Raw genomic sequence first — 140,995 nt, 5'->3', positions numbered from 1 at the left:
GTCAGTCACATAGGACTGCAAGCATAATCTGAACCCACTGATCATTTTCAGGTGCAATAATCCTAATAATCCCACAGGGATTGACCTCCTTAATAGTGTTCTGTCGAGCTAACACAAACTACAAACGAACCCACAGCCGAATTCTCTTTCTCGCCTGAGGCTTTCAACCCCCCTGCCACTTAGAGCAACCTGATGATTGTTAGCTGATCTAACAAACATAGCTCTACCTCCAACAACCAACCTAATAGCTGAAATAACCATTATAATTACACTATTCAATTGATCCCCTCTCACCATCCTCATAACCGGAGCCACAACATTTCTGACTGCCTCATACACACTACTCATATTCACCATCCCAACGAGGTCCAATACCAACCCACATTACAGACATATAAAACTCAACCACTCGAGAACATCTCTGAATAGCCCTACAAATCGTCCCATTACTCCTCTTAAGCCTAAAACCCAGCCTAATCTCCAGACACCTCCTCATGCAAGTACAGTTTAACCAAAACATTAGTCTGTGATCCTAAAAATAGAAGTTAAATTCTTACCTGCTGAGGGGAGGTTTAAACCAACAAGAACTGCTGACTCTCTCATCTGAGCCTAAAACCTCAGTGCCCTTAAACTTTTAAAGGATAACAGATAATTCAGTGGTTTTAGGAACCATTCATCTTGGTGCAAATCCATGTAAAAGTAAAAATAATCGAATCCACACGGAGGGGACGGGGGTCTTGTCCCTGCTTGGATGGGGCTCTGTGTGGAGAGCAAGCAGCAGATGGTGCTTGGGACAGAAGTGGTGGCTGTGCCCAGGGCAGAGGAAGATTCATTCCAGTGCCCCTGGGCTTGTGTGTGTCCCTGTGGTCACCTCTGGGCACTGCTCCCAAGGCCATGTGCTCCTGCAGCATGGCAAAAGTGATGTTCCCCTGTGCTGGGCTGGGGTGATCAGGAGTGGCTACAGCACCAGGATCACAAAAAATGATAAATTGTCCTTCTGTGGCTACGGTGCAGCTGATGCAAGGAATTGAAACACCCTGCATGGAACAAAGCCATCCCTCCTGCATACTCTGTGTACCCAGTTCAGACAGTATGGTTGCCTCCTGGCTGTTAGGGGTCTAGATGCCACCACTGATGGCCAGCCAAGCTCCAGAAGCACATTTTGAGGCAGGGCACAGCCTGCTGCTGGTTTCTACAGCGAGTAGTGCCCATGGGAAGTGCAGACAATCCCAAATAATTTTGAAAAATCCCGTTCCACTTCACTGAAATCACTTTGCTAAATTAAGCATGTGCACATCAGACGTACATGCAAGTGAAAACTAAAGAATGGGAAATGTGGGTATTTGGAGGATGTCGTTCATTAAATTTATTAGAAGTAATTAAAAAGAAAAACCTATGGGCAAAATGCTGGGCACTCTAAGTCCTTTGAGTCAGTCAGAGATGATATAAAGAGAGGGTCCAGCAAGCAGAGAGCACAAGCTGATGGAGCAGAGTCATGGTCTCTGTCTCCTGCAGATCTTCTCAGACTATGTGAAGCCACTCTCTTGCACCCTCTTGGTTTGAGGTGCAATTTCACACAAGTCTTTACCATCAGTGGTCAGACTTCCAACCTGCTGTTCAAAGCCAGCAGCTTCCCCACCCCAAGGTCTTCCAGGGCCATGATGCTGGTTGGGCTGCAGCAGGACCCACAGCTGCCCAGCTGAGTTCTGCAAGTCACCAGGACAGGGCAGGCTCTGGACAGTTCCCTCTGACACAGAAAGGTGCATCCCATGGCTCATCACATCCACCAGGACATGTAAAACTTGCCTACCTTAAAGCAAGAAATTCCTCTGACAGAAAAGATGCTCCACAGGTGGCAATATCCTAATCAGGGACCTGACTCAGAACTGCTGGGGAAAAGAGGGCAGACATTAACCCAACGTTATATTTTTATTTTGTGAGTGGTGCTCTGTTGGCCTAAGAGACATGAAGAGCTCAGGGAGACATATCCCTCTATTGGATCAGCGCAAGTTCATAGAACCATAGAATTGTTTTGGTTGGAAAAAACCTTGAAGATCACCAAGTCCAACTGTTAACCCAGCACTGCCAAATCCACTTCTAAACTATGTCCCTCAGCACCACACCTACACAGCTTGTAAATCCCACCAGGGATGGAGACTCAACCATTTTCCTGGGCCAGTGCCATGCTATTGCTTTCTTCCACCTCCCCTGCAGGAGCTCCACCACCTCCAGCCTCCTTCTCCCTCTCACTTCCAACACCACAGAGAATGCTCAGAGAACAGGCTCAGGACTCTCCATCCCTTCTCAGGTCTTCTTGCAGACCAGAGTCCACTCAGTGCTGAGCCCTCCAGGCTGTGTGTGGTTGGAGCAGTGCAGAGGGGGAGCCCCAGTGACTCCAGCACTGCCAGCCCCCCCCCAGACTCCTCCAAGCTCCTGTCTCATGGATGGGGGCAACAGGGATCACTTTCTGGGCTGGGAATGGAGCATTTCACAGCTCTATGGGAGACTTTGGGGTGGGCAGCCCCACATCCATGCTGAGATCCATCTCAATACATCTGCCAGGAGAACAGCAACCCAGCCCTTTCTTCAGATGTAGAATAATGGGTTCATTAGATACCAATTGATTGATAAAGAGGGATTTATTGAAAGGTCTAATGTGTGTAGCCAAAATTAGTTTGCCATGTAATTAACTAAAAATGACTTAAGCAATGCATTCTTAATTATTATCTTAGTACAGCCAACTTGTAAGAAATTTCAAGCATTTAATTGGCATTTGATAGAATAGCTATAGCAAGCTAATTAGGTACCAAATTATGGAATGTGCTAATTGATATTTAATAAGTATGTCAATTGGTATCTAACTAGCCAATATGTTATAGCTATCTTGGAATACGTCAATTAAGTGCCTAAAGATGTCTTTCAAGTAGATTATAAATGTAATCTATTAAGGATGTAATTTGCAACATTTTTTGATTATGGATTGTAATTTATTTGCTTCCTGAATATGTTATTGCAATTCACAGACTCATTCATACAATCTCATGTACAGAATTTTGCCTACATGAGCAACTTGGACAAGTGACATTTCCTGAGCTGTGCTCCTCTCTCACTTATGCTGGGGTGAAGATTTACACTCAGTTCAAAGGAACCAGGGGGGGGGACATCTGAAATCTGTGACTTTTAAAAATCATCCAGTCCCAACTCTCTGCCATGGGCAGGGACACCTCCCACCAGCCCAGGTTGCTCCAAGCCCCATCCAACCTGGGCTGGAACACTGCCAGGGATGGGGCAGCCACAGCTTCTCTGGGCAGCCTGGGCCAGGGGCTCAGCACCCTCAGTTGGTGTCTAACCACAGCTTTTGGGTGACTGGTGAGGGGTCAGGAGATGGAGAGAGGACAGGGTGGTTGGTGGGTAGTGGCAGCATCTCATCCCTGAGCCTTTTGGCATCTGGTCTTGTTCTGTGCCAGGGAAAACCAGGGGGGGTTGTTAAAATCAGGGACAGTGAACAGGTTGAGGGTTTTTCTCTGCAAGTTTGCTTCCTCAAAGATCATAAAAATTGCTCTCAGGACAAGAACAAGAGGGGGTAGTGCATGAGAAGCATCTTAATTTAAAGAGTAGGATGTCCTCAGTGCCTCCCAGGGGGCTGGCATTCCATCTTGCTTACTCCAACCAGTATTCACCTGTTCCTTGAGCAGTCCAGTCAGCCTGAATCCCCAGGGAGTTCCACTAAAGAGTTAATTCAAAGCACAGTGATGACCATGGTTATTTTCTTTTGATTTCTTTGATACAAGTTGCCATTTACTCTGTGCCTTCTGAGCTCTTTTCCCTAAAGCAATCCACACATCTTTTTGTATCAGGGGGAAGTAGAAGGTTGGTATTATGAGCCGAGCAGCACATAACATTAGTGTTGTAGTGATCTGAGCACTTTATCTCCATGAGTAAAGTACCCAGCTGCTCTTGAATGCAAACTGAAAAAAAAAATATGCTGCCACTCGGAACAGCAATACATTTTCAGTTACTAATAACAACTGTTGTCATGGAAACAGCTGGTCCAGCATGAATGTAAGGATTTGCTTTCAGGTCAGTGCTGTATTAGTCAGCAGCCTTTCAAAACCTCATCTCCCAGGCACAGAAGTCTCCTGTCCAATTTACTCTCTCCAACACTTTTTCTTCGTTGTGAATTACTCCAAATTAATTACATTTTATGGCAATTGTGGGCAGCTCCTTTTCAACTCTGCTTTTTGTATAATTACTGGGAAATGTTTTACTGAGGCCGAAACAAAATTTCAGGACTATGTCCAGCTTTAGGAGTTCTGGTTTTCACAGGAACAGAAACAATAATGATAGGCTGAATTATTATTATTATTAATAATAATAATAACAATTAATAATAGAGCATTTGGTATAGTATTGGGCAAGCATTTGGGATGTGTCTGGGTGCCCTACCCCTTTTGGGGTCTGGATTGGCTGGTGATAGGGACCATGCTGGGTCCATAGTCCCTGCCATGTCCACACAGAGACCCAGCAGGGCTGGGGAAGGACTTGAGGTGTTCAGTGCTGCTTCCCCTACTTTAAGGCTCAATTCAAGCCCCTGTGGTGGACCTGAATTAAAGGGCAATGTTCCATCCCAGCCCTGGGGGCTCATTTCTGCAATTCCCATTGATCCCATGGACAGGCAACTGGAAGAACCCAATGTCTTTTGGATCCCAGCCACATGGTTTCCCCACAGGGAAACCATGCCAGAGGACTCCAGCTGGGGTACCCAGGTCTGGACTTTCCACCAGAGGAACATGCAGGCTGGAGTTTGGCTCCAGGCAGGCACTTTGAGACCATTTCTTCTGGCTTTCAGAGGTGTCAAACACCCAAAGCTCGTGTTGGTATCAGCAGGAGCAGGAATGGTTTCAGCCCTTTTTACAGCCTGATTCATTGCTTCATTAACTGCTCTGCCTCTCCCAGCCTAGGAAAGCAGCCCCAACAAAACCTGGGAACACCAAGCCTGTCTGTGAGCACCCTACTATTTCTCAGGTTCCTCTCAAAGATCCCTTCTACACAGACATATGCTGTTTCCTGAGAAGTAGAACGAAACAAAACAAACCAAACCAAATAAAAAAATTGCATTTAATTTCTACCAATCTGGGACAAAACTTTCAAGAACATATCCCTAGACATGGATGCAGAACAAAGGATGCTAGTTCTGTACCTCACCTGTGACTGTGGTCTCTTGCAGTGAGGAGCAGGATTTGGTCCTTCTTTCTTCCCAGTGGTGCTCCGTACAGTTTCTTTCCTTGTAGATCTGCTCCTAGCCCTATTCCTGTGTGTCTCTCTTCTCCTTGGTACTTTTATTTTTCTCTACAGTCATTATACTTTTTCTCTCTTTCAAATACCATACCCCAAACCCAAGGGAAACTTCTGTATCCTTTATTCCAGTGACTGACAGACAGTCCTGGATAGAGGGTGAAGTTCTTGCCTTGCTTTGGGGTTAACTCCATGGACATGGCAAAAATTAGCAAGGGTCATTTAATTCAGGAAAGTTTTCTAACCAAAGAGTCAGCAGACACTTTTGGGAGGGAATGACAGACTTCAGGGGAGTTACAGATTCAGCATCTCCTGATGGTGTTGATGATCCTGATGGTGTTTTCAGGCTTTTGGGGGCTTGCTTTGCTGGGATGCCCTATGGTGGGGTTGTGTTCCTGTTTTTTAGCCTCACTGGAGAGCAAGTCACAGCTCTGCATAGGAGGAGGGAAGGAAAAAATATGAAAGACATCAAATGTGAGAGTTTCTGATCTGGGGTCAAATGTCTCCAGAGACACAGCAGGAGGGGAGAGCAGGATTTTGAGTCAAAAGCTGCAAAGGAAGGAAAAGATCTGACTTTCAGGGTCAAGATGCTGCCAACAGAGAGTGTAGAAACAGGACTGAAGGAAGCCAGTCTCTGAGCAAAGGGTCTTTGCTGCAAACCTCTGTACATCATGGAGGTTGTCTCCATGGTTTGCCTCCTTCCCACCTAACCCAGCAGGGCACAGCAGTGGAGACAGTTTGCTTAACCTTGAGTACTCTGTAAAAAATCAATACAGGTAATGATAACAGAAAGGGAAGGAGCCTGGCAAAGATTGCTGGAGAAATGTTTGATTGCTCATTTCACTCAAGGTCCTGCTCACCCAGGTGGAACGCATCCTCTCACCCTTTGCCTATTAACCCAGTGATTTATTCATGGGTGCTTTGAGGGGGTGAGGGTTCCTGGAGGTACTGCTCTCATATCCCAGGCCATGGCTCATCCACTGGCCACACGAAATCAGGGTGCATTAGATATTTATCCTGAGAGCCCCCCAAGAGGGCTGAGACCCCCCAGTGCCCAGCCCATTACAACCAGACCTGCCCATGCTGGCTCCCAGCTCTGCCCTGCCCTTCCCTGCAGCTCTGTGACTTTACTGCTCAGACATCCATCGTGTTGGGGAAGACACAGATTTTTTTCATAGCTCGCTACTTTCTACCTTTTTATTCTTCTGTTGGCTGCTTTGAAAAGCTTGGGGGAAAAAAAAGAAGTGTCCTGGACATGGGGCAGATGAAGTTTTGTTCTTACCAGTGTATGGTACATGGAAAAACAAGATGACAACAAATGGAGAGGTAGAAGAAACCTGTCTCTTACATTAGCTACAGCATGCCCTGAAATAAAGGAGTCTTCAAAATTATAATATCCCCATCCCCCAGGATTGGTCTGTCCTGGAGCTGGAGTTCTGGAGCAGGAGAGCTGCCTGCAGGTTTTTCCCTTTTTCAAATTTGTTTGAAAACTGCAGTGGGACCCTTCCTGGTTCTCCCTCCTATCTTCTGAACTGTTTTATAGGAGTGAATTGGAGGAGGTTTTATTGGATATACAGAGTATCTTTAATATTTAAATGCTGCGAATTTGCAGGACAGAGCAGAGACTGCCTCTTGTGATAAGAGACATTATTGTTGTGAAGAATTCCTTTAAGATTCCATCTTAATCATTCTGCTATTGAAATGGAAGAATAAAGTAATAAATGGTTTGAATAGACTTGATTAAAAAGAATAATTATATTCCTTGGGTGGGTTAAATATATAAACTCTATGGGTTTGCATTCTAGCATTCCCCTGTTAGAAGGGGTTTTTCTTTTCAATAAGCACATGTGAGGAGGAGAAAGGTTTAGTTCCTTGGTGGCCTCTGCCATGCCCTGCTCAGGGCAGAGGAAGGGCTTGTGGCAGACAGACACTGCTCACCACACCTTGGCACTGCTGACATTTTCCTGCCCTGCTTTGGGACCAGATTTTTCCCAGAAAACTGCTCTGACCTCTGGGACATGCACCACCTCCTTTAGGACCTTAAAGACCCACAGGGCTCCTGTCTGTTTTGGGGGGACTGGGACAAAAGGGGCAGGTTTTCCATCAAGGACTTCTGTGCCAAGGTGGGAACATCCTCTGCCACGGGTAACCTGTGGAGTAACCTCAGGTTATTGAGGGAAGGGAGTGGGATTGGATGGATACTGATTGAAAGGGAGTGGGAAAGATGTTTCCTTTCTGCTGGGAATCTTGGGATTGCAACATTTTATTGCACCCTGAATTAGTAGGAAATTCAGGGAATTTTGCAAATTCAAGGACTCCAGGGTGTTTCTCACTGGGATTCTGGAAATTGTGTAGGACAATGCTTCAAGCAAACAATCCTGACCCAACTGCAGGGATGTGTCCTCCTTACTGAACCATAAAGCATTTTACCAAGGAGAGCTTCCCTCTCTGCCTAAATTCCCCACTGACAACTTCCCAAAGGTGTGCACAAATTGGGCAAAAATCCAGATTTCACCATTTCCTGAAGGAGGCTGTTCTTCTGGAATTCATCCTCTCCCAAGAGTTTCCTTTTAACCCTTGCAGGGTCTCATGGGTCTCAGGTCCTCCTCTGCTTTGGTGCTTGAAAACTTCTCAGCAAAGAATTTGCTTCCAACCTACATTTTACTTTTCTGCTCACGTCAGAGGGTGGCTGCCTCTCTCCCTCTTCCCCTGCAGAGCTGATTGTAGATGCTATAGTACTAAGGCTTCATTACTTTTACAAAAATCTACTCCACTACAGTATGAAGTGCTATAAATAATTGAAGAAACACTAGAGTTGTCAAAATAAATGAACAAAGTACACTTTGAGATGTGTGCTCTGGGCTTATTTGGGGTTTACTTGGTTGGCAGTCAGATCTCAGAATTTGGTCTCTGGAAACCCCCACCAGAAATGCAACCAGGGAGTTTCAGCCATCTAGCAACAAGCAACCTTTGTCTTTCCCTCAGAGTCATCTAGGAACAGGGCTGGGCATCAAATATCAGATATAAAACACCAAGTGCCAGTCTCCTCTTGGCCTTTCCACGGAAAGCAAAGCCCCAAAACACATCCAAACATGCATCCAGAAGTTAGCAAGACCTCTTGTATGGTCTGCTTTGTGTGATGCTCGTGTTCCAAGTGAATGCCTCATTGCTCTGCACAATAAACCTTCTTCTCTTCATTCAAGCTCTTTTCCAGAAGGTCTTCTTTGTCTCCATGACGACAAATAAATTGCTTCTTGTTCACTGAAATCTGCTAAAAAGCTTGTTATTAAGCTAATGTGCCCAGGGTGGCAACACAGAGGGGGAAGACAGTTCTGCTTCAGGAAGGAAGAGAGTCAAGGGTGCTTTCTTCTTGGTTTCCCAGGTGGCCACCACTTCCCTGGGCTGTCTCAGTGTGGCTGCCTTGGACATTGCTCTCATTTACTTCAGAGGTGTTTCAAAAAATTAAAACCATTTCAGAGGAGGAAAAACTCCTGAGTGGGAGCCAAAGACATTGCTAACTCTCTGCTCTACTTTCCCACCTGTGTCTCTGTCTCCTGCTGACCTCTGTCCAAGTGCACCAAAACTTCCATGCCCAGTTTGCACTGGACTCCAGCACATGGAAATCCAGAGGATGTCTGAGGTGTTGGTGCCAGTGCCACCATGGTCCTGCTCTCCATCACCTCCAGGTTCCTCACAGCCTGCTCAGAGGGTGCTGCAAAGGAGAAATATCAAGATGGAAAGAAGACATGAAAGGAAGGGGATGACCAGGAGTTGCCTGTCCCCATGGCAGGGACCTCTCACTGGGGTGAGGATCTGAGCAGGCTTTGGTGAAGGTCTCTGAGGTCTCTGAGACCTGTCTTAAAGAAGAGACTTGAGAACCACGGGGTAATTCAGCATGGGATGGCTGAACCTCATGAAAATCCTGACAATGTCTTCTCAGAGGTTTCCAATACCATTTAGCATTTTTGGCTTAGCTTGTTCCTTTACCAACCACAGTAATATTTCACTGGCTTTCTTGCTCTCCCCACAATCCAAAGTGCTAAAAGGTCCCATGAGAGTAAATGGTGAGAGCTTTCATGTGGTTACTGTCACTAGGGAAACCACTTCCTTGTGATTCACATGTTCTGTGAGCCTCTCTTCTTTTCTCTCTGCCTTCAGAAAGGTAATACTGTGTCAGGGGGATGGGGCAGGGAGCAGACAGAGGCAGCAAGGAAAGGTATTAGCATGTCAGTGATGGCAGGGGGTGGAAAAAAACTCAGCCTCACCCAGGGATGGCAAAACTAAAAAAAATAAATCAAACTGACTGTACAGTGTGATGGTCCCACAGAAAAGAAAAAGAGAGAGAGAAAAAGAAAAAGAGAGAAGGAAGGAAGGAAGGAAGGAAGGAAGGAAGAAAGGAAGGAAGGAAGGAAGGAAGGAAGGAAGGAAGGAAGGAAGGAAGGAAGGAAGGAAAAGGAAAGGAAAAAGAAAAAGGAAAAGAAAAAGGAAAAGGAAAAGGAAAAGAAAAAAAAGAAAAGAAAAAGAAAAGAAAAGAAAAAGAAAAGAAAGAAAAAGAAAAAAGAAAAAGAAAAAGAAAAAGAAAAGAAAAAGAGAAAGAAAAAGAAAAAGAAAAAGAAAAAGAGAAAGAAAAAGAAAAAGACTTTTCTCCTCTACTGCTGTGACTCTCCTCCCTTCAATGTGATCCCAAGAATTTGAGCCTCAAATGAGCAAAATTAAAACAGCCAGACAAACTGCCACCATTTCTCTTCCCAAAACCAGGTTGGTGGGAAGGGTTCTCTGGCACCCAGAAAGCAGGTCAGGATGGGGCTGTGGGCTGGCAGGTGGCTGAGGTGCTGAGGCTCAGGAGTTCAGCCAGGGCTGATGCTGTCACCTGGGATGAGGCAGCACCAGCTGAGAGGGGACAGAATCTCCAAACCACCCCAAGCCCCACAGGTATTTGAAGATGAGAGACAAGGGACTGGTTTCCCCAGAGAACCACAGACTCACAGAATGTGAGGGGTTGTAAGGGACTTTGAAAGACCAATGTGTGTAACCCTCATACCAGAGCAGGGTCACTTTGTGTAGGTCATGACCAGGAAGCCCCTGGCTCTGATGTGTATTTTGGCCTCCAGGATGTGGGCAGCATAAGGAGACACAGCAAGTGATGCTTTCAAGCACACATACTTATTATTGCCCTCAGAAAAAGCATTAAGAGAAAAATTTTCATGAGGATTACTAGTGATCTAAAACCAGTTATCCACTGATAGTACTTCTCCCAAACATGTCCTCTGTCAGAGGAAAACTGGAATTTTAGGGGAAGTAAAAGAATAAAACATCTGAAAACCCGAGGGGCCGCAGGCAGAGTCAGCTCAGTCAGTCTCACAGTGCTCAAGGAAAGCCACCAGGTGTAGCGGGAAGAGCCTTTCTTGCTCCTGAGGCTCAACAAGCTGCTGGCCTCTCCATTGCCTCGCACAAGAGCAAGCTGAGCTGGGCTCTGTGGGTGTGTGTCCCGCCTTTATTGGCCCCTGGTCTTGCTCATGCCCAATAGGGGCCTGTCCTCAGGCACAGGTGGACTCACACACACTCTTTGGCAACTCAAGGCACCTGGTTTATCTTGTTTCTCTACAACCAGGTCTTGTAAAAGGTGACAACCCCTTGTGATGGGGATGTTTGTCCTGGAGCTGCATTGCACCCATGTGTCTGCTCCATCCCTCACCTCCCTTCTCACCACCTTCCTGAAATCAGCTCCGTGCTGGCTCAGTTTGCTTTCCCACAAGCTGAGTTCACATCCAGATGCCTTCTGTAGCTGCAGAAGGTGGATGCTTGAATCAAATGAAGATGAATATATTCACTGACATATTATTGTTTTCTTTAGTAATTGCACTCAGGTCTCTTTACATCTGATCATTAGTGCTGGGAGATGATTGTTTGTGAAATGTTTCACTGTTCCTGATGAATCCTGTGCAAAGTGACATTCCTGATTATCTCACTGCGTGGTGGATCACGCCAGGCTTTGCTGCTAAGCTGCACTGATAGCCCTTGCTCTGTCTCCTACCATTTAGCTGCCACTAATAAATCAGAATTGGTTTCTTCTCCATATGCTGAATCCTTTATCCCACACAAACGTGAGAGAAGAGACCTTTAGTTGTTGCAGCTTCCCAAGGTTGCTTTCCTGGCATTGGCCTGCCCCAAGGTGTTGGATGAGGGGCTTGAGACATTGGTGCTACCGCAGCATGGGACTTGGGGAGGGGTCCTGGACTCCTCCCAAGGTGTGGCCATCTGTGGTAGCAGGCAGGGGGACCTGGGTGGCCACAGGTATCATTTCCAAGGCTCCTGGCTCACTCATGGGATTATAGAATCACAGAATGGTTTGGGTGGGAAGGGACCTCATCTAGTCCCACCCTCATTTCAAGCTTTTCTACTGGTATTTTACCCAGCATCTAAATGGGAGGTAAAGAGTTTGGTAGAGGCACAGTGTGACACAAAAAGGGAGATCTCAGCACCTTCCATCTGCCCAGGCTGGAGTTGTGACTGCTGGACCAGCAACACTTGGAGCAGGAGGCACCACAACAGCTTCAGAAGTGGCCGCGGTGTCCCTCAGATCTGGGAGGTGACCTGATCTGAGATCCTTTCCCATTACAAACCCCCAGGCAAAGCCAGAGGCAGGGCAGCATGGGAGGAAGGGAGGGTTTCATGTGCCCATCCCAGGGGCACCACGCGGGGCAGAAGACCCTGTGGGTGTCCCCTGGAGGATGGGGATGTTCATAAACCTCATGGCCTCCAGGCATCCATGTCTGATGTTCATGGCATCCATGGCATCATGCATCCATGTCTGATGTTCATGAACCTCATGGCCTCCAGGAGCAGGTGAAAGACCAAAGAGGGAACAAGAGAAGCAGCACACCCCTTCACCTCTCCCAGCCTAATCGAGCTAATTAATTTAGCAAAGATCTGATTTCCCTAATTCAGTAAGAAGATCCACAGCAGCAGGAAGTCCTCTGAGCCCTCGAGGATCAGCACCCATCAGGGCTGGGCCTCAGCACCCTCCAGCAGCAGCAAAACCCTTGCAGGTCCCATCAGAGGCACCAGGACCACGCACAGGTTCAGAACCAGGCTGTGTCTAGCAGAATAAAAGAAAGAAAATAATAGAATTTAAAATTTAAAATACCATAAAACAAAAAGAAAAGGCATATATAAAATAATAAAAAAATAAAAGAATAAAGAAATGCTCCTTATGGCAGAGGCTGCAATTTGTAGCCTGAAAGAAGTCACTTGAAACTGAGCCTCTGTCTGGCAAGAGCAGTTAAACCCTCACTGCTCAGGCTTTTTTACTCTCCCAGCATTGGGATCCCTTTCCTGCTGTGATCAGAAAGATCCCAGCACAAGGGGATTTGCACCAATTCCAGGGCTGCTTTCCTGCTGTCCTTGCTTTTCCTCTCTGAGTAAAAAATGCTGTGAGCTGATCAGAGAAGTGATGGTTTTGGGTGCAGGTGGGGATGGGGCAACTGCCATGGCAGGAGCCTGAAGTTCCGAGGCATCCCCCATCCAACACCTCCTGCAGCAATGCAGGAGAGACTTCTATGCTGGAATGGAATGCAAAACAAAAATGACATCTCGCTGAGGTCATTTCTTGCAGGATGTGTCTTGGGAGACCACGGGTTTCTCTTTTTCCCCCGAGATATTGTGAAATTCAAAATAAAAGCTTTCCATTGGGGCGAGTGTCGAGGCAGAGCTGTGCAGGCAGGGGCTCAGTGCTGTTAATTTTATCTTGATTTTTTTTTTTTTCCTGTATCTGCTAATCTTTAGGAAAAAAAAAATCTTGACATTTTTGTTTCCTTATTTGCTTGTCTTCTCAGTATGTCAAGAAAGAGACAAGATTATAACACAATCCCTGCTTCCAGCAAAAGACTGGCTGGGTTTGGTTTTTTTTTTCTTTCAATGTAAGTGATGAAATTATGGCTATAGATGTAGCAAGCCACATCTATTTTAATCAGCTTGTTTATGGGTAGCCTCAGATTTCCAAATTGCACAGGAGCTCCTCTGCTAAACACCCCTTTCTTTTCCAGGTAAGCTAATTTCTAGGACAAAATGTCAGAAAGCTCAACACATCCCTTCAATTACCCTGCACAGATTTTCTCTGAGCTACTGGACAATAAGTAGCTTTCAGGGAAGCATTAAGGAGATTTGCCCTCGAGGGTTTGCATCTCAGTAGAGTGACAGTTATTTTTGTAAGTACAAGAAAAATAAAATCAAATAGAGAAGGGAAGAAAAGAAGGAAAACCCCCATCCATAATGCTTCCTCCCAGCCCCACTAAAATCCGCAGACATGGGCTAGTCAGCTGCTTGTTATTGAGAACCTTGAATCAGATAGGAAAACCAGTTTCTAATGTCTTCAGATGTCACAGCATTATGATTTATGCCAGTACACAGTGTACCATGCTTTATCATAGGGAAAAAAAATTAAAAGAACTAAAAATTGAATTACAAAGCTACTATCTTCCCCCCCCCCTTTTTTTTTTTTATGGCTTCGATGCTCATCTGAAGATCTAAAATCCATCATTAGTTGCTTTTAAGCTTGCCTCTAATGATGAAAAAAAAATAATGGGGCATGAAACCCAGATTTAACAAAACAAAAATACAAAACACAGCATTTTACAGACTTTACGTAAACATAATGTGACAATGCACTTCCTTTCATTCTCTGCTATGACAGTTAATTCCAGACCAGGAAAACTGTCAAAAATGTTTAGTTCTGCTTGGGTTGAGTTAATTACAGGCCCTGGGGCTGTGTTGACTTTCTCCTGCTAATGGCACTGTGCTACAGGTAAAAATCCATTTGCAAGAATGTTTTCAGAGCTACAGATCTAATTTACTGAATATCAAATATTTATGCCATTGCAATTAAAGTGACAACGTTCCACCCCTCTTTGCCATGCAAGCTCGGGCTTTTTAATAGAATTTATTATACAGCAAACATTTGGTAAAAAGTTTCGCTCCGGCTTGTAATGTGAAAGCTCTGAATATTTTATTGATTTTATTTCTTTTGCACTCAATCCCTATCAACGCTGAAACATTATGAACTTCTGCAGCACATAAAAGGCCATTTTTTACTGTCAGAGCATTAGAGGCTGCATGTGATGGCTGGGGCTGAGGATGGAGGGCTTGGGCTGGCTCCAGCTTCCACTGGGTCATGGGGAGGAAGAAGAGAAGAGTGGGGAGGAAGGAGGGGGTGCTGGGACAGCCCTACCCAGGAGGGAGTTGTAACACAAGGGAGAGAGTTTTTCCTCCTTAAATAAGTAGGAGAGTGGATTGCTCCTGGTTGATGTGGGGGCATGGGATGGGTAGGAGCCACGGGGAGACCTTAGTGTGGGGGACACACACCACCCGTGTCATGGTGTGGGATGCCCACAGCCACTCAGGTCAAGGTGTGGGGTGCCCACAGCCACCCGTGTCATGGTGTGGGATGCCCACAGCCACCCGTGTCATGGTGTGGGATGCCCACAGCCACTCAGGTCAAGGTGTGGGATGCCCAGAGCCACTCAGGTCAAGGTGTGGGGTGCCCACAGCCACCCGTGTCATGGTGATCTCTGGATCTCTCACCCATCCTCTGGAGCACAGATCAGAGCTTCTTTAAGATACTGCCCTGCCTTGTCTCAGGTCCTTGTGCTGCCAGGCTGGTGCCTGGGGAGTCCTCCTGAGCTGCCGTGGTGGGAAGAGCTCATGTTCTGCCTCTGTCACTGCCTTGTTTTCATGAAAGTTTCATGCATCTCCTCTCTGTCCCTGGAAGTGAGGTGGCTCAATGTCCCTGAATAGAACAACAGCCAAGTGTCCCTGCTTCTCCCTGCTGATGACCCAGAGAGAAGAGGGAAGATCTTGGGCTAAATCCTGCCCAGGTTCACCATGAGTCTCATAGGATGGTCCAGCCCCACTGCCTAAATAACCAGGACCAGGGCTCAGGGGATCTTGTCCAAGGCCTTGGGATCAGAGTCATCAAATGGTTTGGGTGGGAAGGGACCTTTAAAAGCCATCGAGTCCATCCCTCTGCAGTGAGCAGGGACATCTTCAGGTAGATCAGGTGTGGGTTAGATGGCACCTTATCTCCTTCATGCCTTCAGCATCCTGCTGTGCTCAGCAGCAGTCAGAGCCCGATGTCACTGTCCCTCCTCTCCTCCCCACCCAGCCCTCTCTAGGCAGAGCATGGTGAACATGGACACCAAGGGCTGTTCCTTCCCAGCAGAGCTTGGCTGATGTGAGGTTGGTCTCACAGACACTTCTGGCTTCCTCAAATCTCTGTGGCCTTTCCACTTCTGTCCTGACATGACTAAAAGGGAGATCAGCCCCTTGTAGCTGAAGTCAGATGAAAAGGAACCCACCCCCAGTGGGCAGCTCGTGCACAGCCATGGTCAAAGCTTCTCAAGAGTATTCAAGGTGCCCAGAAGATCACACCCTGATTTTCCAGGTCCAGTGAGAGCTCACATCTCACTCCTCCTCCTGGAGGTATCTGAGGGTCTCAGTGGGATGACTGTGTGGTGGATAGCACCTTGGATGGTTTGGAGGGACAAACCCCTGGTACTCACCAACCCACCTGAGCTCAACCCTTATTGCACATGGAGAGAGATGGCAGGTCCTGGTGATACCCACCTCCTCCACCAGACTTCCCAAAGGGAGAACTGGATTCTCAGCACCTATAGTGAGCTTCTGTTGCTGGGTCTTCTCATCACCCAGTTTCCTTCCATGTCACCTCACTGCCTCCAGAGCCCTTGTCTTGCGGGGCACATCCTCCTTGGGTGGCTTCATTTCTCCAGCTGGAGAACTTGTGCTGCCAGAGTATTTCTAACTCCTCTTTGACCCCAGCAGAGATGAAGCCCTGGTTGTTCTACCATGAAAAGAGTAAATAATGGCCAGGAAATGTCTAGCAATGGAAAAGAAACAAAGATAGACACAGACATGAGTGTCCTGTAAGCTGCCACATGCCCAAGCAGGGATGTTGTGTGTTCTCTGCAGAACATTTCAGAAACTCCAAAGTCCATCCTGAGGATTTTAATAGATTTTAATAGATCTACTTTGCACTCAGCTGTCACCATCTGTATTCCCCCATTAGAGATGCAGAAGGAACGAGCTCCACAGTCACAGCTGGGAGGGTGTGGGAGGCCTGGCACAGCTCTGAGTGTCACCACCCTCTTCTGTCCCCCTCCCTCCAGCAGAACCAGTTGCTGCTGGGACCTGTGCTGGGGCAAAGCCCAGAGCTGTCCCACGCAGGAGCAGGGAGCTCCCTGGCATGGGGCATCACCCTGCATCCCTCCTCTCTCCTGGCCAGAGGTGCAGGACCAGGACCTCCTGCAGGATATGGAGAGCCCAGTGTGGGACTGGGAGATGCCCCCCAGGATGGAGCTGCTGTCCCCATGGGGAGCTCGGCGAGGACAGGGGCTGAGCTGGAGAGGATGTGGGAACCCACGAGCTGGCAGGATAATTACTTTTTTAATCAAGTCTTTTCAAAACATCTAATTTTATTACTTTATTCTTCCATTTCAATAGCAGAACGATTAAGATGGAATCTTAAAGGAATTCTTCACAACAGTAATAATGTCTCTTATCGCAAGAGGCAGTCACTGCCTGCTCCATCCTGCAAATTCTCAGCATTTGAATATTAAATATATTCAATATATCAAAAAACTCCATTTCATTCCAGAAAAATAATAAAGGAAAAAAAACCCCACAAGCCATATAACACAACTTTCCCCCTCTTCCTGCTGAAATAAAAATATAAACTTTAAATATCACCCAACTCTTTTCCCCTCCAAACTTCTCAGAGACTGAGCCAGGAGAGTGTAAGAAACCTCCAGCAGCCCCCAGACCAGGCTCTGATGGAACATCAAGCTTTCCCAAGTTCTGCTGTTCCCAACCCCACCCAAGATGTGCTGCTTGCTTTGGGGCTGGGTTAATGACTGCCAGGGTGGTGGCTTGGAGAGGGCATCTCCAGCAGCCCCAGAGACTGGTGCAGGGAGGAGGATGCAGCCCAGTGTTGGGATGCAGGGATGAGGATGCTCCTCAGCAGCAGCCTTGCTCCCCAGCATGGTGCTGGGACATGTCAGCAGTGTTCATGTCAGTGCTCATTTTGATCATAAGAAGAGACAGTGTCATCTAAATCTGGGGGGTCACCAGAGAGCAGGCTGTGTTTGCATCCTTCTTCTTCTCCAGGACCACAAACAGGGAAAGGAAAAGTGGACAGGAGAGGAGGGTGATGGTCAGAGGGAAGGGGGAATGGTTTTGCTGTGTGACTTGGGGTTGTTGGTGACAGCTGAGCTCACCTTTCAGAGCTCAGGCTGCTGGGCATATGGACTAAAATGAAGGGAAAAGGAAAACCCCAAAACCTTGTTTTGAAAAAGTGCACACGGAAATAAGATAAAATGCTGGAAGATGACCCTGAGCTGATCCCTCATTCCAAAAGTATGTGTGCAATTTCCTAGTTTGCTTTTTTTTTTTAAAAGGAAAGAGGTGAAAACAAATTCCAGTGTGTCTGACAGCCTTGGGATGATTTCTCTTCCTGCCCTGATCCTGTCTGGATCTGCTGTGCAGCAGTCCTGGGTCTTTTCCAGGACAGAACCCACATCCCATCACCTGTGAGCACCATGTGCAGCTCCCCAAGGTGGGTGGGAATCTCTCCTGCCTTCCCCTGGGTTTGTTGTCCACTTGTTTCCAGGTGCCCAGGCAGCCTGGGGTGGGTGGGAGGCTTGGAGGGGGGAGAGAAACAGCATCAGCTTGGGGTGTAGGAGGAGGCAGGTGGCATCTATCTGGGCCTCTTGGCTAGAGAAAAGGCTGCATGGTGAAGAGCTGTCCTAGTTTGCCTACTTATTCTTATAATAATTGCAGTTTCCCTGTAATAGTCATAAATCATTGAATCATACAACCACAGACTGGTTTGGGTTGGAAGGGACCTTAAAGCTCCTCCAGTGCCACCCTCTGCCATGGTCAGGGACACCTCCCACCAGCCCAGGTTGCTCCAAGCCCCATCCAACCTGGGCTGGAACACTGCCAGGGATGGAGCAGCCACAGCTTCTCTGGGCAGCCTGGGCCAGGGGCTCAGCACCCTCACAACAAAGAATTTCCTAAGCTCTAACCTAAATCTCTCCTTTCAAATTTTACCCATTTCCCATTCCCCTTGTCCTCTCCCTACCCCCCTGTGTCCAAAGCCCTCCCCCAGCTTTCTTGTAGCCCCTTCAGGTATTGGAAGGTTGCTATGAGGTCACCTTGAAGCCTCCTCTTCTCCAGGCTGAACAACCCCAATCCCTCAGCCTGGCTTCCCAGGGAGGTGCTCAGCCCTCTGAGCATTTGAGTGGACATGTTCCAGGAGCGTTGTGTCCTTCTTATGCTGGGCACTCCAGAACTGGACACAATAAAACAGGTAGATAGATGATGATGATGATGATGATGATGATGATGATGATGATGATGATGATTAATATTATTATTACTTAAGCTTTCCTTAAAATAAGTTTCTTATTTTTTCTCCTCATGCCTACTCCAGTGACCAGGGTTATCTCACACTCTGTTCTTTGGGAAGTGCTTCAGAGACATCTGAGGCTCCCTGTGTGCTCTTCCTCCTTCCTGCTAGCTCCGTGCATGTCCCTGGGTTAGCTGGGTGCTGCTCTCCCATGCACCCATCCAGCCAGTTGCTGGAAAGATGCCTCCAGTAGCCATGTCTGGCATCAACAACTTCTCATTGAAGCAAGAGTAGCCCAACAGAGCCTTCACCACCTTGGAGACCTGAGCCCAGAGGTCTGATGGACATTTTCAACACAAGCCTCGGTGACTGGTGGTGGGGAACAGCATCTGAGTGATCAGCAGGGATTTAGACACTTGATTTGACACCCTTGCTGCATTGCCAATTGGCCTGGGCAGCTGCTGAGACCCCTGACCTGAGGAGTGGCTCTGTGTCACCCATTGCCAGCACCCAATAGAGCACTGCTGGGTGCTGGCCTCACAAATAACCACTGGAGGGTTTTCCAAACCATGGGAGTATCCATCTGTTTTAAAATAACCTGGATTAAGGATCTATAGCTCCTGAAGGCTGAAGGAACATGCAAGTGTTGGACTGCAGGAGTAAACCTCAGAACAGCTGAGGGTATCCCTGTGATCTCCAACAGATGGGTTAACCTTGAGGGAGTTGTATAGTTTGGCTGTGCCTCAGTTTCCCCACTGGCAGGAATTTGGCATTTTCAATCCTCCCTCTGGACTGTCTGCAAAGCCAGATGGGGGGCACTTGGGGGTGATGTTTGCCAGATCTCTCCATGCACAGACTGAACTTTTGAGGGGTGTAAGTAACAACCCCCTTTCAGTGAAGGCACAAGCTGTCTACAAAATCATTGAGTTCTTCAGGAGAGCCCTGAATTTGGCCCAGTTATCTAATGACATCATTCTCTAGGCTGTAATGGTTTCCCCTCTGCATCAATACTCCCTTAAGATGAGTAATTTCCAGTTGATGTCTATCTCTAATAGACTTTCCCCAGGCTCCTCTCACACTTGCTGCCTGAGCTGCTGCTTGGAGATTAAAATCTACTCGAGCCTGCCCAGCATCAGTTCATCAATGACAGTTGTTGCATTAGTTGATGCAAAACCCACTTAAAATAAATCCTAATTAAACCAGAACCTGAAATCTTGTATTTTTTGAATCCTTTTCTGCTCTGCTCCACATTTGGCTTCCAGACCTGTTATTACTCAGTCCCCCTCCTTGTCACTGGAGATGCAGTATCAGAAGATGCTAAATAAATTGTGTTTTCATTAAAGTCCTTGGCAATCTGGCAGCAGATTGAATTATTTGCTCCTTGAGGTTCCCCTGTGCACGTGAGCAAGAGGGGGGAAGGAGGGAGAGAAAAAACCAGGACCTGCTCCATGGGGCTGAGCCAGAGCCAGGCTCTGTCCTGCCCTCTCCTAGCTGGGTGCAGACCTGGGGGGCTGCTAAGGGGATTTAAAGACCTGGGGGTCTGGGGAGGCTGCTGGTTCTGTCCAGTTGGTGCCCTAGGAGGGGTTGGCACACCTCGAGGGCTCGTTGCCTGGGGCCAACCAAGTGGTTACAAGTAGAAATCTTGCTTTAATATTCTGTTCTTTAATAAAATATTAAAAAAAAAAAAAAAAAAAAAAAAAAAAAAAAGCTTGGGGCTGGAAAAAAAGTAGGAATGCAAAAAAATAAAACCTTCAGGGGGAAAAGCTTTCCAGAGCCAGCTCCAATGCTCCTTGTAAGAAAATGTTTCAGTTTCTTTCATTCAAATTCCTTTCCCTGCCTTCTCAGTGCTGCCTCTGGGGAGAGGTGATGCTGACACAGGGAGCCAGTCTTGTCCCCATCCCATGGGAGACACTGCAAGGATTGGACTGGGAGCCACTCTGATGCAACCCATCAACTACCCCCCTGCCAGAAATCCCCAGGAACTTCACTGCCATGGCTGGAATTGTTTGTACCACATCACTAAAATGCAGAACTGGAGCCTGCAGCCCAGGCAAAGATCTGGAGACCCCCAAACACCCCAGGCTGGTGGGGGGTGATGTCCGAAATGGGTCAGGATGTGTCCTGTGCCCTTGGGGATGGGTCAGCCCCTCTGATTTGGGATGCACCAGATTCCTGCACCCAGGGATCACACGGAGCTTGGCAGGGTCACAGGAACAGAACTGGGCACCACCTGGTGAGGATGCACTGGTGGCACCAGCTCCTGGTGGCAGAGACAGCTTTGGGGACAGACCCTGTGAGAGCTGCCAGGTCAGCTTGGGTCTCCTTCATGTCCATCCTGTCCATCAACCTCCTCTCCTTTGCCAGCCCCAGCCCCTCTCACTTTATCCACCCCCCTGACACATTTTGCTCCAGCAAGGACCTGGGACAGTCCTGCCCCCAGTTTTTATTCCAGAAATAATTGCCACAGCACAGGATTTTAGAAATGCAAATGGCTTTGCCTGCAGGTTTTCAGGCAGGGAAGGAGAGAGAGAGAGAGAGAGAGAGACAGAGACAGAGAGGAATGTTCTGATTTTATCAAAATCAGTTTTCCTGCCCAGGGGAGGGTGGAAAGCAGATCCTCAGCCTCAGGAAGACGATTCTATTTAAACCACGAGCTCCTGTTGTAGCTACTTCTTATTTACCAGACTGGAAAGTTACATTAAGAAGTTATCACTTATCTTGCAGGAGAACAGATTAAGAGTGAAGGAGCGTTCCCTGGTTTGCATACAGCCGTGCTTCCCAGGTTACTAAAAAGACAATTGATGTACCAGTTCAGGAAGAAATATGATTTTCATTATGATATGCAGGCATCAGGGATTGTATTCTAATGGTCCCCTGTCACCAGTGAAGAGCAAAATGGCCTGTGACCACTGTAATGGAAAAAAAGGGTTCTGTGATGTTTTGCATAGTGTGGAGGGCTCTGTGTGTTTGGGTTTCTTTTTTTTCCTCATCTTTTTATTTTTATTTTTTTGGCTCTAACACCTTGGTGGCAGCATTAAAGGGAACAGCACCTCTTCTTTTCTAGGTAAGGAATTTCTGGTCTCGTAGTGAGAAACTTTTCTCCCCACTGACAGGTATATTTCTATTTGAAATTAACTTTTTAATTAGCTGTCTCATAAAGCAGTGGGTCTCATTTTCCTCAGTGTTGGGAGAGCTGCTCTCCACACACACCTCTTTGGGCAGATGAAATAAGGTGAATGTCTGGAGTTTCCTGATGGTTCCCCTCTCTTTTAGGATCCCTTCAAGGTTTTCTGTCAATGTTTTGGTGCCCCTTGGACTCAAGGCCATAGGAAAGCATCAAAGAGCAAAAACTGATGGTTGTGATGTAACTGTTGTCTTTCTTCCATCTCAGGGATTGCATCCAAGGCACGGGAACACCACAACTGGTCCCAGATCTTCACTTAAACATACAGGCTCTGAACCTCCTCTTTTCCTGCAACAATCAGTCACTTAATGGAGAGAAAATGTGTGACCAGACACTTCCCCAAAAGCAGAGCTGTGTTTTATCACACTAAGTGGTATCCTCCATCATCCCACCCTTCATGCCTCGTTGGCTGGGGACCAGAACCAGCCAGTCGAGAGGCAAGAACACACAGATGGCTCACACCACCCACCCCAACCAATAGCAACACCAGAATATTGACTATTCCACAGAAATTACTCAGAAATAATTCCCAAAGGGGTGAGGGACGTGGGGGGTGGAGAGGGAAAGAGGTCCCATCTGCATTTGTGAGTTACAGACATTCTTAATAATTGATCAATTAAAGAATTTCACTTTTAGCTTTGGCCCAACAGCAAGCAAGGTGTGGGAAAGGGAGCTGTAAGGGATTCGCTGTGATTTTATTTTTTTTTTCTTCTCCTGTTTAATTACTTGACTGCTGTAGAAACTAAAGCAAGTTTCAAAGGTAACTCAAATTCCCCCATCACTCCACAGCACACAGCCCTTCCCATCCTGTGAACTTCCAGACAGCTGGGCTGAGCAGCTTCCCTTTAAACTCACCAAAGTTAAAGACAAACAATTTAGGTTCATTGATCTGGAGCTGCGGAGCCTCCTGTTTAAGCTTGGGGAGATGGGAGAGGCACAAAGCTTGTGCACAGGATTTGCTTTGCATTGCTTAGATTAAAGGACATCAGATGAGTGTTTTGTGGGTTGATCAAAAGATTTAACATGCTCTGCACCTGTCACAGGTACCAGCTCAATTCCTTCTAGATAAAAACAGTGGAGCTGGCATAGCATGAGAGACTTAGAGGAAAGGATGTGCAGGCAGTGTGTTTAAAGCAGGCTGAATGAATATAGGATTAAATGTTAGCATTATATGATAAAATGCTAATTTTAAGTAATTAGGCCATTCCTGGCAGAGAGCTCCTGTTGATCAGAACCCTCCCTTGCAGATAAAGAGGGTGATAAGGAATAGAATTCACAAAAATAAGAGAAAGTTCCTAAGGATTGATTTGTGAAGAGAAAAAAAAAAGACAGAGCAAGGATTTTGCACTGCACAAATCAGTGCTGCACAGACTTGTGCTGTTTGCACTAAGACTCCATGGCCTGGCTAGGATGGAGTAAATGGGAAGTTGCCTCTAATTTTCTCCTCTCATTTTGCTGTTTTACTCCTCCTGCAGAGGCTCTGACTTCCCCTTGACTTCAACAGATCCTCAAATTGAACTGAAATCTGAAGACTGCTGGGTTTATATTTTTATATCTATATATACAAAGTGCCTATCACCATATTGATAAACATTGTTTGGAACCACTCTGACAGCAGAGGTAAGAACAGGAGTCAGCCTGTTAGTACCTCAGCACTTCTGTTTCCAACCAATTTTAAAATTGGTGGACAGGGTGGATGCTCCCTGCCCAGGGCTGATGGCAAAGTGTTTCTCCATGGACAGAGACTGATATTTCCTGAGAGCTGAACTCAGCTCCAGGCATTGTCATGCTCCTCAAGGATCCTTTTTTTGGGGGGCAGTTTTTACCAGTAAACAAACTCAACCACATCCTTCCCTCCTCCTCTCAGCAGCCTGATGCTCAGGTTTCCTGTCCTCTCTTCAGCAAGCCTCAAGGTGAGAAATCATAGAATCATAGAATCATAGACTTAGCCGGGTTGGAAGGGACCTCAGAGATCATCTATGATCCAGCCTCTCTCTCCATGGGGGGGAGAGAGGACCCTGATGGTGGCTGAAGGGAGAGGGAGATGGTTCCATACCCTGCTCTGCAATCACCAGCCTGCCCTCAAGGTTTTCATTGCTGTTTACCAGGATCTGGCTGGAAATGGCAAGGCCAGAGCCTAGAATTTCCACACTGGGGGTAAAAATAGAAGTCTACCTCTCTGAAAAGGAATCTTCTGTTAAGTGGCCTTCTAACTTGCATTTCTCCATGCTCATGGCAAGTTAAAAATCAATAAATTAAATATAACAACTAGGCAATTAAGCAATGCCCAGATAAAGATGGGACCTGGCAGGATACCAGGAAACAGGCAGTTTTGTAATACATTGCATTTTATGCTATTTCTTTCTCATTACACATCACATCAGTCTCACTGTCACACCCATGGTCCTCAGATGCACCAAAAGGCACTGATGTAGAGAAAGAAGAGCTGAGGACAAGGTGCAGGGCCTTGTTCTCAGACTATGCTCAATCACCTCCAAGGTTCTTCTAAGAACTCTTTAAATTCCAAATCCTTTACTGGACATAAAACCAGGGAGGTTTGGGGAGGAGGATGCAGAAAGGGACTGCATAGGGCACAAGGATGAAGCAGAGCTCTGGGGCTGACTTGAAACCCCATGGACTAGGCTGTGCTTCTGGTGCTTTTGTCTGTGTGGCCCATCCTGTATCACTGATCCCCTGTGCAAAATCACCCCCACTGCCATGGGGCAATTCCCACACTCAGATTTTCAAATGAGACAAGTTACCCACATTACCAAGTTATCCAAAAGTAACTTTGGATGAGTAAATGGCCCAGTGGGTGACCCAGCACCAGCCTTGAAGGAGGTTGTGGCTACCAAGCAGTTTCTTTCACTAGAGATCTAAACTGCCTCAGACAACCAGAGAGTTTGCCCTGAGTGTGCCTTGTCCTTCCATAACATTTGTAATCCTGTGTCTACATTCCCTCTGACAGTCACTTATCCTTTGAAATCCCCTTCCCTTTCCTGTGCTGATCCTTGATGGTTGCTCCAAGCCCTCTTGGCACAGGAAACCTGGTGCTGTAGAAACCTGGAGATAAGAATCAAAGCAGCAGCACCTCGCTGTCCCCAGGGAGGGCTCTTACCCACCCAGGAAGAAGGACAATCCTATCCACAACAGGAGACATCCACCCCTCTCCTGCAGCAGCCAAGGGTGTGATTTCTGGTTCCAGGCTGTTCAAGAGGTGGCTGAGCCCTAATCCATAGCAAGGAGCAGGTTTCCTTGCTCTGATTTCAGCAAGTGCTTCACTGGAGAAAGAAATTCCAAGCAGAAATTGTGCCTCTGGATGGATGATGATGCATGGCTCCAGCTTACAGCATTTGACAGCATGCCCAAGAGAAATGCTTCTTTAAACCTCTCTCCAGGGGTCAGCAATTTCTTCCCAGGTCCAGTCCAATCTTCCCTCCTTTCCAATGCCTTCCCCTTGCATTCAGGGGGGAAGCAGGAGCAGCCCCTGCTCTGCCCACCCAGGAAGGGCACTGGGCTGGCAGGTGCCATGAGGAGCCCTCCCTTAGCAATAAAGGCAAATACATTTTTAAAAAAGGAAATGAAGCCATCCAAATGCCAAGCTTGGAAAAGGTTATTCTTCACAGAAGGAAAAAAAATAATATTTAAGGCTGCAAAACTTCCTTTGACAGAGTTGTCTTTTAATTACCCTGTGAAATGATAAAATCCCAGCACTGAAAATGTGTCTTTATGAATCTCGAGCTGGAGTAATTAGTCCCATGCTTGGCTCTCCTGAGAGATTATTGCTTCCTTCTTTTCAGATTACTTACCCAAATAGAAGTGGAATCATTGCTATGTTTGACAGTGAGATATAAAATATCAGATAAAGCTGTTAAAATACTGTTTCACACGCTGGGTTTCTGCAGCATAAGGAAGCATCTGCTCTCGGTAGCAGCAGCAGAGCTGAGCAGAAAATTCACAGCTGAGGGCTGAGACCATGGATCTCACTTCTTTTTTTTTTGTTCCTGGACATTCCGGGAGGAATCCAAGCAGTCAAAAATTTAGACTGAATTCAAATGATTCCAGGAATGGTGTTTGCAGCTTGTGTCCTTTTTGAGGCCTGGAGGTGCTCATAGGATTTTAACTCTGGTGAGTCCCCTGCTATGGTCTGAGGAGCTCAGATGGAATCCTTGGGTAAGAAGAGCAAGGTTACTCAGTGGTAGCACTGAACCCTGGAAATTCCAGGTCTGGTGACACCAGGCAGACTCTGCAAAAGTCTCTTTATGCAAGGTGCTTGCAGGGGAGGCAAGATGCAGGTAGCATCCCTCCTCTTCTCTACTTCATGGTAAGAGCTCAGAGGGTAGTTTCTCATTAAATATGGCACAGATCTATGGTGAAATCTCCCCCAGAGGAGCTGTGGTTGCTATATATTACCTCCCACGGGAGAAAAAAAAAAAAAAAAAAAAAAAAAAAGAGAGAGAGAGAAATCTTTGGGAATTGCAGTGCTTGCTCCGTTATGTCAGGCTGTGAAGCTTTGTGTTCCTGACAGCCCTCATCAGCTGTCAAGCTGTTGTACAGATCACACCCAGCTTAGTTTGTTCTTTTCACCCACAGAACAAATTTATACTCATGCACCAGTGTTCCCCCAGCCTGGTGTAAAAGGTGTGCAAGCTGCAGGGCAGGGGGAGCACCACCAGGAAAGCTCTTTGATCCAGGTGAGATCTCAGCTCCATTTCAGAGCTCACTCAACCCTGGTCCCTTGGGGACCCTGGGTGACAGGGGGTGACCCAGGAGCTCTGCTCTTCGTGGAGCTGAAGGGAAGGGCACACACAGGGCCATGCAGCATCAATAATTAGTGGCAGGAATTAATTGCACCTGGCACGAATGCAAGTGCAGAAGCTGCTTCCCCTTTTGTCTCTTCCAATGACACTTCTGGGGTTTTACACCATTCCTCACCCCCAGTAGCTCAGAGTTACCAGGGGCTGGATAACATTTCTGCCTCTGTGTGTGTTAAGTTTTCTCCCAGCAAATGAAAACAGAATTGCTGTGACACAGCCCCCTGTCTGATGATCCACCCTGAAGTCAGGGAGTGGAGATTTTCCCATAGGTCAGGTCCTTGGAGATGGAAACAGAGTGTTTGGAGATGAAGATGCTGAGCAGCTCCCAACTGTCCTGTCCACTATGGGCTCAGCACCAGGACCTCAGAGCTCAGCAGAGGAGGAGCTGCTGTGGGGCAAGGTCAGGATGAGGATGCTCAGTAGGGGACATGGGAGATGGTCTCTCCTTCCCCTGGGCAGAGAGACCTCAAAAACTTCTGGGGTTGTCTAGGGAGGTTTTGATGCCCCCTCCCTGGAGGTGTTTAAGGTCAGGTTGGATGAGGCCCTGTGCAGCCTGGTCTGGTGGGAGATGTCCCTGCCCATGGCATGGATCTTGGTGATCTTTGAGGTTCCTTCCAACCCAAACCATTCTACGATTCTGTGATTTTTCCAGGGACTCTTGCACACCTCTGAGTTGTCACGGGAGCCAAGATGGGTGGTGTGGACGTTTCCCTCAACATTCTGATACATAACCATTTCTTCAACCCCTCAGAAGCTTCACTGGAATCCCGTTGCCATCTCCAACAGGCTCAGACAGTTTTTTAGGCTGGGTTAGAAATTAACTGAAAGTTATCAAAATAAACTTGCTCTCCACACATTCTTGCAGCATGATTGTCCAGGCACTGCTCCTGTGGGACAACACCAGTTCCAGCCAAACAGGATTTATTTAGAGGTTGCCCACCAACCCCTCCACCAAAGCCTTTTTCTTTTTTACTTGTCAACCACAAGCGATGAGCTGGAATCCAAACAAAACACAAATGAAAACCACACCTCCCTAAGGGATTTATGGCCTTTAAAAGATTTCAAACAGATCTCCCAAGATGTTCCCCAGGCTGGGAGCTGGAGGATTTCCCCCTCACACAGACTCTCAGCACTAACACACTGCTTTTAGGGTGGTCACAGAATGTGGAACAGGAGAGCTTTAGTGGTAGCCTTCCCTATGATGTGGGGGCACATCTTGTCCTCTGCAATTTGCAAGTGCAATTTGTCACCCAGAGGCTGTCACCACGTGGCAGTGGTGTCACAGTTTCAGAACATGTCACAATGAAATAATTTTTCTAAGGAAAAAAAAGTTCTCTGTTTTTTGAATGCTACAAGGATGCCAGAAGTGAACAAGAAGATATCCAAGATCTTTTGAAAATGAAGAATTCTCCTGATAGATACAACTCTTAATGAAATACAAGCAATTAAACTAAAAGCCCTATCAAATGCTGCTTGTCACTCCACACATTGAGATTTAATTGAATTTTTTTCCATCCCCTGGTCCCTTTTCTCTGATAAACAAATTCATTCTCAACAGATCAGGTTTCACTAACCCAGAAACCAGATGATAGTCAATCAACTAATTGACACAACAAAGACTTTTATATGAAAAAAATAATAGTCCTAATTAAAGCTCAAATGAAATTTAATGATACACAGACGTCTTATAGCAATGAACAGTCTCCTTGTATTAATTACTCTGGTTTTAACCATTTCCCTTCTGGTCATCTTAATTATAAGTGGGATGATGGAAGTGGAAGCAGTCTCCAGCAGAGCCTCTTGTCCATCCAGGAGTTTGCACCCCCTCTGCTGGGAGATGGTCCAGATGGAGCTGGGTGTGCATGGCTGACCCTAGGGCTCTTCAGCTGCTCTGGGTTAAATCAAGAAATGCCCCTACCACCTCTTCTTTTTCTTCCCTACATGCTGCCACATTTGAAGGAACTGCCCTTCTGCTTGCCCCGTGCAACCACGGGGCTTGTGTAGGGCAGGACTCAGCACAGAGTAGCCCAGTTGGAATGGATGGATGGATGGATGGATGGATGGAAGAAGGGCAGGATGGGTGGATGGATGGATGGATGCAGGGATGCAGTTTGCTTTCTCACTGCAAGGCATCAGCCCTCATGGTGCACTTGGGACCTGCATCCTGGCCCAGCACCATGGGAAACATGGCCACAGAGAGAGAAAGCCACCCTGATCCAGCCTTAAGTGAGAGCTTTGCTAAGGATATTGGCAGGACAAAGGAGCAGCCATCTCCCACCCTTGAGATTTGCCCCATGATTGAAAACTCTCAGGATTTGATCTCATACTTAAGGGCTTTCCTGAATAAAACTGAGCTTAAGGAAGTGGTTAAAGTGCAGCAGGTGACTGAATGCTTTATTGAAACAGGGATTTGGTCCACCACAAACCTGAGCTGAATCGGGAGAGAAATTGGAAACCTTTCCTGCTGACTTTTGATGTCTCAGGTGAAAAATGCAGAAGCTAAACACATAAAGGGAAGGGTGGCAGATACTTAATGTACTTCAAAATTTAAATATATTTGTAAAAACTTGAGATGCTGCAGGGATGGCAGGCAGAGCAGTGGCACAGACCCCCAGCAGGAGGGAGGGTTGCACCCACATTTACCCCCTGGCTGCTTCCTGGGTGCTCCCATGCTGTGTGTAATTAGTCCTGAAAAAAGTAGAGTAATAAAACATTCCAAAAATAACCAGCAGCCATTTGTGGAAGAGTTACATGGAAAGAAGGGAGAAAAGCTCACCAAAGAGAATGAGTTAAGTTTTAAGTGTTTAATTACTCATGCAAGCTGAACTCACAGGAGATGTCAAGTGCCTTCTCCATCCCTGTTCTCCCTGCACACATTGCTCAGGCCTTTGCCACCTTCTCCTGGCTCTCTTTATAAGAAGCATCTATCATTTTCACAATCATTTTCTGGTGTACTTTGTGCCATTCATGGAGCCAGCTGTCAGCAATGATCATTTTGTTTCCAAGTGAGTTTGGACACAAGGAGCATCAAGTTCTCTCACCAGCTGAAAACAGCCTGGGTGAGGGTTTGGATACCCATGGAGCTCATCAGGTGCCCAGGGCAAACCCAAAACATGCTGCTGGCTGGGGCATGCCAGAGAGATAGGTTAGATAGAGCAGATTTGAGATAGACTTTCTAAAATTTACAACTGCTCAGGAAAAGACAGGGGTTTTTTAATGGTTGGCATAAACATGAATGGTTCTGCAGTGGAAAACTCTATCTTTAAACAGGTTTGGTGAAAGTGAAATGACTGTAGAGTTGATGATGACCAGGAAGAAATCAGGTTCTGGTTATTGCTGAGCCCAGGAGATGTAAAGAAGTGAGAGCACCCAGACCACTTGAAGAGCCTCGTCACCCCCAAGTGAAGGTCCCCACCTCTACCCCAAGGAGCATAAAGCCATTTAGCCAAGGTCACTAGAAGGTCACTGGGGAAAGCTTCAGGCTGCTGGAGAGGAGAAAGAGTTGGTACAGAAGGAGCAGCCCCAGGAAGTGCCTGTTTTTCACAGAGCCTTCAGTTATTTATGGCTTGTCCTGGTCCCCACACACTCCCAGCCATCCCCAGCAGAGGTTTCTGAGCCCAACCACATTCCCTCTAAAGGCAGAGAGACCCTGGTGGCCTGGGATATGTCAGGAGAGGGACTGGGACAATGTCAGGAGAGGACGCACCACAAGGTCCCATCCCACCCAACAGGCAGAGATGAGCTACCACAAGCAGTGCTGGAGCAAAATGGGACAAATAAACACCCCAGAGATTTCAGGGGTGTCCACAGCCCCTTTCCAGACCTGGAGAGTTGGTCCTGGAGAGGGGAAGGTGGGGCAGAGGTACCACAGGACCTCCCTGCACCTCAAGTCCTGTGTGCAGTGCTGGGCACCCCAGTATAGGGAGGAGATGGAGGTGCTGGAGAGGGTGCAGAGAAGATGAGAGGGGTCTGGAGAAGAGGTTCTGATGAGGAGAGGCTGAGGGAACTGGGGCTGTTCAGTGTGGAGAAGAGGAAGCTGAGGGGAGAGACCCCATTGCTCTGCACAGCTTACTGAAAGGGGATGGTGGTGGGACAGACACTGCCCTCTTCTCTCTGGTGACCATGGATAAGACAAGAGAAAATGGGGTAAAGCTCCACCAGGGGAGTTTCAGGTTAGATATTAGGAAAAACTTCTCCAACAGTTATAAACTGGAGCATAGGTGGTTCCATATAGATATTAGGAAGAATTTTTTCACTGTGAGGGTGAAAGCCCTCGCCCAGGCTGCCCAGGGAGGTTGTGGAGTCTCCTTCCCTGGAGACCTTCAAACCCCACCTAGATGTGTCCCTGTGGGACCTGCTGGAGGTGACCCTGTTCTGGCAGGGGGGTTGGACTCCATGATCTTTCAAGGTCCTTCCAACTCAATGATCTTAGAGGTCTTTTCCAACCTTGATGATTCTATTATTTTATGATTCTATTTGAACACATCCGTGGTGGCAGCCTGACACATGCTGGCACACTGAGGGTTAAGCTCTTCTAAATGTCTTGGGAGTTATTTGTAAAGCTATTACTCCTGAGTTTGTTAATAAATCAGGGTTTAATACACCTGAGTTATATTATCTCCCTCTTCTAATGTATAAATCCTGGCACTAAACCTTCAGGCCCAAGTGCTGTGCGCTTTTAGTCTTAGGTTGAGCTACCTGCTTTCTAAAACGTTAGATTGTTTCACAAGCCAAAGAGATGGATTTTTAAATCCTCCAAATCTCCCAGCAAGTATACAGATCTGTGTCTGGAGTTACAAATCCGATCAGCAGGTTTGTAAATCCTACAAAAGATTTATTTTAAGAAGTTTTCATTTACAAATTCTTGCTTCGCCTCCGGGACGTGTAAGTGACTTATTTGCCAAGGAGGATTCTGCAGACCTGGGTTATGTGGAGAAATCCTTCCCTTCACTTGTCACACACAGCACGAGACAAATCCTCATCCAGACAGTCTAGATCTGTCTCCTAAATGAAGGTTGGGGTTAATAATGAGCTCCAGAAAAGTCCTCAGGGATGAATGGGTGCTCTGGAGGGGTGTCAGTCCCTGGTTCAGACACTGCCCATGCTCTGAAGACATCTCCTGTCCCCTCCATCCCAGAGGGTGAGGGAAAGGTCTCTCAGAGGGAAGGTCTCATAGTGGGAGAGCTTGGGAGGGAGGCACCTGGCCCTAGATGTGAGCTTGAGGCTCATCCACACCTTTAGACAGTTGGTGGGGTGTTCAGTGCAGGACAGGAGTGGTGAAGCCAGGGGATGCTGCCCCACTTGTCCCAGCATTTTTGCTGCTCTTCCTCCTGGAGATGGCTCTGCTGGGGTCCCACCAGCTGTGAATGTTTCTGGCACTGCTAAACAGGAGATGCCACCCACCAGCCATGGTCTGTCATCCTCCCTGGGTGCTTCAGCACAGTGGGTCATGGCAGGGTCAGGGTCACCTCTAGGGTCAGGTCCTATCCCAGCCACTGTCCAAGGCCAGCTGAGGCTGGGCAAACCCAGGACAGAGCTGGGAAAAGTCACCCAGACCAGAAATTCAGGTTTTTTCCCTGCACTTCAGGCTTTCAGCCCCATTCATCTTTTTCCAGGAAGAGGCAGTAAAGCAAGGATGGGTTTGGAGGTGCAGGAGAACCAGCTGAGCTGCAGCAGTCACCCTGGATACTGCTCCTGCCTTTATCCCACCTCAATTCCAAAGTAAAAACCTTCAGCCTAAAATGCAATGACATATTTCACTTTGCAACTGAGTCCATGCCTATGGCTCTGTCATTTCTTTAAGTGCTGTGATGAGCACCTAAATGATAACATAACAGGGCAGTTAAGGAAATCAGGAAGACCAGTTTGGGTTACCTCCAATACTAGAGGGGATTTTTAATATTGCATTTTCTGTCCTGCTTCATTTTCTGGTTTCAGCCCCTTCCATTCATCCTAGAAAATGTTACCCAGACTTGGACCTCAGAGGATGTGAAGGCAAACGAAAAATGAGAGAGAAAAAATCAGGAAGGTTTTCTCAAAAGCAGATCACATTAGACTAATTTCATATCATTTTTATCAGGAAAACAGAAAGGAACGGAGGAGATAATCTAAGTAGGTTTAAACAAAACATTGTATAGCAAACCTGATGGGAAATATGTCTTTCAATAGAGATTCTGGGGAGATTCTCCCTTGAAGGAGTTGCAGGGGTTCCAGAGTGGTTGGGGGTAAAGGAAATTACCAGCCTGGAGAGCAGAGCTGAGTGGGGACCTGCCTTGGGACTGCACCCAACAAGGAGGGGGATGCTTATGGACTGGGGGTACTATGGATTAGGTGTTGCCAGTGCTGAGGGATGCCAGATTTCCATGCTGGGAATGCTGCAATGCATGCAAAAATAAAGCAGGGTCTGGCTGCAATGGCTTCTGCCTCACTTCCCTGACCTGAGCTAAACCCATGGCTGGATTTGGGCTTTGGAACAGCTTTTTTCCCCAAGTGGAGATAGACCCAAGGGGGTCTAATTGTCTGGATCTCAGTGATGGCAGAACACACCAGCAATGTCAAAGGCAGGCAATGCCTTATCCTTCTCCATCTTTCTCCCACAGACCAAGCTCCTGCTGGGGGGTGGCCAGGGGCTGCATGGCTTGGCCCATGGTTCTGGGTTTCAAGAAGCCCACATGGAGATGGCCAGGTACAGGTGGTTACACTACACCCAGTGACTTGCCTGGCAGGGACCAGCCCTACAGGCTCTGAGCTATCAGAAGCTGGATCAGACCATCCTGGGGACCCCAAAGGTGCAGCCACCCAGGGCCCCACGTGTGCCATGAACAGCAGCACAAACACCAACTGACTGCACCCCAACCTTGGGGCTGTAACAGTAGTGGGTTAATATGACAGGGGACTTTTAAAATTATTAGATTTCTGACACGAAATAAGACATATTAACCTGTCAGGTACAGATGCAGCTTTAGACTTTGTCTTTAAATTCAAAAGAAATTAAAAAATCCCCCAAACCAACTCGGTGCTGTGCGCTTGAAAATCAGAAATGGCTTTGCCATCTCATCCTGCTTCTGTTTGTCCATTCTTCCTGTCTCTGTTTTCATGTTTTCATTTTTCTATGGCTATGTGGAACACATTTCTCAGTTAAGTACTTGCTTTTGAGAGTTGTTGCCATAACAACCGTTTCATTCCACGATATGCACACTATCTCTGAAATACAGAATTTCTCCTTAAAGGAGCATGTGCCACACACATCAAAGAGGAATATGGACTCATTATTTTTACATTATTTTGTGGGCAAATAGATGTTTTCCAATACAGTTTTTTTCTAACTGGATTTTCTTGCTCAGTGGAACTATGGTTTTTTTTTAAGCATTCCCATCTTACAGTATAATTTTATCCTGAGACCCAGAACATTAGGAGACAAGGATCTTTATTGTAGTTTCTTTTCTCCAAAGGTCTGAGAGAACCGTGCTGCAGTTAATGCATTTTAAAAAAGAGAGAAAAATTATGTAAATAAAATCTATTAAAAATGCATAGTTCTTGAAGCAAACCCTCTATTTTACTGTGAAAATTGGTGGTAGAAGGAGAGAGAGGGCCAAGAACAGTCAGGTTGCTTCATTTTGCAATAAATATCAGCAACAAACACGAGCCCAACCAGCTGGAGCAGCTCTGCTCTGGAGCCAGGCTGAGAGCTGGGGGTGTGCAGCCTGGAGAAGGGAAGGCTCCAGGGAGACCTCAGAGAACCTTCCAGTGCCTGGAGGGGCTCCAGGAAAGCTGGGGAGGGACTTTGAACAAGGTCATGAGTTGATAGGATGAGGGGGAAGAGTTTTAAGCTGAAAGAGGGGAGGTTTAGGTGAGACATGAGGAAGAAATTCTTTGGTGTGAGGGTGCTGAGCCCCTGGCCCAGGGTGCCCAGGGAAGCTGTGGCTGCCCCATCCCTGGCAGTGTTCCAGCCCAGGTTGGATGGGGCTTGGAGCAACCTGGGCTGGTGGGAGGTGTCCCTGACCATGGCAGGGAAGTGGAACTGGATGACCTAAAAGGTCCCTTCTAACACAAACAAGACTCTGATTCTTGCTTTTGGTGTTTTCTGCAAGGGGCATTAGGTGTGCAACTGAACTGCAACTTGTGCTAAAAATTACCCTCCCAAACTTGCTTGCATCTTAATGGTCAGAAAAAAAGTTTTGCACATGGGCAGGAGCTCACTCCCAGGGTTTCTGTAGCAGGAGGAGCCTTTCTTGCTCCTGAGGCTCAACAAGCTGCTGGCCTCTGCATTGCCTCACACAAGAGTGAGCTGAGTGAGCTTCCTCTGTGGGTGTGGGTCCCACCTTTATTGGCCCCCTGGTCTTGCTCATGCCCAATAGGGGCCTGTCCTAATCAGGCACAGGTGGACTCACACCCACTCTTTGGCAACTCGAGGCACCTGCTTGACAATGTTTCTCTACAGTTTCCATTGGGTCCCAGTTCCCTCCTGACTGGGAGCACAAACCAGGAGCTGAGCAGGAGCCTTGGGGTGTTCAGGATGAGTTTGTTTTCCTTGGCAACACCAACTGGTTCAGCTTTACCTTCACAGCACACACTCTGCAGTGGTGGTGTTGGGTCTGTGACATGAATGGGGACATGGACATGTCTTCTGGAGAGGAGGCTCCTCCTAAGGAAACCAAGGTGGGCTCTGGAGCTGACCCCAGGCTCACAGATGGCTTTTCTGTAGGACAGTCTTGTTTGTGCCTGGATGGAACCACTATGGTCAGGAGGGGGACAGCCTGAGTACAGGTCATGATAGGTGACCCAACAGCATGGAGAAAGCAGTATTTCCCAAACCATTCACCTCTCTGCTGCCCCGAAAACTCTCTTGAGGAACAAGATGCTGGTCCTGAGCCAGCCCTGTTGCAGCAGGCAGATCCCTTGCTCTCTAATCAGTGTTCTGCTGCATCTTGTCCCTGACAGATCCCAGACCACCGTCCTCTCATATGGCTGGTCACTTTCCATCACCCTTTTGGAGGCACAGCTCCCTCCTCCAGCTCCCTGAGATTCAGCCCCTTCCTCCAGCAGCTTGCTGAGGGCTGCTTTGAACCCACTGCCAATAGGAACATTGCATTGATTTATTAATGAAGGGTGCTCAAAAACACATGTTCATGAGCTCTATGAAATAGCCTTCAGCTTCTGCTGATTACTCATGTTTTACATCAGCCTGATGTTTTCTAGATGCATTTCAATCAATGCAGATGCTTTTTTAGCACACATTACCGCTCGCCTTTAGCTAACCAACCATCACATTTCTCTTTCAAGTGCCCATTTGCATCAAACCAACCCCAAAGAGGCATCATCTCTCCTCTGACTGCCACCTGAGCTTAGGCAAACATTCCCATTTAGGTTTCAAAATGCCTTGAGTGCTCGAGCTTCATTTCAGAGTGCTCCAGACAAGATGTTGGATGTGTTGTGTCACTCATGTCAGAGAATTTTTCTCTGCACAACTTCCCACCAAAGCTTGCTCTTTTCCCCAGCCTCTGTGCTTTCCCAGCACCACAATTTCAGGATCATTGCTGCTGGGACCTAGGGTGGCTGTTTCTGGGACTTGGCCCTAAGAGCTACTTTCATCTCCTTCCCTCAGCACAGCCCTGATAACCTCAGCTCATTTATTGCCTCCAAGATTTTCACTGAGATGCTACTGTCAGGGTGTCTGAATGACCTCCCAAGAGTAGCAATAGAGAGATGGAGTTTTTTCACTTTGAATCACATCTTTGCATATCCACCAAGCTCTAAGATTTGCCATTATGGTAATCTGTGGCGCACGGCTCTGCTCCTAAAGCAGCATAATTGTCTTTTTGATCATCATTTCCATTAGTCAAGCCAAACCCAACCATCCTTGCCACCAACTATGCTTTTAATGCTCCAGCTGCATTTTTATTGTTTACGTCTTGTTAGGTTTATTCAGTCCAAACTTGCAATTCCACTTCTGGCTGGAAGGGCACACGGCGTTTCCCGTGTTGCAAAGGCCCATTCTTTGTTGGTAGTAAAAGGCAGCTGTTAAATAACACAGCTGTTGTCTTCATTTGTTCAGTAGTGAAATGAAAGCAAACCTTAATGCAGTGAAGGGAGGGGGGAAGGGACCTTCTGCTGACGTTGCTTCCACATGCATGCACCATGGAGCAGCTTTCCAAGCCCAGTAGTTCCTTAGGTAGGTGCTGAGCTGGGTGAGTTCCTCTGGGTGTGCTCCAGCCACAGCTTTGGAGCCCATTGGTATGTTTGGACATATCAGCCCATTGGAACTGAGTCAGAGAGTGACAACAGTCCAAGGACAGTGCCACTCATGTCTTCCTCTCACACATCCTTTCCCACCAGGGACATCCAAACCTGCACAGATTTGCTGACCAAGCAGCCCGTGGTGGTCACAGCCAGGTGGGACAGGTGAACCTTCCACACCTCAGCACCTTTGAGCCTTGCTGAGCTGAAAGATGGAAAAGAATGGAGATGAGATGGGGAGGAGCTTTGCCAGCAGGCTTCCTGACAGCCTCAGTGGGATGTACAGCTCTCAAGCTATAGCTGTACCCCCAGCCCTTAAGAAGGTTTGAAAGGTGCAGCCTCCAAAGCTGGCAGGACACACTGCATGCTTGGGAGCTGAGCTTCCATGGGCACCAACTGGTGGGTGTTTTCCAGTTGTGAGAAACCCCAGGCCAGGAAACAACAAGCAAATTGTCTCCCCCTGCAGAACATCCTCCAGGAAGGCAGGGGCTGTCTTAGATGGAGCCAGCCGTTGTCCTGTGCCACACCACTGGGAAGATGCTCGCCAAGAGCTGGGTTGGCTGCTGTTCCTGTGGGTGCTTTGATCTTCATGTTAGACATTCACTGTGGATTTGAAAACATTTCACACCAAGCAGTCCAGAAAACTGCTGCCAGCCATCATCCTTCCCAGATACCAACATTCTCAGTGCTTAAATTTGCTGTGAAAAGTCAGAGCTGCTCTATCTTTGAGTTCTACACAAACACTACAGTTCCTGGTGAGTCCTGGGGCTCCAGAAAGCTGGGGAGAGACCAGATGCCTAAATACAGATGTGTAACACCACTGAATTGACAAGGGGTAGCTGGGGCTTCCTCATGGATGCAATGGGATCTAAAGGAGACTTACACCCTTCTTGAAATCTCCAGACATCTTAGATATGTGTCTTAGGCACTTGACTCACACACCTTTGGCTTCCAGTAAGAAAATTTGCATGGTTGATATGAGATCTGCTGCAGATCCATTAAAGAGTCTGCTCCTCTCCATGAGCCCAGGGACACCTCTACTTAATCCTGGCTGTTCCCAAAGGCCAGTTTAATAGTGGGCTAAGGAGGAACTTTGTGGCCTTGTATGTTGTGAAAGTTAGAGAATGGTAACAAGAAAGGGAGAGGGAAAGGTGGTGGAAAAAAGGTCACCATGAGTGTCAGTGTATGGGACTGGGCAGGGGACTTGACTGTTACATTTACAAGGAGTTATAAGATCACGTTTTTTTCACCAAAATAACTTCCTAGAGAAAGCAGCCACGGGTGGATCTACTTCATCACCCACTCTCCAGTTATTGCTCCTCCCTAAGAAGACCCAGAGGGAGCAGACCTTCACCTTCACATGGGCAATAGAGAGGATGCTAATTATACCTTGACCCCATGAAGACAGTGAAAAGAAAATCCATCTCCATCACTGCTGGGTGGGCTCCAGCTTGGGGAAAAGCCCCTTGCTCCACTGCCCCAGATGTCCTGGGAGGTGCAGAGCCCCAGCACGGTGGCTGGAGAAGGTCAGAGATGCCCTCTGTGCTGCAGAGCCCTTAACACAAGACATCTTTGCTTTCTAGAGGCAACATGTCAAGCTAAATTGAAGGTCCCAAATAATTGCAGTTTGCTTTAGCAAAAGACACTCTCAGCTGTCTGTGAGAGACATTTGAGCCCTGAGTGTTCCTGATCCAAAGATGAGCACATTCATGGGATGACAGCTTCATCCCACCCCTGATGGGAGCTGACTCCAATGTGCACCCCAGGGCTGGGAACTGGGCCAAGAACCTGCTGCCAGTAACCAAGAATGGGTTAACCCCACCCTGGGTACAGCAGGTGAGCAGGATGGCAGCACAGCTCCTCCAAGGGGAGTGGGATGACCAAGAAGGTCTCTCCAAACCAGGAGCACTTGCCATTAGCCTGAGCACCATGGAAACCATGGTGGAAGATTAATAAACACAGGGCAGGTCCAAACTGGCACGGGGCTTGGAGCAGCCTGGGCTGTTGGGAGGTCTCTGACCATGAGCTTAAAGGTCCCCTCCAACCCAAACCAGTCTGGGATGTATGATGGCATGAAATGTTATAGGGAGAGAGGAAGGAGGTGAGATGAGGGTGATGGACAAAGTGATGAGGGAATGGGAGAGATGGTGGTGTGGGCAGAACCCAGACCATGAGCATTTCCCATCCATGGTGATCGACAGGCTGGCAAGGCAATCACCAGACATGGGCCTAAATGAGTTGGAAACTGTGCTGGGACTCTGCCCAGATCTGCTGTCCTGAGAAAAGAGAGGGTCTAGACAGGAGGACCCTTCCAATCCAACCTTCTTTTACACTGCTTGGGGTCCCAGGAGGGACAGAGCTGAGGGGCTGGTGGGGCTGGGACTGCTCCTTGGGGTTCTTCTTGTAGAAAAAGAGGCAAAAACCTTCTCCCCTGGCAATCCCAGTGACCACTTCTAAACTTTCCAACTCTCAAGGGGCTTAACACAGGCTGTTTCACCTGCCCAACATGTAGCCTGAATCTCTGTTTCCAGCTATAGTGCAGAATTTACTTTGGCATTGGTTTTTTTGGTGAAAATAAAACTGAACTGAGGGCAGGATGTTGTCTTTAACTAGTCTGAGATGACTAATTATTAAACTCATTTTCTAAAGGTTACCGTATACAGAAAAGCAATTATACAGAGATTAAAACAAGTTCAGAAACCTGATTCATTCTGAAACTATGGTAAACCCAAATCTTGTACTATTTCTCATTTTAATGACCCCAGGAACATTTTATTTAACTCAGATGTCAAATGCAATTCTGAAGTGAGAGATTAAATATATTTCATGCTTGTTTTCTTCCTTTTTCTTTTTTTCTTTTTCCACAGAGCACAATGCACACATTTCCAGTGCTAATTCTGTTAGTGGATTTGAGCAGACTGGCAGGAGAGAGGATGGAGAGAGGATCCTGGTTAACCCCTGGCTGGCTGCACTCCCTCAAGACACAAAGCTGAGCTTTGGGCTTTGGGGGGAAAATGAGGTGGGCCTAAAAATGTTCTTTCTTCTCAGGGTTGTCCCCCACTCACTCTGTCCCTGACATGGTGGCCCTGGAGACTTTTGGCTTTTCTGTAAAATGCACCACGGGGCTCAGCTCCATTGGGCTTCAGTGTTCCCAGGCTGAGGGATCTTCTGGAGCATGGTGGGTTGCAAACCCCATGGGGAGTTTTTCCCTGGCAGGTCTCCAGAGGAGGAGGAAGAGGTGATTGCCATGCTGGTTCTCACTGGTAACACAGTGATCATCAGGAGCATCACCCTGGCAGGTTCTGCAAGAGGATGGACATTGAGTAACATGGAACAAGCATCCCCACATGCTCTTCAGGCTCCTGCTCTGCTGCAAGTTGCAGACAAGAGCCCTTTCTGCACCAGAAGAGGAAGGTGACAAATCCAGTCCAGCAGACTGTGCCAGCTGAGGCTTTCAGTGATGCCCCCAGATGGTGTATGCTGGAGAAGCAGATCTCCCTGGGGCTCTGGATCAACACCAGAGCTGTGAACAGCACAAGGAGCCCAGCAGAGCTTCCCAGAGAACCACAGCCATCCTGGCAGGGCATGCAGCTCTGGGAAGTGATGGGAGGATCCTGTTCCCTGGCCTTGGGGATGCAGGATGCCATGCACTGCCAGCTGCTCAGAGCAGAGGGCAGCAGCTTCCTTACCTTGTCTCCCCATGCTGGAGCAAAGTCCATGCAGGAAATAGCAGTTCATTAACCCTGACATTCCCCAGCTGAAGTGTCTGGGGTTAAACAAAGCATCTGCTCCCATCAGGCCTCCAACCCTCAAAGCTGCAGACAGCAGTGACCCTCTGCCTGGCATTGGGATTGTCCCGTTCCAGCCAAAATCAGACTGCAATAAAATACAAAGTTAGAGCTGGCTCAGAGCCTGCCACATCTCTGGATTTGGCTGTGAGTGCTCCAGGGACATGTTCTGGAGCATGGGGCAAGTGAAAATTATCAATTTTTAAGCAAAAAGGGAGAATCCCCAGTCTACAAATAAATGGGAGGTGAATGTGGGATATCATGTACCTCTGCCCCATTCTTGCTTTTTTGGTGACTCCCTGTGGTCCCCAGTGTGGACCCTCAGGGGTCATTCCTGGGACCTTCACTTGCTACAGGTCATGTTGAGATGAGGCTCAGCTCCTCCAGGTTGTGAGTGGGAGTGCAAGCACAGATCTAAGGGGCAGAAAGATTTTGGAAGGATTCTGGGAAAAACATCACTTTGCTTTTTTTTCTTATCTTTATTTCTGCTCCATAGAAAAAGAGAGAAAGCAAAAAGGATTTAGGGCCTCAGTATTTGGTTTTGAGCTTCTAATAGGACATGAAATCCTACTCCAAACCTCACTGTTTTCCCCAGACTGTCCAAAGGAGAGAAGCTGTTGCAATGCTCTGGTCTCATTTTCTGTCTCCAAAAGATAAAAGCAGCCAAGCAATAAACAAGGGTTTAAAAACCATCAACTGTAACTGAAGAGTTCCCAAAACACAGCTGCATTATTGAGGAGCTCAGACAGCAAACTGCTCCCTCCTTGCTGCCCTTCCAGCCCTGCTTCCCACCCCAGTGCCACCCTCCCCATTGTCACCCTTCCCAACTCACCCCACATCCCCACTGCAAACAGAGCCTTGGGCTGGCAAAAAACTCAAGCTAAGATGTACCCATTTCAGAAGAGTTTTTGAAGGGCTCCATGTTTCGTTTTGCTATTCCCTAAACAAAGCTTCTGCTGTTATCCTGGTGAATGATCTCATCTGGAGAAAGGGGTCTCAGTTTGCTGCTGCCCCCGCTGACGTCGAGGTGGAAATTTGGGCAAAACAAGATGAAACACTTCATTTCCAGGTAAACAAAGTGTTGCAGTGCTCTTCCCTTTTTTTTAGCAGTTGTTTTTACTTTTCAGGGCCACCCAAAGCTGTCTGTCCTCAGCCAGAAGAGCAGGCAGGTGGCATCTGTCCACCTCCAGATGGGCACAGAGCTGGAGAAGAGGATGCTACAGCTGCTTTCCACCCTGGACATGCAGCAAGTCCTGGGCAGGACCACTCTCAAACCATAAAGAGGCAGCAGGATTTTGCAAAAAGTTCACAGGATCGCTTAGTGCCAGTAGCTGGAAGGTTTTACCCATCCCACCGGGCTGCCAGCCGTGGGCACCCACCTCCCGTGGGCTGGCCAGGATCTCCTCTGCCACCGGACCCCATCCCAAAGGGAACACTGTTCTCCCAACATCCCGTTATCAGGTAGCCCATGGGCCTCTTTATTCCAGGTTCACACTGGCCTCTAGTGGTGCACAGGCAAATCCTCTGTGATTACCCACTTCGGTGCTGCTGCAGGAATGGGTGAAAGCGCAAATGAAACAAGGGTGATGTCTGGCTAAATGTATATATAAAGATATATATGCCTATTTGTTCATCTGTTTATATAAATATACATATATAAATATAAAATATAAATATATAAATATATTTATTTATATAAATATATATATAAATATACATATGCCGTCCAGTCCATGTACATCACTCTGAACCCCAGTGTCCCCTTGCAGGCAATTTCTCTCCCACCACTTGAACCACCTGAGTTTCCTTATTGCTCCTTCCTGGCAGAAACAAAACAGATCTCTGCAAAATTGAGCAGTGTCCTGAAAATCCAGCTGAGGTCTGGGGGATGGTGATGCTCTGGGGTAAACAGGGCCTGTACCTAACTGATTGCTCCTCCTGGGTACAAAAGGGTCAACTGCTGGCTGAAAGCTGGAAAGAAGACTGTTGAAAACATAAATAATTTGGGCTGGAGGTTTCAAGTTGAAAAAAAGAGTTTTCTTATGAAAATTTGGTTGGTTTTGGCACAGATAGTAGCTGGGAATATTTGTTCCATCAGGGATATCTGACCTGTGATGGGAGAAGTGCTGAGACACAGCAGATCCTGAAAGGCAGAGAGCTCTACCAAGCCTGAGGAGCAAATGGTCTTAGGACTCTCAGTGAAAACCAAAGGCTTGGATTTATATTATTTTATTTTATTTCTCCTGAAATAAAGAGACTTTTCAACATGACCAGTTTTGCTCGGTTCCCTGGCAGCTTCGAAGGGGAGCACAGCCAGAGCCCTGCCTGCCCATGGGGCCTCTCGCTGTGCTCAGGCTGGGGGCTGGGTTTCCTTTGGTCACCTTCTGGTTTCTGAGCCTTTCAACTGCATCCACATCCCTTTGCACTTTTCTCTGCCCAGGACACAAAGGTGATGCAGAACAAAAACTGAATCTTTGTGGTGCATGTCAGCACTGAGGGACCAGTTCTGGTTCCCAAAGCAGCTGCTGACAAACTCATTTCCCCACCTGAGAGTTCTGTGCAAATCCTAGCACTAGGCTTTGCTGGAATGTCTTTTTCCAACTGTATCTGAATTTTTGGTACAAGTGCAGATTCAGGAGCTGCAGCTATGAAAAGAAACCACTGGCTCTTGTGAAGACTTGCTGGGGAATCCTGGCATTTCAGGAATTCAAAGGACCAAGGAGAGATGGAGCTGTCTGCCAAGGAGTTCCCACCCAGAATTACAGTGAGATGCCTGTGGCCTGAGGGCTCTTTCCCTGCAGATTCTTTCTACCCAACCTGGACAGTTCCTTTAACCAAAAAATGTTTCTCTTTGAATAGTTTTGTTCATCTGATGGCTCACAGAAAAGCCACCCAAGCCTTGGAGGTGATAGCAGAAGGCAAAGTGATTTATGATTGCCCATCCCCACGTGGTCCTCCCAGCCCTGCTCCCAGTTTTGCCTGTGCTTGTAGGATCTTCCCACTTCCCAGTATTGGTGAGTTTGCTTGGTATTAGTCATTGGCTCTAAGAGCTCTGTGGGGGACTGACAGAGGGATGGCAGGAAGACAAACAGGCAGCTGGCAAGACATCGTTGTCTTAAAAAAACCAAAAAAACAAAAAAACAGGCAAAAATAGGATGTGTGTGGTCTGAAGGCTCTTCAGAAGATGTTCAGTGCAGCCAGCACTGGTTGTGAGGAGATGGAGCATGGCCCCTGTCTCCTCTCCCACCAGTCAGGCTCAAGGAGAGCTGGTGGAGATGAGAGGACAGGAGGACAAGGGCCAAACAGATACATTAGGAAATCAGAAGACTCTGAAAAATAAAAGGAAATTGCAGACTCACTTGAGAAAAGCTACGGGATCTCCAGGGCAGAGCATGAGTTGGGGCAAACACAGACATGGACAAAAGATGTTTTCTGAGGCCCCTTCATCCTGCAGGCTGAGAGCCCCAAGTAGAGTGGCAGAGGGAGAAGGTCATGGCAGAGGACCTGACCCCAGTGTTGATTCCCTCTCTAATGGGAGAAGTAGATTGGAGCTCCCCAGCAAGCCCCATCTGTTGTTATAAATATTTCTACTTAGAAGCCAACACAAAAAAAAAAAGGGAGTCCTTGATCCAGGCCCAACAAGGACAGATTTAGTTTTCCCACACAGTGAAGCAGGGCAGAAAAAGTAAAATCAGAAAATGTTTTGACTCTCTCTGAAACATTTTGACTTCCCCAAAGAAGCTCCCATGGGTGCCTGGACATGATTTAATACTGCAAACAGCTTTTGTGCCTTTGTAGTTTGGGTTCTCATGTGCAGGTGCTGTCTTCGAACAAGAAGGGGGGAGATTTTGCTTTGGAGATTTTGAACTGAATTTGTCAACTACCAAGTGAGCCATTTTGTTCAAAAAATGCTTAAACAAAATATTTTGACATTTTCAAAATGTTCTCTTCTTCCATTTAGCCAAAACACATTTCTGTATTCAAAGCACGCTCCCAGATCCCTTCAGCCCTTCCCAACCCCTCAGGTTTGCTAAATTTGCTTCTCCCACAAGATGAGGGGAAAAATGAGGGGGACAGCAGTTTTGTGGGTGCCAGGAGGAGGGTGAGGAGGAGGCGGAGAGGAGCTGGGAGACAGTGAGGGGTTCCTGGCAGGGATGGAGAAGAGCCAGGGAGCTGAGCAGCTTCACGGATGCAGGTGGTGGGACTCAGGAGGTGGCACAGGGGGTGCAGATGGGCAGAAGATCCTGACAGACAGACACAGCTTTTGTGCCCATCACCTGGGGAAGAGGAAGACCCATCCCTGCTGCCCACCATGCCACTCAGACCCTTGGATGTGCACATGGGGCTGCAAGCCCCTTTCTCCCGAGGCATCCAAGCTCCCAGTAGTGATGTTCTGCTCACAGCTTTCCCCTGTGGAGAAGGCAGGAGAAAAAAATAAACCAGACACATCTGAGAGGCTCCAGTGATACTGCTTATTGGCAGTATTGACATGCTCTGTCACCACACAGAAATGGTGACAGTGGCAGTGAGCCAAGGCAAGGACCTCACCACCAGCACTGAGAGAAGCTGCTCCCAACTCTCCATCCTAGAGCTTGTCCAGGATGGGTGGGTCCCTGTCCAACCCATGGGATGGGGTGGGATGGGATGGCAGAGCCTCTCCAGGCTGGCCATGACTATAGAGGGGATAACTGGGGCTGGGTGGAAGCTTTCTGCAGATGTCCTTGAGGTCAGCAGGGCTGGGAGCTATGAGGCTGCTGGTGTGGGGCTGCAGCTGAGCCAGGCAAGGAGGCAAACCTGCAGTTTGGACTTGAGAGGTAGCTGCAGAGCATTTACCCCTCTGGGTCCCATCCAGACCTGATTCCATGGCAAAGGAACAAGCACAGTACATACTATCAGCACGATCAGCATGCTGGTGACATCTCCTTGTCCCCATATTTCCTGTTATCTTAGCCAAGCTGCATGTGGATTCATAGGTGAGTCACAGGGTTCACAACTTGCTCAGGTACTACATTACTGGGGGCACTTTGAGCAGCTGCTATAATTAGGAACTAATTTCATTAATTCAGTAGCACCAGCATCACATCACACTGCCAAGCCAGGTCCCAGCCAGGTGCTGTGCACCAGCCACAGGCTGGCCAGAGGGAATACTGCATCTTCCACATCTCCTTACAAGTGTCCCTAGTTGGCAGCACAGCTGTAAAGACACACAGTGGAAAGGTGCTGTGGGGCTGCAGGACCCCCAAAAGACCCATGTCCATGTCCATAAAAGCCTCTTTAAGTTCTGCTCCCATCATGGCAGGAGGTGACCTGCCCCAACACAGAGCATGCAATATTGACCAGCTGCACGTGGCCAGCACACCCCACAAAACAACAGCTCCTGGGGCCCCATGAGAAGAACCCCCCATGTCTGCAATAGCAGAGAAAAGAGTATGCTGAGAAGAAGGTAAAAAGAGGAATATGGGGGAGATTACTGTGGGCTGGGGTTTGTTGGATGTTTTCAGCACCATCAGTGGAAGATGATTTGGAAACCCAGAATTTGAGCCTGTTCTTTTCCCAGGATGGTTAATGAGGATCACCCAGACTGACAGTGGCAAAGAAATGATTTGGAGGAATCTGGTGAAGTGCCTCAGGATGAAGACAATTACTGTTTCCTGAAGCATGAGGAAAATCCCTTGTTGGCCAAGCTAGATGAAAGCTGTTCAGAAAGTTCTTAACCTTCTTCTGGTACTGATCATGAGCCAAGAGATGAGCTGGTGTGTCATCCCCAGAAGCTTTAAAGGGACCCAGATTTCCAAAAAGTGCAGAGCAGGCCTCTACCCCTGCTCTCCACCCCCTCTCTAGGGCTATCTGGCACCATTGGTACCTTCCACATAACATAACGTGGTTGTGAGGGCTTCCAGGGGGGACTCAGCAGCTTTCCATCTTGGCCATGCTGTTGCAAGATCTCTGGCCCAACAGTTTATCCTCACATCAAGAGCACAAATCTTCACAGATGGTGGGTTACAAGGGGAAATTATTTAGATTAGAGATCATCAGGTATACTTTGGTGTGAGCTGAGCTTATGGCCTTAATGCAGACTGATAAATCACCCATCCAGATAGGTACTATTTTCCCCAGAGGCACTGTCCTGAGAAAATTATTTCCCTCTTGAAGGGCCTTGTAAAACCTTTCTAACAATAATCCACAGTACTGAAAACTTCACATGTTCTCAAACCTGGAATCATGTGTCAGGAGATTGGCTTGAAAGTCACGAGATCTCTCCTTTCTAGCAGTCCTAGGAGGGGGACCTTCCTCTGCTTTCTGACCCTTTCTTACACACTCACCCATTTTACAAACCTCCCTGTCCCCCCCTAACCCCAGGCTGCATGTAACACATTGATTTTTTAAAAGGAAGCTGGTGTTCCCCTGAGATCTCTTGGCTCCCATAGCTGGGAACAAGAGCATTACTCTGCTTATTTTCTTCTCACAGTGCTGGAGAACATGGTTTACTCAAGATCATTCACCAGCCAAACCAAAGCATCAAACCCCCCCCCCCACTAGAGCCCCATGGAGCTGCTTGTGGGATCTGATATCCCCCATCCCCAACAGGGAACAGAGAGCTCCTGCTCTCTGCCATCTCTCTCACTGCTTTTTTCCAATCAGCAGTGGCTTTGTTGGGGTTTATCCAGGACATCCTGTGATGCCTCTTTGGCTTTTGTCTTCTTCTGAGGCTCTGTGGGGTGATTTTGGCTGCAGCTTCCATGCTGCAGTCTAGGAGCAGATGGAGAGAGACTCACAGCCCAGGAGTGTCCAGGACAGCAGTTTCCTTGCTGTACATCCTCTGCCTGGGGACAGTCCTGCCTCATTGTTACTCTCCCACCCGATGACTACACTGCTCCTTGCACCCAAGGCTTGGTGGTCTCCTCTCTTTCTGCCACCCCAGCTCCATTTCTGGGCACACCTTCTTGGTGGCCTTTTCAGCCATCCCTTGGAGCTGAGGCATCTTCACTCCCACCTAGGAGACCACTATGAATTAATCCTGATGACCAGACTGACAGCCACCCCAGGTACCTTCCAGTGCACCACGTTCTTTGAACACCTCAGTGGCTGCCCATCTTTTGAGGCATCAAGATTCATCACTTCTTAAAAGGAAGCTGGTGGGGACACCTTCACCAGTGGTTCTCTCTGGGGCTCTCTCTGCAGCAATGATTGTGACTGGACATGACATGGGAAGACTCATACCAGGACCATGGCTCCTCGTGACCAACTTCAAGGTCCAGGTGGTCAAGAGTTTTCTGAAACACAGGATATCACAGGTGCTGTGACAGTTCTGGAGTCCCCAAGATAAGAAGGACATGGAGCTCCTGGAACATGTCCAGAAGAGAGCCACTGAAATGCTCAGAGGGCTGGAGGACCTCGCCTATGAAGCCAGGCTGAGGGATTGGAGTTGTTCAGCCTGGAGAAGAGTAGGCTTCAAGATGACCTTATAGCAACCTTTCAATATCTGAAGGGGCTACAAGAAAGCTGGGGGAGGGCTTTTTATATGGGGGTGTAGTGAGAGGAGAAGAGGCAGTGGTTTAAAACTTCAAGAGGGAAGATTTAGGTTGGACATGAGGAAGAAATCCTTTCTTGTGAGGATGGTGAGACCCTGGACCCACAAGGATATTGTGGCTGCCCCATCCCTGGCAGTGTCTCAGGCCAGGCTGGATGGGGCTTTGAGCACCCTGGGCTGGTGGGAGGTGTCCCTGACCATGCAGGGGGATTGGAACTGGATGAGCTTTAAGATCCCTTCCAACCCAAACCATTCTGTGATTTCAGTGGTCATTAGTGAGGAATAATTTGAGCAAAGGCTGCAGCAGTTTGCTGCCCCTATCTGATCATCTCCTGTGATAGGTGCTCAGCCCTATCTGATCCAGAAGTTATTGAAAACTCAGCTGAGTGTGACTGGGGTCATTTTTCAAGGTTTTCATGTTGCTGTTTAACCATGGTGATAATTAAAGAGCCAAGTGTGGAACAGGAGAAAGCTCTGTACTTTCACTATGACACTTTCTGGTAACGAGATATTTATTAATGTTCATTTCTTCTTAAAGGAAACAAACCAAACCCAATCCCTTATCTCTCCCTCAGTGTTTGAGTTATGAGTAACACAGGAAGCTATCAGGCCATGAGACAGCAAATACACCCTGCTTGGGAGCCTGTGGGTGTAGGAGATACAGTGATAAAACCAAGATAGATCAAATCACTCCCATTTACCTTGAGCTTTCTGCAACTCTTGAAATGATGTAGGGATCTAAAGATGCTTTGTCTTTTTTATGAGAAAAGCACCTGTGATTTAGCAGTTTAATCACTTTTGTCACAAAGAGATGCAAAACAAAGCCCATCACCAGGATAGATTTTTTTTTCCAAAGCTGTGTTTTGTTTCCCATCAGTAAGGAACAATTTTAGCTTCTAACACTGGGCCGAGATAGACACATGCACTAAATAAAGCCACTGCTCATGCTAGGGGTAGATCATCCCTTCAAAACTGCTGTTGTAATGGTCTTCATGGCCCAAACCTGCTGATTGTGGGTGCTCAGTAGGTCTCCACAGACAGCTGTTTGACTTGAGGATGATTTGATTCATGAAGAATCCTTAGCAGAAGGGAGGATTTAGTTCATAGGGGTTTTTTGCCCCAGACTGACTTCTGCAGAACCTGGTTCAACCTGCAGCACCCAAGGCCTGGCTGCTGCAATTCTCTTGGACTTGCAAACTCCTCACTGCTCTGCTCAAGGGCACTGGAGGGTGATGAGATGAGCTTCTTAAGAAGATAATGCAGTGAAGTAATTATTTGCTTTGTCATTATAATCGTGCCCATGTGATTTATGAGCAGGGATGGAAATGTCACAGACCTCTGCCAAGGAAGCTGTGGGTCTCAGCAAACCACACCAGCACTGCTCCCACCCCAACCCCATCTCCCTTAGCCAAGCCCTTTCCCAGCTCCCCAGCTCCAGCCCCAGCTCCTCACAAGCACTGAGATCTTTGTCACCCTTTCCCATGCCCTCTTGCTTTCTGCAGCCCAAATCCCCTGCTCAAAGCTTGGAAAAGAGCCATGGAGCACCTTGGGGAGTTCTCCTTCCAGCCATGGACAGTGTAGATGGGAGGTGTAAAAGTACCAGTGACCTCCCCACACTATGTGAGAGTTCTCCAGAGGGCTGTGACACAGCCAAATTGGGGCACATGTGCATAGGAAAGCAAAATATCTCCATAGCAAAATGGCCATCCCTTCCCAGGCTCTGCCCAAAGAAAGGGACACCAATTGAAATCACCAATTATGGTTTCATTATGCACTTTTTTCTCCTAGGCCTTCAACATGGTGGTCAAAGGAACCAAAGCTCACATGCTGCTGCCAGCTCAGAAAAGATGGGCTATACAAGGGCTGGGAGTTTTGTTTCCTCAGCAGTCTTCATTAAAAGCCCCTTTTTATTTCGTATTTTCTGGCTTTGATGTATGGCTGCATTTCCAAGTGTCAGGCCATGGCAGTGCAGTAAAAGGTCTTGCTGTGCTGGTTCCTGGTTGCTTTTCCAGAAAGGCTCAAGATAAAGACTGGAGTGGGAATTCTTCATGGGGATTTTGAGAAAAAAATCACCTTCTGCCACTTGTCCTTTGTGAGCAGTGAGGGTTTCCCAACTGGGCACTGGCTGGGTTGGTCAGTGGTCTCCAAAACACTTAGGCAGAGGCACTGCATGGTCTCTGTTACAGAAAAAGGCCCTTTCAGAGGGTCTGCACCAACATCCCATCCAGCCTTGGCCAGGAGACAGGCAGGTACAGTGTCCCTGTGACCTGCACTGGCTGCACATCTCTCCCTGCCCCTTTGGTGGGGACCAGAAGGTTACTGAAACCATAGGCAGGAGCCAGGGAGCTCAAAAGGGCTCAAAAACCTCAAACACCCTCTGGTTATTCAAATGGAGAGTGGGGAGAGTGACCTGGATGGGAGTGAGTCTTCCAGAGAATGTGGGGGAGGACCTTACAAGGAGCATCTGCTCCCAGATCTGGAAGGAGGGTCTGGAAGGGTCTGGAAGGCGGTCAGAGACAGTGCAAAGGTGAGAGCAGACCTGGCCACCAGCCATGCCACGGGCTGGAAGGGGCACGTCTGACTTCTCATGGGAAATGTCAGAAAGCCCCATTTCCATCCCAGCTCAGAGCAGGAAGATGTTTGTGATGGCAACAGGCACTGTAGAGCGGAGCAACAGCTCCTCACCCACCTCCTGGAGCACAAAGTGTCTCTGATCTCTGTCACTGTGCTGCTTTGCTCCCCAGTGCCACACTGCCATGACAGCAGTTATGAGATGAGCTGGCCCGGCCACCCCCACAGCCTGGGGAGCACCACAGCTACAGGGCACTCGTGGGGAAAGCTGGGTGGCTTGGGTGACACCAGAAGACCCCCAAAAGAGCCCCAGGTCCTGCCCTTCATGTGGTGGCCAGCTCCAGGGATGTGGCAGGAGCTGCTGCACAACTCAGCTGGTGTTCCAAGCCTGCAGAGCTGCTCCATGCCCATCCTGGAAGGAGCTGCTGGAATGCAGGCAGGGCAGGCAGGCATGGGTAGGCATGCCAAAAGGGCTCCAGCCACAGCCCAGCTTGTCCCAAATCTTAAGAAGAGGCAAGCACTGAGCACGGAAGCTCCTGGAAAAGGATGTGGTGTACTCTGAATTCCCACTGCCTTGGCCAAGCACCAATGGCTCCCCAGAGACAGGATTTGTCTCCTAAAATCTCAGCCTGAAGCCATGCAGTTCAATTAAAAATCTCAGCTGTCAGTAAGAAAAACATTATGTTTCTAACACCAAGGGTAGCAAGAGGAAGTTTGGAAAGGTCTCTGACCCTTTCAGTCTCTGAAACAAGGAGGTAAACAGGCAGAGCTCACAGGTATCAAAATGAGATCATATTTTGCAGCCCATGTCCTGATTGCAGAGTCCTGCTGAGTCCTCAAGCCCAGCACAGGGATCATTCAGCATCTGCTGTGAGGACTGCTGGGGCCTCTTGCAGAAGACAGTCTGAGCTTCCCTTGACTGCAGGTTAAAAGACCCCTCTGTAATCTGTAAAAGAAATCTCTCGGAGTATTTTTCATTGGAATTATTTTTCTGTTTTCAGAGAGCAGGGCGAAGTTTCAAAATTTCAGAAAGGTCATATTTTCCCTTTCCAGCTATGAAAACAGCTCTTTCACCTGTACTCATGTATACAAATTCAGAAAGTATGTTTTAGTAGAAGACATCACCCACAATGAGATTAAAACCTAGATAAGCTCTGTCACCCAAACTTTAACTACATTTGACTGGCTTTTTTTTGAGTGAATGATAAGAGAAAAAAGGATGTTTTCCTTTTAAAATGCTTTTAAAATATCCTAGCATGGTTCAACAAATCCTAATCTGTTTCTAATGTTAAGATTCAGAGCTTTGTTATGTCCAGCATCCCTTCCCTTGCCACAGGTGAATGTCTGGAGTGCTGTCCTGGTGGCAGAGCTGTGTCTCACAGCACTGTCCAGAGGGGCAGAAGCTCTCTGGGGACACAGAAAAGGGACTCAAGAGTACAAAACTACCATCAAAACAGTTCTGGTTGACCAGAGAGGTGGCAGATGGTTAGCCACCAAACCCTGCTGTGAAAAGTCACTGCCAAGTTAAAATTGCTTGATCAATAATTCCAAACTCAGAACTGGAAAATGAAAGTTGTGTTTTTAAAGCAAAGTTTGCACGTTTTTCAGTTCTCAGTGAAACACCAAATGTCTGCCAGAGTGGTTTCAACACAAATATCTTTACCAGGCTGGCATCTCTGTCCAGGCTGCTGCAGAAGTGGTCAGCTCTGGGCTAGGTCTCTCCACTAGAACCTGTCCTTGTCCAGCACTGCAGGACCCATAACCATTGGGACATCAGAGTCCCAGTGGGTCCCTGGAGAATGGGATGTGGAGGAGAGGAAGGAGATCCCCTCTATACCTTTCCATACTGCAGGAGGGGAAAATGTCACGAATAAGGGTCAGGAAGGACAGGGCCTTAGTATATGTTATATATATGACATGCTTTGGATAGAGGCAATAAAGTAGTTCTAGGTTAAAAGAAAACCACTAAGACAAAAAGGAGATGAATGCTGGAAAGCAGTGACTCCTCCAGCCCTGTTCTGGGTCTCATGTGGTTCCCGTGGCACTGCAGAGCTGTCAGTGGGGAGCAGGCTGCAGGCTCTGCCACTGAGGCTCCTGTGCAGCCCCCAGCCTGAGCTTGGACCATGGCTGCTGGTGGTGTCCCCTTCCCTCCCCTACTCCCCTCCAAGAGCTCTGGACAAAATTCCCTTTTCCCAAGTACACAGTAAATCCCTCAGCAGCTCCAAACCCTCCTCCCCCTGGTCCTGCAGCCCCCATGGCATCAGCTCCTTGAGCAGTTTCATGCTCCTGCACACAGTCCTTCTCTCCTGACTTCAGAAACACACTCAGCCCTGTTCTGACCTTCACCTAACAGCAGGAGATCCTTGTTCTGTGACAAGTTTCAGTGAATTTGTTTTACATGGTCATAGAACGGGGAATAAAATGTCTCTGCCACCTCCCTGTGTTTCCAGAGAGCCACAGGAGGGTTTTCTCATCCTTTCCCTCTGTCTGTAAACTCAGCACTTTTTACCACGTTTGCCACACAAATATGAAAGGTGGGGAGTGGAGTCTCCCAGACATACAAGTTTTTTGAACATCAGAGTCAAAATACTGGCTGAGCTGGAGCTGATAACCAAACCCCCACCCCTTTCCAAGTGGAGGGAGTAAGGCTGAATAACACCTCTAGTCTGCCTTTTTTTTGCCCCCTATCTTTGCAAACCCACCAAGACAAACAAAAGATGCAGAGGGCAGTCAGTCCCTCCACAGGCTGGGGGCTGCACTCAAAGGTTGTGGACCTGTTCCTTGGCCCCTGGGAACAGGATGAGTTCATGTAAAGGAGCATTGCTGCCTGTCCCTTGTCCTCCTCTCTGTATTCTACAGACACGAATCACCTGAACATCTCTAAATCTTCCTGGTAAAAAAAAAATATCAAAGCCATAATCCCTACAGGAAAATCCTAGCCCAGATAAAGACAATGAAACCTCATTCTTCCAAGTGTGGCAGCTTGGGACTCTATCAGTGTCATTTAACGTGAGTGCCATAAATTCCCATACAAAAACCCAAGATACATTAATGCTAACTGTTTTCCTTTCTCACTTGTCAAACTCTCAACAGCAAGCCAGACCTACATAAAATATTCAGACTCTGTACAGAGCCATAATTCTTTGTGAATGCAGTGCAAGCAGCTTCTGCACGACCCTGCTTGGAAAAGACCAGTATGGAACAGGAGCCCTCACTGAATGAATTCTCTGATTGCTGCTTAACTACAGCTTCTGAGATTCTGATAGCTAAGTTAGTTAGTGAAAGAGAACTTAAAAAGAGGCTTAAAGAGAATGTTTCTACTTGCTGAGTGCTGCCTTGGTGAGACATATTCTGTTCATACTCCCTGGGAGAGGGGTGCTGTGTGCCACTGGGACACCTCACCCATCACAGCCAGGCAGCTGTGATTCCAGGTCATTATTTTTGAAATTGCAGTGTGGCTTAAAATCAAGGCACCAAAAGGAAAGCAAGAAAACAGGCAGCCTGTCAGTTCTCTGTCTCTTCTATTTGGCGGTATTTCTTCTCTTTTTTATTATGTTAGCCAGGTGCTAAACAAATAAAATCAATTCTGAACTTAAAAAAAGCAATTGGAAATGTCTAGTCTTTTATAGTGAAATCTCAACTGGAGCAGCCCGCAGCACTTGGAGAAAAATCAATCATCATTTCCATCCTGCTATGTGTCCTACTAAAATTAAGAATTGATGTTTGCCTGCAAAGGAAAATTATTTCAAGAGAACCACTTTAGCAACAGTTTTCAGTGCTCATAAAACTCCTGTTTACGTTTCTTCTCATAACAGACAAACTCCTACTTTCCCCCATGAATTATAAATATTAATGGTTGATCCTGATTTACATACAGTTCTCATCTTAATGGGCATCAAAATTGCAAGCAGGGCAACAGCCTCACTTATGGTAATAGCAAGTAGTAAACAAGTTCTCAGCCTAAAGATGCCATAAACCAAAGTGTTAAACACCCCCTGTAATTACAGCCTCCCCTCCCCCCCAAATGAAACTTCGTATTATTTTGTCTGTGGCCTTTTCATAAAGACAGACAGCCTGACGACTTGGAGTGAGGCATCTGAAGAAGCACTTAAGCCTGATGTGGCCTAAATATTTTAGTAACAGGCTCTGTCCATTCGGAAGCACCACTCCCCACATCCTCTGTGATTTATTGCATCCAACCCTATGTAACTTCCATGCTGTTATGTGCACACCACACTCGTGTTCCTCTACTACATGACACAGCCACACTGTAAAAAACACCTTTTCACTCAAATAATTTGTATCCCAGCTGGATTTGTGGCTATTAGGAAACAGGCAGCTGATTGCCAACCACCCACCTGCAAGTTGCTGTGCATCCTCCATGCAGAGGCCATTCAGCACCAGCAGACTGGGCTCTCCTGAGCCCTCTCATGGTGTGTTCTCCTCCAGCAACAGGACCTGCTCCCACCCAGCTCTCCACAGCCAATTTTCCCAGCCCCTCTGTGGTGGGACTACAGCAACCTCACCTTGCTTCAGCAGGGCTTGCAATAAAGCTGTGGCTATGTCAGGGGGTAGACCAGCAAACAGCTGGGAGGAGACAGCCTGGTCTGGCTCCCAAAACCACCCCAGGGTTGTCAGCAGCCTGATGTGCTCTCAGAAATGGACCCAAAATGCCTTTTTCACAAGCAGATTAGTTTAGATCCAGCTGGCTCCCCTAGTACCTGCTCTCCTGCTTATCAGCCCCTGGAGCAGTAAGTCAGCCTCATTTACATCATCCTCTGCTCATCCCTTGTTTTGGTCTTTGCAGGTCAGGAGACAGTTCTTTCGTGATGGTCAGCTCAACTCTGTTATCATTAGCTACATTTTTTTTTCATGAATTTGTTTTTACAAATGCTTGGTGGGATGCAGAGGCTAATTACCACATTAATTTTATTGCAAGTCAGTGCCTGTGATGTTGCAACCTTGGATTCAACCTCCTCCACCTTCCCCTTGGAAGTCTGTGGGGGCCATTGCACAGCTCTGCCTTGTCCTCGTCCTGTTTTTCTTTCAACTCACATACTGTATCTGTTTAAAAAATACTTCAGTCAACTTTTAGAATTCAATAACTGTCTTTGATAGTGAAATTACTGTTCCAGTCTATGGTAAATGACAGTGGTCTAGAACGCTGTTAAATTTAAGTCTGGAAAATGAACTTTAATAAAATGTGCTCCAGTAATGTACTGTGACAGCTTTTAGTGAAATCAGCTCCAATACTTTGATCCTCCCAGGAATGCAGCAAGATATACTCCAGCAGCCTTGAGCCACGAATAAGAAAGCAGACAGCCTTATGATAAATGACCCCAGAAACCTAAATTACAGCTGAAGCAAATGAACAATAATGCTGAAATTATTCAGCGGCGTTTTGTTGCTGCCACGGAGCAGAGCTGTACACGAGTGTACAGTGACACCTGGTGGGACAGCCCTAGGCCAGGAGCCTTGGGGTTAAGTGGGTTTTAAAGAACATCGACGGCAGCATGAGAGGAAATGTTGAGGAAATGTTGGGTTATTTGTGCCTTTTCCTCTCCCTCGAGCAAGCTGGTTTAGTTTTGATCACTACAGTTTGCACCTTGGCCATGGGCAGGACAGGCTTCACACCTCTTCTGTCTGTGTCCCACCTCACTCCTCACCCATGGAGCACACTCAGGGGAGAAAGGGAAGGATACACAGTGAATCCCCCACCAAAGTGTAAAGATGCAGGTGTACAGAGAGCTCTGCCCATCGTTCTAAAGCAGGGTGCTAAAATCACCGCCTGAAATCACCACAACGGCGAGCAGGGGCTTGGAAATCTGCCCCTGAGGTGATGGCTCCGGGGGACTCGGTTCTTCTGGCAGGGAACGAGAACCAGCTCTGCTCTGAGCTAGGGAGATCAGATCCTCAGCCCAGGATCTTAAAGTGCTTCCAGTGTGTGAAGATGACACCAGCACCCAGCTCCAGGCACAGACCTGGGCACTGGCTTCCCTCAAGAAGGGTTTCCTGACATAAAATTGTGTTTGAATTAGAGGGAGAAAAAGGCTTGAGGGTGGTTTGCCAGAAGGAAGATGGACAGGCCAGAATCTTTCCAATGGCTTCACAAATATCCTGGGCTATTTCGCCCTATTTCCAGAGAGGAATTTCACAGGAACAGTGCCAGGAACCATCTCCCCTTCCCACACTTTCCCGGTCAGCTGGCACCACTACCGGGAACTCAGCATTACTACAGAGCTGCCACTGTGTTTGCTACATTGATTTTCAGGTCTGAGAGCTTCACCCCCAGCACTGCCAACTCCTTCAGAGCCCAGGAGGTTCATTTCTGCCCTTGGAACAAGGAGCTATGACCCCCGCGGAAGGAAACCCAGGCGCTAAGAACTGCTCCCCACACACCCAGCGCCCTGCTGCACCCTGAGGCAGCTGCACCCTGAGGCAGCAGCACACCCTCACCGCCCCCCGCCGCCTCCCCGGTGGTACCGCCCGGCCCGGGCAACGCATGCGCTGCGCACTGCGGCCGCTCCCATTGGGTGCCGGTCGGGAGGAGGAGGGGGGAAGGTGCCGGTGCGGCGGAGCGTGGCGATGCTGCACTCGCTCAGCGCTGTGCTGTGCCTGTGGGCGCTGCGGCTGCCGGCAGGTACCGAGGCGGCCGCCCGCGGGTTGGACATCGCTTCCTATCGGTGAGTGCGGGGTCGGGAGGGAGCGAGCCGGAGAGAGGCTTGAGCGGGCCTAAGCCGGCTGTGCTTGTGCCTCAGGGAGCGAGTACGCGCCATGTTCTACCACGCCTACGAGCACTACCTGGAGAGCGCTTTCCCCTACGACGAGCTGCGACCGCTGACTTGTGACGGGCAGGACACCTGGGGGAGGTAGGGACCCTCCCCGGGACGGGACATCGTTTTCGCCTGCAGCGGGCCCGGGGCGCCCCGTCCCCCTCAGCGCCCCTCAGCTGCCTTCTCTCCTCACAGCTTCTCCCTGACGCTCATCGATGCTCTGGACACGCTGCTGGTGAGTCCGGGCCTTTAGCCCCCCCCTTCGCACCCGGTTTGTAGTCGGCAGTGAGGGAAAATCAGTGCTTGATCGACCGGGGAGCTGCTGCCTCTCCCTCTGCTCCGGCCCTGGGGGGCAGGTGGGCAGAGCTCCCACCCCTGAGACCTCCTGACGCTGGGACACAGAGCTAAAGACCCTGAAGAAACTGCTTTGAAATGAAACGGAAAGGTGTTTTCCTTACTGCTGCCTGCCACAGAATACTAAAGCAAAAGTCGAATTAACACTGGGCTGTGCCTTGGTTTTCTCTGTGAACTCTGAGCCTCGTTCTCTCCCTTGTCCTGCTCCCCTGCAGATTTTGGGAAATGTGTCCGAGTTCCAGCGAGTTGTCAGTGTGCTGCAGGAAGGGGTGGATTTTGATATTGATGTCAACGCATCTGTCTTTGAAACTAACATTCGAGGTAAGATTTTTTTTTTCATGGTGTTTATGCTGGGTTTCTTTCCTGTATGAGCCTCTGAACCGAACACAGAGGTAAATGGGAGGGAGTGGTCAGAGGGACTTTGTAACAGGACATGTAAACAAACAGAAATCCTAAACAAATGTCACTTCCTTCTTGTCTTTTCACATCACCTTTCTGCTTCCTCTCCTTACACAAACAGAAGTAGACGTGGCAGTTTCAGTATTTTGGTGACAGCTTTTGAGCTTTGGAATGAATGTATTTTTCACTGAAACACTACAAACAGTATACTGTCTTTTTTTTTTTTTTTTTTACATAGTGTTTTTTAGTAGAGATTCTGTATTTATTTCTTTAGCATCATAAAGTTGAACTTTTTTTTCTTTTCTTGAAAATCACAAGAGTTTGGGGAGTTTTTTACCCAGCTCAACACCTAACTGCTGCTGTGCCATCCAACTACAAGACACTGACAGGGAACAAAACTGGTGGTTATGTTTTTTGTTTGTTTCTCCTGTCAGTTATTGCTGAAACAGTTTTTGCAGTAGTGTAATTTTCTCTGTGTGTGTGCTTTTACAGTGTGACAGTAGAGAAGGCTGTGAAAAAGGGCTAATAACTCCCTGCTGCTGTCAGTCACACTGAAATTCTTTACTCTTGCCTAGACATTTTTCTCCAAGGAATTTATTTACCCAAGCATAGTATTAATGAAGCATAATTCCTCCTGTAGAGGTTCATGTTTATTATACTGTTAGCTCTCCATTTGCATGCACAGCAGTGCAGGTTTAGTAGGGCAAGTAGGATCTGATGCTTCTAAAATAATGGAAGCTATCTATTTACCTCCCACTGCAAACAGGCACAAAGGAAGAAACCACTCTTTTGGTGGTATATTGGATTAGGCTATTAACGATAAACCATCTCACTTTTCTCCTCTATAAACCCTATCCCTGCATCAGGATAAATACAAATAAATACAATGTGCTTCAGTTTTCATTCCACTTTCTTTAATGGGATTCTTACTGTCCACCTTGCAGTGGTGGGTGGTCTCCTCTCAGCTCACTTGCTCTCAAAGAAGGCTGGCATTGAAGTAGAAGCAGGATGGCCATGCTCTGGACCTCTCCTGAGGATGGCAGAAGAAGCAGCTCGCAAACTCCTGCCAGGTGAGGACTGCTGGAGTTTGTGTCCTGAGGTGACTGATGTGCCTGGTGGAGGTGGCATTGCTTGGTGTGTGGGCTCATAAAACACTCCTGTCTTCCCTGACCTCAAAGCAAGTTGCATATTGTGAAGCTCTGTGTGTCTGCAATCCAAGGGTTGTGTGTGCTTAGCACATCAGTTTCTGTGTTGCTTGGTGGGGGGAAATGTATTTAATACAAGCAATAAGAAAAGGCTGTGAAACAACAGCTTGGAAAAGCAAGAAGATCCAGCCTCATCTGCCCCTTTTTGTGGGCTGCTGCTGGGAGGTGTGCTTTGGTGGCATGGCACTATTTCCTTGTGTGGGGGCCACCCTGAGCTAGAGTTCAGGAGTAGCCACAAGCTAAGTGATGGCACACTGGCTGTAATTCCATTTTGCCTGCCCTGTTTGTGCTGTAAAAGAAGTCAAGATGCAGTCTGCTGCTTTGGGCAAGATCTGCAGTACCCCCCCAGGGCTGTGTAGCTTGTGGCACCCTCTCTCCTCTACTCCTCATGTTGTTCTTTGCAGTTACTGCAAGAGCTGCAGTCCTTGTTGCCTTTCTGCTCTGCAAAGTGAGGTGTGTGCTTGGCACTGTCAGATGTAGCAGTGAACACTCAAGTGAACCAAAAATAGCCTGTTTCAGCTTTTCAGACCCCAACTGGCATGCCATATGGAACAGTGAACTTGCTGCATGGAGTGAACCCCGGGGAGACTCCAGTCACCTGCACTGCTGGAATTGGTACATTTATAGTGGAATTTGCCACTTTAAGCCACCTTACTGGTGACCCAGTGTTTGAAGATGTTGCCAGGAAAGCCCTGAAGGCATTGTGGAAAAACCGCTCAGATATTGGGCTGGTGAGTGAGGGCTGAACTTTGAATTTGCTGCTCTGCTTTTTGTATAATTTTGTGCATGCAACTCTAAGCATAAAAAAAAGAGAGAGGAAATGGAACTGGATAAATAACCATCATGGTAATAACTGGGCCAGAGTCAGATGTTTGACATTGTTGCTACCTGCAGCATCCACATCTCCACTTAGTGCTGCAGCCCAGCATTACACCATTGTTCTGTTCCATAACAAGTGTGGTCGGGAGGCAAATGTCTTTCTTGGGTATTGCAGTTTTGTAGCAGCAACTGTAAAGGTTAAATAAAAGGTCTGTCAGCTGCCTGATGTGACAATGGCCTATAGGAGATAATAAGAGCAATGCAAGTGCACCAGTGCACCACAATCCCGTGGTCACTCTTTATTTAATTTCTAGAGCTGCTTTTTTGAACTAGTGTTGCTGGTATGAAGTGGAACAGGTTAATCATATACTATATGAAGAAGTGTCCCTTTTGTTTGCTTTGGGATCTGTTTATTTTTTGTTTATACCCCTAATCCTTGTTTGAGAGAGAAATTGAATAGCTGGGTTTCTCCACTTTTGCTAAGCTAGTCATGGTTGTGTATTTTCTTCTCTGCCACGTGGGTCTCTTTCTAGACTTTGGAGCCCCAGGTTGAAGGATCTGTTAAATATTATCAGAGGGGTTCTCATACTTTTGACATCCTTGCCCTCCATCACTGTATCTGTACCTATTCATCCTGCTCTGCTCTTGTGAGATGGGAAGTGGGTCTGGACAGACAGTAGCATAGTGGTGTTTTGTTTTGGCCAGTGCAGCACTGATATGGGAAGGGTAAAATTCCAGTTATATTTTCTGCACTTTGAACTTCTCTGATGCTGATAAATGTATCTTGTTGGAATGGACATGGTGAATCTGTGAAACAGATGGTCTGAAAAAAAGGTCAAGGGTTTCTTGTGTGTGATATGGGGATTTTTAAAAATTATTATTTAGTAGATAAGCTTTATTTCCACTTTATCCCCCTCTGTTCTCCTCTTACTTCTTCCAGGTTGGTAACCACATTGATGTGATCACTGCCAAGTGGGTGGCCCAGGATGCTGGCATTGGGGCTGGAGTGGATTCCTACTTTGAATACCTTGTTAAAGGAGCCATTCTCCTGCAGGACAAGGAGCTGATGTCTATGTTTCTAGGTGAGCAGTTTGTTTTCTGTATGAAGGGTCTCAGGAGAGCCTTGTAAAAACATTGCATGTGGGACTGTGGAGGAAGATGGTGAAGAATCTAACAGGGTGCATTTGAAACTGTTTCAACTATGGCTTCAGGAATGCTTTTGAACAGTTTGATGAGCATCCTGAGAAGTCATTCTTTTGACATGACTCAAGTGAAAAAGGGGCTTCTCTCATTCTTTAAAATAAGACTCCTTTGTTGGATTACCTACTCATCTATGTTTTCTTACAGAATATAACAAAGCTATCAAAAATTACACGAAGTTTGATGACTGGTACCTCTGGGTTCAGATGTACAAAGGAACAGTGTCCATGCCTGTTTTTCAGTCCCTGGAGGCCTACTGGCCAGGCCTACAGGTAAGAACTGCTCTAGCAGTAGCAAATGGTGATTTTATTCATCTATCTTGGGTTGGTATTTAATATGACAGTGACAAACCCTCATCAGTGCTGGTTTACAGGTTTATTTTGATCTCTGGTGAATTCTGGTGTTGGAGCCTGTAGATGTTGACTTTATCAGTGGTCTCTAAGAAAAGTCTTCTATTAAGCATGATGGGAGGGAAGTTTTTTCTGTTGCAGACTCTCCTGATAGTGGTTTCTTAATCCAGATGGGAACAGAAGGCTAAAGAAAATCAGACCTCTTTTTTCACCCTTTCTAAATGCTTTACTTGTGTGAGTACTTTCCCATTCAGAGTTTTGAGGCTTTATATCCCCACTGAAGTAGACTGCCTGAAAGAAGTGTTGACTGAAGTGATTGACTGAAAGAAGTGTTGACTGTAAGACCCAGCCTTCTGTTAACTAAAAATCAGACAGTTTATACTCTTTAGGTGTATGGAATGTGATCCAACAGAAAAGCTACACCTCCCTCCTTAGTCCTTACCTGTTCTTAAGGCATCATACCTAATTAATACTTACACCATTCAAACCTGCTGAACAACCCAGTTCTGTCACCATTTATAGACCATAAGAGTGTTATTGAATAAATTCCTGTGTTGTTTTTTCCTCACCCAGATGTTGCTTTGCTAACTGGCTTCTCTCTCCCAGAGCCTCATTGGGGATATAGATAATGCCATGCGGACCTTCCTCAACTACTACACAGTCTGGAAGCAGTTTGGTGGATTGCCTGAGTTCTACAACATTCCCCAGGGCTACACTGTGGACAAGAGAGAAGGATATCCACTCAGGCCTGGTAAGCAGAAATTAAATAAAAAGGAACATGGGCTCCTGCTTTTGCTCTGGTGGTAAGATCAAATGTTAGTAATATCTGCCCTCCCAAAGTTCCTCCCCACTTCTGCTTCCTTCCTGCCTGCATTTTACTGGTGTTTTCTGTAGCCAAAGCCACACATTTTACTTTCTGCCATTCTGAAGTTATGCTTGTAAAAAACCCAAACAATAATGTTACTGTATAAAGCAGGGGGTGTTAATGAATTGGGTTTTCAGTGTAGGATTTGGCATGTTTAAATGTTAAATTTTCTGATGTGGGATGTCTTGCAGTCATGCAAAATGTTAATGCTTGTGTCCTCTAAATCGTGGCAGTGAAAGTGAGTGTGAGTAGAGCACTGTGGTTGTGTTTTGTTCCTGAAATAAACCAGCTCCAGCTGCACCAGTACAGCTCAACACATAAGAGGAATTACATGTTGTCTGTGATGCTGCAGTGAAGTGGTCTGCTGTTCACAACTCTAGCAAAAAAAAAAACCAAACCACACCTGGTTATTAGATCAGTAAAACTTTGTAAATGAGAATGATGGATTCATTTCCTTCTGGTCTGAGTGTTCAAGTGACATCCACATCAGATGCTTCTGCCAAAAATACTCCCTAAGTGTTAATTTTCAAATAGCTTAGAGCATCCCAAAAAACCCTGTTTCTGTAGGCAGTAAACACAGCACAGTGTTTATGTTGCCTAAATGCAGTATGTCCATAGTACCCATTTTCATGGTGGTTTAAGTACCCCTGTTTCAGAGGCTGACACTGAATTAAAAAGATACATTTTGGGGGTTGAATTTCTTGTCTCTGCTTCTTTCTAGAAGCATCTTTCTTTTCTTCCCTTGACATCAGAGTTCTAATCCTTTTCTCTCTCACTCCCTTCCCACTCTCCGTCTGTGGGAGGGGGGAACATTGTTCCCTCCAGGCTGATTAACCTGAATTTCTTTGTAGCACATCCTTAGCAAAAGCAAGGACCTGTGCTTTGAGCCAGAGGAAACAGAAAGCAAGCCAGGCTGCTTACCTGATCATCTTAAAGTAGTGCTGTGAAATCAGTACAAGAAATGCCTTGCCTTCCCTCTGTACTTGGTTTGGTGATCTTTACACCTGCAAATGTTTGGGGTTTTTTTGCAGAGCTGATTGAGAGTGCAATGTATCTGTACCGTGCTACCCGGGATCCCACACTCCTGGAACTGGGAAGAGATGCAGTGGAGTCAATAGAGAAAATCAGCAAGGTTGACTGTGGATTTGCAACTGTAAGTGCTAAATTATCTGCTAAACTGGCTGCTAAAAATCAGAAAGTGTTCTCATGAATGATGTTTTGCCATGGGATTTAACTTTGGTTAAGACGTGACTTCTTTTTCAACCAACCCCCTGGTATTTCTCTGTGAAGCTCATGTGGTAACTGCTGGTCCTGTTTCTGGCAATAATGCCCCTCACAGCCTCAAAAATAGGACAGAATCTGTCTCTGGCAGTTGCACCAAAGCCCAAAACATGGGAAAGCATCAGAAGCTTCTCCTGCTTCCTGTATTTCTGTAGCTACTGGGGAGGTTCTGCTCAGCAGGAAGGTTGGATGCAGGCTCTCTGCCAGCCAGTTGTGGGATTCTGCTTTCCTGCTGTGCCTCCAAAATCTCATCAAACACAGGAGCACTGCAGTGAGTGATTTCTCTAAAATCATTTAATAGAAGATTTCAAACATACTATCAAGCTGTGTTTCACAAGAAACTCCCTGTAAATACAGAGAATTAGGTCTTGTGATTTGGGAAGTAGGTAAAAGCCTTACAATTAAATTTTTTTTTCTTAGTAGGGTGAATGATGGGAAGCTTACTTGCTGTTCTCCTTACCCAGGTTTCTCCTGGGTAAGCTTCCTGTTTTACTGATTTACTGTAAAATTTACTGATTTACTTTCCTGTTTTACTGATTTAATCTTCCTGTTCCTACCCACTAGATTATACTAATTCAAAACATCTGAAACCTTGTTGATGTATTTCCATACAACTGTTTAAAATACAGGGTGAATTGGTGCTGTGTTGTGTTGTGAAACTGAAATGAATCACAAGCTGGTTTTCTTTTCCCTGTAAGTTCATGACTTACTGAATTAGAATAACTGTAACCCCCTGTATTTCTTCTCTTGTAGATCAAAGACTTGAGAGATCACAGACTGGATAATCGCATGGAATCCTTTTTTTTGGCTGAAACAGTAAAATACTTGTACCTGCTGTTTGACCCAGACAACTTCATTCACAACAATGGATCAGCCTTTGATGTGGTGATGACACCTTATGGGGAATGTGTCCTGAATGCTGGAGGGTACGTCTTCAACACTGAGGCTCACCCCATAGACCCTGCTGCCCTGCACTGCTGTAGGAGGCAGAAAGAAGAGCAATGGGAAGTGGAAGACTTGATGCAGGAATTTTACTCCCTAAAGAAAATCAAGAAATTCCCTTTAAAAAGAGCTTCTGACCATGGAGATGGGGAAAGTGCAAAGAGCCCTGAAGGTGCTTCTTCAGAGAAAGGTGAAGAGAAGAGAAAGTCCAGGAAGAGCTCACACTCCCTCCTGACTTGCCCCAGTCAATCTTTTAACTCTAAACTTGCAGTACTGGGACAGGTCTTCCTGGATAATACCTGATTCTCTTCTCATGATCTGTTTAAATTATTGACTCAGACTCTGGGAATCTATTTTTATAGTTTCATAATGGAAAAAGTCGTACCTCACAATGTGAATTGTATTATGAAGTGAAACAGCTTCCCATTAAACTCTGCTACTGCTGGTTCCTAAAATGTGATTCAGATGTCAGCTGTTAATGCTGTGAAGTTGCTAATCTCAACCTGATGGGTTGCCTGGATAGCACAGAAAGGTGTTCAGAAAGAGAGAAAAGTCCAGAAGTACCTTGTTTGTTTCACTGTAGGTTTGTGTTGAGGTTTGACAGAATCCCCAGCTTACTCTGCTCATAAAGATGAGCCTGAGCAGTTCCCTGTCAAGGGGCAGAGCCTGGGTGCTCTGTGATGTGCTCCACTTTTGATCTTTGGCCTCTTTATGAAGATGTGGTTCACCTGGCAGGTGGATGATCTGTTGGGAAAACCTTTTCATTTTGCTGTGGAGGCTCCACAGAGGCTGGCACAGGGGCAGGAGAGCAGTTGCAAGACAGAAAATTATTCAATATGTGGAGTCTGTGGGTCGGTGCCACCTGCCTGAAACTGGTTTAGTGGATGTCCAGGCAGTGTCACCTGCAGGCTGAGGTGAAGCCTGCACTAGCAAAAGATTGATTTACTCTGCAGTGGAGCTGCTTTCTTCTTACAGAATTAGATGCTTTTCCAGTGAAATTTCTCTTATTTCCTTCCTCTTTTAAACTTTCCTTTGGGACATCCCTTGCATAACTATTCACCAGTCAGGGAAGCTGGCCTGAAGGTGAGCAGCTGAGCTGTATATGTAGTGCATAAGGGCAGGGTGGAAAGAGGGGACTTGGTTCTGAATGAAACAGAACCAAGGGGTGGTAGCCTAAGGAGGGGAGATTTTTCTTCAGCACAGCTGGAGCTGAAAGAACTCTGTCTGCAACTGTGGTTCTACTGTGAGTAAGTAGCTGGATCTTGATTAGTGCTAAGGGATGGGTGAGTCAATGTCTTTTAACAAAATGAACTGTGATGGGATGGGTTTTTAGGAACCCTAGTAAGCTTTTTCTTTAAACAGTAACCAGTGTGATTTGGCCTGGAGGGCAAGAGAGCATTCCTGAGCCTTAGTGACACCTGTACAAACTGTGCTATTTCCTAGGCACTGGGGTGAAGGACAGATGTTGGGGAATCTTTCTTTAAGGCATGGTGGGATGAAATTACTGGTGACTGGTTGTCCCACTAGAGATCAGAATCCCTTCCCTGTACATCCAATATAAGAGATTCTGCTGTTGGTGAGAACTTGGTGGTTTCAAAACTATCACAAGTCAGCTGGAAAATAAAATAATGTTAAAACTTGTGATCTTCTCCTGCCTCTCTTCCTGGGGGTCTCACAGTGAAGGACATCTGTGGGAAGAGATGGCAGGTCTGTTTTGGAATATTCCAGCTGAAGGGAGAGCTTCAGTTGAGCATTATGGGGAGTGCTTGGTCATAATAACAGTGTAGAGGAGTTTTGTCAGAAATCCAGAATTAGATGTGCATAAAACAGATGGGTAGTGGCAGTTCTGGATGGCTTCCAAACAAGTCAGGTCAGGGCTCAGAAGGTCCCACCTACAATGCATGCTTGTGACATCTGTCAAAGGCTGGAAGGAAAATAGATTTTCTTTGAGTTGTGAAAGCACAGAACCCAAATTTAGCATTTGCTGTTGATGTTGTCATATTGGTTTGTTGGTTTTATTTTTTCCTCCACTCTAAACAGCCTGCGAAGGCCAAAACTTAAGGCCAGATTTTACTGAGGTGTTTCAGAAGTAATTGTTTGGGGTTTGGAGGGGCTGTGGATTTGAGGGAAGGTCAGACAAACATCTTGTGAAAGACGTTTTTCATGGAGCTAAAAAAGAAGAGTCAGACCTTCCTGTGAATTGTTGGCAAAAAGATAAAAAACATAACTAAAAAGCCAGGGAGGGGGACAGGAGGGGGACTGAGGACAGCTCTTTGTGCTGGAGGCAGGGTGAGCCGTGTTTGCATTTCTTCAGATGCAGAGCTCGGTGGCTTTCTCTGAACAGGGATTTACCTGACCAGCAGGTCGAGCATTAGCACAAATTGAGGCTGGCAAATCAAACTGAGATCCTCTTCCAGCCCACCCCTAGTGCTGGTAAGTGCTGTGAGGTGTCGGTGCAGCTTAATCCTGGTGTTAATACCTGGTGTCTGCTCCTTGTACAGCCAAGGGAAGTTAACAGGGAATATAAACATTCCTCCAGAACCAGAGCTCTGGTTGTCACCTCTCCACTCCCTTGGAGCTTCTGCCTCTCAGGAGCTTGATTCCACCCATTTGTCTCTCCAATTTGCTCTGTGTCCTTTGACTTACTGTGTTGTTGGGGTTTGTTTTTGTATCCCTGTGAGGCACCGGTGCTGTGTGGCTGTGAAGTGCGGGGTCTGTCCGGGCAAGGAGCCTCGGGCTGAGGGGCAGCTGGGGTTCTGGGTCCCTCCTGCCCTCACCAGGCTCTGTTGGTTTCTTGTGCTTGATCCCAGCAGCTCGGGGCGTGAGTTCTGTCTCAATTACCTCTGCTAATAGTGAATTAATGGTACAGATTTAACAGTAAAGCACAAGTGGGGATTTGAACGGCACTGAACTGCCAGGGGGGGGTCAGGCAGCCCCCGGCGCCGCCTCAGCACCCTCAGGAGCGACCAAAATTGGAGCAGATGACCTTTGGCGCGGCCTTCAACCCATATTCTTCTGTGATGTTGTGGCCACCTCCCCTCACGCCGTGGTGGCCACACGCCCTCGGCGGTTCCCCCTCACCAGCATTCCCTGCGCATGCGCACCCCTAACCGGACTACATTTCCCAGCCTTCCCCGCGGCGCAGTGCGCGCAGGGCCCGGGCGGGGGCGCTCTGGTGCGTCCCTCGCGCCGCTCCGTACAAAGCGGCGGGGGGAGGGGGCGCTTCCTGTTTGTCTCGGTCCGAGCGCAGCGGCGGCCATGGCGGCAGCGGCGGCGGGAGGGGACCGGGGGCCCGGCGGGGGGGGCCGCCGAGGGGCCCGGGCGGCGGCCACCAACATCCTGGCACAGCTCCGGCACGGGCAGCTGAGCGGCTGCGGCCTGACGCGGGGGGCGCAGGTAAGGGGGTGGGGGGCGGGACAGCGGGGCGGCCCTGTAGCGGGGAGGGGGCGGGGAGGCCGCTCCGGTGGCACCTGGGATGGGGGACACCGGAGTTCGCTGGGGCCTCGGTGGGCACGGGGTTCGGCTGCGGGCTCCTCAGGGGACGGGGAGAGCTCTCAGCTGGGCTCCGGCAGGGGAGGCCTGCAGCACCTCCTGCCTCGGGCAACGGCCCGCAAGGCCCCGCTCCGCCGGGGGCTGGGAGGGGGCGTTCGGCGGCACTCGCGGCCTCTTGGCGGGGCTGAGCACCCCCTGGGGGCTGTCAGGCCTCACCTGGAAGAGCCGGGAAGAGCCGAGCCACCCTAGCCCGGCCTGCGCTAGGGGTGGCACCTGGCACAGGGGCCTCTCGGTTCCGACTCGAGCCCATGTGCCAGGCTTTGGTTCTGGTGCTGGTGGGATCGTGGGAGACGGATGTATCTGTGCCCCTTCTCCTGCCTTCCTTCCCACCCTCGGTCTCCCTGTAGGAAGCCTGGAGCAGGGCGAGCGCTTTGCCACGCTGTGGATGAGCCGCGCTCCTCTGCTGCCTCGGTTGGTGACCCAGGTTGGGGCTTTCTCCTGCAAAGAAAGGAAGCTCAGCCTGGAACCATAACAGCGTCGAAATTTAAGGGTATTTGAGGGAAAAAAGGCATCCTCATGATCCTAGGGGACCTAGGAGATCCTAGCAGACCTTTTAGCTTTAAAGTGGGGTAGGCTTATGCTGGTGGTTTGCCATGAAACTGCAGAATTTCTGGTCTGTTTCAAATTTGCCATCTTTCCCAATTGATGAAGCTGGGAAATGCCTAGAAATGAAATCAGCTTGTTAACCTAGGCTTGTGCCAACCGTGTGCTTGTCCTGCCTTTTTAAGGAAGCTATTCATGGATAATGGGCTATTAATTTATTTTTTTCTGAATAATAAGTGGCATGTGTTTTACAGATTAAATGCAGCGTGATGCAAAGAGATGGAAACTGAAACGTTGGATAAAAGAACTTGTGTTTGGGTGGGGATTTATTGAGCTAAAGTATCTTAAAAGGGTTGAAATGGAGTAGAGAAATGGGATTTCACTAAGTGGTTTTCACAAGTGCAGACAACAGTATTTTCCCTGATTAACAAGGATTCTGGGTAATTACTGAGAGAAGACTTGTTCACCACCAGTGTCCCTGCCTCTTGCTGTGGCTGAGATAAGTGGAAGAGCAGGAGATTTTGACTAGATCTTTTGCCCTTATTGTACTGCTGGCAAAGGTCAAAGTTTGGTTAATACTTAAGAAAAAAAAAAGCCCATTGTTTGCGTGGATTTCAACCTGGTATTGTCTCATTTGCAGGAAGTTATTTCTGTGGGATTGTTGTAGGGCTGCATTTCATGCAGACAGAGTGGCTGCTTGTCTCACTGCCTTGCCTGCTCCCCTTTGCTCCCTCTCCCACAACCAGATCAACAGCAGAGAAACCTGTCCAGGGTTGTGCACTGACTCAATCTGTTAGGATGGGATTTCTGCTCTGGGTTTTGGTTTGCTTGAGAAACGCAGTGGTGCTGGGTGGTAATTTGGGGCTTTTATCAATTCTTGGAAGCAACTGCTGACCCAGGGAACAGGCTTGTGCAGTAATCGAGGAAACTTCTGCTTGTTGTATCTTCTTCCTTGTGATGCCAAAGTGTGAGGGGGGATTTTTTTTTGTCACTGAGGTTTTGTTTGTTTTGTTTCATGTTCTAAGTTTAAATATCATGGTGCTGCTCTGAAAAACTGAAGCTTGGATGCCTGAGGCTCCCAGTGCTCCATAAATGCTGTAGGAATACATTGATAAATCTCAGACTAAGGGGAAAAAAAAAACCCCAAACTGCCCGAGTGATTTAGGGCTTTGTAAATTATTTGTCTCTGTACTTTTACCTTGAAGCAGGTTTTTGTTTGTAGATGATCTAAATATAAACCACTTTGATGTAACTTTTATAGAAGTATCAGGCCATCTTGGATGCTTTTTCAAATTCTCTTTTTTTAATCAAAATGGTTGCAGTTTTCCTGCAAGTTACTCCTCAGTGGCAATGCCCTTGCTGAAGTTTCTCAACTCTTTCCCTTCTGCAAAGTCTGGGAGCAGATCAAGTGTCCAAATTGCTGTGTTGGGTTCTAGAAGAACAAGTTGGGGGGAATGCCCTCCGAGCTTCCTTTTCTCCTTCTCTGCAGGGAGGTTTTGGTTCATATTCTGCAGGGACTGCTTCCCATCAGGAAGAGAAACCCTTTTCAACAGCTTAATTTGAAGAGATTGGGAAACACCCTTCCTTGCTGAGATCCCTGACATCTGAGTAGTGTTTTCCCACAACCTTGTCACTGGATTTCAGCATCTGATCCCCGGGAGACAGCTAGTACCCTTCTGTGGGCAGCAGTTGCATTTATTCTTAAACGAAGCTTTGTGTGCTATTTTTAGGTGATCTCAAGATCCATTTTGGATGAGGAAAGCAGGGACTTATCTTTGAATTGGTAAGGATAATTGTTGACAGGCATATATCTGAAACTTCATCAGTCTGAGTTTACAGGGACATAAAAATACTTCTGACAGCACTGGCTGCCTGAATATCTGGCAGTTTTGAGGCCAGCTAAGGCTCTGAAATCTGCATCCTTCTGTGCTCTAGCTGTATTCCTTTACCAGAAGCCATAGCTTTCTTGCTGGTTTGTCTCTTTGCTTTTATTGTTAATAATACATCAAGTAGATTTCAGGATCTCCTGATGTGATCAGCTCATCCATCCATTTTAGCCATATTGCAAGCATCAGCTGCTGCCCTGGATGCAAGCCTCAGCCCCTGCTCTCAGATTGCATAACCTTGCCCTAGCACTGAGTACAGAGCAAATGAAAAGAGGCTTTTCAGATATTGCTACACTAGAAGGAAACCAACTTTCCAGAAGTGACACACATTTTCTAACAAGGCAAAAAGATTGCTTGGGAATTGGCTGGTCTGCAGTCCCTCTCCTGGCACAGCCCTGCTGGGTGCACACAGACACTGTAAATAAGACCTGACGGGGTTGGTGCTGTGGTTCCTTGAAGGCAAATGAACATTTTGGCTCAGCTGATCCAAGTTCAGATCCCCCTGGCAAGAGGGCACACACTTCATCTGCTGCAAGCCAACTGTGAAAAGCATGTACATGACATGAAAGCAGGAGATAGTGAGATGCAGCTGTGGGAATCTCTGGAGGCAGAGCAGCATAATAACAGGGTAACCAGTGATTTGTTGGCACTGGTGTGCTCCTGGTGCAGTCCCAAGAGCAGATCGTCAGCACTGGTCTCACTCTCCCAGGATTGCCAAGGCTTAGCTGAAACAATCTGAATGGAAAAAATAGTCTGTTTTTTTCCAGCTGTATTTCATGAGCCACTATTCCTAGGAGTAACAGCTTCCCTGAGCAGAATAGTCCCTATCCACTGAAGAAAAAATAAAAAACCAAACCAAAACCCTCTCTCTGGAAGGGAAACATTTTCTGCCTTGGACATCCAAATTTCCAGCTCTTGTCATTGTAGTTGATCTGTAATCTGTAGTAATTTCCCTCTAACTCTGAGGAAATATTTTGTTTTCTAGTCAGTTTTGTTTCCTTCTTAAAGCAGCAACAACAACAACAAAAAAAACCTTTCAGGAAAATATAATCCACTTTAGTAGCTCTAATTGTATGGGTCTTAGCAGGCTTATACCTCTTCAGTAGAGGACAGCTAGTGGGTGCTGGAAGGCCTGGACCTGCTTTTTATATAACAGGGACCAGAGCTCTGTCATACACCAGAAATGCTCAAAAGTGGTGGTGCTGGACTTTGGTAGCCTTATTTTTTGGGACTGAAAATGAGTGGGAAGAAAGCTGTTGTAGATGTAATAGGTCCTTGCCTATTCCCCCACCCCTTTTTGTTTTGGTTTTTTTTTTAGTAAACCCTGCAGATTTTGCCTTCAGTCAAAAATTAATTTAACAAGAAATGTGGGCAGTTCCAAGGAAAGACTAATCACTGAGAAGTTAATACAATTTTACCTCTTAGCTGATATATTTTTCTCTGAGAGCAGGATCATCAAAGCATTAGTAGCTGTTATTAGTGTCTGGTAGATTCTGCAGTGGTTTTGAAGAGCTGCTGGTGTTCAAGATCTGTGTTGGAGTTAAAAATACTGTGAGATTTTTGAGATTCACAAGACTTTGTCTTGGTAGACTTTCTCTTCCTCCAGTGACAGGGAGTAGAGCAGTTCCTGGGGATCATGGGGATAGTTAGACCTGGCTAGAAGCTACAGCAGGTTTTATCCTAGGACACCACGTCCCTGGGTTCATGCCTGGCTTTTGGGTTGGCAGGAGAAAGGATGGTGGACTCCATCCAGGGTTGTGGAGGACGGAGAAGCAGTAGTTATGGGAAACTTAGTGCTCACTCTGAGGAATCCAGCAGCTGGAGAGAGGCTGGAAATTGGTGCTCTATGGGTAAAAATTTGGGGGCTTTCTGTGGTTTAAGCCCAGCTGGCAGCTAAGCAGAGCCAGGCACTCACACCCCCCCATGGGATGGAGGAGAGAATCAGAAGAGTAAAAGTGAGCTGGGATGACAAGGCACTCCCCAAAATACTGAATAAATGTTCTCCTGGCAGCCTGTCAGAGATGACTTTCTAAGTTACTACTGTTCAGAGGTAAATTAAATATTTAATTGCACAAATATTAGCTTCCTGTTTTTCAAAAAGTGCAGCCTAAAAGGCTTGAAGGAAGTGAAATGGAAAGGCTTCAATTTTATTAAAAAATATGTGGAGACCATGTGCTTGCATCTGGTTTTTGAGATCAATAATCTTGTGCCTCTTTTTCCTTTTAAACTTTCAGAACGTTTGTACTTCAGAAACAGTCATGGAAAATACTGAAAATGGAAATTCTGCTTTTAAGTTTTTTTTACACCCTCCTGTAGCAAGTGTTCAGCCAGGCAGTGAGATAAATGTTTGAAGGGTAAATTGTGAAATAGACTCAACTTTCTTAGAAAAGTGTTTCCCCTCCTTGCTCTGGAGAGCAAAGGGAATTTATGTCCTATTTCTGCTGCTGTAATGTGCTCATGGCCCTTCAGCTGGTCAGCAGCTATGGGAGATGTGTCACTGACCACAGCCTGGAGAAGTGGTTGAGACAAGGTTGGGAAAATCAGAGCTTTGTAGGGCAACAAAAATTGTTGCAATGCAGAAACACAAAGGGAAATGCAAATCCTCACTAGAAAGGGGAGGAATTTTGAAGGAATCATAACTACAAGAGATCTCAGAGCAGTGACAAATGTAGTGAGGCTGGTGACAAAGTTCTGACCTCAGGCAGGGGCAGGGGCACAAAGCAGCTGGGAGGATAAGCTGCTTGTGGAGAGGCTGTGCCTGGAGGAAAGCTGTGGTGGGTAGGGAGTCAACACCAAATACTGTAGCAAAGGGGAGGGGGAGAAAGGAAAGGGGAACTAAACTGATCAAGAGATGGAGTTAAGTAAATACTAACACATAGCAATAGAACTTGATGAAGATTTAGGTGTTGACTATTATGCTAATTGATGGTGGGGTGTCTTAAAGGGGTTTAAAGCACAGGAGGACTAGAAAGACACTTAGGCACATTTAGATGTGTGTATAGTGTCTTTGTGCAGCCCTCTGTATACTTTCAAGAAAAAATTACACACAAAAATTACTTAAACTCTGTGGTAGGGTAGGAAAGAATTCCTATGGTAGTTGTCAGTCTATGGGGTAATCTCCTGGGAAATCCTGGGCTCCTGTCCTTTGGAAGACATTAAAGAGCAAACCACTCAGTCTGTTCTACCTTGCAGTCATGGATGGGCTTGGTGACACATTCATAACTCTGTACTTATATCCTCTCCTTAGATTGCCCTTTCAGGATGTTCTTCCCTGAGCAGTCCCATTTTACAGGATGCTGCTGATTCTCCTGATGATGCTTCTTGCCCAGAGAAGCTGTGGCTGCCCCATCCCTGGCAGTGTTCCAGCCCGGGTTGGATGGGGCTTGGAGCAACCTGGGCTGGTGGGAGGTGTCCCTGCCCATGGCAGGGGGGTGGAACTGGATGATTTTCAGGATCCTTCCCAACCCAAACCATCCTGAGATTCTGCATGGAATCCACACTGCCATGGATTCTCTCCAGCACAGCTGGAGCAGGGGAGATAGCTGGTTCTGGTTGGGGATCTGATCACCTGGCTGGTGAACAGATTCATAGAATCATAGTGATTTGGGTTGGAAGGGACCTTAAAGATCATCAGGAAAGATCATTCAGTAAATCTGGCATCACACAAACTGCTTTGGACCATGAGGTGGTTTGGGGATGTCTGTGCCTGGGCTTGAGCTCCTACGTGCTGCCCTGTCCCAGAGGCCTGTCTGGAATGTTATAACCACTTCTGGAGAGCCACATAGCCCTGTCCTCTGGGTTTTGTGATTCAAAACTTGGATGTGCTACAGCAAACTGCTGAGACACGACTGACTGCGTGGTGTCTTGGTGTTTGTAGAAGTTTGGTTTGCTGTACCAGGCTGTAGGAAAGTTTTGATCCTGGTTCTTTTGTTTCCCCAGTAATTGGTATTTACTCTGTCATCTTCTAATGCCAGTAAGCTGTGTTGGTTCCTAACTACTGCAGTCATGGGTTAGGTAAGACCCTTTTAATTTATGGGATTTCCAACTGGGCTCCTGCAGCCTCCCCTTCTTGCTAGGTAACCTCTGACTTCTCAAGGTTTGTATGCAAGATTCAGAGGTTTTATCCTGCACTTTTCAGTGAATAAAAGCAAGTTTCTAAGAAATCAGTGTTGGGTTGGGTTTATCTTGCTTGATGAGACCAAAAAATGCTGGAGAGAGAGAAAAGGGGCCCTGGAAGACTCAGTGTAATTTTGGCCACTATTCAGTGTTCTCTGCCCAGAAAGAACAAGTCGGAAATTGACTTTGCTTAAAATTAAAAACTGTTGACTAATTGCTATTACAGAAATGATGAGATGGAGTTTTTGACCAAATTATTTTAAAGACTGCCCCCTACAATTTAACTGAATTTTAATCCATCTGCAGGATTCAGAATCTTTGTGTTGGCAACCACCACCCTGCCACAATGGAAATAATCTGAGCCAGAGTAGTCTCATAAATACAGAATTGGGACCACAAGTTAGAGCTTGCCATGAAACCAAAGACATGTATTAAATCAAGAGAAAGAAAAACTTTTTTTTTTTTTCCTTTTTCATTTTTGAAAGCACTTGAAAGGAGATGAGAGCAAGGAAACATTTACTTCTTTTCTTCAGAATTTCAGTTCTGAAAGTTTTCTGCAGTTCAGCATGAGTGACTCTCATAGTGCAGGACAGGAGACCTAATGGTGCAGGCACAAGAGTGGAGATGGACCTTGCCCCAAACTGAGAAGCACAGAGTGATTGCCAAATGGGATATTAAGCTCAAAACAAGGTTTTAGCATTAATTAAGGGCTTTTGGCCTTTTCGTAGAGAACTTGGAGGCTGAATTCTGCATTGTGCTACTGGAACCTGAGCTTGCAGCCCATCCACGTCATCGTTGCCTGTGGTATCTTCCACATCAGCTGTAGTTGGGGAGTTGGATTCTTTTCCTGGCATTTTGCTGCATGTTCTTTGCATTGTACTCAGCAATTAATTTGGTCCCTGCCTCCTTGTGGGGTTGTGTACTCCTCCCACACCTGAGGTTGGGTAATGGTAGAGCTCCTCTTGCCCTCTCTGTGCTGGTTCTTAGAAGGAGAAATGAGAATTGGTGACTTCAGAAGAGCTGGTGACTTCATTTTGAGCTTCAAAATGGGAAGCCATTTTGACTTCATAGTTTGAATCTGCCACTTGCTGTGTAAATGGCCTCCTCAGAAGGAACTCTGTGTCATCCCCCGGCAGTGCTGCTTGATTACTCTTAATCAGAAAGCAGAGACAAGTTAAAAACAGGAGAATTTGATGTCCCAGGTTTGCTCATGCTGCTTCAATCAGCCCTGGTAGCAAGAAAACCTGATACTTGAAGAGCCTTGAAGTTCTTAGTTTTGAACAAATCAGAGGATTTGGGGAGGAAGAGAACCCTTTGAAAAGGGTTAAATTCTCAGTCAGAGATTGGAGTGCATTTGCATTTATTTGACTAATCAGGAATTGAATGGCTCTTTGGAATTGTACACAGAGGTGTATGGGAGAAGGATGTCTTGGCTGAAACAATAAGAAACAAGATTTCCTGGCTGTTAATATTAACAATGAACATTGCAGCAGGCTGGAGGGAAACAATGCACAGGAACCACAGAAAGGTTCACGAGTGACTTAGGCAGAGTTAGAGCAGCTTGCAGGTTTAGGTCTAGGACAAAGAAAGAATCCACAATTGCTGCATTTGAGATGCTGTCTTGCTGGCCTGAGGTTTGGTGTGGGGTTTTAAATTTTGTTTTTTATTTGAATTTTTAAATTGAATTAAATTTTAAATTTAAATTAAATTTGAATTTTTTAAAAATTGTAAAAATCTTCTTGGCTATAATTATTGTTCTGCCTTGCTTTTTGTACAAGGGGAAGTCAGGGCTGGTCTCAGTACCTCTGAGGTATCATTAAGGAGGGGGGTTGCAGTTTGGTAAGTGTTAAGTGGATTGTGAACTTTAAAGAGCTTCTCCTCTCTAGCATCTGCTGGCAGTAACCTGGAAGTGTTCAAGCTTCAAAATATCTTGTGGATTCTAAGAATATTTCAGTCTTGTGCTGCTACTTAATTTTTTTTTTTTTTTGGTGTAGAACAAGAGTGGTGAATACTGAGAATTTTTTTTTTATTTTAGTGAGAAGGAAGAAAAATTGGAGGAAGTTTGCACAGATGTAGTAGGAGATGCTAAGGTATTCTTCTTCTGTGGCTGCAGACTGCTTCCAAGAGGATAATGCCAGTCTTGTTCTGCTGATTTAGTTGTTGTTCTCCATTTGTAACCAGCCAAAGACTCCAGAGGAATTTTTCACTGTTTCTTTGATAGATTCTTCTGGAGTCTGCTTGTAAATGTTAGTGATTTGGGTCATTGCTATGACCACTAATGGTTTCAGGGACTTGGCTGTAGAAATGCTCATTACTAGCTGAATGTAATGAGTAAGGAAGCCTTTCCATCTTCAGTGCTCTTTCTTCCTTAGACTGCTGTAGTTCTTGGTAGTGTCAGGGGCATCTGTTTCTTCCCTCAGTGACTTGCCAGTTGGAATTCTACTAATTCAATTATTTAGAGATTAATATGTTCCCATTTAAAAATATTTATTCAATATAAAAATACAGAATGAGATAAAATACTCTCAATGGTAACATCTGCTTTAGGCCCTGTCCTGTTTAAGATACTTGGACTGTCCAAAATTCTGCAGCTACCACTTCTGGATAAATTACTGCAAGGAAAGAGGTTCTGGGTTTTGTGATGGTGCCCTCTACAATCAGCTTTTTTTCCTGTGATTCTCTGATACTGGTATTTTGGAGAGGTGATGAGGTTGTTCTCTTGGTTGGACACAATAGCAATTATATTCTTCCTTTGTTGCAGATCACAGAAGCCTTGTTAAAGGAGAGAGATAAACAAGCAAAATGGAATGGGATTCCCTTACTGCTGCAAAAGCTGTATGAACAGAGCCACCCCAACAGTGATTTCTCCCAGTGCCAAAGCATCTTAAAGGTACTGTCTGCACTGTTCTGCCTGGAAGCAAGGGATGGTTTTGTTATTGCTTTCTTTAAAGTCTACTACAATCATACTCTTAATTTTTTTACAGTGTTTGCATGATAGTATCTGTGAATGGGCTGGTAGATAAGAGCTGAGAATTCATGTAATAGATGAGTCAGTAGATCACACAGATAGTCAGAGACAATTGTGTTTATACTGATGAATTGTTTTCTTTTTGAGCCATATTTTCATTTTTTTTTCTTTTACTACGTGCAGGAAATTTCCCCACTTCTTTCAATGGAAGCCATGGCATATGTTACTGAAGATAGAAAAGCTGCTCAAGAGTCCACTTTCCCAAATACATACACATTTGATTTATTTGGAGGAGTTGATGTGAGTGTGTTTTTTCAACAATATCTAAAGAGAGGTCTTGGAAACCTTTGGAAGCTTCTAAAATGCAAACTACAGACTGACTACCAGTCTTATGTTCAGAACTAGAATTGTACCTGGTCCTATACTCAAAATATAAAAAAGGGTGTATTTTTGAAGGTAGTAAATCATCAAAAGTGAGGTGCTTTTTTCTTACATGCTTTAGAAAACCTGGCTGGTCCTTCAGGTAGCCTGTTTTTAATTTTAAAAAGATGGGACCCCATAGGCAGGCTACTTCATTTGTGGAAAAGTGTTTTAGCAGAACTTCAAGGTTTTTGTAGACGTTCTGGCAATTTATCTCTTTGTTTATTTGTTTTAACTCTTCATTGCATAACTAGCCAAGCTTGCTCATTTTTCTGGGGGCAGACACTGGGATGTGCCCCCATTCCTTAGAAATGGATGATTTGAATTTTCTATTGGACTAATTGACACCTTCTTCCCTTTTTTATTCTTTTTTTTAGAATTTAATTTGGTCAAACCAAACTGTCTTTGCTACTTTTCCTATGCTTAGCATTCCTCTACTTCTGTCAAACTTTCATTTAGCTTATGTTGTTTTGAAATGAGCAGTATTTTAGTTGCTGCAGCACTGTCAGCCCAGGACAAAAACCTTCAGCTACCCAAGTGGTGTAGAACATTGTAAAAAATATTACAAGTTTTCCTTTAAAGACAGGGGAAAAAGTGATACTTCATGTGGAAGTACTTTTAACATAATGCACAAAAAATGGCTTTAGATTTCATGTATAAATGTGTGTTGGGGATTCTTTGGTTGGTTGGTTTTTGTTGTTTAGGTTCCGGTTTGTTTTTTTTCCTTGGGCTGGAGGTGATAAATACCAAATACACTTTAATTACCTGGTACTCTGGCAGAGATTTGGCAGTGGATTTAATCTGGTTAAAGGGAGTGGTAGAAGCCAGTGTGAGGTGGTTTTGCAAATCCTACTGCAGGAAGTAGTGGTCTCCTCTGCTGGTTCTGTGTCTGCCATGTGCCCATTCTGTATTGCAGTATTTTAGACTGCAAAGCATGAGTAACTTTGAAGGGCACTAAATTTGCAGTGTACTCTGTGTGCTATGTGTGATAGAATATTCCTTAAAATATGTTTGGATTCTGACAGCTGTTACATCAGGGAAGAACAAAAGCACCTTGTGTCTCCTCCTGTTAGATGAGTACATGTAAAATACATGTAGAGAGGCTCTGCCAAATTTTCATCTCTTTGCAGATCAGTGCTAAAGATTAATTTTGGGAGGTGTGTGATAGCCATCCTTGATGCTATCAGGATGCATGTGAAATTACATTCTTTACAGACTCCAGTTCCTTCAAACTTGCCAGTTGGTTATTGTTTTATACAACTGTTCATGTCATTTACCATGCAGAAATAATTTTTTTTTGTCAATGTAATTTTGATACCAGTGTGGTTTGGGTTGTAGAGCTTCCTTTATTCACCTCTGTGACTTCAGCAGAGACAGGACTAAGTTTGGATTTGTCACTGAAAAATTAATTGGTTATTTGCATCCTAATGATTATTCCCATAATTCTTTATCTTGTTGTTACAGCTTTTAGTAGAAATTCTCATGAGACCAACGCTTATTACACAGAAGAAGAAACAGAAAAGTAAGTGGATAGCTGTTTTATCTTTTTTCATTCTTGCCTTGTGTCCTTATTCAGACAGAAATTAACAGTTTTTCTGTTACTTTCTTTCCATAACAGCAGAATTCTTAAATGAATCATTGGTTTCTTTGTTCTCTGCAGTTACTGATTCATGGTGGGATTTAGGGCACTCACCTGTTGCAAAGCACAGCTCATGCACTCAGTGTAACAAACTTCTCTCATCAGTAAATCTGCAACCACTGGAAACTTCTATTGTTACTGTGGCCATAGTTACAGTCAACAATTATTAATAATAAGTCACAAAACATGGCTTATGTAATAGGAGCTACAGAGATGAGGAGATAATGAAAATTATGCTGTTTTCCTGACCTAGTCACAGTGACTTCTAATTTCCAGATTGCTGTAAGGAGAATTTACCAATGGGGTGCAGTAGATTTCCTGCTGGAGCAGCAGGTTTTTCATTTCCTCTGTCTGTGATTCTTGTGGTTCCCTGAACCCTTCTGGGAAAAGGAAGAGTTATGGTGTGCTCCATGCCCATCAGCCAGGGAACTTCAAAGGTGAAGTAGCTTGGAACTTGAGGTTGAGGAAGATGTTGTTTGTTTGTGCTGAGAACATATTTCAAATACTAAAGTGCTGGACTAAATTAGACTGAAATCTTCTCAGTGAATATGTGATAAAAACTGCATGAATTCTTTATTTCCCTCTGTGCTTAATAATTGGAGCTAATACGTGTCTCAGCAGTTTGTCAGATTTTGAGTTGATCTGTGGTTTTTTTCTAAAATGAATTTTGCACCCCTATCATTTTCTTTTGTGAGTGACTAAGAAGTGCTCTAGGTCACAAGTACACCTTTCTGTTTGGAAATTACAGTTTCTGAAGAAGGCACAGGAACAGGTCAGCTACAGAGTGTTTTTTCCTATAAAGTTTTTGTCCTCCAAGGCATTTGCACATACAAGTAGAGCTAGGAGTTGACCTGAAATTCTCACCCATTTTATAAGTATTCATGGCACTGCTGTGGGCACTGATGTTTCTTGGCATTGTGTAGTGAGTATCTCTTTTCTTCTTTGCAGTCAGTGATGACCTCATCAAGGACTGTTTAAGCATACTGTACAACACGTGTATATGTGTAAGTACAACTGCTCTGAAATGTGTTGTTCTGCTGGTCATGTTGTACATTTGTCACTTGATAAATTCCAAGCATAATTGAAACTTGCTCTGAAACTCTTGGTTACATTTCCTTCCACTAAATGTAGAAGTACCCTAGATTTCAATACCATACTCGAGTAATTTCTGTTCTCTTAACTACACCATCAAGTTTAAATCTTCTTTGGATCTTTCTGTATCTGTGTTTTCATAGGGGGGGCTAGGTCAGGCTTTGTTGTATTCCAACTTAAAATTTGAAACTGAAAATGCTTGCCTGCTAACCTGAGCTACAGCTGAGCTTGTTCATTCATGGTGCTGCCAACGTGGTTTGTGTTTGATCCTGCAGCTCCTTCATGTGCTGAATATTGGTTTGGTTGATGGCAAAGCAGTGCAAAGGAAGATGCTGGGTTAAAGGCTTATGGAAATAAACTTGCAATTAAAATTCTGAAGCTAAAAGCACATGCCTCTGATGATGCACTCAGACAACATCCTTGGGATTGTTTACTTAATCACATAGTTTATTATGTCATTACCTAGGGAGCATTGTTTAACAAAAAAATTAAAATAAGGCATTACTGGCTTGGAGCTGTTCCAAAGACATCAACCTAATCTTGAGAGTTTGTCTCTGATGTTCTCACTGCTAAGTAGCTGTGTACACATGGGTGAGGGCAGAGAGGGAACACTTTTTTCCTTGATTCACATAATTTTTATGTTTTATAACCACAGTGCAATTTTGTGAATAGCATAATATGCTAAGAAGCAAGTTTGCAATTTATAGACTTCCTGCTGGTTTAATTCACTTCAGTGTTTCTGCTCTCCCTTGACTGAGAAGTGTTCAGGATCACAGAAATGTGTGTGTAGTGTTAGCTGTTCTTACATCTAATTACCCAGAAAGTATCTGAGCTGGTCTAGCTGGCAGTGTGTCACTCATGTCTAAAAAACAGCTTTGCAAGTGATAAGAATGTAGTTTTAAGTTGTTAATTCCAGCAAAGACTGGCTGTCAGAGATCAGAGCCTGAAGCTGGCCTGAAGGAACTTGGTGATGAACATATCTTTGGGTCATCAGCAGCTCCATCAAGGTCAGCACTTGATTCTGGCTGCTCAGACTCTGCCCAGCTGAGAGCAGGGCAAAAACTACTTTTACGTGCCATGAAATGGAGGTGGTTGCAGTTTGTGTGGGAAAGCAGAGACAATCCCCTCTGCCCTGTTACCAGCCATGCAGTGTTTACTCCTGATTCAGGCAAGCAAAGAACTCCTAGAGATGAAGCCTCTCATCCTGTAGCCTGTAGTTTTTGCAAGGGTTAACTTGAAACGAGGACTGGAGCCAGTTTTGGCCACTATCTACACAGTGTTTCCTGCTTTCAGGAATAGCAAATTCAGTAACACATCATCTCTAACGTGTGCCTGTAACATGGAATTAGTGGAGGTGGTCTCTGACTCTGGGTCTTTGTGGTTCTTGCTGCCTTCTAGACGGAAGGAGTCACGAGGAGACTGGCAGAAAGAAATGACTTTGTGTTGTTCCTGTTTACACTGATGACAAACAAAAAGACATTCCTACAAACTGCAACACTCATTGAAGATATCCTGGGAGTTAAAAAGGTTAGTTGCTGATTTCTTCGTTTTATTTGTATGGCTTTTCAGGGCAGTAGAGGGAAGAGAGCTGTTTTCTTTGAAGAATTGCTGAAGATAATTCACTAAGCTAGTATTCTCACTTCTTGTAGCTTTTTTGAAACCTGACTGTTCACAGTGATTAACTTCAATCATATTTGGGGCAGAATCCAAATTATGCACATGGTATTGTACTACTAATGCAACTGCTGCATAGTTTGTAGAAAATGATGGGAGTTAGTGCCTGGCTGTCATTGAAGTGCAACCAGTATTTCAAATTAAGATGTTCCTGACATCTGGAAGGTTTCCTCTTTCTTACCTCAGGGTTTCTCACCTCTCTAAGAAGTTGTAGGCTGGAGGAACAGGGCACTTAAGACTTCTGTACAAACTAGGTTTTGAACCTGCTTGCCAGCATCATTACAGCTTAGTTTGCAGTGTGAATCAAATAAAATATTAGAGACCTAACTTTGGGAAAACCCTGAAGGAAATGTGCAACCCTGAAGGAAATGTGCCTTCATACACTTTGTGAAAAGACTGAGGATTCTTTAACTTGTTACTGCATTGTTTTGTTGTGGTTTTTTTAGAGTAAAGTTGAGGATGATGTGCTTCCTGAGATAGGAAACCACCTTAGTTTATCTGAACATAAATGGGTTTTGCTGAAAATCTTTTCCATCTTTTTATTAAAGAGGTCTTTTGATAAAAAAGACTGGGAGTGTAATCTTGAAGTTGGTTTTCATCTGTGAGTTTTGAAGAAAATACAAAAGTGGAAACCAAAATTGGGACTTTCAAAAACCTAAACATAATTTGTGGGTTAAATCAGGCTGTGAAGTGCTCGTCATTAAAAAGCCAAGTCCCCCATATTTTATGTTAATGCTTAGTCTTTAAAACATGGATATTTGTGCTTCTGAAACTGATAATCATGTTACACCAATTGTAAATCACAGCTGTTTGCAGCCTGTCACTTGTCACTGCCTGCTTGCTTCTCCTTTATTGATGTTGAAAGAACATCAGCATCTCACTAGGGGAGTGCTGTAGCTGAAGCCTTCTCACTATATCTGTGTTCCTTAATTAAACATCATGTGTGATTTACTCAGCTGATGTTGCCTCCCCCAGGAAATGATACAACTGGATGATATTCCCAATCTTGCAAGCCTTGTGTCCAGTTTTGATCAGCAGCAGCTTGCCAACTTCTGCAGAATCCTTGCTGTCACCATTTCTGAACTCGACACAGGAAGTGATGACAAACACACACTGCTTGCCAAAAATGCCCAGCAGAAAAAAAACTTGGGTCCTTCTCGAGCTGAAATTAATCAAGGTAATTGTAGCCGTGTAAACAAATGCAGAAGCAGCTCAAGAGTGTGTAGTTTCCCTCTTCTCAATGCCACATCTGTAGCCTATATTTCTAGAGGACCCTGTAAGTATTCTGCTTTGTAAACATTTTCTTTTATTCACTTTCTTGTAGCAGTTTCCTGGAAATAATATTAAACTTCCTGTTAATTAAACTTCCTTTGTAACTTTCAGTTTCATATGGTGTTGGTAATTAGGTGGGTTGATTTTTGTCATTTCTCTGATCAACTCAGGGGATTAAAATAACTGGGTTTGTTTTCTGTTCTTCAGTCAATTCCATGACCTTCCCTTTAATTCTCAGTAATTCCTTGTCCTCTTAAAGTACAAATGCCTGAACGAAAACTGCAGATGTGTGCTTACTGTCTTAGCTATTCCTTTTCTAGTTTTTATCTGACACTTTACTGAGCAGGGTTTCTGTCTTTATCAACCAGAAAAGTGTGTTTAATGGGAATCATGTTGCCTACTGTTACCACAAAAGCCTTGGAAATCTGTGGGTCTAATTCCAGCTTTAACTTTGGGCACAGTTGAGGTTTCCTTATTTTACTGAGTTTTTCTCAGCTACAGAAGTCTTGCTTAGAAGGATGAGTATGAATTTAAGAGATTTAAATTGAAGTACCTTCAAGTGTAGGATCAGCTGTTTTCTGCTTTTACTGTGCTGAAAAGGTATCTGGGCTTCTGAAGCAGATGTTTGCACAGGCCCATGCCAAAAAATTGAGAAGTGCAAAAGGGGATGAGGTTTTTTTGCTGGTTCTCCCATCTTCTGACATTCTGTATTAGCCATGAACAACAAAGCTCCATTATAACTGCTGCCACCTCTACAGAATCCAGCTGAGAGGTAGATGCCATCCTCCATCAGGCAGAAACTGCAAACCTTTGAAGGGGGGTGTATTGTCTCCTGCTCTATGATGACCAGAGCTTGCTTGTAAAGAGCAGTGGCCAAGTATGTGTAGGTGTGGGTACAAAGTTTAAATCAGTTCAACTGAATAAGCTTGGATCCTGCAGAGCTGAACTTAGCCAAACAAATGTTTAAGTAATCATTTTTTGTTTGCTCAGTTGCAGGCTGTACCTAAGCCTGTAAAGCACAAGCCATTTTTAAAAGTTTCTCCAGGAGTTAATTCTTTCAGAGGTGGTACCAGCAGGCAGGATCTCACAACTCCTCTCACACAGTGTTCATGGCCATGTTTGTTATTTTCTACTTGCATCTGCAAGTGTGTAGTGAAGCAAAGACTTTGCCATTTATCTAGAAGCAACATGTTCTGTAAATGTTATTTTGTGAAAACACTGGGATGAAATGCAGCTCTTAGCACCTCCCCAAGCATCTTCCAGACCAGCAACTTCTGTTGTTGAACTGCAGTTTCTAAGGATGCAGTTAGACAATGATTAAAACCCTCTGAGTTGGGGCTGCTGTTGTGTTCCCCATCTGTTCTTCTCTATGATGAGCTAATTCATGAAGCTAGTACTTAAAAAGCCAACAGCCTTCCAGCCAGCTCCTGAAGTGAGCTAGTGCAGTTTGCTAGGAGACAAACACCACAGGAGGCAAAATGCAGGAGGTGGCATCATGCAGAGCAGAGGGGAAGTGGAGCTCCTCCTTCCAAGGGCTGCTGCTTTATTTCTGCCAGCTTCATTTTCAGCCAGATCAGTTCCTTGATACTGACTCACTGTGGACTGGAAAACAGCAGTGCCAGCAAAAGGGAATTACTGACTGGAAGCAAGCAGTTAGAGTTGGGTAGAACTACTTTGTTTCCAGTGTAAGTCCAACACAAACCAGTTTAACAGGGATTGAGTTGTGTCCAGTCCTTAAGAGGAGAGAGTGCACCTTCTTCCACCTTTGCATATTTTTAACCAGATGTCATTTGTTTGTGCACTTTTCTGTATTAGTAATATAGATATTTTAGAAATGTGGTACAGAGGATTTGGACTGTGTTGGTGATATTAAGACATAACAAAATGATTTTTCTCTTTCAGCTACACTTTTGAATATTCCAGGCTTCATTGAGCGATTGTGCAAACTGGCGACACGGAAGGTGTCTGAAACAACAGGTACTTCCAGCTTCCTCCAGGAGTTGGAAGAGTGGTACACTTGGCTGGACAATGCACTAGTACTTGATGCACTGATGAGAGTGGCAAATGAAGAGGCAGAGCAGAGCAGTACAGGTACTGGGCTTGCATTCCTCTAGCCACCAGTAGCTGATGCAGATCTTAACCTCAGTGTTTGCCAAGCGTTGCTTTTCCTTTCAACCAGTATTGGTTTCCCTTTTTCCTGCAGGAAAGACCAACATTTCAGCATTTAGATCTGACTCCCATTTTTTTCTCATGTAGCACTGTTTTTTGTTTTCCCATTAACTAAAGTTGGCAGAAGGAAATGTCCTATGGCAAACTGTGCCCTATGCACACATAGGTAACACTGAATAAGCTGAACATGCTCAGTATTCTAATACTGTATTCTATATAGTATTCTATATTAGTACTGTATACTAATATTCTAATCTCCCCTGGAATGACAAAAATAACACATCTGAGTTAAGTGATTTCACCATCATCTTGCTGTGAAACCTATGCTGATGGCTTTAGCTCCAAATACCTCATGGCAAGGATGTGGTTCCTTCTTTAAAAAGGAAAGGTAGTTCCAGCAAAATTAAATAAGTTAATTGGAAGAATAATTGTTCCTGGTTGATGCATGCCAGTGTTAATACAATTTTATGAAAATGCTTTGAAGCAAGTGCCTGGGTTGCTTTTTACCCTTTAGAATTACCAAAATGCAATAGCTTATCTTGTAGAACTCAGAAGTACATGATAATGGGATAGAATTATCCCAAAATTTTGATACCTAAATCTTTGCTTCTTTGAAAAGCTTTTCTTCCTGTCCAGCTCTATTAGTTTTGTAGCAATTAGTTTGCAAAACTTGGGAAAATACACAAAAATTGAATGCGTGCACCTTGCACGGAGCTTTCTACACACCACATTGGTGGACACTGAAGAATGTTTGGTGTTTTGGAGCAGAATTCCCAAGGCAGTTTTGCTGGCAGTTTGACTGGAACATGCTGAACCCATTGGATCAGTTAGGAAGCATACCTAGATGTCCTTTCCCAGAATACTGCCTCCATCTCCAGTGGTTTGTGGAGTTCTGAGTCAGAGGTGCTGCCTGTGCTTTTTGCCTTTGATGGTTTCCTTCCTTGGTGTGTTTGCCCAGTTGCTTTCTTCACCTGGGTTCCAGAAGCATTCATGCTGTGTTGTGGCAGGGCAGGCCATCACTTTGTGTTGTGCCAAGAGCTGGCTCCTTTCTGAACTGCAACCTACACATCTCACTGTGTCTGTACTTACTTCCTCTGTGTCGCTCATGATTTCTGTCATGTTTTCCACTTGTAGTCATGGTGTGTTATGTCCTATTTCTGCTCTTAGCAGTATCATTCTAGAGACGACTGTGAAAATTACTTAACTGTGGCCTAAATACCCAGGTACTGAGGTATGAAATGAAAGTAGATCAGCAGTAAATGCTTCTGATAATCTCACCTTTCCTTTTACTACCTTCTCTGCCATGTCCTTTCTGGTGCAGTAGTCTGTGAGCTCATATAGGCAATCCTATTTTAAAATCTAACTTTATCCCTTCTGAAGTTCCAGCTCTATTTTTTTTCTGTAGCACTTCACTGAAATGGGTTATGTGTTGTTATATCACTATTTTTAGTTGAGAAGAAGGTTCAAGCAGAGATGCTGGCTTTACATCTTGCAGTGTTTTAGTGTATAAATAATAACTGCAACAAACCCTTTCCTGTTGACACTGCCTCAGGCTCACATCTTTGCCATCTTGTTCAGAGTCTTCAGATGAAAGTGGCTTGGCCAACACTTCCACACGAACACAGCTCCCCCAGTCCATGAAGATCATGCACGAGATAATGTACAAGCTGGAGGTGTTGTATGTTCTCTGTGTGCTGCTCATGGGGAGACAAAGGAATCAGGTGAGTGAGCACTTGGAAATGGTCACATAGGCTGATGTCTCTTTAAACCTAAGCACTTATTAATTAGGTCATGGACACAGAGATGAAGGGCAAAGCTCAAGGCATAAAGCTGGGTAAATCCTATCATTGCAGCCATGCACAACCAGGCAGAGCTTCAGTGCTGAACCAGAGTGAGCCTCAGGGCAGGGCATGTCCTGGGTTGTGCTGACCAGGATGGGGGTGTTCAGGCTCTGGGGCAGGATGGATGCAGGAGGATGGCTCCTGGGTGAGGCATCCTGTCTGGATGAGGATGCATCTGGATGGGGCTGGGTACTGCAGGACCTGCAGCCAGGCATTCTTCCCTCTCCTGGTGTATTGGAGACACCCGTCTTTGGTTCCATTCACTTTTGGAAATCCTCTGGGATTGTTGTCCAGCTTTCTGCACTGGGCACTGCCTAGAAATCCCACTTACCTGTTCCTTTTGCATTTCTTGCTTTTGAAATGAGAAATATTTTTTTTCTGTGCATCATGTAGGCTTATGGAGAACCAGTCACTGCAGCTTGGCTGAAGTTTGATTTAAATGGGTCAAAAGCATATTGTGAAGGGAAAAGAAAAGCAATCTGTTGGTGCAGTTTTGACAGTTTTCCAACATGGGCAGTCTGCTCAGCTCAGCAGAGCAGCTTGGAATAGCAGGGGCATTTGGATGCCCTAAAGACTGAGAGAATCAAATTGTTTGGAGTTGAAGGGCTGTTGTATTAGGTAAGAGTTGCTGTGCTGGGTGACTTGAGTACATTTATTTCAAATATTTTGGGTCTTGCTAGTAACCTCCTACTGTATAGGTATCACAAATACTTGCTACAAGCAGTGTCTTAAATCTTCTAATCTGAATTTAAAATAGAAATGCATTTGTAGTCTAATCCCAAACACAACTAACCTGTTCACACTGAAACTACAAGCAGATATTCAGCATTAAAAAGGAATAGATTCTATACAGTAGTAAGTAGAGGAAACTAGCAGTGCTTGCAGAAACTACAAGCATTGCCATAAGAAACTTGCAATCCTACACAAGAGTGCAGTTTTATAGATACTGCAGAAACTACTTGCAGCTTGCACTCCTGCTGCTGCATCCAGGGAGCTGGAGGTGCTCAGGTCCTTACTGGGTCAGTTTTAGTGTGTCAGATGTGACATGGTAGAAAACCACAGCTAGCTGGCTTTGAGGCTGAATTTTTTTTCTCTATTTCTTGGGAAAGCAACTGCTTATGTTTCTTCTGCTACTCCTGTCCCCATGCAAACAGGAAAATGGTCTAAAGTCAAAGCTGGCATGCAGTTCACTTCTTCTCCAGGCCTGATTTAGGTCTGGAATTAAATTCTTGAAAGATGTGAGTTACTTCATTCCAAAAGACCTTGTTCAGAGCCAGCTCTTTTTGTAAAATCCACTCCCTTTGAAACACAGGAGGCATCCTTCATTCCTCAATCTCTGTAAAGTTTTCAGAGACTTGTGTGGCAGGTGTGAACCCATTTCCCCTCCTGAGAGGCAGCTGGGTTCAGAGCTGGAGCTAAGCTGCTCTACTTGGGAAGCTCAAATGAGCAGGGAAGGGCACTCTGACTGAAAAGCATTTCAGCTGCTGCATGGTGTCTCTTTTACAATGAGGGAATGAAAGTACAGGATTTGTAATATCAATCATCCAGTCTGAGCAGCCAAATTTCTGACTGGTTTTATACTGGAATAATTTTGTGTAGAATTTCTGAAGGGCACCACAGCTCTGCTTCAGTCCACCATGACAATCAACAGCATTTGCAGCTTCCTAACAAACTCAGCCTGTTGCTGGGATGTTCAAATCCTTGGTTTAACCTTAACTCTTGGCAAACTTGCATAAATTGACAACTGTGCTAAAAGCAACTTGACTGCTACTTGCTGGGGACCATCCCACCCTTTGGGGTGAGTGGTGTTTTGCTGCAGATCTGTGCCTTTGCTTCCCTCTCACAATGATCATACCCTAAATTACTCTCCTTGTGTATTTTTCTAGGCTGCCTTGCTTGTCTGTGTTGTGGTGTAAAGCAATCAGCTGATTGACTTTCTCCTGCTACAGGGAGCTGAACTGCATGTGGGAGCAGCTCATATTTTTAGTAATGAGAAAGCAATAGAGCAATTCATGTGAAGCTGGGCAGCAACAAGAAAAAGTCAAAAGGAGGAATATAGAGCAGGGATTGTCTTGGCACTGCAGCCTGAGTAGTTGTAAGGAGTTTGGGGTCTGAGACAGAGTGGGATCCAAAGGCAGTAACTGTGACTTGGGAGCTTTGTCATGCAGTCATCTGTCAGGTGAGAACCTGAGTTTAGCAAACTAAAAGTAAGCTGAAGACACTGGAAAAAGAATGAAAACCTGCAAAGTAACATCTAGTTCAAATACTTTTGATTCATTCAGGTATTTTAAGAAATGGAACAAAATGAAGTACTGGTAGTTATAATTCTGTCTCCCAGGCATGACCTAGGTTACTGTTTAGGTGACCTGATTTTAAGGGACATGTCCAGTACTGCTTTGGGCACTTTATATTTACAACATGTTGGGCTGTTCAATCCTGTGTGGTTTTTCATTTGCAGTATTTCTCTGATTCCTTATCTTCCAAATTGCATACATCAGAAACACCAAAACTTGGACTGAAATTATTTAACAACTGCTCACACCAAAAGTGTTACCTTGTTTACACAAGTAACTCTTCTAGTTGTCAGAGGATGATGTAATTGTGCCCATCTGTTTACTGGACTATGATATATCTGTAATAGAGGCTGCAGCAAATGAGTATGTACTTCTCTGTTTTTCAGGTTCATAAAATGATAGCAGAGTTCAAACTGATTCCTGGCCTCAATAACTTGTTTGACAAACTGATCTGGAGGAAGCATTCAGCATCAGCCCTTGTTCTGCATGGACACAACCAAAATTGTGATTGTAGCCCAGTGAGTAGCTTTCCAAATTCTTAATTGGATTTTTATCTTATCATATAACTCATGATTTATCTTATCATATAACTCTGAGGAGTTAGTGATTAGCTGGATGCTTGTACAATAAATGAAATGTTGCAGCATTCAGGTTTTTGTGAATTACTGTTTTCACTGAATCTCTCTCTTTAGCCCATGCTAACAGGGCAGTTCCCCTGTTTCTGAGTTTGGGAGTGAGAACAGGGTGCACTCTGTGGTGCCTCCCTGGAGACCAAAGGTGGAAAACAACAAAGACTTAAGGAATTGATACCTAGAGAGTCTAGCATGGAGAAGCACAGAACAAAAAATGGATTGCCATCAGTTTTTGGGGGAGAGGTTGGGGTTTTGGGTTTTTTTTTACATTTGTTAGGGTTTTTTATTATTTGTTTGGGTTTTTTTCCCCAAGCTTGATACTCTAAATCAATCAATTTAATGATGAGCTTTTGCCTCTGCAGTGAGAAGGAATTTCTAACATTTCTGTTATGAGAAGCCTTCTCTGTTTCTCCCAGTCTCTTGCTTTGCTGCCCAACTGGATTTGATTTGGATTGGCTTCCAGTTCAGCTGTTTTGGGTCAACTTGGTAACTAATATTATCCAAAAATACTAAAGTGAATTCTTTTGTCCTTTCTTCTCTCTTTTTAGGACATTACTTTAAAGATACAGTTCTTGAGGCTTCTTCAGAGCTTTAGTGATCACCATGAGTGAGTATGAAAAGCTGTGGTGGGTTGTGGCTCAGCAGCATTGTTTGCCTGGGTGCAGTTACAGTGGGTGTCCTGGGCACGTTGCAGGCTCCATGTGAATGGAGCATTGTCCTCTCCTGAAACTCCTTTCAGATGTTCACATGCCTTTCAGCTCCTGCAGGGAAAAAGCTAGGGATGTGCTCTCCAATGGGCATGGAATATGCTCTCCAATGCCTTAATCTGTCTGCTCATGATTAAAAGTAGCCCATTTTGCATCACGTTGAAACAAACTGAAACATTTATGTGATGAGTTAACACTTTCTGGCTGAAGAAATGAGGAGGCAGCTTTCATAGTACTGGTTTTCTGTCTTCTTCCTGAGAGCTGGTAGCAAGCCAGCATGCTCACAAAGAGCACATGTACCCTGTGGGGATGTGTTCAGGTTTAATTCAGTGGAACAGGCATGAAACAAAGGCTGAAAGCCTACCCCAGAAAAAGTTAATCAGTGCTCTTTTGCCTTTGTCACAAGGCTGGGAAGATGTGGTTGCTGTCTAAAACACCTGCAGTGGAGAAGGCCTCATTAAACTGGATGGGAAAATGTTAAAAGAACAATTATCTGTCAGCTAGTCATGGGAACCTGGGTTGGAAATAGGAAGAAAGCTTCTGTTTGCCTTCAAATGGCATACCTGGGCAGTTTCAGTCTGCTGGGGTAGTTGAAGGGTGGTGCAGAGGTTTTTTTATATAGTTCCAATTATTTATGTTTTTACTGAAGAAGTCCCCTTCTGCTGCTGGTACAGGGGGTCATGTTGCTCTCTTCTGCCTTGCAGAATCACCTCTTGCCTTTTGTCAATAGCTCTAATTCAGTCCTGCAGGATGGTTTGCTGGTCTTTGCCAACATCTGCTTTTGAGGCACATTGCACTGAATATGTGTGTGCCTTCACTTCTTACCTAGCTGCTCTTATCTACAACTGGGGTGATATTTTTGTCCAGGTTTAAATGTATCTTGAAAGTATCAGCCTTTTTGATTGGGAAATTAGCTCTAAGAATGGAGAGGTGCTGGGTATGTTGTAAGCAGAAGGGAAGGGCTGCCTGATCACAAATCCTCCGTGCAAGACAATGTTTATCCAGGAATCACTCCAGGTTTTCCAATAAAATCTCTTTAGGTGGTGGTTACTGCAAAGATCTCTCTTTTTTAAAGAGAAAACAGATTTCAGCTGTAGCATTTGAGCAAGGGGAATTTGTGGAATTTGGTTCAGGCTTTTAGACAAACAATTCCATGAATTTTCTATGAAATCACAGTTGAGCTGGGTCAGCTGAGGACAGGATAGGAGCAAGTGCTTCCATCCTAATAGTGATTTCAATATAATTGTGTATAAACCAGACTTGCAGAACTGCTTATTGCATGGAGAGAGAAGCTGTATTTTCATTACAGAACCTGTTGATCCAGACCAAAAGAAGCTTCCCCTGGCAGCCTCAGTGGGCACTAATTTGGAAGAGTGTTTGAAGAGAAGTGGCATCCCCATCACCTTTCTGGTCTAATAATTTATCCTCTGTGTAGCTGCTATGTTTCAATGAATCTTTGCACACCTTGACACTCACCACAACACCCTGGGCAGCCTTAGGGTTCCTGTAATCTTTGCTCTCTGATTCTGAGCATTTTGAAGTCAGAGGGTTTATCTAAGGGAGGGGGCATAGGGGAGGGGGTCTGTCAAAGCAAGCCTCTGGACTGCATTTCTACTTTGTCAGACTTGTTCTGCATTTCATTTATTTTACAGATGAGTTAATTGGTTTTCACTATGGAAAGTTCAGTATTTGATAAAGCATTTCATCTAAATTCCTTGGGTTTGTACCCATTCCTGGTTTGTTTTCTACGTTTCATGAAGTTTTTAAAACTTTTCAAGAGTTACAAGTTTGCTCAGAGTAATAAAACACCAGGATGAATACTGCTTTTGCAGTTTCTGCTTTCTAACTGAGATATGTTACTAATGAAGGGCATGGTCACTGTAAGGCTGTAGCAAGCTGTGGAAAAAGTTTGCTGTTCCAGTCTACTGAAATTCAGCAAGAAATTGCTGAGTTTATTCTGAAATGAGTGCCATCTGGAAGCAGATGTTGACAAAACAAACCATAAGCTTCTGAACTGGTCAACAAAGAAGCAACATCTTGAAGCTGGCCAGTGTAGAAAGTTGCCTTTGGCAAATTTTGGAGGTTTATAAGTGAGCATGTAATGGACCTAGCTTGGGATTGTGCTGTGGTGGGGGGCAGCAAAGTGTGAGCCACTGAGAGGGGAAAGCTGAGTGCTTGGTGCTGCAACCCCACAGGCACGTGGCTTTGCTCCTCATGGAATTGCCTGTTTGCCTGCCTCTTTTATTCATTGTATTTTCCTCCCTTGCTCCCCAACTGTCTTGCTTTAGGAACAAGTATCTCCTTTTAAACAGCCAAGAACTTAATGAGCTGAGTGCCATCTCCCACAAAGCCAACATCCCCGAGGTGGATGCAGTTGTCAACACAGACAGGTGAGCAGGGATGGAAGCTTTAGCTCAGCAGCTCCTTATGCTTTGCAAGCACTTATGTTGGAGGTTTGATGTCACCTGTATTGTTTGAGGTCCTTCTATCCACCCCTCTTGCTGTTTATTCAGTGCCATGTTTCAGCCTTGTCTAGGTGTATGAAGTTTATTGTCATTGGCAAATCTAAAGTGTGCTTGTGCTAGGTCTGTTTGTCTGGTCTTCCTCACTACAGGGGCATTGCAGACAAATCTGGAAAAGAAACTGGGATCTCTCTTAATATATGATAATAAATCCTAGTTTTGTGATTCAGGAGCAGACTGTGCACAGATAATATCCATTTGCAGGCTGTATAAGCAGATCTAAGTGGGTCTGCTCAGTCTTTATTTTAAGAACATCTAATAACTAGAATAACCTATATTAGATTAAACATGTTAAACCACTTAGAGAATCTCTAGTGTTATTTTTGAGTGTCTGTTAGTTTGACTGTGTTGTTTAATAGCTCTTTAATACACAATTCTGATGTGTAAATCTCAGAAGGAGAAACGTTGTTCATAGAATTAATTTGTCAGAGTTCTCCCTGAGTATTTGCAGGAAGTTGATTTGCACAGAGCAGATTTATCTCACTTTAAAATGGGATTTTTCTAAGAGGAGTTCTACATTATAATTACTATAATCATAATTCCATGCCTAATTGGGAAGAACTGGTGTCTGTGTTGCCCAGACCCTTTCCTTCTAGTCACAAGTACCTTTCTGGCTTTGTTCAAAAAGGTATTTTGGGAGAAATTTCAGTCTCTCAGGAGCACACTGAAAGTCAGTGCACTAAATGTGTAAACAGCTTTTTGCAGCCTGCAAAATTTCTGTTCTCCCTCAAGCATTAATAAGAACAGACTTACAACAGACTATCATACTGTATGGAAGCCACTTCCCACAAGGGCTTTGTCAGCTGGCTGCCCAGCAAAGGTGCAAGTACAGTGTGGAGCCATTCACCTGGGAGCATCTGCTGAGTAATCATGCTGGGCTGGTTTTTGAGTTGAAGAGTGCCATTTGAAGCATCTTTTTCTACCTTTGCAGGGTGGTTTGTATGGTCAGGCAGCAACATTGCTCAATTTCTGGCCTAAAATTGGCTGCTTTCATTCCTAAGCTCATAATGTGGTGTATGTTTTTGGTTGGGTTTTTTTTTCTGATCTCTGAATTCCTACAAGATAAAAATTAAATATTTCTGAAATCATTACAATTTGGATAGACAATATTTTTTTCTTGAATTTGTGTGGAAGTCACATTGCAGGTATTGCAGATGTTTACCAAAGGAGAATTCTTCCAGTGGTGGAATTAGTAACAAAAGTTAATTAATCTTTGTACTGTGTATTTAATACTGGGATTTTGATCATTAAAAACTCCTTGAAAGAGACTTCATTCAGTGTTCTGCAAGTTAAAGTGCTTCCCAGCCCTTTCACTCATGCTGTAATTTCTTCACATGCTCCAGGAGTCTTGTTTGTGATGGGAAAAGAGGTTTGCTGACCAGACTGCTTCAGGTCATGAAGAAAGAACCAGCTGAATCCTCTTTCAGGTGGGTTCTTTTGCCCTCTAACATGCTGGTTTGAGTTGCCTGGGAATTTGGTTAGTTCTCAGCAGTTGAAAATGTTTGGAAATCATGAGCTGTGAAGACATCTGATTTTGTTGCACTTGCTACAGTGGCTGTGCAGGGGAGGGAGCACTGGACCTCATACCCAGCACAGTCAGCGATTTTCTACAGGTTCAACACATCTGAATCCAGCATCAGACTGGAATGAAACTTTTGAGGAAATTTGATTTCAATTCTAGTTGAGATAAAATGCTCCCCTTGCTCCAGGGTTAATAATTTTTTCCCTTTCTTAGGTTTTGGCAAGCAAGGGCTGTTGAAAGTTTTCTGCGAGGCACAACCTCCTATGCAGACCAGATGTTCCTGCTAAAGAGAGGACTCCTGGAGGTAACAAACCACATGTCAGACTTCTTCTGGAACATATCTCTGTAGCTATCAAGAAGGATTTATTTGTAATGAATCCAAAAGGGGTGTCTGGTTCTTTAGCCAGTACCACTTAGAAGTCAATTTAAGACTCATGTGAATTTTGTTTTTAGTTCTGTCAACTGAGAGAGAAACCTGCAGATAAGTGTTTTAAATCGTGATGCAATCAGAGTCTGTGCTGTACTGCTGGTTTGAGCTGATCTGTGGCAGTAACATGTTTTTCTCCCCTGCCAGCATATTCTCTACTGCATTGTTGATAGTGAGTGCAAATCACGAGATGTGCTTCAGAGTTACTTTGACCTTCTGGGAGAACTGATGAAATTCAATATTGATGCATTCAAGAGATTCAACAAATACATCAACACAGATGAGAAGGTAAATATTTGTAGAAGCTGTCCCTCTGTGGGCCAAATTACACTCTCTCATAACCAAATGTAGCACTGAGAAAACCAGCTTCATTTCCTGATTTTGGTGTGATTGTTGAGCTTGGTGCACAGTAAACACTAAGGAGTGAGCTGCCAAAATCTCATCAGAAGTGTGGCTGTGTACACTCATGTTTTCAGAAGTGCCCCCAGCTGTTCTGAGGCAACAAGTGCTGAGCTGGTCAGAAAACATTGTCCTCTTACATGATCAGTCAGGTCTAAGGCCAGAGCTCAAAGATGATAGAATGTTTCTTGTGAAGTCACTGGAGTTTGGGTTAAGCTGGTAGTTGTGGGCATTGGGACAGGCTCCAGAAAATCTTTTACTGAAGCTTGGGTTCTTTAGAGGGATGACTTAAAATACTCAGTAGTGTTTGATACTGCACAGCAACATGTCTTATCTTTGTTATTTGAACTGCCAGACATTCTAAGAAGTCATGGCTGATGTAGTTGCCTATAAAACCTTGTTGTGTATGTAGGTGTGGGGTCATGCTCTTGTGCACATAACATCAGCTGCTGGTTGGGTTTTGAATGGCCTCATGCTCTTGCTCTTGTAGTGTAGTTTTTCTCTGGTTGCTGTTAAGTCTGGAAGACCTTGGAGAGTAGAAACAGAGCTGTATTTACAATAAAGATGTGTTTAATTTCAGGTTGTTTTCTGGTAAATAAACTCACACAGACTCTAGAGAATGTGTCTTTATCCCTTGTGCTTCCTATTTGTTGATCCATAACTTTTGTAGTTCTCATGCTGTATGAATCCCTTGCTGTATTCTTCCCCAGCACTCTCTGCTGTACAAAATAAGTGTAGAAAAACATGGATCTGGAGGAACTACTGAAGCCAGTGCCATCTTTCAAAACAAACTGTATGAAATCTTTGTCTCATTGAAGTGACAAAGCTTGAAAACAAATTTTAGTGGTGCCAGGACTTTGGCATTTTTCTGTTTCTTAGTGGGTTAAGTGTTCACTTGCTTTAGGGATGTTTGGTCAGCCCTCAGTGCCAGTATTGCCTTGGAATGGATGAGGCAGGCCCAGAAGTATTATCTAGTATTCTTGTTAGAGATAAATTAATGAACCCCAAGTATTCTGGGCTTTAGAATCTAAATCTTGCTTCTGAAGAGATGGGGAAATTGTCCGTGTGTGTGAAGCTGTGTGTTGCACGTTGTAGGTGCTTGTGCTCAGAACTTAGGGTGGTTTCAACAGTAACCTCCAGTAAGGTTACTGGAACTCTTACTCTTGTCCTACTTGCCAGGTTATGTTTGTAGCTCTCCCTGCTTGGGTTCACTCTGACCTCTTCCCCTTCTGCTAACAGAGTAAACTGGCTGAGGCCATTTGGCCACACACGTTCCAAAGAGGGTGTGGAATGCTGTTGTGTCAGACTTCCTCCAGGGCTGGTCATGTAGGATGCATTGTTTGTTTGTTTGTTGTAATTCAGCACTAAAAAGTATTTCTCTTTAGTTCCAGATATTTTTAAATCAGATCAACAGTTCCCTGGTTGACTCCAACATGCTTGTTCGCTGCATTACGCTGTCCCTGGACCGATTTGAGAACCAGTCTGATGCTAAAGGTAAAGAATGAGAAATGAGAAAAGGGGGTTATTTAAAATCTGGGATTAGAAGAATCCCTGTTTTAGACAAAGAAATGCCCCCTTGCAGGTTTTTTGCTACAGTCTGTGCTCAGACCAACACAACTGAACTTCAAGCACCTGATGATTGTCTTTTTCCTCTTGCTGCAGTTGCAGAAGTCCTGTCAGAGTGTCGCCTCTTATCCTACATGTCCCAGATGTCCATGAGAATGTCCTTTCTGTTCAGGCTCATTAACATTATCCACGTACAGACACTTACACAGGTAAAGAGCTGGCAGTAACTTTGTGTTAATCTTGCTGATGATTTTTAGTGGTGGTCTGGGCTGGGAGGTGTATAGGAGCACCTCCTCTGCCTGCTTCCCATGAGCACATTGTTTGACCTACTGTGTCATTTTTACTTTCAGGAAAACGTCAGTTGTTTGAACACAAGTTTAGTTATCCTCATGCTGGCCCGAAGGAAAGAGAAGCTCCCTTTTTATCTGCGCACTTTGCAACAGATGGAGTACACAGAAAAGTACCCAGGCTTCATCCTGAACAACTTCCACAGTCTCCTGCGATTCTGGCAGCAGCATTACCTCAACAAGGATAAAGACAGCACCTGCTTAGAAAATGTATGTAAACCTTTTCCCATAGCAGGAATCAACCATAGCAATGTCTACTTGTAGTAAAAATGGGCAGTGAAAGGTTGTGAAGGGAAAGGAGGAAGTCCTGTCCCTCAGTGTTACTCCCTCTGGTGCTTTTCACACCATCAAACCTAGACAGGTCCTTCCTGCCAGCAGGCAGACCACAACCAGGCAGGTGCTGGGTTTCCCTGCAAAGGTCATCTTAGGTTGTGGCTCTGACAGGCAGAGGTGAGATTTGCTAAAGCTGAGTGAGTTCTACAGGCAGGGCTGTTGAGATGGCAGCATGGAATCCAGCTCCCAGACTCACACCTTAGCCAGAGTGTCCCTGTACATGCACCCTGCTGTGCTTATGTTTGGGCCACTGGTGGGGTGGAGTTGGTTGTCCAGTGTGCAAAGGCTTTGGGTAAGACACAGTATGATGTAAGGCTGCTGGAGAGGCCTTCTGGCATGGAGAGATGTGAGCAGGGAGGGTGTATTAGACTTTGTGTCTTTCCTAGGAGCTAGTGCCAGCATGGCCGTGATCTGCAGCACCACAGTGTCTCAGTTTGGGTTTGGGCTGGACAGCAAAGGAGAAGTTTGGGCTTGTGTGTGCATAGTGCTCACAGGCAGTGCTGGCCCTCCCAGCCTGGCTGGGGTGGTGAGTGTTCTGTGTCCTCTTGGAAAGGCTGCAGCTGCCACTGGTGCTGGGAGTCTGCAGCTGGGTGGTGGGAGTCTGATGGCAGAAGGGTTCAGCATTCACCCCTTCTGCTCCAGGCCCCGGGGAGGATGGGCTGAACAGTGAACCAGAGGTGTGAAACTGTGGCTGGAGAAGTCAGGCTGAGCAGGAAGGGATTCTCTCTACTGAAAGCCTTGGGGATGTGTCTTCTGCTGCCTCTTGGTGCCACGTTAACCAGCCTCTTCATCTCTTCCCACAGAGCTCATGTATTAGTTTTACCTACTGGAAAGAGACTGTATCTATACTGCTCAGTCCTGACAGGACATCTCCCTGTGCCATAGTTAGCTACATCGACGAGGCATATATGGACATTGACAGAGACTTTTCTGAGGAGTGATTCTTCACTTTGGCTTCTGATGGACAGCGCTTGGAGGGTACCTCACAGCCCGTGGATTTTCAGGGATAAGCTGTGTAGTGTGTGTGTGTGTGCAGCTTGGAACCGAGGAACGTTACTGCATTGTCACCACCCCGGCCCTCTCCCAGTCCCCATCTCTGATCTCTAATGAAAGAGACTTTGAAAACTTCTCTGGGCAACACATTCAGGGATGTATTATCTTCCAGTTGTTCTGGGGTAAAAAATATTCACCTGCGAAAACCAGCCTCTATTATTATCTTTTTTTTTATCCTCTTTTCTCCTGGGCCAACATGGCTGGTTAGAGGATTTTTTTGCTGACAGATGAGGATACTCTGTATGTGCCAATTTAGGTGTGGCTGTATTTCATGGCTACCAGAATTAGCAAGTCAAAAAGCACAGAAGTTGCCCTCCAAATGTGAGGTCCAAGGAGCCAGCTTGGTTGGGCCCCAACTCACCAGCCACGTGCAGAGGCACCGTGAGGGCTCCCTTCAGGTGTAACTCTTTCTGTTGGGGTTTGGAACCAGGGGTTTAGTGTTGGTTAGAGTGTGAGAGTGTGTGTGTGTGTGCGTGTGCTTTTAATTCCTGAGAGCCCTAGCTCCAGTCACCTCTTTACCATCTACTTTTGGATCATTTGGTACTAAATCTGTCTGCGTGTTGAGAGAACCTCTGTTCCTGTCGCCTTTCCTGCAGGTCCTTCCCATCTGAAGGTGTTTTACAGTGCTGTGGAGAACAGAGACGTTTCAGCAGTGGTGGAATTGCAATAGGGGCTGGCTTTTTCATGGAGCACTAGCATTAAAATGTACTAATTTTTTAAACTTGCGGCTTGTCCCTTCTTGGGTAACTAATCTGGTTTTTAAATCCTTTTCAGGACCATTGCTCTTGATGCTAACCTGCTCTGCCTGGAAGTCTTATGTCAGTCTCTGCTTTCAGTCCTTAATATCAACACACACATTAATCTTGAAGTGCAATATTTACTGGAGATGTCAGCTGTTTGGGTTTTTTTCCTGGATCTATTTTAATCAGAATGTGTTAAGCGCTGGGAATAAACACTCCTGGTTGAATGGACAGTAACTTTGTAGGGAATGTTGGGAAACAGGGAGCTGGGTTTTGGCAGTTCTGTTGCCAAACCCTGCCTGCTCACTGTTAATTGCGTTGCTCCAAGACAGTCAGATTCCCAGGAATGAAATACAGTCTGAAGTCCTGAGCCACTGCATTTAAGTCAAAAAATGTCTTGCAGCTCCAGCTAAGAGAAACCTGTTTTCTTTGAAACATGCATCAGAATTTTTGTAAATTTTCTTAACTTATTTGATGAGATGACTTCAGCTTTGTCCAGCCTCTGGAGAGGGGCTGGGAGTGAGGATGTCTCACAGCTGGAGCATTTTGTCTCTCGTCTTTGCCAGCAGAGTGAAACCCACACTGAGGATCCCTGTGCTGGGGCCTGGATGAGTGGAGGAGGGTTCCAGCCCAGGGTGCAGGACTTGCTCTCTAAAAGTCGCCCTTCATCTCTCCCTTATCTCACCCTTCAGTGTCCTGCTGTGGACTTGCAGTCAGAATTTGCTTGCAGGGTGGTCAGAGCTGCTGAGCTTGTGCATAGAACTGGAGGACCCTGTCCTGCTCCAGTGAGGTTACCCTGGTCACATCCCTTGTGGCAGGAGCTCCTTGCTACAGCAGCTGTGACTCTGCTCTTCATCAGGTGTCCCCTCCACCCCGCTCCCTCCCTTTCCTGAGCTATAATTTCTTTTTCATCTGTACTTTTTTTGTTCTTGGGTATTTGTGTTTTTGGTGTATCTTTGCTTCTTAACTGTAATAGATGTACACTTCAAATAAATGCTTCAAATTAAAAGGCTTTTAAGTTAAGGGATGCCTTTTCCATAGTCTAGTTAATTGGTGCATCCACTGGTGGCTGCTGTGAACCTGCTGAGTCTCACTCCCAGCTCTCTTTAAGGCACAGACAGTTCTTAGGGGCTGAGCTGAGCACCCACCTCATCCTCCCTCTGTGGGTGGGCACCCAGGGCAGCGGGCAGGGAGTGTCACTGGTGAATTCTGGCATCCCTGTGGGCTCCTCTGTCCCTGCCCAATGCTTCAAGAATCTTCTTGAGAGGGACCAGGCAGCTTTGCCCTTCATCCTCGTGTTATCTTGCTGAGGGAGAGGGAACACTGCTTGGGGCTGTCTGCAAGGGGGGTGGCAGCAGGCTGGGACAGGGTGGGAGGTGGGACCCCTGTCCTTCACAAATACTTCTGGAAGTCTGCACTATCCTCATGGATTGCTGAGGTTTGTGCTGCCCAGGTTAATGCCGATTTACTAACTGCAAATAAAAGCATTCAATGGAACCTATTAAAGAAATCTATTTTAAAGAAGTGAGTGGAGATGTCTTTCTTTGCAGTCACAGCCTTTCCTCTGCCCTGCAGGACTGCCATTAGGATTTTTTATTTTTTTTTTCAATCTTTTCTCCAGAAGTAATAGTTTCAGAGAGGTCTGCTTTGCCCTCCCACCTGCCCTAATGCAGCTCTGCTCTCCTAGAGCTGAGAGGTGATGGAGTGTTTTGCTGGGAAGGGATGAGAGAAGGGCTCTTTATCCCAGAACCTACCTAAACCCTGGAGGGAGCCAGGGAGAGGGTAGACCTGTGCCTCTTTCCTGCCCCTGCCTGGCTGCGAAAGGTGTCCCCAAAATGCCAGCTTGCCCCCACATCTCCAGCAATGGAAGCCAAGGCCCTGGTTACCCCATGACAGACACAGCAGAGCAAGTCCTAGCAGATCCGTGTTTATTCAGGCAGTGCAGAGCTGGCAGTGGCTGTTGCAGCCATCTGCCTCCAAGCTCCATCAGGCAGCTGGGACAGGATAGGGCAGGGCTGGCAGCCAGGCTCCCACTACTCGTGCTGGCAATAAGAAAGTCAGAAGAGCTTTAGTGAGATCCCAGGTCTGGAGGCAAGGAGCACCCAGCCACCCCTCAGATCCCAGCACCAGTGGCAGCTGAGGAGAGCACTGCCGGGCAGGATGAGGCCATGGGCTGTCCAACCTCTCCTCTAGCTCCAGGGCTGGCAGAAGCTGTGCCCTGTGTCCCCCTCCTCACCTTGGAGATGAGGACATCTCTGGTGCGGGCACGCAGTTTGTTGACCTGCGTCTCGGCGATGTCTGCGCGCTCCTCGGCATCGTCCAGTTCGTGCTGCACCTTGCGGTACTTCACCAGGTTGGAGTTGGCCTGCTGCTCCTGGGGGTGCAGGGAGAGGTGGGCACATGGGACACTGCCAGGATACCGGGCTCTGCTCCGCTCCCTGCTGGCCCCTTGTCCTCGCAGCCACCCCAGGAGGAGCCCCGCGGGTGGGGAGGGGGGCACAGGCACTTACCGCCTCCTCGAACTGGCGTTTGTAGCTCTTGACCTTGCTCTGCAGTTTGTCGATCAGGTCCTGCATCCGGGCAAGGTTCTTCCGATCTTCTTCAGCCTGCAAGTCCCCCCGCCCATTAGCAGGAACTCAACAGACACAAACCCCTCCCCAGCTCAGGCTTTGGCTGTCCCAAGAGGGTGCTAGAGGTTATCACACTAACAGTGCCACCAGCCCCATGTCCCCTGATTACCCAGGGGGTGCCAGCAAAAACCCCAGAGAGATGGAGCTGGTGGAGGACGCTGGGACAGGGAAGGCCCCCCCTGGCCATGTCAGTCCCAGCACAGCACCAGAACATGTAGCAGGAGGAGCCTTTCTTGCTCCTGAGGCTCGACAAGCTGCTGGCCTCTCCATTGCCTCACACAAGAGTGAGCTCCTCTCTGTGGGTGTGTGTCCCACCTTTATTGGCCCCCTGGTAATAGGGGGCCTGCCCTAACCAGGCACAGGTGGACTCACACCCACTCTTTGGCAACTCGAGGCACCTGGTTTATCTTGTTTCTCTACAAGAACACGCCAGGCTGGGCTGCTCTCATTGGAGACCACAAGGATCTGAGCACAGGGAGGGTTGGGCCAGGTCCTGCTGGGCTGGAGCAGTGCTCAGTGCTGCCATACCTGGTAGCTCAGCTCCTTGATCCTCCGCTCGTACTTGCGAATGCCCTTCTGGGCTTCAGCTGTCTTCTTCTGCTCTGAATCCAGCTCTCCCTCCAGCTCCCGTACCTGGGGGGGGAACAGATGCCAGCTTAGCATACAGGTCCCTAGTGCCAGCACCAGCACCAGCACCAGCCCCACCTGAGCTCCCTGGACCAGAGTAGCCACAGACAAGGCTAAGCCACTCTGAGCAAAGACAGTGAGCCAGGTCTTCAGGGACTGCTCCTCACTGCCCACAGTCCCCCTGTGGTAGTCTGGCACCAAAAGGATGGGACAAGGACAGTGCCCTGCCAAGCTCGATGGCCCAGGGGTTGGAGCAGAGTGCCAGAACGCTTCTAGGTGGCACAGCCATGACTCTGCTTCTGCAGTCTCACCCTGGCCTCCAGCTTCTGGATCTGCTTCTTGCCCCCCTTTAGAGCAATCTGCTCTGCTTCATCCAGACGCATCTGCAGGTCCTTGATGGTCTGCTCCATGTTCTTCTTCATCCGCTCCAGGTGTGCACTCGTGTCCTGCTCCTTCTTCAGCTCTTCTGCCATCATGGCAGCCTGCAAGGTCAAGAGCACAAAGGCATCGCCACAAGGCCTCGAGGAGAAGCTTGAAGACCCTCCCGTCTCCTCCCACCCAGCAACCCCACAGGGTGCTGGGTCCCTTTGCTGCTCTTACATCCGTGATTGCCTTCTTTGCCTTCTCCTCTGCATTGCGGCATTCCTGCACCGTGTCCTCCACCTCGCCACTCAGCTGGGAGATGTCAGCTTCCAGCTTCTTCTTCTGGTTGATCAGGCCCGTGTTCTGGGAACAGAGCAGGGCAGTGCCACAGGAACCTGTCATTCCTTTTGGCCCCATTGCCAGCCAGGCTCCTGCTGCTCCAGTGCCAGCAGAGACCCGGGATTATAGAATCAGAATCACAGAATGGTTTGGGTTGGAAGAGACCTGAAAGCTCATCCAGTTCCACCCCCCTGCCATGGTCAGGGACACCTCCCACAGCCCAGGTTGCTCCAAGCCCCATCCAGCCTGGGCTGGAACACTGTCAGGGATGGGGCAGCCACAGCTTCTCTGGGCAGCCTGGGCCAGGGGCTCAGCACCCTCACAGGAAAGAATTTCCTAAGCTCTAACCTAAATCTCCCCTTTCAAATTTTAAGCCATTTCCCTTTGTCCTCTCACTACACCCCTGTGTCCAAAGCCCTCCCCCAGCTTTCTTGTAGCCCCCTTCAGGTATTGGAAGGTTGCTCTGAGGTCACCTTGGAGCCTCCTCTTCTCCAGGCTGAACAACCCCAATCCCTCAGCCTGGCTTCCCAGGGAGGTGCTCCAGCCCTCTGAGCATTTTAGTGGCCTCTGCTCTGGACATGTTCCAGGAGCTCTGTGTCGTTCTTATGTTGGGGACTCCAGAACTGGACACAGAGCTCCAGGTGGGGTCTCACAAGAGCAGAGCAGAGGGGGAGAATCCCCTCCCTTGGCCTGCTGTCTGCTACTTTTGGTGCAGCCCAGGACCCACTTGGCTTTCTGGGTTGCAAGCTCACTTTGATCCAGCAGTCCCTCACCTGAGAGTGGAGCAGGTTGACCCTCTCCGTGGCATCCAGCAGCTCCTGCTCTGCCAGCTTCCTGCTCCTCTCTGCCTGCTCCAGGGCCGCCCGCAGCTCCTCCACCTCTGCCAGCAGGAGGTTGTTGCGGCGCTCCAGGGCGGCCGCCTGCTCCTTCAGGTCATCGTTGTGGCGTTGGGTGTCATCCAACTCGATTTGCAGGTCCTGCCAGGCAGTGTGGGGTCAGTGGGGACAGGAGGAGCTGGAGCTGGGAGAGGGGACAGCACCGAGCCCATCCCACCTTGATCTGGGCTTGGAGCTGGCGGACCATCTTCTGGAACTCTGCAGCCTGGCGATTGGCGTGGCTCAGCTGGATCTCCATCTCGTTGAGGTCTCCCTCCATCTTCTTCCTCAGCCGGACGGCCTCATTCTTGGCCCGGGCCTCGGCATCCAGCGTGGCCTGCAGGGAGTCCATGGCACGCTGGTGGTTGCGCCTGCAGGAGGGATGATGGATCAGCTCTGTCCACCCAGGGACACCCAGCCTGGGCCGTGGCACCAGCTCTGCTGTGCCACGGTGGTTCAGCCTGGCCCCTTCTCCAAACTCACCTCAGGTTCTCGATCTCCTCGTCCTTCTCCGCCAGCTTCCTGTCCACATCAGACTTAATCTGGTTCAGCTCCAGCTGGATGCGCAGCGTCTTGCTCTCCTCATGCTCCAGGGCTCCCTAGAGAAAATGGCACCCATGAGAAGGTGGCTTTTGAAGGGGACCTCCCCAGCCACCTACCCTGGCCTTGCCCTCCTCAGCCCACAAGTATGGGGAGCAGGGCAGGTGGAGCTCCTCAGTGCCTTGCTGCTGGTTGCACAACCCCCACAAGTGGGTGACCAGGGGTGCCAGCCCATCTCAGGACTATCACCACACCAGCACCAGTGGGAAACAAGGACCCACCTCAGCCTCCTCCAGAGCTGCTTGGATATCACTCTTCTCATTCTCCAGAGCTTTCTTCAGCTTCTCCAGCTCATGGATAGTTTTGCCACTCATACTGATCTGGTCAGTCAGATCAGCAATTTCCTCTGGCAGGGAGAGAAGGGTGTTTGGTCAGGAGTGAGCTTGTGGGGCCAGCCCTGCACAGGTGACTTCCTCATCCCCCAGCCCAGGCTCAGCTGATGTCTCCCCAACCCCTTGGAGAGCAGCTGAGGTTATGTCTGGGAACATTTCTGGGCCCTGCTGTGGCCCCCTGCAGTCTGGGTGAAGGAGAGGCCATGGGAGAGGCATTAAGGACCCATGGAGACCTGCTTGTCCAAGAGGAACACCCCCAGGCCAGTGTCCTGCTGCAGCCATGGCACTCTTGACAGCAAAACACGCACTATTTGCAAACAAGAGCCAAGTGACACTGCCTGTCTGACCACAGTGTCCCCAGAGAGAGGGCAGGACACCTGCTGGCTTCCTGGCTGGGCTGCTGCATCCCTCCAAGGAGTAAATGGGTCAGGCTTGGTTGAGCAGCAAGGTCTGCTCCCTGCCTACAAGGGACCCCCATCCCACCACATGAATGAGGACAGGGGAGCCACTGGCTACCTGTGAGAGCAGGACCCTGAGCAGAGAGTTCAAGGGAGAAGCTTGAGCCCAGTCCTACCCTGCAAGTTCTTGTTCTCCCTCTTGAGGGTCTCCAGGTTGTCCAGGGACTCCTCGTAGGCATTCTTGAGCTTGAAGAGTTCTGTGCTCAGGCCTCGTGACTCCTTCTGTGATGCCTCCAGCTCTGCCTGGGTCTCCTCATACTTCTGCTTCCACTCAGCCAGGATCCTGTCGAAGTTTCTCTGTTTCTTGTCCAGGGCAGCACAGGCTGAGTTGGCGCGTTCCAAGTCCACTGAGAGGTCCTCGATCTCTGTCTGCAGCCTGTGCTTGGTCTTTTCCAGTGAGGAGCACTTGGCATGAGCAGCTTCCACTGCCTCCTCAGCCTCCTGCAGCCTGCTGGCCAGCTTCTTCCTGCCCATGGCAGCAAAGGGTGAGCACTCCCAGCCCAAGTCTCATCCCACCCCACTGCTCTAAGGAGAGAAGGTCCCAGCCTGCCCAAACAACATCAAGTTTGGGCTGAAGAGTACAGTCTCACTCTGGGGTCTGGGAAAACCCCATCCTTGAACCTGGCACCTGTGAGGAGCAGACTCCTGCCATGAGACTCACTTGGCTTCCTCCAGCTCCTCTGTCCTCTGGATGGCATCTGTCTCATATTTGGTTCTCCACTGGGCTACTTCTGCATTGGCCTTGGACAGGTTCCTCTGTAGCTCACTCTTGGCCTCCACCTCCTCCTCATACTGCTCCCTCAGCAGGTCACAGTCATGGCGGGAGGCTTGCAGGGCATGGGCCAGGGCATTCTTACTCTGAGGAAGGGAGAGCTCATGAGAGGAGCAGCTGGCCCCAGGCTGCAGGAGATGGGCCATGGCACCAGGACCAGGGGCCAGAGGGAGGGAACTTCTGTTTTTCCCAGGCTAAGAGCTGTCCTGGGGGCTCCTGTGTGCAGGCTGTGTCCCACCTCCCCACTCCAAGTATCCAGGCCACTGCCAGACTGGAACATACATCCCATTCCCTGAGATCTGTGTCACTCAGAGATCAGTCTTGCAAGAGAAGCCTCACCTTGGTCTCTTCCTCCAGCTGCCTCTTGAGTTCCTCAATGGTCTGTGTGAAGGAGGTCTTGCCACGGCTCAGCTGGTTGATGAAGGACTCCTTTTCCTCCAGAAGGCGACTGAGCTCCCCTGGATTCAAACAGAGGCAAAACAGCTGCTTTGGGGGCAAAAGGTTGCAATCTGCATTAGCTTGCATCCCCCAGAGCCTATGACCTTCAGCTGCATGGACATCTCCAGCAGTCTCATCTGTATCCCTACCCAGCCAAGGGCACACCAGCAGGCCAGGTAGAAACCTCTCCTGACCACAGCACACTCCCCAGCACAACTAGCATCACCAGGGAGCTCCTCTTCTTGCCAAGGCACCTCTGCAATGCCTGAGAGGAGGTACAACACAGACATCCCCTTCCCCTCCACTCCAGTTGGATTTTCTGCTACTATTTTTTGGCTATGGAAGAAGCAGGACAATCTGCCCAACTGAACCAGGGCTTCCCCAGTGCAAGACCAGCCCCAGGGCAGCCACATGTTCCCCAGGTGTCACCCCCAGGTACCGTTCTCAGTCTGCAGCCTGCCCCGCTGGGTGCTGACATCAGTCAGTTGTCTCTGCAGCTCATCCACTTTGGACTTGGCCTCACTCAGCTGATCCTCATAGGTACGACACAGCTTCTCAGCAGTGGCCTGTGTGGGCCAAGCACATCCCTTGTGAGCCCCAGATCTGCTGCAGCACAGCTAACACAGGAGGGCTCAGAGACTGTAGAGCCCTGGGACCTCAGTCCCTGCTCACACAAGGAGGAGAGCAGGAGCCTGCCAGAGTTCTCCTGTCTCTGCAAAGCCAGCACTCTGCAGGCAGTTTCCTAAGGAACATCTTCCCAGATACTCCAGACCTGACTAGGACAAAGCCTCCTGCATGCACTGCCACAAGGACAAGCTACAGCAAGTGAAAAAGAGGGACTTTTCCCAGGACAACATCCCATGGATGTGGCCATGCTGAGCACGCTGATGTTGCCCTGATGTTCACAGAGGAGCTGAACGAGCTCCATGCAGAACCAGTGCCCACCTTGTTCTTGGTGAGATATTCAATGTTGGATGAGAGGTCATCCACCTCCATCTTCATCTCGCTCTTCTCCTTCTCCAGCTTCTGCTTGACACGTTGCAGGTTGTCAATCTGCTCGCTCAGCTCGGCCACGCTGTCTGCGTGCTTCTTCCTCAGGGCAGCTGCTGTGGCCTCGTGCTGCAGGGTGGCCTCCTCCAGGTCCCGTCGCAGCTTCAGGAACTCAGCCTCCCTCTTCTTGTTCATCTCCAGCTGTGTGGATGTTGCCCCACCGGCCTCCTCCAGCCTCTCACTCAGCTCCTCCAGCTCCCGGGACACTTCTGCCCTCTGCTTCTCCACCTTGGCTCTGGCAGCACGCTCAGCTTCCAGCTCCTCCTCCAGCTCCTCAATGCGGGCCTGGGCAGGGGCAGAACAAGGCAGGAACCTGGTGAAGCTCCTGCATTTTTGGTCCTCCACAATGGAGCAAAGTGTCTCCCCTGACGGTGGGAATCAACAAGCTACCAGTCTGGAGAAAATACTTAGGCTGTTTGGGGATTCTCAGAGGTGGGCATGCCTGGTGCTACTTGGTAGCTTGTTTTGCAGAGCTTCTGCTCTCCTCTGCACTCTGCCATCAGGACCCAGGCTGATAGTAACCTCCTTTTGGTGGGAAGCCTCCATGCAAACCCTGAACCTGAGGGCTTGTCTCTGCTAGAAAGAAGTCCAACAAACTAGACTTGGATCTTCAAAGTTTGGGCACTGGATTTAAGGTTTTAGACGGGAGGGAAAATTACACCCTAGAACCTGTTCCTCATGCTGGTCCTAGCATTCACTTCAATAGTTCAGTCTTTAATTTTCAGTCCACCATATTTTGGCAGAGGGCTTTGCTTCTGCTAACAACACCAGTGTTTTTCATCACTCTTCAGCCAAGGAGATGCCCTTGTGCTCAGAAAATGACTGGCTCATGCAGATTGTCCAGTACATTACACCTGATGACAATGTAAGACTCATGGGCTGTGAAAACAGTTCTTCCCACCATACCTGGACCTCCTTGATCTTCTTCTGAAGCTGGCCCTCAGTCACTTGCCCATCTTCAATCCTTGAATTCAGCTGACTCACTTCAAAGTCTTTCCTGTACAGAAAGAAGGCAGAGCCTTTGGTCAGACAAATGCTATCCTGCCATGTCCCCCTGGCTCTTGAAGCCAGAGGAGGATTGTTCCTTGCACCTAGGTCAGAGACAAACCAACCAACACAAGAAAGGGACTGCAGGGGTAAGAAGCAGCACATGGACTGCTTGCAGGGAGGCTTAAAGTGGACACAGGGTCTGAGGTTTCCCCTGTCAGGTCCCTCAGTGGGTTCTGCAGCTCCCCAACGAGAATGAGACATGAGTGAAGTCTGTACTTGTAGATGACATCCCAGCCCTGTGCTAGGATCCTGCTAGGAAAGCCTCTCCTCTCCAACCCCATGTCCAGAGAAAGTTTTATAGCACCCTGACCTCTCAGTCTGCAGCTGACAAGCTCCTCAACATCACTACATAGAGCCCAGGAAAACCAAGCCCTCCTTTTGCCTGGACTGGCCACACCAGCAGTGAAATCAAAGCCACATCCCAAAAGCCCCAGCAGAGGCCACCTGTATGCTTGGTTTGGAGGTGGGCACTGTCCTAGCAGAGTAAGCACACAGCCCAGGCACATATCACACACTTACTTTTTGAGTTTCTCCTCCAGCTGTTGCTTGTCATTCTCCAGATCCATCACTGACTCTTGTGTCAACTTCAGGTCTCCTTCAAGCTTCCTCTTTGCTCTTTCCAGGTCCATGCGGATTTTCTTTTCTTGTTCAAGAGAGCTTTCCAGCTGAAGAATGAAGGGATACAGAATAGGTAGGAAAAGGGCCTTTTGTAGCCCTAACCTTCCCCCTGTCCATTGCTGTGAGAATTTCACCCAGCCCTGAGATCCAGAGCTGTTTCCTGGTTTGGTGTCCCATTCCCTCAGCCCAGGGCAGCTCTCTATGGGGCACTCTGGACCACCTCTTGGTTCAGAGGAAGTTTGTAAGTTTATCAATGGGTTTTCTCATCAACTGTCCAGATTAAACAGGGATCTGATAATAACCCCACCCTCCAGACACCATTCAGGGAAATTCTTTGGGTTTCCCTGGAGTCTGCTTCAAACCTCTCTCACATTACTGTCACTGGCCTATGACTCACATCATCCACTTGCTGCTCCAGTTTGGCCTTGGCTTTAGTCAATGTGTTGACCTTGTCTTCCTCAGCCTGCAGGTCATCCAGAGCCTGCTGATGGGCTTCTTGCAGTGCTTTCTTCTCCTTTGTCAGCTTGGCAATGACCTCATCCAGAGCAGCCATCTCTTCAATCAGGTTTTTAACCTAGATCAGTGGGAGCAAAAAATGAATGCAGTTTCTCAGAAACAGGGGAAGCAAAGCTAATCCAGTGGCTGTGACCCATGAAAGGCAGGAAACCACCATCAGTGGCAGCTTGGCACCACAGCAGCACCCAGCCCCACTCCCCTTGGCCAGGCTGGTTCCAGCAGCTGGTTTGCAAGTGCCCCAGATGACTTTCCATTGCACAGAACCATTTGCCCACACTGCTCCTGTGGAAGGAGACAGGACACCAAAGGGTTTTGCCACCTCCCACACCTTTTTGCACTCTGCCTTGCCCCACACACCAGCAGCCTTGTCCCTAATGTTTCTCCTTGGTGCCTCCAAGACCACTGTGGCCCCTGGGTGATGAGGGTGTCCTCTGCAGGGAGGATCAGTTACCTTGTTCTCTGTGGCATGCTTCTCCTTCTCCACTTTGGCTAATGTGATCTCTAGGTCATCAATGTCCTTCTTCAGCTCTGTGCACTCATCCTCCAGCTTGCGTCTCTTGGCAGTGAGGTCTGAGTTCATCTCCTCCTCATCTTCCAAACGCTCTGTCAGCTCCTTCACCTTGGCCTCCAGCTGAATCTTGGACTTGATCAGCAGGTCACAGCGTTCCTCTGCATCTGCTAGGTTGTCTTGCTCCTAGGGCAGAGACAGGAGAGCCAGAGCTCATCCACTGCCCCAGGAGCACACCAGCAGGCTCTCAGCCATGCTGTCCTGGCTCTCCTTGGTGCAGAGCATGCCCACAGTGCTCAGCTGTGCAGAGCAGCTCCAGTCACTGCCTGTTTTCAAGGTCTGAAGAAGAACAGCTAACACCCACCAGGGCCAAAGAGCTAAATGCAACTGAATTTTTCAGAGGGAGGAAATACTGCACTGACACTTCCTGGTGCAGAAATGGCACAGATTAGCCACAGATTGGTGAGCAAATGCTCCCATCCCAATGGCAGGAGTTTACCCTTTCTGGAGCTAGGGGAACATGAATCCCCATGGCAGTCCTGCCCTGGCAGGTCTGTGACTTTGCTTCAGGTTGGCACCAAGTCTAACATTGCAATTCAAACAGCTTGTAGCAATGAGGGCACCTCAGAACTGCAGAACACTGCATGAGGGATCTAGCACACTCTGTTTTTTCTCCTACCCATAGACCCTGCACTGTACACCTCCAGAGAGAGTGAAACACTCACTGCCTGCAGCTGGAGAGTCAGGTCGTTCTTCTCTTGGATCATGGAGACCTGCTTCTCTTCCAGCTCCTTCCTCTTAGCCTCGGACTTCTCCAGAGCCTCCTTAAGCTTCTGGAACTCCTCCTTCAGGTTGGACATTTCCTTCTCAGTTTGAGCAGATTTGAGTAAAGGCTTGATCTTGAAGAACAGTTTCATCCAGGACCAGTTCTTGACAGCATTGAAGGCCCGGATGTTCCACTGAATGGTATAGAGGGCTTCCCTGGAGGAACACAAGCACAGCATCATCTGTGGCAGATTCCCAACTTGCCATCCTCACTGCAGCACAGATCAAGCTCTTGCAGGCCTGGATATGGCTCTGTTCTCCACCAGGAGGTTAAGCAGCATTATGTTGAATGAACGGCACATTCATGCTGTAGTGGCCCTAGTGGGATGGGTGGTGGGCCCTGGAATCTTCCAGTGGAAACCAAAGGCTTCCCTCCCCCAGATACACTGAGCCTCCTCACCAGGCCCATGCCAGGTTTCTTACAGATCTCCCTCCATCCTTCAGGCCTTACCCAACCACTGCCAGTTGTAGGCAATCCCTACAGGTCAAACCCACTGACACGTGGAGGAGGAACAGGGAGAGATGCTCACAGAGTTCTGCTTCACCCCCACAACTCTACCTCCTGCTGATGATCTTCTGATACTCAATGCGCATGAGGTGCCCCCGGATCCTGGCCTGCAGCATGGTCAGGATCTTGGCCAGACGTTCATCTCTCATCTCTTCCAGTAAGCCCAACAAACCAGCCTTGAAAAACACCTGCAGGCAAGAGAGCAAGAACAGAGTCAACAGCAGAGAGGGCAGAGGGCTCAGAGGTAACATAACCTGCCTGGTCTCACCTTGGTATGACCGAATTTGTACTGTGAATTGTCCAGTTCCAGGGAGCTCAGCAGCTTCTCTGTGGCCTTTCTGCTGTCCACAAATTTGTCATCTGGAATGGCTGCTGGATTCAGGATACGGTAGCTGCCAGGACAACGCAGAAGGAGGACATGAAGGAGAGCCCCAGCACAGAGTTGACAGCTCCATCATCATCTCTCTACCCCAGCCATGCCAGTTCTGCTTGGAAGGAGGTGGCTGCAGCACAGCCTGGAGCCATGGATGGACCAGGAGCTCCTGGGAGTAGTATGGGCTCTTCTGCAGGGCAGACACCAGGGAACCCTGACAGCTCTCAGTCCCTGAACACAAAGGAGTCTGTGCAGGAGGAGGCCATTGGTCTCATCATGCCTGGTACAGCCCGGGCCAAGCAGGGTGGATGGAACCAGCTTGGAGAGTGGGAAGAATCCCAAAGGCAGAGAGAAATCTGAGCCAGGATTGGAAGACCTGAGCCTTGCCAACATCCACCCTGCATTCAGCATCTCAAACCTCACCAGCCCTGCTGTCTCCTCACACCTGGCACCAAACTATTCATGTCTGGCACCACAGCAGCAGAGCTGCCCCAAGCAGTGTGCACTGAGCATATTGTGGTGGTTCAGACCAGCCCTGCAAAGGCTGGAGAGCAGGTCAGAGCCAGGGCAAAAACTCTCTCCTCAGAAGACTCAGGGGCAAGGAAGAAGGAGTTACCGCTGCTTGAAGTCTGCGTAGAGGATCCTGTTGGGGAATCCCTTACGGCAGATGCGGATCCCTTCCAGAACACCATTACACCTCAGCTGGTGCAGCACCAGGAAGGCATCCATGGCTCCTGTGGGGAGGAACAGAGATGGAGCAAGGCCAAGAGGAATTGGAGCTGCAGCATAAGCCTGAACTCTGGAAACAGACCCTGGTTTCTGAACACAGGTATTGACCTGTCCTGTAGACTTGTGCTGAGCACCAGTACTGCAGCCTGGGGTGGTCAGAGCCTGAAAGACTCATCCATTCCTGCTGTTACACACAAGTACAAAGCAGCCCAACCATCACAGCACAGCCAGAATGGGAGCACTGGCAAAGCTCATTCTCCCCAGTGGAGGTAACTGGCATGGGTCACAGGGGATCCCACCCTGAGATGGGGCCAGCTCTCTGCAGCAGCAGAACTGCTGCAAGATATTGAACAGTCCTGTTCAATATCTTCATTGATGACTTGGATGAGGGGATTGAGTCCATCATCAGCAAGTTTGCCGATGACACCAAGCTGGGGAGAAGTGTTGATCAGCTGGAAGGCAGGAGGGCTCTGCAGAGGGACCTGGGCAGACTGGAGAGATGGGCTGACTCCAATGGGATGAGCTTCAACAAGGCCAAGTGCCGGGTCCTCCACTTTGGCCACAACAACCCTATGCAGCGCTACAAGCTGCGGACAGAGTGGTTGGAGAGCAGCCAGGCAGAAAGGGACCTGGGAGTCTGGATTGACAGGAAGCTGAACATGAGCCAGCAGTGTGCCCAGGTGGCCAAGAAGGCCAATGGCATCCTGGCATGTATCAGAAACAGCGTCACCAGCAGGTCCAAGGAGGTGATTCTGCCCCTGTACTCAGCCCTGGTAAGGCCACACCTTGAGTACTGTGTTCAGTTTTGGGCCCCTCAGTTCAAGAAGGATATTGAGGTGCTAGAGCAGGTCCAAAGGAGGGCAACCAAGCTGGTGAAGGGACTCAAACACAGATCCTATGAGGAGAGGCTGAGGGAGCTGGGGCTGTTCAGCCTGAGGAAGAGGAGGCTCAGGGGAGACCTCATTGCTCTCTACAACTACCTGAAAGGAGGATGGAGCCACGCAGGGGTTGGTCTCTTTTCCCAGGCAACTCTCAAAAAGACAAGAGGGCATGGTCTTAAATTGTGCCGGGGGAAGTTCAGATTGGCTATTAGAAAGAATTTTTTCACGGAAAGGGTGATCAGACATTGGAACGGGCTGCCTGGGGAGGTGGTGGACTCTTCGTCCCTGGAGACATGTAAAAAGCGACTCGATATGGCACTCAGTGCCATAGTCTAGTGACTGTGGCGGTAGCTGATCAAGGGTTGGACTCGATGATCTCTGAGGTCCCTTCCAACCCAGCCTATTCTATGATTCTATGATTCTATGATTCTATGAAAAGGGTTGGGGAAAATGTGGGTGCAAGAGTCCCTGCCAGCTCCTACATGTGGATGTCTCCCAGGGGAACTGCTGGGGTGTTGCCTCACTCCAGGCATACCTGGGGTCTTTGTCTCATTGGGGATGATGCAGCGGACAAAGTGGGGCTGAGTGGAGCGCAGGTTGGTCATCAGCTTGTTGAGGTTCTCCTGTAGGGCAGACACAGGGGATGAGGTGTGAGGTGACAGCTCTGCTCCCCTGCAACACTTCTCTCCAGTCCCTTCCCCCCACAGGCAGGCAGAGCAGGCACTGACAGCCCCTTACCACCCTTCATGAGAGAGGACTTGCCTCCTGCTTGGCTGCTCTCTGTGCTAAGCTGCCAACGTGGCCCCATAGCAGGACCACTGCCCTCTGCCAGGGTGGGAGCAGTAGCAGCAGGGACTGGGCAGGCAGACCTGCCAAATGGCTGGTGCCTGCAAGCTTTGCTACACCAGAGAGGAGCTCAGTGCTTCCTAAGTATTTGTAGGTCAAGTTTTGCTGCAGGGGAGAGGCAGGAACCCAGGACAGAGCTTATTTCTGGTACACAGCTCTGCTAGGGCTCTACAGCCCTGTGCTCAGCACCCTCACAATCCAGTGCTGCCATCCACACGGGCTGCAGTCCTCATCTCATCAGTCTTTCCCTGCACCTCCACAGTACTGCCCACACCCTGCAGCTCTGAAAGATCCAGCCTAGGCCTCCTTTTGTCTCTGAGGCAGAGCTCAAGACATGGCCCTGCCCTTGTGGGAAAAGCATCTGCACCCTCAATCCTCCATGGCTGCCTTCCCCTGCTCGGACAGGCTCAGCCTGTCCAGGTCCACCTTGGGAAAGGGAACACCTTCCCACAGCTCCACATCATCATGGGGCAATTTCTCACTGCAGACACCTTTCCCAAGGTCTGTGACTGGTCCAGGAGGAATAAAGCCACACACCTCCATGAATGGGGTGCTCCTTGAGCACCCTGTCACCACAAGGCTGTTGTGGCAGGACACAGGCTTGGGCTCACACACACCTCTCTGTGCTGTTTTCCAGCTGCTTAGGCTCTGGGGTGGACAAATAACTCCTGTAGTGATCATGGGAATGGGAGTGTGTGTTATCCTGAGCTGTAAAACAGCTCATGTCACCTCCCTGGACAGGACAACAGAGAGCTGCCTGCTCAGAGACCTGTGAGATCCTCCTCCATTTTCTTCTGCTGTCCTTCCCGCCGACAAGAACGAGGAGAGAAGTAGCACAGACTTAAAGTGATGTTCATGTAATACATCATCTAAACATCACTACAAGTCTTAACTGCCGCTCTCTCAAAGGTGAAGGAGCTGCCCAGCAGCACAATCATCAGGAGGGCAGAAGCAGCACAAGCCCCAGCTCAAAGGGAACCATCGTGTCCTTCCCTAGCAGCAGCAGGACAGGGCTGGGATCTGCAAGGCACAGCCCCTTTGCCCAGGGGTGAGAGGGTGTTAGCAGCTTTTGCCTAGTGGTGGTCTTTTAGGAGCCCTGTGGTGCTTCAGGTCCCAGAAGCTTGTGTGATACCCTACTCCTCTTCACTCCCTTAGCAGGGAAGGGGGATGATGCTGGGACACTCAGAGAGTGCTTCTCACATGGCCTTAGGGTGAGAGGTTGGCTCTTACCTTGTGGAGCTGGGACACTGTTTGGAAAGAAGCTGCCTTTTTACGTTTCTCCTTGGTTCCTGCCTTGTGAGGTTCCTCTGTTGGGTTGAAATAACAATTAATTATACCAAAAAAACATCTGCTTGGCTTGAAGGACTCACGAACACCTCCAAAATGCCCACAGCCCCTGCTGTCTATAAGGCAGAGATAGCAGTACCCTGCTGCAAAGCTGCAGGGTATTGCAAAGCAAAGCCAGAGACCAGCAGAAACATCTCCCACAGCACCCAGCTATGGGTGTTGCTCCTTAGCTTTTGGTAACAAGAGACCCCTCCACACATCCCAAGTTACAGGGCCACCAGGACAGCTCTACAGCACTACATATCCTAATCACCCACCTAAAGCCCCCGGGCCAGCAGTGCACATCCAGAGTACCTACCTACCCAGGTTAGAGAGGTTTTTAGGGGTCAGTGTGGGTCCTCCCTTTGCCCAAGCTCCTAGGTGCAAGAATGCTGCACCAACAGCTGGGTGTGGAGGTGAGGAGAATTTGCTTCGAAGGGAGAGACTGAGGTTAAAAATGGGGCAAGGTTGTTCCTCACCTGAAGCAGAGCCCACGTAGTTCTCATAGAGGCAAGCCAAGAGCTTGTTTTGGGATTTCTGGAAGACAGTCACCACTGTCTCATTCAGGGGGTCCTTATTCTTGTCCAGCCACCCACTGATGTTGTATGGCACCTGTCACCAGAGAGACATAGGTCAAGCTCCCAGCCCTGCAGGGGGGAAGGTGGGCATGGTGTGGGTGAGCTGAGAGGACACCTACCACCCCGGCGTAGTGCACCACCTCGAAGTGAGCCTCGTATTTCCGCTTTTTATCCGGCCGGGGCTTCTGGAAGTTGGGTGACTTCCCAATGTGGTTGTCGTAGAGTTTAGCTTTGAATGACATGTCAGAGGCTTTGGGGAACATGCACTCCTCTTCGAGGATGGACAGGATTCCCATTGGCTGTAAGGAGAGGGTGGTATAAAGAGGTCTGAGCTTGGTGTTGCCCATCCCAGACCGGGGAACTCTCTGTGCCACTGAGCAAGCTGAGGCAAGGCTTGACCTAGGAGACCTCATCCTTCTTCAGGCAAATGGTGTGAGACACTGGCCATGGGCAAAGCTATCACTGGTGTACACCAGGCTGCATCTGACCCCCAGCCAGCCAAAGTGGCACTGGCCAGGGATGCAAGACAGGGGGTCTTGCACAGGTCCATCAGATTGTTGGGATGGGGAGATCGTGTCCAGTGTCCTGACAGGTTTGCTCCCCCACCCCAAAAAAAAAAATAATTATTTTCCTCATGCAATGGTGCAAATCTTTCATACAGGCTGCTTTTCTACAAGTACTCAGCAAGTACTCAAGTAAGAGACACTGAGGGGCAGCAGCTAGTTGGGAAAAAATGGACAGAGATCACTGTTCTCTGGAGGAACAAGTCTCACCAGGTTCTGTGGCTCACTGGTGGGTAGGAACTGTATTTCTGTGGTTTCATAAAGTCAAAATTTCTGTCAAAAGGGACTCAGTGGGCTGGAGAAAGAAAGTGGGAAAAGAAAGTTGGGAACTTGCTGCTGACTGGGGAAGGAATAATTTCACTTCTGGCAGCAGAGCACCTCGTACTGCTCCAGTCTTTGCAAACAAACTTCCTTCCAGAATACCATTCCTGTGCCCTGACTCCTCCTTTACCTTCTCTATCAGGTCAATGCAAGCCTGCAGGTCCAGGCCAAAGTCAATGAAGACCCATTCAATGCCTTCCTTCTTATATTCTTCTTGCTCCAGGACAAACATGTGGTGGTTGAAGAACTGCTGCAACTTCTCATTGGTGAAGTTGATGCACAGCTGCTCAAAGCTGTTGAACTGCAAGATCAGAACAACCTTGTGTCAGAAGCAGCTCCAGATGTGAAGAGATTCATTCTTCTGCTTTGGCTATGTGGGAAGAGTGACTTCTGTTGGGCTCAGCTAGATTGCTACCAGAGCATTCAGCCAGGAATCACAGGAGATGTGCCCACAGCAATGTTAGCACAATCCTTTGTGAAATGCCTCTTTCCTCCAAATCCTTTACTTCAGACAAGAGCTATTTTTCTTATCAAAGCTAGCAGGGTACTGAGCTGTTTAGCTCTCATATTCCCCCAGACCCACTGCAGGGACCTGTAGAACTCACATCAAAGATCTCAAAGCCTGCAATGTCCAGTACTCCAATGAAGAACTGCCTGGCCAGCTTGGTGTCAAGGGTCTTGTTGATCCGAGTCACCAGCCACTTGAACATACGATCATAGGTGGCTTTAGCCAGGGCTCCCACACCATAGACAACCTGCCAAAGCAAACCAAAGAGTGGGTCAGGAGCTCTTATGCTTCTTCCTGCTTTTGTAAGAGCTAGAGGCTGGAGAAGAGACAGACAGACAGACAGACCCAGGGAGTTCATGATTACAACATATTCTCCAAGATCAGTTTTCTCCTGCTCACAATTGTGTTCTTATGTCTCTGCCTTGCTCTTAACTCCCAAGGTCTTAGGACACAGATTCAGTCTAAAGTGGTATTTTCAGAAGCCTTGTGCATGGCAGGAGCCTACAGCTCACTTTGGATAAGACTCCAGCTCCTAAGATCCTCATGAATTTTACTCAAGGATTGGCTTGCACTATTCAGGCCAGGTTTGTGTTCCTAACTTTAATGTGGCTGGAGTCTAACAAGGTACATTTTTAGCATTTGAGCTTCCCACTGATCTAAACTAGATCAGTTTAGATGAGTTTTCTATTTTTCAGAGCTGAACTCTTCATGGAAGTGTGATCCATAGAAACTGGACCCCTTCTGGCTGTGACCCAACCCACATTTCAAAGATACTGCATTGAACCTCCAGCCTCAGCTAATCTCCAAGTCTATTTGCCAGCTTTACCACCAAGTTCCCAGCTGCTAAAAGTCAGGAACTGTGGATAGACCTTCTCATGCTGCTTTGGAGTCTCCTCCTTAATCCAAGAGAGTGAACTGAAGCACCAATTACCATATGCAGAGGACATCAGGCAACAAGCCTGCCTGCAGAGGAGTCAGGTACCAGCATGAGCAGAGAGCCTGTGTCCCAGCACACTCACCTGCTCCACGTTCTGACCTTTGGTCACATATTCATTGCCCACTTTCACACGAGGATGGAGCAAGCCCTTCATGAGGTCAGCTGAGCTGACTCCCATGAGGTAGGCAGCTTTGTCAGCACCTGCAACACAGTACAAGGACATGAGGAGCCAGCAAGCAAGGAAGCCCTGGGAAAAGGAATCACCAGCCTTTCTGCTGATCAAACTATACTAGTTTTTCCACCTGCTCCAGAGTCTCCTCTCCAGTGTGTAGTGTGATTTTCCACCTTGGATATTGTGTGCATTTAAGGTTTGTCCTGGCCTTCCTGCCAGTTAGTTACTGTTTGGAGGCGATGATGTTAGCAAGCCTGCTGCACCTTCTCAGGTTTTCTTGCTTACCTTTCTTAGACCCCTAATAGCAGATTGTATCTCGAAAATCACCTCTGTAGGGAAATCACTGCTAGATCAAAATCTCCTCTAATTACCAGGTAGCAGCTGAATCCTGTATTGACATTCCTCAGGCAAGAGGAACTCCTCCTCCACAAATGTTAGCATGACTAGGTCTGATTCAGGTAGTAATTTCTGCTGGATCCCTGCCTCAGCTGATGAGTAGTTAGTGCTTAAGCCTCCCAGTTATGTGAGAGGGCTCTCTCTTCTCACCTTTCCATATGCTGGGAAGTCATCCTCTCCTTGGAGCTTGCTCCATTATGTCTGGGAGCCAGGCAACAGTGCAACAGAAAACATCTGAGCTCTGACTTTTCCATATGTTCAGGTGTATGTTCCATATGCTCTGCAACCTGACCATTCTCTTAGCTCTATGATTTGCATCAGGTTTTGCTATGGACCACCTGCTCTGGAAGGCAGTCTACTGAAGTGCAAAGGAACAGGTGATGAAGGGCAGAAGAACAACCAGGGTGAAGCACAACCAAGGTGTGACAGCCCATGACATCACTAAAGCAGCTCTGGTGCAGATGTGACCACCTCATGCTTGCAGAAGAACGTCTGCTCAAGGACAAGCCCCTTTGTGAACCTAAAGCAGGCTCTAAGACAGTGTGACTGCTTAGGATCATGGTCACCAAACCTTACAGACCAGGCCAGGGAAATTATCACAGTCTGCCCTTGGAGGAATTTGCATGCTTAGCCCAGGCTGGGCAGATCTGGCAGCATGGAGCCAAACTCACTTTCAGTGCCATCAGCTTCTGCCTGCTCTTCTCGCTGCTTTTGCTTGAACTTCATGTTGCCAAAGTGCATGATGGCACCCACTATTTTGTAGCAGCCAGACTTCTCCTCATTGCTGAAGCCCAAGATGTCCATGGCATGCTGAGGAGAGACAAAGCAGTATAGATAGAACAAAATCACCACTCTGAGGTGAGAGTTGGTCCTCCTACCTTCTCCTAAGGTGGTCTCCCTATTCTGTGTCTCAGGGCAGGGTGCTCTAAGTGGGCACTTAGCCAAGGAATCCTGTCCATGGGATCTTGAATGTGAGTTCAGCTCCCAGAAGAGCTGCTTGAAAGCAGGTTTTCTGGGGTGAGGTCTCATCTTCTCATGGAAGCCATGGGAAGTGTTTATGTGCTACAGGCCCTTCCTAATGCAGGAACTCACTCTCCCTTCTCTGCCTGTGGAAGGCTGTTGATGGAGATCACAGTCACTCCACCCTTCCTTGTAAGCTCACAAGCAGATGCAGAACAACTGCCAGTAAACCAGAGGGAGCTCACAGCCAATGTGGAGAGGGACACAGGAAAGCTGGAACACATCCCTGTGTCAGCCCAGAAGGAAGCTGTGTCCTTCCCCAGGCTGTGCAGTGTGGGGGAAGCACACGTACATCTGTTGCCATGAGTTCCTCTCCATCATCCATGTTGTCCACAGTTGTTACACCCTGAGAGCAGAAGTGGTAATCGTAGGGGTTGAGGGACAGCAGCAGCATATCTGTTGGGGAAGACATGCAGGAGGTGAGGGCACCCTTACAGAGACAAAGCTGGGGCAGAAGGGCAACCCTGCCCACAGATGAAGGGGTTTTCACTGGCTTCAAGTGGAGGGTTCTGGATGGTGAGACTGTTTGTTAGCCCAGGCAGTCCCACACGTGGATCTGTCTTTTCTGTGATGTGCCTCCTGCTTGCTATCTTTGGGATATGGCTTGGCTGCAGACTGATTTAGAAGTGGCCATCCATGTCCTTGTGACCACCAGATAAGATTACTGCTCTGCACAGCTCTCCAGACCTGCCTAATAAGGTATTGTTCTCAAGCCAGCAACAAGCTCAAGAGCCTGCAGCCAAAATGCTGACCACTCAGAGGACTGTGCCAGCCATCCTTCTGCAACATGGAAAGGTTCCCTGGGCACTCCCTGTCACTGGGACCAGGAGGACAGGGCTGCTCAGAGCACAGCACTGCCCCACTGCAAACTCCAGTCAGCTGGGACTGTCCTGAGGAACACATCTAGGATGTGTCTGCACCAGGGCTGCTGCTGAGAGTGAGCTGTGCAGCTGGTTTCAAGCTCACCTGAAACAAGTCATCTTACTAGGGTGGCTGAAGGAGCTCAGAGGAGGCTGAAAAACACTTCCCTCTACCCCAAAATGAGCATGTGTCCAGCCAGCACATCTGAGGTCAGTGTATGCCCATCACACGACGAGGACTCTCTCAGCAAGGCAGCTGCACAAAGCGTGCTCCCACCCTGCAGACAGACCCTCAGTGGCCTCTTCTCTGCTCCTAGGCAGTTGCAGAAGGGGCTTTAGTCTGGCTTCTCAGCCTGTGAGGATAAAGGAGGCTGAACTAGATGACCTCTTGAAATCCCTTCCATTCTGATATAGCCACCAATCCCCTGATCCTGCACAGCCAGCAGAGCACTCATGGGCAGAGAGCTGGGTTTCCTCAGTCTCTATGAGCTCCAAAGTGGCTACAGAGCTCTTTGTGGCTATTTTCAAGCCACTGTGCTGCATAGGCTATGCTGGAGCTCTGGCTGCCTTACCTTGCAGCTCTGGTTTCTTCCCAGAGAGGATCTGGTAGTAGATGTGGTAGCTTCGCTCTTTGGGTTGCTGGAAAATCACTCGTGATTTTTCCAGAAGATCTAGAATCAAACAGGGCAGAGGGTTAGAGGAGGTCTTGTTCCTTCCTGGGGCTGACCCAGCATCAGCACAAATTGTGAGCTGAACCCCGACTGCAGCACAGACTCACAGATGTCAATGTCTGCAGAAGCCAACTTCCCCGAGGGACCAAAGTGGATCCGGATGAACTTGCCCTGAAAACAGGCACAGGAGGTAAATGCTGGGCTTGGCTACACAGGTACAACCCTGCAGAGCTCCTGGAAACCTGAGACAACTACAGAACACTGGGAATTTCCCACTTCTTAGGCTTCTGCTGGTGCCAGGCATGTTCCTGGGCTCTGGGAGGGGTAGGTGGGTGAAGCTTTGTAAGGTGCAGAGGGTCAGACAGCATCACCCAAGGCTTTAAACATCAGGGAGGCAGAAATTTCACTTACTGCAGGTAAATCCATGTCCTCAGACCTGCTCTTCAGACTAAGCACTTCTGCAGGACAGTGTGATACTAAGCCTGCCCATGGCTTCCTGCTCTGTGGTGTGCTGAGAAATCTCACCCAGGAGAGCCTCCTTTCCCTTCCATCCATCACAGGCAGCTGTGGCTGAGGAGCTCTGCAGCCCACAGCAGAGCCAAGCTGGCCTTAGCTACAAAGACACTGCTCCCTGGAAGGGGCACACTTGCCTGTCCCAGCTCCAGCACTCCAGGCTCTGCTTACTCTCAGCTTTGATCCTGCAAGGGACTTCTCTCCAGCCACAGGGCTGTGACACCAGGCTGATTCTTTCTGACCAGCACACCACTGACTGCACTGACCTACCCAGAAGCTTGGCCTCAGCAGTCCAACCCCACTAAGGAGCAGAGCTCCATGCTTCCTGCTCCGTGCCTTTGGCTCACAGGGTGCAGACCCACACCACCACAAAGGACACATTCAGTGGCCCAGGAGCTTTCTGTCTGGCTGAGGCACTTACAAAACGTGAGGAGTTGTCATTTCTTATGGTTTTGGCATTGCCAAAAGCTTCCATAGCTGGGTTAGCCTCAATGATTTGATCTTCGAGGGTGCCCTGGAAAACAAAACCAAAGGATATGTCAGCTCCCACCCAACCAGAGGGGATCTCTTACCAACAACACTGGGAAACAGAGTGGAGAAACTCCTGGCTGCCTGCTGTGCTCCTCAGCTCTCTTTCTGAGCTTGCTGCTCCTTGCCCCACGAGCCGATGCAGCTCAGCTTAGCAGAGCCAGGTTTGGCAGCAATGCTCTCCATGGGCTTCTCCTTACCTAAACTGGTCTCTCTGGAGATCCAGGATACTGTTCTCTCTGCACACAGCTGTCCTTAGCCCCTTCCTTACACCATGCAAACCAAGAGCAAGCACACGTTGTCACCAAAATAGTCTGAAACATTTTTGGGCTCTTTGACTCTGCCAGGCATTTCCTCCTCCACCAAACCAAAGTCTTGGACAGTTCAAATCACAGCACGTTGCAAAAGAAGAGATCCAGAAAACAGGATTCATCTATGACTCCCTGCACCAACAACATGCACAGCAAAGTCACAGTGTGATGGGAAACCACCACAGGTCCCAGCTGGTGTGATCTGCTGAACTCACTGGAGCTCTCCTAAGCAAGACCCAAGACCACTCTTCCCCCAGCCTTGTTTTCCCATTCAGGTTTCCCATGCACAGTTCAAAGATAAGGACACAATCTTCACCTAGAGTAGGCAGAGCAGGACAAAAATTGAAGGAGAGAAGCAAGAGACTTGTGCCAAGCTACAAGAAGGACTGTGAGTAAACAGTAATGGAGTTTGGTGGCACAGTCACCTGAAGGATTTTTCATGAGAGCTTTTGCCCATACTCTGACACATTACAATCCATGGGGCTGTCCTTAGGTGGGAAACACCAGCTCTTGGCTCTGCTCATCAACAGCCACCCTGTCTTTTCAATACTGAGCCCATGACTGCTTCCAACCTTTGCAGCTCCAGGTGTGTTGAGGGGCAAAAAGAGACAGGGAGCAGCTTGAATCCCAGCTTCACTAACACACTGCATTTTGTCACTTGGATGTCCTCTGACCTGTTCTCTTTCGATTCAGCCTGATCTAAAATTGCCTTCCCTGTGCAATTCAATGGGGGCTGCCCCATGGGGTGTCCTGGGACCCACAGATTCACACACCCCCAAGTTACCTCATTCATTAATAAGTCTGCCCAGGTGGTTTGAGACTCATGTGCTAATGAGCATCCCTTGACCAAGACTGTGCATCAGCTAAAGGCTGTTCCACAGTGCTCAGCCAGAGAAACCAAGGGCCAAGGACATATGATTGAGCTGCTGAAAGCCCTCAGGGTGCTGGGAGCTCCAGGGACTGCACCTTTGCTGGACTGCACTCAGTTTTTTCCCATGGAGCTCAGCAAGCACCTTAGAAACACCCCCCAGAGAAGGTCATCAGCTGCCTGCAACCTGGTGGGCCAAGGCAGCTCAGACCTTTGCAGAGTTGGCATGCCCAAGCATCATCAGGGCCCCAGTCTGCAGCCAAAGCACAGTGCTGCCCATGGCAGAGAGGCTCTTCCCGTGCCCCTCAGCTGGACCTTAAGGCTGGGGGTCATACTGATGGTTTAGAGAGTGGAGGTCACAAAGATTTTGTTTTTGGAAGAGCCCCCAGCATCCCCAGACAAACACTGTGCTGGTCAGAAATGAGCCTTCAAAGATTAATAATCCCTTGAAGGAGAGGTTGGAGTCAGAAAGGCAAAAAGTCACTAAGAGATGAAAAACACCAAAGCTTCAAAGAATGAGAAGGTGGGAGATAGAAAGCCAAGTGGAGAACTAAACACAGTCCTTGTTCCCAGACCCCACACAGGTGTTCCTCATAACCCCACCAGAGCCCTGTGGTGCAGCAGAGCTCTGTCCTCAGCTTTGAAGATCAGGAGTCTACAACACTTACCCCAGTTTTAGTGGCAAGAGCTGCCTAGAGAAAGGAAAGAAAATTGTCTTTAGAAATCCAGAAAACCCAGGCAAGAACCACAAGAAGCATGGTCAGAAAAGCAGGGCATGACCATTTAGTGCCAAAAAAAAAAAAAAAAAAGTCCAAGAAAAAAAATAAGAGGATTAAAATTTGTAAGAGATGCCAAAAAGTTGTTAAATAGATTAGCTCAAGAAAATAAAGAAATGCATCAAAAAGCAAGAACAGTTAAATACAAACCAAAAGAAGAGTAAAGAAGATAATGCTGAAGTATTGCTTGGCTGATACCTAAAGCAGCCAGTTTGCATCTACAAGGGAAAAGCAGGCTGGAGCCTCAACATATCAAGAAGAAATAAGCAATTGCAAGGGCAGCTCAAAAATAACCAGCACCAAAGAAATGCAAGAATCAAAACAAGAGCAAGAAAAGCAGAAAGTAGAAAAGGGTCAAAATGAACAAGGGGGAAAAAAAAAAGGAGAAAAGGATGAAAAGCAAGGCTTAAAAGAGGCAAGGTGGGAAATGGCAGGTTTACTCCATTCTTTTAGTGCTCCATAAGAAGAGTTGTGGGGTGTTAAAGGAGGAAGAGAAGAAAAAGAGGGCACCTAAAGCACCTCTTCTAGGCTGCACAGACTGAGCAGCCACATTAAAAAAACCCCATTTCACCTTGAGTAGAGTAATTTCAAGCCTTGCTTGTTCAAAAGTCAGGGGAAAGCCAAGCCCTGGGTGGGTCAGATCAAAACACGCTTCCAAATGCAAAAAAAAATTGAGGGAAGAAAAAAAAAACAACCACAAAAACCAAGTAAAAAGAAGAAGAAAAGGGGAGGGGAAAAACAAGAAGGAAAAAAAAATAAAGAAAGGAAGAAAACAGCAAGAACTTGTTTCAAAAGAGGGTCTTACTAATTTCTTGCCCGGTGTGTCGCCCAAGGCTGCGACAATGGCAAAGTACTGAATGACCCTCTTGGTGTTTACAGTCTTACCAGCACCAGATTCTCCGCTTAGAGCAACAGAAATACACAGACATGAGGCAAAGAACAGGCAAAACTTCAAACTGAGACCCTGCCGACCTGCCACCCCACCCAATGTGCCAGGAGAGAGAAGCAAAGTGTCAGAAGGAGACTTTGGTGTCCCTCCATCGGCCTCCTCCAGCCTGGGGGTGTGGGTGCTTGGTTTTGGGGCTTGTCTTTGGAGTGAAACCCAGCTCCATCCTGGGAATGTGTGTGCTTGGTTTTGGGGCTTGTCTTTGGAGTGAAACCCCGTTCCATCCTGGGAGTGTTGGTGCCTGGTTTTGGGGCTTGTCTTTGGAGTGAAACCCAGCTCCATACTCGCCGTGTCCTCTAGCTGCGAGCCTGGGCTCTGCCTTCCTCCTCGAATGTGCCGTGGGGGGTCAGCTGCCCACCCCAGATATGGCAGGAGGTGTTGTCTCCCACCAAGGCTGTCTGACCCTGGCCCCCAGGGCTTCAGCTGTCAGGGATCAGCCAGGATCCATCCTCCCCTGCTCCCTCTCCGGCAGTTTCAGCACGTCCGGCTTTGCTGGGTGGTCTTGGAGATGGAGGTGGCACCATGCCGGGTGAGGTTGCCTGGGTGAGGGTGGGTGAGCCCTATGCAGGGTGCAGGTGGCTGGAGGGCCCCACTGAGCTCATCCCTAAAGTTAGAGCTCTCCCATTGTAATCCCAGATCACAAAGAGCCTGGGGGGGGTGGGGTGGGGGAGCTGGGAGGCTCGGACACGCGCCAAGCATCCCTCTGCAGCCCCTGCCTTTCCTAATTAGGGTATGGCCGAGGCTAAAAATGTCTGCGGCTCCTGGCAGTGGTGTAGGGTCCTTTAGAGTCCTTTATATAGCCCTTATCTATATGTCACTTGAAATCAACCTGGCCTATACCCTCCCACATCACTCTCCTCCCCCATCACTGCCTCTTCAGCCACTGCCGCCATCCCCCTCTGGCCTTGGCCTCCATCTCTCCTCCCCCCTCGCTCCTCAGAGGTGGCCGAGGAGGCTCACGGCAGCTTCCAGGGTGCAGGGGGAGCTTTGTCACATGGCACGGTGGCGGGAAGGGACAGAGGGGCCAAGACCTGCCAGGGCAGGGCCAGAGACACATCCCGAGGGGACCCTCCTGGGGGTGCCTGCAAAGGATGCCCTGGGGGAGCAGCACAGAAGGGCGGGTGCGGGAGCACAGAGGGTACTTACGTGATGAGCATGGACTGGTTTTCACGGTCTGGAAGAGAAGAAGCATGCATTAGGCTAGTGCCAACCTCCTCAGACCCCCTTCCTGGGATCCCAGGCCCCCCCATGATGGGGGTGACCCCGAGGCTGGGGCTCACTGCGCAGCATGTCGTTGTAGGCATTGTCAGCAATGGAGTAGATGTGCGGGGGGGCCTCGGAGCGCCTCTTGCCCTTGTAGGCTGCCACCACAGGCGCGGTGTAGACGGGCAACCACTTGTAGGGGTTGATGGTGACGCAGAAGAGCCCTGAATAGGTCTGGGGGGAGGGAGAGAAGGGAGTTGATGAGGGAGAAGGGGGACACGGCGCTCCATGACGTCCCCACCCTGCGGGGTGACCCGCTGGCAGCACTGCCTTACGTAGATCATCCAGTGGGAGTAGCGGCGCTTCAGGTTGTAGAGCACGGAGGCCTCGTTGAGGTGGGTCAGCATGGCCATGTCCTCGATCATGTCAAACTTGGGAGGGTTCATGGGCTGCAGATCATCCTCCTTCACCACCCGCGTCTGCCAGAGGAGGAGGGACACATCAGATGGACCCCAACCCTCCCCAGATACCCTCTCCCCCCACATCTGCCAGGCAGACAGACTGACAGTCCCGTAATGAGGACAACGCTGGCTCTGTCCCTGCTGCCCTCCCGACAGCCCTGCCCTCCACTTCGGGGTAACAGGGCTAGGGCAGCCCTCCCAGCACCCCAGCCTCAAAGTCTCACTGGGAAAAGTCCCCCCAAGCCCATCCTCTCCCCAGGGACCATGGGTTGCAGCCAAGCCCATGGGGTGTCCAAGCCAGGGGGCAACAACTTGTCACTCCACAACACACTCAACACCCCCATCATGCCCGCTTCTTCACAGCCTAAAACCCCACAGCACCATGGTCTTCTGCTCAGAGTTCTTTGGGCAAACAGCTGAAGTTTTTACCCCACCACTTATAACTGGATTTCTTTAATCCCAACCAAGCCAAGCACTGGGAAACTGTCCTGTTATCTGCCTAGCCTGAATGGAAGAAGCTGCATTTACCAAATAGTCATGTTACTAAAGACTAAATGAAACCTTTTAAAACAGTTTCTGTGCAGATGACTTTGAATTATGTGGTGTTAAGAAGTATTAGGTGCCAAAAGTGAAGCAGTAGATAGAAGAACAGGGGAGGGGCTAAGTCTCTTGAAACTCTTTCTGCTGGAAATGCTGATCCAGGGAAAGCAAATACTGCTTTGGATTTTGCAAATCCATGGCAAATTGTCAATCCCCTGCCTCCCCAAAATGGGGAACAGCAAAAAAAGGTTTGAAAACTATGTTCATTGAAGCCGAAGATCTTCTAAACATCAGAATAAACTTTTGAAATCAATAACCCCTCCTCAGTCAATTTTCTTTTGAGGAGGGAAATTTTTTTTGCTTTTTTCCCAATTTCAGACAAAAAAATCTTTCCAAATCCTTGACACTTTTCAAAGACAATCACATATACTCCTTTCAAATTCAACACACAATTACTTCACAGTGCTGTGACAGGAGCTGAGAAATTGAAACCATAAATTCTACCACCTCCTGCCCAGGGAAGTCCTGGTTCCTTTTCCAAGTTTTATACCAGCGTAATGAAGTTCTGGGGCCATGTGAGTCCCATAGCCAAGGAAAAAAAATTAATTGAGCTGATTTTCAGCTATTGATACTGGATATTATCTTAACAAATATCAGCTGTTAGCCGCTTGCTTTGCCTCCCTCCCACTGCTGAATTTCACCACCAGACACAGCTTCTCCTGCATCTCCTCCCTACAGCCCCACTCACTGCTACAAATCCTGGCTAAAATGAGTAAGAATGGGCCAAACAGCCCCTTACCTCTTGTTTCAACCTTAGAGATGAGCCAGGCAGCAGCTCAGCATTACTGAGGGCCGTGGTGGGGCAGGCACAGCTTTTTGGGGCAGCCCTTCCCGTGTCTGGGAGCTGTGCTGGGTCAGCCCCAGTGTCCCCTTTGCTCTGTCTCCCACATTAAAACCGTGTTTGGAAGCAAACACTCGATGGGGGGATGCTGAACTGCTACTCTTGGCAAGTAATTGGCCTACGTGTCCTGACACTGTGGTGTGTGTCCCCTCAGGGCATGTCTGATCAATCACCAGGCTTGGAAGGGTTATCAGCAAGAGCTTGGCTAGGTTCAGATACGACCTTATCAAGCATATCCCCCCCTCCACACACACTTGCTAGCCCTTGGAAAAGTAAAGGTATTTTGCTTACTTCTTTGTTTTTAGTTTCCACAGTGACTTTGCCACCAGAGATTTCTTTGATTTCCACTTCAATATATGCTTCTTTCTCATCTGGGATCCAAGCTCGCTTCTTTCCTGCAGAGGGAAGGAGATACAAAACAGGTTGAAATGTAGGAAATCATTTGAATTGTCAGCTGAAAACCACATGAAGGCAGTAACATGGAAGACAGGAAGACAGTGATTATTGCTCTTGGTCATAGGAGCTGGGATTTCCTTTTTTTTTTTTTTTTTTTCTTTTTTTTTAAATTATTATTATTATCTGTTGTTATTGCTGTTGTTGTTGGTAGCTGCTTACTTTGCCAGGGTCATCTTTTAGTCTGACACAAGTCTGCTGCTTCACATGTGCTTGCACTCAGTCTATTATGAAAAAACGATGGTGAAAGCAAGCAAAACTCTCCTCATTTGCTGAGCTAAGAGGAGCAAGGCAGAGCATGAGCCTGGCCCTGAAGCTGTGGGGCAAGCTCTGTACAGCTCCTAAATTAAACAGAGCTGAAGAAGCTTTTGGCACCAGTCCCTCAGCCCATCTCCTTCAGCCCTCCTGCCCCTCAGGAAGACGAAGGGCCACTTCCTCCTGTATCTCAGAAGACAAGGGACAGTCAAAAAACCTGCTTTTCCTACTTCTGAGATCTTCCTGTGCTGGTGGGGTGGTTGGGCTAATTCTGCAGTACCACACTACAGGTACCAGCCCTTGGAAAAGAAGAGGATGCTCTCTCTTGGGAGAGAGCTTGGGGCACACTCATGGGGCTGTGCTGAGACCTGCCTCGGGGTCTTACCATCAAATGGGATGGTCTGAAGCTTCAGCTGCTCTGTGTAGCTTTTCCGGAGGAATTCAGCAGCCTCCCCAAACTCACTCATGTCCAGCATAGACATCTTGCCTGGCTGGAGGAAGACTCAGCAGCAGTGAAAGAGGGAGAAACACCAAAGGCTGAAAGGAGGGAGGGGACAAGGAGTTAGTCCGTGGGGAAAGCACCCACCTCTGGGTTGCTCACCAGGAGCAACGCAGTCACCATGAGCATGAGAAAAGAAGTGACAACAATGCTAGCTAATAATAGCTATAATAAAAGACTATAATAAATTACTGAACACTTTCCCTTCTGCTGCTATCAGCCTGGCAATGTAAGCCCCAGCTGGGTGAGCGGGCACCACTTGGGTGTCAAAATCCACATTCACATTTTAGGCATCACCAGAGATCATCCAGGACACCTCTTTTCATGATAAACTCAGCTAAACCCAACCCCAGCTCTACAAACTGTTTGGAGCCCTGGTACCTCACACAAAACCTCTGTAAAGACCCATGTCCATTTTGCAGAGCCACATTGCAGGAAGATAAAAGCAAGACTGGAGGGATTATCCCTGGGAAGACCCCTTCTAGAAAACCTCTGTGACAGCTGCGTGGAACAAGCGTTTTCCAGATAGCTCTTCCTCACACCCATCTCATGCCCAGCAGAGCTCTGAAAAGCCACAGAGGTCACCACTGCTGGTAGCCAGAAACTCAGCAAAGTTCCTGGACCTGAGGAAAAATGCTCTGCATCCAGGTCTGTCCCACCCTCCCCTGTACCGTCAGTGCTGGTCCGAGTCCTCTGGGAGCATCCAGCCCACAGAGGTGCAGCGGGTTAGTAGCAGACGAGCAGACACAGACATGCTCTTTCTTACTGACCTGGGTGATAGGAAGGAGTGGCTGTGTGTGTGCAGCAAAGCCCCTTTTTATTGTGTCTGTCAAGGTCAGAGTGGGAAAAGATATGTCAGAAATTCCCATGTGTCATGTCCACACAACTCCATTGGTGCTGCTGTCCCACTGCCCGGAGAGACACAAAAGGCAAACTTCGCTTTTATCTCTCTGCAAATGCAGCCTGGTTATTTTTACTCCTGTATTGTCAGGCAAGTACAAAGGCAGAGAGAGAGAATCCAGCTCGGGGAGGCAGCACAGCTCATCATGCCTGCCCTCCTTGCCTGCTCTGCTGGGGAGCAGAGGAATGAGATCTTCCTGCACCTGAGCCACAAGTCCTCTTGCTCCTTCCCCACTGCCTGGAGGGATGTGTGCAGCTGCTGCCTTTCCAAGCTGGAGCATCCCAACTTTTCACTCAGCTCTGTTTCAGTCTCTCCCTGGCCACACTGCCCAGGAGCACGGGACAAGGGAAGGAGCTCAGGGCTTGGGCTCTGCTACCCCTTTTTCTTCTCAGCTTGTTTTCCACAACACCAGCCACTGACCATTTAACACCAAACACCACAAACACCAGAATTTGCTTTTCTGGTTACAGGCAAATGAATCTCAGTGGGTTTGTCAGAGGGCTCTGACACTCCCCAGAGCTGTGGTGGCCCATGAGAAGTCCCCCAGATCAGGCACACTGCTGGGCAGGAGAGCTCAGGATGAGCTCTGCCCTCAGCAATGTCTGCAAAAGAGTAAACCTCCAGGTCCTGTTCCCAGAGCTTTCTCACCTTGGCTTGGGAGCTTGGTTTCATGGCTAGACAAGATTTAAGATCTGACTGCAGAGGAGCTGCTGGATTTCCTCCACACCATTCTGCCTGGGCAGCACCCAGTGACACAATGTACAGCACAGTGACCACAGCCCAGAGCAAACTCCTGTCCCAGCAGCACTACCATGGGCTGCCTGAGGTGGGCATGAGCCCAGGCAGACCCTCACCCAGGCCACAGGGATTTCTGTTCCAGGCTCAAGGAGAAGTCACAGCATTCCTGTGCCTGTACGTGCCACGTGGCTTCCTCCCCAAAGGACCTTCATGCCTGCCCACCACCAACTCTGCTCCTCCCTTTGCCTTTGCTTCAGTGCATTTAAAAAGCAAAGCAGGGCTGGATGCTTGGTTCTCATCCCTCCTCCCTCCAGCCCTCACCAGACCAAGATGTGCCATTGTCAAGGACAGGCCCAGCACCACCTTCCCAGGGCAAAGGACCCCATGGACCAGCCCAGCACTTGCAGCCAGATCATGAGCCCCTGCCAGGGTGGGCTACAGCCCCTCAGATGCATGGTCCTCCCTGCAGTGCTGCTCTGCTCCTCAGAAAGCTGCTCCATGGGAGCAGGGACACCTGTGGGCTGCTTGGATTCAACACAGATTCATGTGAAAAGCTTTGTCAGAGCTGGCTGACTGGGTACCCTCACACCCCTCCAGCTTCTGACCCCTCAGATGGGTGGCTGCATCCCCCATCCTTGGCTGGAGGTGCCTCAGTGCCTCTTGGCTCCCCAGATGTGTGGTCATGTCCTGGGGACACAGACATGAGGAATAACTCCACCAAGGTGGTGCTAGAGATCCAGAGTCCGTGGCTGCAGGGTTTTGCTGTTCCCCATTATGTACCACTCACACCCCACAGAGATTTGGGGGTTGTTGTCTCCTCCTGAGATCACGGGGAAGCTGAGACATGGGGTGATTAAGGATCAGCTGCAGGGTGCTGTGCCCAGGCTGGATGTGGTGTGGCCTCTGTCACAGCCAGAATAGCAGCATCAGGAGCTGCTTAGGGCACGTGGCTTCAGCCTGGGCACACAGCCCAGCTTGCAGAGAGATTTTTGCAGCCTCAGGACCTTCCCTGCACTCAAGCCAGGCACAGGAAAGGGTTTCTGCTGAAGCCCCAGTGTTGGTTACTCCTTCCACCCAGCACACAGGCAAGGTTTGCTGCTATACCCTGTGAGTCTGGGTTTCCAGTGACACTCTGACAGGCAGGTCCTCTGCCTTCCCACTCTGCTTTGGAGTGCAGCCTGGGAGACCTATGGGTTACAGGAGGACTCCAGACCTGTCCCCTGTTACTTGAGCCCCAGCAGAGGGGATGGCTGGGCTCTGGGGTGGGTTGAAGTTGCCTTCACTGACTGTGTGGTGTGAAGCAAGGGCTTTGTATGGTGCCAGTCTTCCCGATGAATTAAAATGGTCCCATGGAGGGAGTGTGTAGTGTGAACAAGGTGACTTTGATCCCATCAGGATAAAATGGGGTGCAAGCCCTCACCTCCATACTCCATGTGGGTGCTTTGTCACCAGGCTGGTGTTCAGGAGCTCAGGTCCTCTTCAGGGTTTGCCAGCAGCTGGTGCAGAGTTGGACTCCATCAATGTGTCTACTGCAACTGTTCTGGGGAGATCATCAGGGAACTGCATTGCTGAGGCCCCTCTTAACCATGGTGTGACAGAGCTGTACAAGCCTGCTGAGACTGCAGAGTTTCAGTGTCCTAAAGATCCATGGGTGCTGATGGACCACAGGTCCCTCTAAGGTTACCCTAATGGTCTTCTGTCACTCTGTTCTGGGCTTGGAGTCAGGTTTCCACCCACATCCTGGGGGGACCTGAGGCCTTTGGTGGGTCTGGTGCCAAGTACCTTTGCCATAAGCTCCCTGGCAGTGGGATGAGCTCTTGGCCAAGAGCTACCAGCTGGCCCAGCTTCACACATTCTTCTCAGGGCATGTACCCACCCCACACTCTGCTCACCTCCTCCTCTGCCTTATCTTTAAAGTGATTTTATTTTCGGAGATTCCTTCTGCAGTTCCTTCTGTCCGCCCCAGTTTCTCTCCTTCTTTGAAGAGGTTCCAGCAGGGTCAATCAAAGGCTGAGCAGCTCTCTAGAAGGGGAAATGTGGAATGGTCACTCCAGCAGCTGCTGAACTCCACTTCCTTTGGGTCCGGGTGCTTTTGGCCCTGGCATTTGTGATGTGTTTTTCAGGGTGGTAGGAAGCTCAGCATCATTGCTGGCAAGGCCTGAGCTGTGCCCTGCTCAGACAGGTCAGACAGTGGGACAGTGGCCACAGAGGGCTCCTATGGACCTCCCACAATAGCCCTAAAAAAAAAAACAAACTCTGAGCAGAAGGGATTTTGCTTTAGGTGGCGACTGCCCAAAATGAACAGCCTGCCTGAGTGTCCCACCAACCCTGCATGACCATCCTCAGCAGTGGGATCGTCTCCCCTGACCACTGAAGCAGATCTGTTCTTCCCCCCAGAGCTCTGTGCTTAATGTTGGTGTCCCATGATATGATGGAAGAGGATGGGGGTCCTCAGCTGTGCCCCCCAGGGCTGGGCAGGACACCAGACTGCAGAGCTGCTCCTTCCATGAGAATTTTGGGGTCAGATCAGCTCCCACCTAGCCCAGAAAAGCCAAGAGAGTGCCAGGGCCTCAGCCATCATCTCTGGAGAAATCCTCTGGCTGCTCCTCGACCCTCAGGAGGAATGTTTCCCATTAGAAAGCTCTGATAAGTGGCAGGAAGGAGAATTACTCTCTGTGTCGGGCAGTTGGCGAGAGGTTTCCACACTTCACATATCACCACTATCAGCTCCCTGAAATGCACCAGGGGGGAGTGCAAAGGCAGCTGATTAGATAAAGACAATCTGTGGAGGGGCTATTTCAGGCATATTTCCATCAAGAAAGAATGTCTGCTTACAGTGAGATGGGCAGAGGTGACAGGCCAGCACTGCCACGCTGACAGTGTCCCTCTGGCTCAGCCCAGCCATGCAAGGTTCCTCCAAAGCAAACCCCTGGGTCCCCCCAGTCCTGTCCCACCAGGATGACACCAAGCTCACACAACCAGCCACTCACAGTGTCAGTCCCCAGGATGGTCCCATCATAGCCCCCTGCTCTCTCCACTTCTCGTGCACCTTCTCCTGTGCTCCATGGGAAGCTAGACTGGGGCTATGGTGAGGAGCCAGCTGATGGAAGCAGCCATGCTTGTATAGGATCTGCTGCTGGGATTTAGGAGGGGTTTCCTCAGCCTGGTGAAGGCCATAGCTCTGCTCTCGTGGGCCATCAACTTAGCCTTCTGCTCACTACAGGTTCAAACACTACACTTGGTCATCAAGCCTCACACCAGATTGAGCTCAGTCTCTCTCGTGACAAAGGGGCAATGGCAACAGATGTGGGGTTTCTTCATGGGATCTGACTTGGACTTTTCTCTAAGACTGGCTGACACCTTGGAGGGAGCAGTGTTCCTGCATATCCTCACACAAAAGGAGACCTTCTCACCTCACTATGGCCCACCAGACAATGTAGACTTTTCTTTCTCTGAAGTTCAACTGATGTCTGACTCCATGTTTCCAGTCTCTAGTCTGGATACACTCTCCTGGGATGTCACCTAGCAGACAGCAGCTTTCCCATACAAGATGTATCCTGTCACTGAGCAAAGCTGTGTCCCATGGTGCTTGGGTTCAAGGGTGACCTTGAGCATCCCAGCACAGCAGGACCCACACACACACACAGCCTGTCCTGGCATTTAGGGTGTTGGGTGATCTAAACCTCCCTAAAAGCTCCCTCAAGAAGCAAGCCCCAGTTTGGTGGAACTCTGGCCCTGCAGAGACCTTCTCTCCACAGCAGAAAGGGATCAGACAGGTGACTGGTCCCCATCTAGGTGCTGAAGAAGCTTGGGCACAGCTCAGGGAATTGAAGGTGCAGCCAAGCACAGGTCCAGCACAGCAGCTTCGTTTTCCACCAGCTGGTCCTGCTGCCTCTCACAGCCCAGCTCAGGGCTATTTATACCTGGCTCCACGGGCACTGCACAGTGCAGAAAAGCCTGGTGGAAAAGCTAAGGAAGTAATATTACTTTGGGGAAGAAATGACACTACCAGTTTATAAATAACCTGGGTTTCATTGATCTTTTAGATGCTCTCTTGGCAGAGAGTCCAATGTCATCTCTCCAGCAATGCAGACAATACTCAGGCATTGTCATATTCTCAGTTACAGGGGAAAGGACAGCACCAGCTGCCTTTCTATCTTTAGCCCATGAGAGCACCCTTCAATTGTTCTGCACTTCAAACAATAGGCACATCTGAGAGGGGGGGGTTTAAGATTGCTGGCCTTACCAGAGCATTTTGCATCAAAATGAAGCCTCAGAGACAATAGATATCTTTCATGCTCTGCCTGAAGCTGGTATTTATACGACAGAGAAGCCAGGGTGCAAGAGCTCTGTCTTGTTTTTTCTTGCACATGATGGGCCAGTTTGAGGCTTGCCTTCCTGTGGAGCCCTTTGAGCTCTCTTCCACAAAAATAGCCCCATTGTTCTGTCTTTATTTGGCTGGTGCCAAACATCACATCATCCCCTCTGCTCGTGGGGTCAAATGAATGGCTTTGGTACTACTCCACTGCAGAAATGAGTGTCTGCATCAACACACAAACAGCCCGGGATGCAACTGAGTTGGCCAGGAACCAGACATGGCTAAGTTGGTTGCTTTGCAGCAGGAAAAGTGAAGTTGGGGGGGGGGGTATTCTTTTTGCCCCCATTTCAGGATAGGAGGGCACACAAGTGTGCCCATGTGTGGTTGAGGAGCAATTCTTGGAGGGAGCAGAGGGGCAGCCAAGCACCCAGCTCTGCAACCAGCCCGTCAGCTGCAGTGTATCAAATGCCTGTGCATAGCTCAGCAGCAGCGTGGGGGAAAAATCTGCTCATTTTCTGGTGGCTTTGCCAGTGCCTTTGGTGCTGGGGTGCCTCTGCCCTGCGTGGCCAGGGAGCCTGGGCTGTGCCGTGGGCATCCCCACTGTGGGATATGGCTGTTCAGGGATATTGTTGCCCTAAATCCCCAATCCATGAAGCAGACTCTGATGAGTTAGAAGAGAGGGGTCTTGTCAGAACTATTTATTCCCCCCCGTGGTGGCTGATGTGGTATTGAGTTTCAATTGTCTGAGCCCTGGGCAGCCTTTGAAAGGGGACGCGACATCCCATAGCCACCAAGCCCATCTTTGAAGGCTCTTTAGCAGCCAGAGGAGAGGTCTACAAGTATAAAGTGCTTTTCTTTAAACTTTGTGGGACTCTATTTTTAGCCAATAAAGATAATGTCCCAGTTGCTGTTGTTCATCTTTTGTTGCATGTAACCTGCCAAATACTTACCATATCTGCCATATTCTTTTATCATTTAACCTTCTCTGAGCTGCACTGCAGCTCTCTTAATGCTGTAGCAGAGATGATGAGCTATCTGCAGCTGCAAATCCTTCCCGGGCTACAGGATTACTTTAAAAAGCTCTCATTCTCCAGACTGATTTTGAAAAAAAAGAAATAGGAGGCAAGGTAGAGCTCTCTATAAAAAGAGTTTTCCCAGTCAGAGCATGGTGCATTTGTTCTGGGAGCTCCCAAGCACAGGGCAGCACCTTTTCCCAACTTCCTTGAAATGAAACTGGATCATATTTTGCAATTAAGTTTGGAATTTCAACCTTTTATTCCCTTTCTCAGGGTGGGGACTCAGGACACTGCAATATCTGAGAGGGGAAATGCTTCTGTTTGAGTAAACTCTGTCCTTTAGCATCACCATTAAAACCCCTGGACTTGGTTCCTCGTTTCCATCCCCTGCCCAACAGGCAGACAAAGAGCTCTTGTCCCATGGGGGGCCTGAGCAGGCTCCCAGTGCAGGGAAATTATTCAAGGAGACAAGACCACCAGTCCACTGCCAAACTCACAGCCTGGATTTGTACTCAGGAAGGTGTGAATTCAGTTACTGATCAAAGGGATGGCAGAGAGGAAAGAGCAGGACTCCTGCGTCCAGGAGACGAGGTGGGTGAAGTAAAGAGCTGTAATCTCTGAGCTTTATTTCAGAGTCAGATCTCTCAAAGCAGAGCTAAGAGGCTTGTGGTGACGTGGGCAACTCCTGGAGCTGGTAATAGGATAGAGCCAGTTGTCTCTTGGCTTGGCCTGGTGACTGGTACTGGTCCAGCTCTGGAGGGTGACAAGTGTAACACCAGGCACTGCTACAGAAATCCCTCCAGCATGGCCAGGGTGGGAGCTGCCTTTGGATTCTCCTCTTCATATGCTCCATGGTGGGTGCCCCTGCCTGGGGCTTTCTCCTGGTGCACCCTGGGTGGGTCAGGGCATGAGCAGCACATGTGTGAGCTCAGCACAAGTGTGTGAGCCTGGCACCCTCCTCAGCTGTTGTGCTCTGGGTGAATATGGGTGTAGTGATGTACACAGAGAGAGTCTTAACCCACCCACAGCCTCTCTGCAGGTTAGATGGGTCAGGGAGTCCTGCACAGACAGGGTTTGCTGCAGGGCTTGGCCCTTTGTGCAGTTCCAGACTTGGAGTTGCTTTTGCAGCTGCTTTTTTTTTGCGTTTTTTTTTTATCTAAAGCCACATGGGAAACTGAGGCATGGGATTAAATCACCTGCAAAAAGTCTGTGGCCAAGCAAGGAAAGGATCTGCTCTTCCTGCCAGGCAGCTGAGCGATGCATCTCTCAGCCCTGGGACAGGTCACCAAGGAGATGGGGAGGTCTCCATCCTGGGAGGTTTTCAAGGTTTGTCTAAGTCACAGTCCCACTGTGAGCAGGAGGTTGGAAGGCAGCCCCTTCCCTCTCTCATTCCCTGATATCAGCAAATGCCCGAGGCTATCCCTGATGGTAGAGGAGGCAGGAAAAATGAGTATCTGCAGGCAGCAGCCTGGAGTCAATGAAACCACTCACAATTTCCTGGTTTTGTGACTGCAGGACCCGAGCATCTTATGTGGAGTCACTCATTCTGTTCCCATAGCTGCATTAGTGGAAACTTGAGTCCAAATAAAGATGCAGATCTGAGGCTGGTGTTCAGCTGGCCCTCTGGGAACTACACCCAAGCATTGCTGGTGTTCATCCTGCAGCCACCCCACTGCTCCTCTTGGAGCTTCACAGCTGTACTATCAATACCCCCTGAAAATGCTTAATTCTATTATCCCAGTAGGAACACAAATGATTGCCTTGTGATGACAACAGCTCTTTTTCCCAGTTATGCTGTGATGTTGATAGTAATTCCCTGGCAAACTGGTTGTTTCATTTTATTACACTTACTGTAAGGGCAGAGCACGTTAGGACTGGCAGTTCCTTTGTACACTTAAAACAAAAGAGTAGGAAGGTTCTGGTTCAGTTTGGATTTATTTACACATACACAAATTTTATCTGTTCCTACTACAGATGTGCTCCTGCAGAAATAACCCTCTTGGTTTGCCACGCTGCCATTTTGAGCTCTCTTGCTGGGAAATGAACATCCAGATGCACCCCAGAGAGGAGGCAGAGAACAGCCCCCAGCCTCAGATCTGCCCAAAATGAGCACAGAGAGCAACCCCAGCTCCTGCTGCACCCAGGTGAAGTGAGCATCAATCCACACCTAAACTGGGAGGAAAATACCAACTTATGTTACCCCCTGGCACCCTGGAGACCACCACGGATTTGGGATGCCCACCCCAACCAAGGCATGGCACATGGCTGGGATGTTCCCTAACAGCACCCAATGGCCTCTCTGGGAACAAGGAGGGGACACCCCAGATGGGGCTG

General features: G+C 47.7%; 3 protein-coding genes across 3 annotated transcripts; 2 read left to right on the top strand and 1 right to left on the bottom strand.

Annotated features, from left to right (window-relative positions):
• Positions 1 to 57,407: 57,407 nt before the first annotated feature.
• Positions 57,408 to 65,364, top strand: LOC103539763 (ER degradation-enhancing alpha-mannosidase-like protein 2). The gene is made up of 11 exons (XM_030463253.1): positions 57,408 to 57,525; positions 57,601 to 57,711; positions 57,811 to 57,850; positions 58,185 to 58,290; positions 59,313 to 59,438; positions 60,093 to 60,304; positions 61,333 to 61,474; positions 61,740 to 61,864; positions 62,549 to 62,693; positions 63,839 to 63,960; positions 64,842 to 65,364. The coding sequence occupies exons 1-11, from the start codon at positions 57,428 to 57,430 to the stop codon at positions 65,331 to 65,333; spliced, it is 1,719 nt and encodes a 572-aa protein (XP_030319113.1). The 5' UTR covers positions 57,408 to 57,427; the 3' UTR covers positions 65,334 to 65,364.
• A 2,898-nt stretch (positions 65,365 to 68,262) lies between these two features.
• Positions 68,263 to 101,764, top strand: TRPC4AP (transient receptor potential cation channel subfamily C member 4 associated protein). The gene is made up of 19 exons (XM_030462898.1): positions 68,263 to 68,426; positions 77,889 to 78,017; positions 78,279 to 78,395; positions 79,980 to 80,037; positions 81,103 to 81,158; positions 82,645 to 82,773; positions 83,896 to 84,097; positions 86,095 to 86,283; positions 87,940 to 88,082; positions 90,883 to 91,014; positions 91,677 to 91,735; positions 94,124 to 94,225; positions 95,701 to 95,784; positions 96,093 to 96,183; positions 96,454 to 96,594; positions 98,091 to 98,199; positions 98,368 to 98,480; positions 98,622 to 98,828; positions 99,755 to 101,764. The coding sequence occupies exons 1-19, from the start codon at positions 68,289 to 68,291 to the stop codon at positions 99,890 to 99,892; spliced, it is 2,337 nt and encodes a 778-aa protein (XP_030318758.1). The 5' UTR covers positions 68,263 to 68,288; the 3' UTR covers positions 99,893 to 101,764.
• Positions 101,765 to 102,689: 925 nt separating this feature from the next.
• Positions 102,690 to 131,671, bottom strand: MYH7B (myosin heavy chain 7B). The gene is made up of 42 exons (XM_030462839.1): positions 131,575 to 131,671; positions 130,773 to 130,876; positions 128,915 to 129,058; positions 128,657 to 128,813; positions 128,523 to 128,550; positions 127,236 to 127,332; positions 126,323 to 126,346; positions 124,369 to 124,461; positions 123,542 to 123,605; positions 123,336 to 123,434; positions 122,196 to 122,299; positions 121,555 to 121,693; positions 120,398 to 120,516; positions 119,476 to 119,625; positions 119,001 to 119,171; positions 118,106 to 118,285; positions 117,888 to 118,020; positions 117,313 to 117,389; positions 115,772 to 115,859; positions 114,243 to 114,360; positions 113,522 to 113,645; positions 113,305 to 113,441; positions 112,646 to 112,901; positions 111,864 to 112,106; positions 111,294 to 111,470; positions 110,798 to 110,943; positions 110,135 to 110,225; positions 109,124 to 109,513; positions 108,618 to 108,744; positions 108,080 to 108,198; positions 107,630 to 107,826; positions 107,085 to 107,434; positions 106,400 to 106,524; positions 106,062 to 106,177; positions 105,757 to 105,949; positions 105,477 to 105,680; positions 104,602 to 104,727; positions 104,313 to 104,483; positions 103,903 to 104,007; positions 103,255 to 103,350; positions 102,981 to 103,118; positions 102,690 to 102,786 (listed from the first exon to the last, which is right to left on the bottom strand). Exons 1-42 carry the CDS (start codon positions 131,669 to 131,671, stop codon positions 102,778 to 102,780), a joined length of 5,826 nt encoding a protein of 1,941 aa, XP_030318699.1. The 3' UTR covers positions 102,690 to 102,777.
• Positions 131,672 to 140,995: the final 9,324 nt, after the last annotated feature.

This window comes from Calypte anna, chromosome 20 (genome assembly GCF_003957555.1).
Source record: "Calypte anna isolate BGI_N300 chromosome 20, bCalAnn1_v1.p, whole genome shotgun sequence".
Lineage (NCBI taxonomy): Eukaryota > Metazoa > Chordata > Aves > Apodiformes > Trochilidae > Calypte > Calypte anna.
Note: the sequence above shows the minus strand (reverse complement) of the source record. Positions and strands in the feature narration are given on the sequence as shown.

Excerpts from the sequence above, each read along its gene's own strand:
- LOC103539763 (XM_030463253.1), top strand. The coding sequence starts at position 57,428 with ATGCTGCACTCGCTCAGCGCTGTGCTGTGCCTGTGGGCGCTGCGGCTG. Across the intron at positions 58,291-59,312 it reads CTTTGAAACTAACATTCGAG|TGGTGGGTGGTCTCCTCTCA; the intron begins GTAAGATTTTTT and ends TCCACCTTGCAG. Across the intron at positions 62,694-63,838 it reads AGGATATCCACTCAGGCCTG|AGCTGATTGAGAGTGCAATG; the intron begins GTAAGCAGAAAT and ends GTTTTTTTGCAG.
- TRPC4AP (XM_030462898.1), top strand. The coding sequence starts at position 68,289 with ATGGCGGCAGCGGCGGCGGGAGGGGACCGGGGGCCCGGCGGGGGGGGC. Across the intron at positions 84,098-86,094 it reads TCGAGCTGAAATTAATCAAG|CTACACTTTTGAATATTCCA; the intron begins GTAATTGTAGCC and ends TTTCTCTTTCAG. Across the intron at positions 96,595-98,090 it reads ACATCAACACAGATGAGAAG|TTCCAGATATTTTTAAATCA; the intron begins GTAAATATTTGT and ends ATTTCTCTTTAG.
- MYH7B (XM_030462839.1), bottom strand. The coding sequence starts at position 131,671 with ATGTCTATGCTGGACATGAGTGAGTTTGGGGAGGCTGCTGAATTCCTC. Across the intron at positions 123,435-123,541 it reads TTCTGCAGACATTGACATCT|ATCTTCTGGAAAAATCACGA; the intron begins GTGAGTCTGTGC and ends GTTTGATTCTAG. Across the intron at positions 121,694-122,195 it reads AGGAACTCATGGCAACAGAT|CATGCCATGGACATCTTGGG; the intron begins GTACGTGTGCTT and ends GTCTCTCCTCAG.